The 144,179-nt window shown below is 44.6% G+C and overlaps 4 protein-coding genes across 4 annotated transcripts; 2 read left to right on the top strand and 2 right to left on the bottom strand.

Annotated features, from left to right (window-relative positions):
* Positions 1 to 5,809: 5,809 nt before the first annotated feature.
* Positions 5,810 to 9,855, bottom strand: FAM210B (family with sequence similarity 210 member B). The gene is made up of 3 exons (XM_033922379.1): positions 9,564 to 9,855; positions 8,484 to 8,659; positions 5,810 to 6,498 (listed from the first exon to the last, which is right to left on the bottom strand). The coding sequence occupies exons 1-3, from the start codon at positions 9,735 to 9,737 to the stop codon at positions 6,282 to 6,284; spliced, it is 567 nt and encodes a 188-aa protein (XP_033778270.1). The 5' UTR covers positions 9,738 to 9,855; the 3' UTR covers positions 5,810 to 6,281.
* A 60,751-nt stretch (positions 9,856 to 70,606) lies between these two features.
* Positions 70,607 to 105,325, top strand: SLC2A1 (solute carrier family 2 member 1). Its single transcript, XM_033922202.1, has 10 exons — positions 70,607 to 70,803; positions 83,708 to 83,800; positions 89,331 to 89,491; positions 92,248 to 92,488; positions 93,958 to 94,120; positions 94,852 to 95,039; positions 97,181 to 97,285; positions 98,084 to 98,185; positions 98,852 to 99,055; positions 102,811 to 105,325. Exons 1-10 carry the CDS (start codon positions 70,786 to 70,788, stop codon positions 103,015 to 103,017), a joined length of 1,482 nt encoding a protein of 493 aa, XP_033778093.1. The 5' UTR covers positions 70,607 to 70,785; the 3' UTR covers positions 103,018 to 105,325.
* A 5,863-nt stretch (positions 105,326 to 111,188) lies between these two features.
* LOC117348987 (guanylin-like) lies at positions 111,189 to 120,311 on the top strand. Its single transcript, XM_033921783.1, has 3 exons — positions 111,189 to 111,353; positions 116,416 to 116,581; positions 120,087 to 120,311. Exons 1-3 carry the CDS (start codon positions 111,279 to 111,281, stop codon positions 120,152 to 120,154), a joined length of 309 nt encoding a protein of 102 aa, XP_033777674.1. The 5' UTR covers positions 111,189 to 111,278; the 3' UTR covers positions 120,155 to 120,311.
* A 4,317-nt stretch (positions 120,312 to 124,628) lies between these two features.
* Positions 124,629 to 140,599, bottom strand: GUCA2A (guanylate cyclase activator 2A). The gene is made up of 3 exons (XM_033922435.1): positions 140,480 to 140,599; positions 135,396 to 135,588; positions 124,629 to 125,496 (listed from the first exon to the last, which is right to left on the bottom strand). Exons 1-3 carry the CDS (start codon positions 140,549 to 140,551, stop codon positions 125,438 to 125,440), a joined length of 324 nt encoding a protein of 107 aa, XP_033778326.1. The 5' UTR covers positions 140,552 to 140,599; the 3' UTR covers positions 124,629 to 125,437.
* Positions 140,600 to 144,179: the final 3,580 nt, after the last annotated feature.

The raw sequence follows: 144,179 nt of genomic DNA, 5'->3' as shown, positions 1-144,179 counted from the left end.
ATCTTTCTATTAAACTGCTTCAAGCCTTATTTGGTACTTGATTCCCTCCTCCTGTGCCTGCTCTTATCTGTCCCCCCCAGGCAGTTGCAGCTCCTCCCTTCAACCTCATCTTTTGACCTTTGTCTTCACCTTCTCATAGCTGAGAAAATAATTGCATTGTATCTCCCCTTTCTCTGTGTTCTTCCAGATAGACTGAAGAACTTAAAAGCATGAGAGAAGGAACAAAATAAGTCATTTTTTTATATACAGGATTAGTGGTTAGAAATTAAACTTTGGATTTTTAACTGTTAAGATTATTGTTACTGTTAATAATGAAAAAGGGTTGGGGCCGGGGGGGATTTTCCATCATAAAATGGAAGTGAAGGCAAATTAAACCCCTCCCCCTTTTACAAAACTGTAGCGCGGTTTTTAGCATTGGCCATGGCGGTAACAGCTCCAACGCTCAAAGAATTCCTATGAGCGTCGGAGCTGTTACTACCGTGGCCATCACTAAAAAAAAACGCATTAGTTTTGGAAAAAAAAAAAGCGGAGGGAGTAAGTGAATTCAGTTTCTTCTGCCAGCCTCTCTTCTCATTTCTTTACCTTCCAGCCCCCAAACCCAGTGGCAGCTGTTCCGACGCCTGAAGTCAGTGCCTCTCTTCTCTCTCTCCGCCAGTTACCATGTTAAAACCCAACATCTGTGGAACCTCCGCTTCCTTGTGCTGCCCTAAAAGCTGGCATTGGAATATTATAAACACCCAGACTGCAGGCATAGATGCCCTAAATAAGAAATTCCCCAGCTCAATAATACAACTTCCCTCTTGCCCACTGCTCCCCAAATGGGCTTGCAGCAGTAGAAGCGGTAGCTCTGTCCATGCTGCCCCCCCCCCAGTTGACATCAGAAGGGGAAAAACCAGCAGCAGCATGTGAAAATGCTTATACTAGCATTTTGGTTGGGCCCTTGCACCCCTTCCCCCCCCCCCCTAGTTACTAGAGATATGAAGAAAAATACAGGCTTTTACACCTACTCCATATCCAACATTTCTCCTCTTCTCAACTCCATGGCCTCCCGGCATCTTTTCTGCCCTCTTACCTCCAAAGCCCATCCCTCCCTGGTGCACTTTACAGGTGTCCCTGGCGCCAGCAGCAATTTTTACTGCCGGCGCTGGACCCCCAGGTTTTCCTCTGCCACATCTCACCCTTACTGATGTCGCTTCCTGTTTCCTGTCCGGTGGGGACAAAACAGAGGGATGCCTGGAGGGCCAGTGCCGAAAATGAATTACTGCTAGTGCCAGGGACGCCTGTAAGATACAGCCGGGAGGGACGGGGTTTGGAGATAGGAAGGGGGCAGTGTGGTGCTGTCACAGGGTGGGCCTGAGCCAATTCAGGCCCACTTATAGCTACACCATCTTCTTGTACAGCTTTCTGAATGTCTTTATTGTGGTCGATCCAGGAAAGCAGGCAGAGAGAGATTGAAAAAGATCAAAGAGCCTATAATGTAATGGCATCTGGGCACCCACTGTCCATTATATAATACCACTGTAAACCCTCCATAGAACTGGTGTACTATCAGAGGCGTAAATATGGAAGGGACATGCGTAGCTTATTCTGTAACTTATGTGTATTAAGAGGAAGCACTGCCCCTATGTATACCTTCTTATATTTATGTGATATGCTACTCACACAGTGGCATATTTAGGGGGGGGGGGCGGACCGCCCCAGGTGCCATCTTGGTGAGGGCACCGTCACCCCTCTTCTCAGCCCCCCTGTTCCTTTCCCTACCCCCTACCTCTTTAAACTTCCTCGGTGCAAGCAGCATCACCAACTTGCCTGTGTTGGCTCGCCCTCTGACGTCACTTCCAGGTCCCGCGCCTAGTCAGTGAAGTCAGAGGGAGAGCCGACAGCGAGTTGGTGATGTTGCTCACGCCAGGGAAGTTAAAAGAGGTAGGAGGTAGGGAAAGGAGCAGGGGGGCAGGTGAGGGGGTGCTTTTCACCCTCGCTACATCACTGCACTCACGTGCACTCTTAAGAGAACGGCACATTTACAGGTCCGCGTATACAAATGCCAGCATCCTACATTTATATGCAAAAGTGCCGGTATTTACACACACCAGGACCATGCCAACGTGAGAACCTAACTTACAGGATTGCCCTTGTTACGTGCAAAAAATGTTCAATATTTTTGCACAGAATTGCTCAAGGAGTAAAGGGTTAAAGCGGAAAGAGAACAAGGTGAGGCTCCCTCACCTGTTCATCAAGTTCAGAACTGCCTCTTTTGGTGTGAAATGCTGGAAAGAAGGGTTGAGGATTACTGAAGTTTGAAGGTCATGAACCAAGGAAGGCTAGGTCGGTAGTTACTAGGTAATCCTAAGTGAAGGGGGAAAAAAACACTAAGTTAGCAGACTGAAAAGGTGGACCTGTTGACATTCCTGATTTCCAGTTTCTTCACCTTCCATTCTCCTGCACGACTGACTGGTCACAGTTTTGGTTTCAGCCATCCACTTACTTATTACAACAGTATTTCCTCATATTTCTTGTCAGCCTCTTTCCTTCCGGCTACAAAGTCACCTTTCTAAATAAGTCTTTTGCATACCTGAGAATCTCCTGTGACTTTCTAAAAACAGCACACAGGATACTTCTTGAAAGGCTGGATGTACTAACCCTTCGCGCCCCCCCCCCCAACATAAAATGGGAAATATCCTTGACCACTCTTATCTATTCCCCCTACCCAGTTTATGAACTCTCTTATAAACAGACTTTGCCTTCAAGCCAAGAGTGAAGGCACTGATTCCCAAACCTGTCCTGGGCGTTTCCCAGCCAGTCAGATCTTCAGGATATCCCAATATGAATATTCATGCAAGAGATCTGCAACCTTGAGTATTTAATTCTATGAAGTTACTTGGGGATATCTTTAAAACAAATAGGAGGAATTTTTTTTTCTCTCTCTCAATGAATAGTTAAGCTACATAGTAACATAGTAGATGACGGCAGATAAAGACCCAAATGGTCCATCCAGTCTGCCCAACCTAATTCAATTTAAATTTTTTAATTTTTTCTTCTTAGCTATTTCTGGGCAAGAATCCAAAGCTCTACCCGGTACTGTGCTTGGGTTCCAACTGCCGAAATCTCCATTAAGACTTATTCCAGCCCATCTACACCCTCCCAGCCACTGAAGCCCTCCCCAGCCCATCCTCCACCAAACGGCCATATACAGACACAGACCGTGCAAGTCTGCCCAGTACTGGCCTTAGTTCAATATTTAATATTATTTTCTGATTCTAGATCCTCTGTGTTCATCCCACGCTTCTTTGAACTCAGTCACAATTTTACTCTCCACCATCTCTCTCGGGAGCGCATTCCAGGCATCCACCCTCTCCATAAAGTAGAATTTCCTAACATTGCCCCTGAATCTACCACCCCTCAACCTCAAATTATGTCCTCTGGTTTTACCATTTTCCTTTCTCTGGAAAAGATTTTGTTCTACGTTAATACCCTTCAAGTATTTGAACGTCTGAATCATATCTCCCCTGTCTCTCCTTATCTCTAGGGTATACATATTCAGGGCTTCCAGTCTTTCCTCATACAAGCTCTAGAACTTGTTGCTAGAGGATGTGGTAACAGCAGTTAGTGCAGCTGGATTTAAAAAAAAAAAAAAGGTTTGGCCAAGTTCCTGGAGGCAAAGTTCATAGTCTACTATTGAGACAGATGAGGGGGGAAGCTACTGCCTTGGATAGGTAGCATGGAATGTTGCTACTCTTTGGGTTTCTGCCAGGGACTTGGGACCTAGATTGGAAACAGGATACTGGGTTAGATGAACATTGGCCTGACCCAGTATGGTTATTCTTATGTTCTTAAGACAGGTCTTGGACTCACTGAGTAAAGGAATAACCTACAGCAGTATTTCCCAAGTCAGTCCATTATACGTAACTCTCTTTCATGCATAGTCATTGTGGCTATCCTGAAAACCTGATTGGCAAGAGGGTACTCCAAGAATGACTTGGGGAAACAATGACCTAGGGTTTGGGGTTCAGGTCCCTGTACACATAAAGCAAGCCAGAGCACCTTCTTGTTACCCGGAGTACGAAAATTAACATTGCAAAGCCCTCTGGCAAATACCTACTGTGCCCGAATGTAATTCACCTTGAGTTATCAGATAAGGACAGGGGTCTCAAAGTCCCTCCTTGAGGGCCGCAATCCAGTCGGGTTTTAGGATTTCCCCAATGAATATGCATTGAAAGCAGTGCATTTCACATAGATCTCATGCATATTCATTGGGGAAATCCTGAAAACCCGACTGGATTGCGGCCCTCAAGGAGGGACTTTGAGACCCCTGGATAAGGAGATGTGAGTTTAATATAAAGAAACTTGTATAAACCTGCAAAACACTTGTGGTGGCTCCAACATTGCCTATACATTAGAGCTGGGGTCCTTCACCCAGTCCTCAGGAACTACCTAGCCAGTCCATTTTGCTGGGTTACCCACAATGAATAAGCATGAGACACATTTGCATGCACTTCCTCCATCGGATGCATATCTCTCTCATGCATATTCATTATGGATATCGTGAAAATCTGATTGGCTTGACATCTACAGGGAACTGGATTAAGAATCTCTACATTACAGCCATAAGTTGGTATCAGCTTTCAATACACCATTTAAAAAAAATAAAATAAACGGTTGCCAGTTATCTTTAGGAAAATTTCCAGCTGGATTGAACTGGCCAAGCATTTAGCCGAAACCTCAGCTTGTCTGTGTAGACCTGATAGCTTCTTTGGACTGTTGGTTGCCCTCCAAACTTAACTGGTAGGTGCTGAAAATCAATTTTAAATTACATATTTTGAAAATCTCCCCTGGAGCCAATCCTCCTTTTCCCTCCCATGTATACAATTAAAATATAATAATAATAATAATAGCAGTTTATATACCGCAGGACCGTGAAGTTCTATGCGGTTTACAATGGTTAAAAGATGTTACAAATTAATTAGAATTAATAAGGTTAGAAGCTAGTTATTAACAGCGCTAGAGATCAGTTATTGTGGAGTAGGATTGTACAGGTTATTTGCCTAAATACTTCAGGAACAGGTATGTTTTTAGGTGTTTCCTAAATTCCCCATAAGTAGTAGGCGTGAGCAATTGTTCCAGATCTTTGCCCCATAATGCCGCTTCCAGATCACTCCCTCTTGGCAACCATCTCTTTAATCAAAATGGCTACCAACCACCCCCCTGCGTATCAATATAATTAAAAATGAGCCCAGAAGATCCCCTATTAAAAACTATGAAGGCCATCCCAAACTGCCTCCTGGTACCCCAATACCCCTTCTAGATCCCACTTCCCAATAGGAGACGCCATTCAGCTGCAAATGATAAGAACATAAGAATAGCCTTACAAGGTCAGACCAATGGTCCATCAAGTCCAGTAGCCTGTTCTCACGGTGGCCAATCCAGGTCACTAGTACCTGGCCAAAACCCAAAGAGTAGCAACATTCCAGAATCTCTAAGTAGCAAGATTCCAGAATTCCAAGAGTAGCAACATTCCATGCTACCAATCCAGGGCAAGCAGAGGCTTCCCCCATGTCTTAATAACAAGACTATGAACTTTTCCTCCAGGAATTTGTCCAAACCTTTCTTAAAACCAACTACGCTATCTGCTTTTACCTCAACCTCTGGCAACGCTTTCCAGAGCTTAACTATACTGAGTGAAAAAATATTTCCTCCTATTGGTTTTAAAAGTATTTCCCTGCAACTTCATTGAGTGATTAGTGTCAAGCTTTAGTCTAGCCGTGTAATTTTCTCCCCAGGCTAACCCTTAAAGAACAGCACTTGTCCAAAATAGTTTGTCAAATTACTTATTTCTTCTCTTTTACATAAGCTCAATTCACCAGGTATTTTTGCTTAATGCATACAAATACAGAGTAAAAAAAAAAAGGTGTCCTGTCTTGTTTTGTGCTTAGGTTCTTTTCCGGAAATTTCTGCTGGGTTCTGGGCCTTTAGATTACTTCTTTGGACAGTGGAAAACTTGCATCTTCTCCTGCCATGTACTGTGTACAGCTGTCAGGATGACAATACCCTCTAGATAGCAAAGGAACTGTAAGAGAATCCAGGAATCTATTAAGAGACCACTAAAGACCTAAGTCAATGTCTTCCATTTAGCCAAATTCAAAAGATGGCTAAACTGTCCCCTTGTAGATGTATTACCGCTTTCCATACAGAGCCAACCATATCCAACGCTAGCCTGGATATTACAAAGGCTTACTTATGGTCAAGTATCTTCAGCTGCTGTTGCCTTCTGATTGACGTCTTCATCATGGGTTCGGGCCTGGAGGTTTAAACACACCGATCTTGCGAAAGTACCTGACGATAAACGGCACCGAAACCACCGTGATGCTGATACGGACTGGAGCAAACAGTTTGTGGACGGCATAAGCTAGCACAAAGGTGCTGGTGCCAGCGGCAGCCTTAGACTGCACGATGGCTTCGTTGAACCCGAGCTTCAGGAGGATGGCAGAGATATCCACACCGCTAAATAAGCAAAAGAGAGAGAGAGAGGAAAGAGAATTAATCCAACCCGGAACAACATCACCTTGATCAAAGCCACTATATTATAGGGTGGACAGTTTTCAAAAAGGGTTAACTGTACAGGTAAAGCACCGCTTGACATCTAGTGAAATGGTTGAAAAACTGTCCTGCTTACAAATCTGAAACATTAGTTACTTGAAAGTAACAATAACTGAATTTTGTCTGTCTCGACTGGCAACTTAACATAAGAACATAAGAATTGCCACTGCTGGGTCAGACCAGTGGTCCATCGTGCCCAGAAGTCCGCTCACGCGGCAGCCCTTAGGTCAAAGATCAGTGCCCTAACTGAGACCAGCCCTACCTGCGTACGTTCTGGTTCAGAAGGAACTTGTGTAATTGTCAATTTTCTCCCCATGTTTTATTTTCAATTAAGGAGCTTGTTTGATTTCTTAGAAACTGGTATTTCACATTATATGGTCCACAGTAGAGAATGACACGGGGCCAAACTTTTCCCCATCCCCGCGGGAACTCAATTTTGGGTTGAGTCAGTAAAAACATACCAACTTCAGCTTCAACATAAAAGCTTACATTATAATATATGGTAAATTTATCATTTTATAATTTACTGGTACTTTAGATCCAGAATCAAAAATGTAAAGTCTAATATCAGCAGGCGTTGGAATTGGACAATTGGAATTAGAGAAGTCAGACTCAAAGGTATGGAGTACCGACTACACAGCCCTGTTGAAGGCTGGACCAATGTAAGCAGAGTGGCCCCAAAGCAGCAGGAAGCCAAGGGGGGGGTTACGTGACATAAATGAGAGGCAGGAACAGCCAAACTGTGGTAGGGGCGAGACCTGTGGCAGACAATAAAGGGCACTGCCTCTCCAAGTCTCCTCCTGCTCAAATTACTTTTAAATACCATGTCCTCATTACCAGCTCCTTTAAAAGACGAGAAATCTATGTTTCTATAATATGGCCACATCTAATCCCCGTAGCAATCATGCCCTTTCATTTCACCATACCAAAACAGCTTGGAAAAGAGACGGCTGAGGGGAGATACGATTGAAGTCTACAAAATCCTGAGTGGATTAGAACGGGTACAAGTGGATCGATTTTTCACTCCGTCAAAAATTACAAAGACTAGGGGACACTCGATGAAGTTACAGGGAAATACTTTTAAAACCAATAGGAGGAAAAAAAAATTTCACTCAGAAAATAGTTAAACTCTGGAACGTGTTGCCAGAGGTTGTGGAAAGAGCAGATAGCGTAGCTGGTTTTAAGAAGGGTTGTTTGGACAATTTCCTGGAGGAAAAGTCCATAATATGTTATTGAAACAGTCATGGGGGAAGCCACTGCTTGACCTGGATCGGTAGCATGGAACGTTGCTACTCTTGGGTTTTGGCCAGATACTAGGGATCTAGATTGGCCACCGTGAGAACGAGCTATTGGGCTGGATGGACCATGGGTCTGACCCAGTAAGGCTATTATGTTCTTAGGACTACATATGGCACACTGAACTGGGATGTAAAGTCAGGACCAGGACTGGCCAAGAAAGTCTCCCTTGGCAGCTCTGATCTATACTTTGGATCTTGCTAGAGCACTTCTAACCTGGATTTTTCATTGCTGGAAATAAGATATTGGGCCTGGACCCCTGGTTGACATAGTTTGATATTGATGTAAATTATTGGTGATGGAGGTGGGGCGTCACTGTGCAATCAATGTGCAATCAAGGTGATCAAGGCCACCAGCGTGCTTGACTTTAAGAATAAATGGGACATCCATGTGGGATCCTTACGAGGGTCGAGATAAGGAACTAGGACATTAGCACTCAGACTTAATGGGGGGGGATCAGTAGAGTGGGCAGACTTGATGGGCTATAGTCCTTTTCTGCCGTCATCTTTCTATGTTTCTATCCACAATTACAGTAGATAGTGATAATACAGACTTAAACATCTCTGGGACACACCTTTCCTTTAAGAACCCACCTTGAAATGATCAGATAGAAGACTCCTAAAGACACTAACGAGATTCCCACGTGGAAGCCGACTCCGACAGCGCCGTACTCTTTAAAGACCTGCTTCAACTGCTGGGACTTCTTAGACTTCTTTTCTTCACCATCGTTGGTATCTGTAGCCTCCTTTCCAGCAGCCCCAATTGGTTCCTAAGCAAAGAGAAGGAGAGCAAATCTTTGTATAGCTTTCAACCCCCCCCCCCCCCAACCCTACATTACATTCATTAAGCCAGTGGGCTGCATGATGTGTATTTACATGTTGCCAGCAAGGCAGAATGTCTTAAGATTTTAGCCGGCGTTCTAACATACTGGCAATTCACACTCTGGCTTATCTTGGACCTGTACCTCTGTTCCTGGCATGAGCAGCAACCCCCCCAAGCTGCTGTCACGCCAGCGTAGGCTCTTCCTCCGACGTCACTTCCCAGGCCCAGGAAGTGATGTCAGAGGAAGAGCCGATCCTGGCGCGACAGCCGCTTGGGGGGTTGCAGCTTGCGCCAGGAACATTACAGAGGTATGGGGGAAGGGAAGTGGTGCTCGGTCTTGGGAGAGCAGAGATGAGGCTGGGTGCCTGAACTCTCACCATGACGGCATCTGGGGCAGACCACCCCCACCCCCCTTATATACCATACAGTTTCTTATATTCCGCAAATTTCAGCAATGATTCAAAATGAAATCCAAAAGTAGATTCCTGTATCTTTTACCAGCAAACATGTAGTGGAGAAGGAGAGGTCAACTTAAAACAGTGCCTGGATCTTGTGCTATGAAAGGAACTCAAAGTAGTGATGTTAAGACTAGTTTTCTCCCTACATTGCTTTATGCACACAAACATTTGGTAGGTTTGAAAATACTATGCAAATTTTGATAAATCATTTCAATATAAATTTCCAAAGCCAAGGTAAAACATGTAAGCCCTCTCTGCAAGCAAGGTGTAGCTCCTGAACTTGCAAAACCGGATCCCCCTCCTTAAAACTAGGGCATCACTAACGCCTTGTGCAAAACAGACCAAGTGCTAAACAGTAAAGGCCGAACTGCTGAGTCACCATTTCATACCCACCTTTTGTGCGGCCGCCAGGGCGGCGCTGGTGCTCACCCGCACGATCGGCTGCGGCTGCAAGATCCGGCCTCTGCTGCACCCCGGCCCCCTCCGCCATAGGAAGCTCGATCCCGGGCCGGGGGCGGCGCAGCGCTTCGCCCACCAGCCTCCCCGCTGCAGGAGCCGCCAGGGCATTTAGGCACGGAGATCCCCCCCCCCCGGTCCCTAATTCAGCTCCTGCTCCCTCTTGCATGCAACCTTGCAGAAAGCCAATCGCCCCTTCCCTGCCTCGCGCGGAGCTCGCCTAACCTTGCTGCCCCGAGCTAATGCTCCGCCCCTCCCTGCACCCTATTGGTTAAGCGTTTCTTTGGCAGCCAATAGGCTGAAAGCGGAGGCAGGCGCGAGAGTGCCAGAGGCGGAAGTAGTGGGGGCCAGTTTGATGAGTTATTTGTTTTGGTTGTTTTTTTTGTACAGATCCGATGGAGAGTTTAGATGTGTGAAAACCATGAAGTTATGTAGCTCGAGTGACTTTGGGGTCGAATCTGCCGTCTTAGTTCTCCTTTGACAGGAGGAAAGCGTGCATTGCATCTGAAGCCCCGCCCACCAGGGCTTTCCACGGAGGCGGGGCAGGGGGTAGCCAATGGGAGGCAGAGTCAGGAGTGAGCATGCAACCTTTTGGAAGCAATGAGCCATTTCCTCCAAAAATGTTTGACCCAAGATTTACAAAGAGATGATTCTGAAATCTCTTTTAGCAGGGTAGGAAAAGCCTGAGACTTGGGAAGGGGGTAGAAAAACTGTTCAGCTCAATCATTGAAAGAAAAACCTCCCTGGTTTTCTATTTTACATTCCAATCACACACCAGTGTTTAATGGCAGCAAACACTTAAACATTGTGAAATCCATAGTCCAAAAGCTTTAAACTAAATCATCTGCTATAGTAGAGAGCTCTTGTCTTTAGATGGCTTGTTTGTATCAGAGCAGCGTGGACAAGCATCCTAGGACAAGCAGGATGAGTCAGCCACATATGGTTGTGTTGCTGACTATCCTGCTGTCCACGGAGAACCTACGTTACAGGTAAGTAAAGTGTAGTTACTTACCTGTAACGTAGGTTCTCCGTGGACAGCAGGATAGTCAGCCACATATGGACTCTCAATGGCTCCAAGAGCGTTCACAAAGTGCGTGGCAGTGGCACATCCTCGCCTTCAAGGAGTGCCCGTCCTATCTTATCTCGACAGCTGGCAGCCCCGACAACCACCTGAACCCTCCTCCAAGAACTGGGGTTACAGGTAAGTAACTACACTTTCTCCGTGGACAGCAGGATAGTCAGCCACACAACCATATGTGGCTGACTATCCTGCTGTCCACGGAGAACCTACGTTACAGGTAAGTAACTACACTGTATCAGCTTCAAACAGTGCTAATGACTGATAAGGGGAGAGTTGAAAAATTTCCTTCCTCTGCCCTTCTAGCCCAGCATCTTCGCTCTCTTCCCTTCTCTGCCCTCCTAACTTGATATCTCCCTGTCTCTTCTCTCCTGCCCTCTCCCATCCCTTGATTCTGTTATCCAGCATCCAGCAACTTAGTAAGGGGAGGGGGCCTGGTAGTGACATCAGAGGGGAAGCCAGTGCGAGCAGCAGGCAGAGAAGCTGATCATGCTGGCAGAAACAGGAGATTCTGACGGAGGGCGGGATGTGGCAGAGGAGAGGCTTCCAGGTTAATGGCAGGTAGCTGTAGGAGTCGCCGCTGACCTGTTGAAACAAGAAAGATGAATACGACCACGTTAGCTCAATGCCAGGAGGTAAAGTAAGAAAGGCCACATCCACAAGGTCAAAGAGCCGCAGGTTGCTGACCCCTGGTTCAGGGTAAAGTGATGGTGGCTGATGCACTCAACACATGAGTAGCAGCAGAAGACAACATAAGAATATTCATACTGGGACACCCAGTATCCTGTTTCCCAACAGAGGTTAATCCAGGTCACAAGTACTTGGTAGAATTCCAGAGAGTAACAAGATTCTGGAATCCCAAAAAGGGAAAGGGATTGGGACTTGTCTACTGCATTTTTGTAATTTTACAACTGCGCTCAAAGCGGTTTACATACAGGTACTGCCAAATGCCCAGAACAAGACCATTTGGACATGGACTGTCCACCCAGACATGGAAACAGAGCAGTGGGGCACTACTGTGAACTTCACATAAAGGGTGCTACATAAATATCTCCCTTAGAGATTATGGTGAGCTCCTCTCAAAACATTCCCTAAACCCACTATACCCATCTGTCTACAACCCCAATAGGGCAGGTAGCACCTATATGGCAGTAGAGTAGGGTTTGGGGGTTTTTGTGGCAGACTCAAACATTTTCTACCATGAATGTAGGGGTTAGAGTGGCTTATGGGACTTGCTACTCCTCTCTGTGGTTCACTAGCCCACCCACCAGGCTACTTTAGCCACCTCGTCTTTCCCATACCATGTTTTGGAGACATGTATGTACGTTTGTATTCTGAGCTTTATGAGGTATTAGGGGGTCCTTAAGCCCTGGGGGAGTGTGGGGGTGTCTTACCTTGATGCATGCAATGGCCATATGGTCAGTTTGGGTACCTTTGTGGCACTTAAACCCTTCTAAAACAGATCTAGTTCCAAACGTATAAGTTATGACCAGGATGTCTTACAAAATGTTTGATTGTCGCTGCAAGACGTCCACCCATAACACGCCTCTACCACACCCATCTCATGCTCTGAACGTACAGAGGCTGGAACACCTCGCTAGACGTACAGAAAGATGGTTTTGATTATCGGCACTTGGATGCCCTGGCGATTAGGACGTTCACATACATTAAAAATTATACCATCAATGAATAAAATACAATTTACTAAAAGTATATTAAGATCCACTAAAATATACGGCTACAAAAACAATGTGCAGCTATCAATTAGAATACTAAAACATCAGTTTACAAATTTATCAAATCAGTTTTTAGTCATTTCCTAAAAGACATGTATGAGGGAGCCTGAAAGATAATAGGACTTAACCATAAGTTCATTTTACCTGCCTGAAAACCGAGCAATTTATCGAAGAATCTCGTATAACGACAAGATTTGAAAGTCGGGAGAAGAAATCAATATTGCCCTCGAGTAATCCTATTGGGTCATGTTCCCCTCAGCCTTGTTTTTTCCAAGCTGAAGAGCCATAACCTCATTAGGCTTTCCTTATATGAGAGGAGTTACATCTGCTCTAGCATTTGCTCTTCTTTCAACCTTTCCTAATTCCGCTATACCTTTTCTGAAGTATGGCAGCATTGCCCAAGTGGGTTCTTTTACGAAGGTGTTCTGCCAAGAACCACGTGCTAAATACCAAGCGTCCCTTCTATTCGGTTGCTCTCATGTACTTCAGAGCTGCTTAATTTCTTCCAGGGAAGTGCAAAGTCCTAAGCAATCTCTATCACCTCTCACTCCTTCTGCTCCAATGGCTGGGCTAGCCAAAGATCTTTGTAACTTTGCGGTGTGCTACAATGATCGGGAAACCAAAAGTAAAGATTTCAAACAGGGCTGAGGTTTCAGTTTCCCTCCAAAATGGGTTTCCTACTATCAGTATCCCACTGGTCAGGAGAGCCCTGGAAATTGTAGAGGATAATACTTAGTAGAACCACTAGAGGTCTCTGCCATCTACACAGAGCAGAGAACCTTAGAGGTCTCTCTACACTTTGATTTTACTTTTTTTTGCTTAGCTGGAACTGGGTGATTGAAGTTCAGCTAAGACCCTGTCCCCCTCCCTCACAATCATTTGCAAAAGTTGGCTCTAGGAGTGTAGGCTTATATGACAGCAATTGGATCCCTTTTGCCTGATTCTCAATCTGGTTATTTTGATGTAGTTAGGATTCCCAAAATCAGGTGACACATTTGGTGCCAACAGCTGCAAACCCCTAACTGCCCTGAACTTTTTGTGATACTGACATCAATACAGTATATAACCTCTTCTGAACCCTAGCACATGAGAAAGCAAGCAGTATTATTAACATGACCACAGCAGAGCACATTGTCTGGATGTGAGCCATAGACAGTTATATAATGAGAAATTTGAGAGGGACCTGCCTTTTCCCAACTTTTAATCCTGCACAGAAGGTGAAGCTCTGGCAACACTAAATGGTTGGACTGGTTTTCATGTTACTTCCAAGTATTCTAATGAATTCAAGTTTTGCGAATGAAGTTGTGTGTGCAAAGGCCTGCAAAACGTTTGCATGCAAGGCCCCATTTGCGATAAGACTTCCCAATTTTGTTGTTATAGCAAATAAAGTCAAAAACGTGAAAATGTTAGCCCTTTGGGCAGTGGTTAAGCCCAGGAGGATCTCAGGCATCTTAGTGACAAATTGTTCCTCTGTGGTCCGCTCACACTTGGATCCCTCCCTCCCTCCCTTGTGACTCTATTCCTCAGGATGTATTTCCCCCTCATTAGTTGATAAGACCTGGGTGCTTTCTGAATCCTGTCTCTAGAGAATGACACAGGGACAATTTTTCCCCCCATCCCTGCAGGAACACAATTTCCCAGTCCCGTCTCCGAGAGCTTTGTCGCCCTCCCTATCCCTGTTTTAACTGCACAACCTTCGAACACTTATGATTTTGAAGTTTTTGGTTTTGTTTTATTTATAACCCACATTTCACAAGGCGGCTCCCAGTATAAACATGCACAATAAAATATACATAAAATGCATATAGAAAACACATACAAATAAGCGGCCAGCGCTTACACCATCACAGATGCCTTACTCCCCATAATTCATGTTACAGAATAGGTGTCTTTTCAGTAACTTCTTAAAAACATTAAAATTACTCTGCTTTCCAATGTATACAGAAAATCGATTCCATTCCTTACACGTGAGGTATTCAGTCTCAATTCCCTTACTGATGGCACAAACCAGTTACCATGATGAACAGAGCGTAACTTGGGTAGTGGAACATAAGCCTGAATAATACCCACCAAACTTGCAGTGTTTGAGGCTTGTGCGGACGAGGACGGAGCTTAGGCATTGGTGGAATGAGGCATTATGACATCACAACCTGAGCTCTAGAATGTTGCTACTTAGGATTTTAAAGTGTTTGAGGCTTGTGCGGACGAGGACGGAGCTTAGGCATTGGTGGAATGAGGCTTTATGACATCACAATCTGAGCTCTAGAATGTTGCTACTTAGGATTTTCAAGTGTTTCAGGCTTGTGCAGATGAGGACGGAGCTTAGGCATTGGTGGAATGAGGCATTATGACATCACAACCTGAGCTCTAGAATGTTGCTACTTAGGATTTTAAAGTGTTTGAGGCTTGTGCGGACGAGGACGGAGCTTAGGCATTGGTGGAATGAGGCTTTATGACATCACAATCTGAGCTCTAGAATGTTGCTACTTAGGATTTTCAAGTGTTTCAGGCTTGTGCAGATGAGGACGGAGCTTAGGCATTGGTGGAATGAGGCATTATGACATCACAACCTGAGCTCTAGAATGTTGCTACTTAGGATTTTAAAGTGTTTGAGGCTTGTGCGGACGAGGACGGAGCTTAGGCATTGGTGGAATGAGGCTTTATGACATCACAATCTGAGCTCCACAATGTTGCTACTTAGGATTTGAAAGTGTCTGAGGCTTGTGCAGATGAGGACAGAGCTTGCAGGAATGGGGCAGGGACAAAAAAGGAACTCGTCAGGACGGGGAAGGGAAAATGAGTTCCCATGGCAACGGGGAAAAATGTCTCCCCGGGTCATTCTCTAGTCAGCACTTACCAGCTGCACTGTTCTCAGCTTTCAGGTTCTGTCCCTGTAAGGATTGTGCTTAGGCATTGAGTCTCAAGGGACAGTTATAGATCAGGCTGGCAAATCATAATTAGTTCAGGTTTTCTGGGAAAAAGCCTCTCTCCTTCCAGTTTACACCAGGGAGAGCTGTGTACTAGACTGGTAACTCTTGTGCTTGTTTTCCATTCTTAGCCCCTAGAGCAGGGAGCCGATCCTTGTGGGCTCCAGTGTGGTACCCACTCAGATGACGTGACAAGGGAGTGGGCGTTTTTAAAACAGAGACAGCAGAAAAGGTCATCTTTATGGTCAGTGAGAAAGGGTGCTTCACCCCAAACCCCTCGGCTATAGGATAAGCTGTATGATAGAAAAGTATTATATGAATGTTCTGATTTCTGCTTAGATACTTCGTAAGTATTATTTCTCCCATTAATTTACTGGTCTAAGAGACATTTGGAGCATTGAGATCAAGCATCAAATTTCTGCGTCTCAATGGCCACGAATTTGGACTTGGAGGATGAGATGTACAGTGTCGGCATCTATGAGACATACATGTTATTTTTTTTTGTTACATAGAGCATTATGGACCCCTGTTCGGTTACAAAAATTGGATAGCTCTAAGTCTAATAGATGTTGGCACTGTCATCTTGAAGCAGGGACTTTGGATCATTTATTATTCTATTGCCCATTTATTATGAATTTCTGGAAATCAATTTGGGACCAAATTAATTGTTTATTAGACAACCCAGTGGCATTATCATAAGATACTGTGCTGTTTGGTATGGCAATGAGAGCAAAAAGTCAGATTTCTATGAACACCCCCTAAACTGTACCGTTCCCTATGATATTTGCAGCCCAAATGCATGACCTTATTTCTTAGCGTTAAATTTTAGCTGCCAAATTTCAGACCATTCTTCAAGCTTCGCCATGTCTTTCTTCATGTTATTCACACCATCCGGCGTGTCTACTCTATTTCAGATTTAGGTATTATCCACAAAGAGGCAAATCTTACCCGACAGCCCTTCAGCAATATTGTTTACAAAAATGTTAAAAAGAACAGGCCCGAGAACAGAACCTTGAGGCACACCACGGGTAACATCCCTTTCCTCAGAGCGATCTCCATTGATCACCACCCTCTGTCATCTTCCACTCAACCAGTTCTTGACCCAGCCTGTGACTTTAAGGCTCCACTAGACCTCCAGGTACACCCTGTGGATCTGTGGGACTTCACATTACAAGTTTCTATTCTTTTCTTTTTTTATTTATTTAAAACACTTATATTCTGCAAATCGCAAACATCTCTGCGGCTTACAAAAAAACATACAAATAAAATGATACAATCAAAACAAACAAGCATTAAAATCACAAATAAATTTATTCTGAACATCATCAGTGTACAGTATTTTTTTTTTTTTTTTTACTACACACAGTTCCCTTCATAAATCAGCAAAAGCTGTAAAATATCAGCTGGTAGTTAGACAGATTTTTCCACTCTGACTAAAGCCTTGCCTGCAGCATGGCAAGAAATGTTCCTGATCTCCAGAGCAGGAAGTGGTTCAGCCGAGAACTGCAGTTACCACCAATGAACTCATTTTGCTGGGCCTGGAGTTTCCTGCACTGCCCTCAGGGACCTGTAAAACGTGCAGTTGTGCCGACAGAGAGAGAGAGAGAGGCAGACGGCAGCATTCCTACTGTATGTAATGCAAGAGTTTGGGAGTTCCTTGTAGGATTACGAGATTTATAGTCTAATTATTAGGAAATAATTTAAAATTTCAGGGAAAGGGACTTGTATACCGCCTTGTTGTGGTTTTACCACATTCAGATCAGTTTACATACAGGTACTTCAAGCATTTTCCATGTCTGTCCTGGTGGGCTCACAATCTACCTGGGGGCAGTGGAGGATTAAGTGACTTGCCCAGGGTCACAGGCAGCAGTGCAGGATTTGAACCCACAACCGCAGGGTGCTGAGGCTGTAGCTCTAACCACTGTGCCACACTACCAGTACTGAATTGTGGGCTGGCACCTACATAACTTAAAAAAAAAAAAAAAAAACTCTCCCGATCCCCTTGCTCTCATGCTAACTGTATCTCTTGATACCTGTTAGCATGTGGGTTTGATCTGGATACATAGAGTGTAGTACTCCTGCTTTGCGACAGAGGGCAGTGTGCTCTAATTCGTCATAAGTGGAACTTGTTCTGGCAGGGACAGGAGAGCATTAGGCAGGAAGAAGCCTCTGAAAAGCCTCCTTAAAAGGCAAAAAGACAGTTCAAGTGATAGTGTTGTGGAAGTCAGGCAAAGTACTTGCTGATGCTTTCAGTAAGCTGTTTAAATCCTAAAATATGCCCTGAAGTGAAGAAGAGTAAACACAATCCAGTTTTGATTTAGGATGTAGAATAGATAAAAGGTATGCCCCCTTTCTGTTCAGGGAGTTATAAAACCCTTATTCAAATTAGCTGCTAATTAAAATGATGGCAATTAATATAACAACCACAAATTCAAAAAAAACAGACTGTATAATGGATTTAGCAGAGAAACCTCATTCATACTATCTCATTAGAAACAAAACAAGCGAGACAGAAACAAAAATGTATACAAAAAAATGGAGAAAACAGACTTCATACACGGACAGCCGGGACTACACAGTACCCTAAGCTATCCGCATCATCACTGGTCTGAAAAAACTCCATACATATATATCATCAATTTTTCATTTTTCATTTCATTCTTTCATAACAATTTCAAAGTTCATTTTCTAAACTAAACTAAACCTTGGGTTTATATACCGCACCATCTCCGCAGCGCAGAGCTCGGTACGGTTTACAGAGTTAAGAGGAAAGGAACTACAATGAGGGGATATAGGAGAGGGACTAAGGAGATAGAGAGGGACAGGATACTGGGGAACGGGAGGTGATTAGATTTTTGCAAAGAGCCAAGTTTTCAAGTGTTTGTGGAAGGATTGGAAGGAGCTTGAATTTCTGAGCGGGGATGAGAGGTTGTTCCAGAGTTCTGTGGTTCTAAAGGGGAGGGATGTTCCAAGTTTTCCTGCGCGGGATATAGCTTTTATAGAGGGGAATGATAGTTTCAGTTTTTGGGAGGGTCTAGTGGAGTGTGGGTTTGAGGAATTCCAAAAGAGTGGGATAACGGGAGGAAGGACGCCATGTAGGATCTTGAAGGCTAAGCAGGCACATTTATAGAGGACTCTGGAGTATACTGGGAGCCAGTGAAGCTTGGAGAGGAGTGGGGAGATGTGATCGAACTTGCCTTTTGCGAAAATAAGCTTAGCCGCAGCGTTCTGAATTAGCTGAAGTTTATGGAGGTTTTTCTTAGTTAGGCTTATATAGATGGAATTGCAGAAGTCCAGTCTAGAGAGGATGGTGGATTGAACGAGGACGGCGAAGTGAGAATGATGAAAGCAGGATCTCACTTTCCTCAACATATGGAGGCTAAAGAAGCATTTTTTTTTTTACCAAGGAGTTGAGGTGATCATTGAAGGAGAGAGAGGAGTCTATGACGATGCCTAGGACTTTCTGTTCTCATATTTGTGTGTAGAGGAACGAAAGATTAAATCTGCCAAAATGGCTACAGCCCAGAGTAAAAGGTGATTTCAGTTCATATAAAAAGGTCTTGCATCTCGTAGACGCTCTTTCATACAGCTCCTTTGCTTTTTCAAGACTGCTTCTTCCCGACAGAAAGCACTTCTGTTTCGCCTTGTCCCAGGCTGCGTCAGGGGGAATTTTATTTCTTATCACCACATCCGAATATCCAAACACGTTCGTGTAGTAAACCAACTTGGCTGACACACCTCAAAATGGCTGCGGAACATTTTTTGTTTCTGTCTCGTTTGTTTTATTTCTAATGAGATAGTACTTCTTTATTTAGATTTTTTTTATCCCTTCCTCCCAGTAGCTCAGAACGGTTTACAAGTAAACATTCACAATGGAGTGAATTGGACATACAAGATTATACAGTAGATTTAAATACTTGGACATACGAGACTGAGCAGCAGTTTAAATATAGGGACTATACAGCAAATTAAGAACAGTAGTTTAAATATAAGTAGTTTAGTTTAGATACAAGTTATTTGAGTATAGGCTGAGAGTGGACTATACAGAAATTTAGGCAGAAGATTAGAATGGAGAAAGAAGGGTAGAGGTGGGGTTTAAGGGGGTTGGGTGTAGACTGAGGGTGACCTTTAGTTGAAGAGGAGGGTCTTTACCATTTTCCGGAATGTCATTAATGAGTTCTGGAGTCTGAGTTGAGGGGGGAGTTGGTTCCAGAGTTGGGGAATGAAGTGGCTGTAGGAGCGTTTGCAGGCGGTTTCTGAGAGGAGGGACCTTCCGGGGGGGGGGAATGCATAGGCGTATCTCCGTTTCTGAGCGGAGGGTGCGGGTGGGGATGTAGATGGGTAGCTTGGATTTTATGTAGGAGGAGGGGGGGGGTGGCATAAATTCTTTTGAGTGCTATTGCCAGGGCCTTGAATGCACAGCGTTGGCTAATTGGGAGCCAGTGTTCAGCGCGGAGTGCTGGGGAGATGGGATCATGGTAGTTGAGGCTGTGTAGGAGGCGGATAGCTGCATTTTGGACCCGTTGGAGGCGCTTGAGATCTTTTTTGGTTATTCCATTAAATAGGGAGTTGCAGTAATCCATTCTGGAGAGGACATATGCTTAGAGGAATTGGGCTAGGTTAGGTGTGGAGATGAGGTTTCTCTGCTAAATCCATTATACAGTACGCTTTTTTGAATTTGTGGTTGTTATATACGACTGTACTCTGATATTATTGGTAATTAATATAAGTGTTATGCACTTATTTCATTCTGGATATTGGTGTTTTAAGAGCATCATCGTGAATCCAAGAAAATCACACTGGGAGAGCAGGAGCTGCGATTTGATAAAAAATAAAAACAATCCAAAAACCAGAGTACCCCATGCAGTCATCACATTGATACATGTTATGTTATGCTAATCAGGTTTCCTAGTCCACCTTTACCTGTTCATTTCAAGGTCGGATTATATTACAAGAGGTTGGGTCAGTTACCCAGGAAGTTACAATGAACACGGACATTCAATAGAGCTGTTAATACAATTAGATCATAGTTACAAGAAGGTCATCGTTATGTCCCAGGAGTTGCATTGGACAGTTCAGAAATGGGCTTTTACAATTACCATTTCAGTTACTTCAGGGCCAACTCCCTGTCTTGGTGCAGAAATGCTTTTAACAGTTTTCTGACCCTGAGACAGTGGTCACAAGATCGTATTGTAAGTGGTAGTTGGTTCCAGCATTTTGCTAATTCATATTGGACGGATAAGGTCATTTGCCTGGTGGACTTTATAATGTTGCATGCTGGGAATTTTAAGTGGAGAAGATTTCTGGTGGAATATCTGTTGGAGTAGGGGGCCAAGTCTGTCAGGTAGTCGGGGGCATTGCCTGTTAGGATCTTAAAGGCAGTGATGCCCAATTTAAACTTGATCCTGCAGCTGCATCAAAAACCTTTAGCGCTATTTAGCAGAATAAATCGTATGATTCAAGAACAGCTACATCTTCTATCCAGACTGAGAGAGAAAAACAGGGCTAGTGTCGATGGCGGGGGGTGGACCGCCACGGGTGCCATTTTGGTGGGGGCACCGGCACCTCTCCACCCCCCATACCATGCTTGCGCCCTCCCTCCCCCCTGCCTCTTTAAATCTACATCAGCAAGAGAAGCTTTTCCATCTTGGATCTGCTCCGAAATCTGTAATTTGAAGATCCTAAATTATTTTGAACTACATCTGCATGATAGCAGTTTAAACTATAAAATTCCACTGTAAAAGGCGACTCAATCAGCAAATATGGTCAAAACATTTTGCAGTGAATAAGCCACACTTGAAAAATGTTTCCTGCCAAAATGACTCATCGGCGTCTTCTTTCTCCAGTCATAAGAACCCAACTTGCGCGTTTTCCCCGAAACAAATGTTTTCCTCTCTGGCGTACAGAATTCTTGGCTCTCACGGAAAAAAAACTGTGAAGAGAGGAAAATGTCCAGCGTAACAAACTGTTTACATTCTGGATGAAGGAATTTATTTCTGCTCCTTCGTTAAAATACAGGAAATGTCCTGTTCAGTTCATGGTGCCTCCCTGACAAATTAAGGAGTGACAAGGCGAGAATGTGGTGCAGTGGTTAAAGCTACAGCCTCAACACCCTGAGGTTGTGGGTTCAAACCCACGCTGCTCCTTTTGACCCTGGCCAAGTCACTTAATCCCCCCATTGCCCCAGGTACGTTAGATAGATTGTGAGCCCACCAGGACAGACAGGAGAAAATGCTTGAGTACCTGAATCAATAAATAGTGTGAAAAGTTTCAGCCTCTGATAACCAGAGCTGAGATTGTGACGTCATAATGCCTCATTCCACCAATAAGAGCCAACCTCAGCAGTGATGTCACAATGGTTTGCTTGTCTTATACTTGGAGAGTGTGGCCCAGTGGTTAAAGCTACGGCCTCAGCACCCGGAGGTTGTGGGTTCAAACCCACGCTGCTCCTTGTGACCTTGGGCAAGTCACTTAATCCCCCAATTGCCCCAGGTACATTAGAGAGATTGTGAGCTCACCAGGACAGAGAGGGAAAAATGCTTGAGTACCTGAATCAATAAATAGTGTGAAAAGTTTCAGCCTCTGATAACCAGAGCTGAGATTGTGACGTCATAATGCCTCATTCCACCAATAAGAGCCAACCTCAGCAGTGATGTCACAATGGCTTGGTTGTCCTAGACTTGGCTCACTTTTACTACATTTTGATTTTGAGAGTGGTGCAGTGCAGTGGTGCATGACCCTGAGCAAGTCACTTAATCCCCCCATTGCCCCAGGTACATTAGATTGTGAGTCCATCAAGACAGACAGGGAATTATGCTTGAGTACCTGAGTAAGGCCCAGATTCACTGAAGATAGCAACTCAATCATTGTTGGCCGATTTTCAAACAGTGATTGATTCACTATCAAGTTTGCATGCATACCACCGACTCAGTGAGTGATTGAGACATGCGTGGATCCCTGACCGTAGTGACAGGAGAAGCAGCTTCCTGTCAGGGCTTCTGCCATTTTTTTTTCTTTTCTTTTTTTATGGCACAGATATTTTGCGTGTATTACACATGTAAAATATCTGCCCAATTAAAAAAAAAATGAAAAAAAGCCTCCCGACAGTGCCCCTTGACAAAGCTTCCCCTCCCTCCCTCCCTTCCCGATCCCATAAAGTGGCAAGAGAGATGCCCATGCCCTCCTGCCACCAGACGCTCCCTCCCATGCTTCCCCTGCGTGAATATGGCAGCAAAAGGCAGGAGGGATGCCCACTCCCTCTTGCTGTTGCCCCACTCGTCGGGCCCCCCCTATTGTTTTGGTCAATCTGGGACTTCCTTATGCTCCTCCCTAAGGAAGTCCCTGATTGGCTCAGGCACCTCAGGCTTCTCCCAAGGGATGATCCCGTGGTGCCTGAGCTGATCAAGGCCTTAGGCCCCTCCCCGTGCATCACATGATGCAGCGGGGAGGGCCTAAGGCCCATATTGCACAGAAGCAGGCCGGCGGAGCAGGAGGGTTTGACTGGGCACCCCTCCTGCTCCTAACTTAGAGGTACAGGGATCCCAAGGGCAGGAGGTAGTGGGCATCCCTCCTGGTTTTTTGGGGGAAGCGGGCGGGCACTTTTGTGGGCAGGAGGGAGTGGGCATCCCTCATGCTTTTTTCTTCAGGGTGAGGGGAAAGGGCCTTCATGGCAGGAGGGAGTGGGCATCCCTCCTGCCATCTTTTTGGGGTTCGGGTGGGTCGCTGCAATGTCAGGGTAGGGGGGCATGCGATTGTCAGTGGGTCATTGGGAAGGGCCGTTGGCTGCGGTGGGGGATTTTTTTCATTTATGGGACAGATATTTTGTATGTGTAATACAAGCAAAATATCACTGCCATTAAAAAAACAATGAAACCCCCCCCCCGGCAGACTTGTCGGTAACACAGTTACCGACAGGTCTACAGCAGTCGGGTTTTTAGGATCGTAAAACCCGATGGAAAATAGTCAAGCAATGTAAGTGAATCAATGTCTTGGCTATTTTGCATGTGGTTTTACTAATTTGCATGGCTGGATTGGAAAATGGGCAAATGAAGGGTAAAATACGCGGTGGGCCGTTTTGTGAATCGGGTCGATCAGCAGCGATCGTCGCTAAACCTGTGAAAACAAGTTTAGCGATGATCGCTGACTTTCATGATTTGGGGCCTAAATTCATGTAAAACCATTCTGAGCTCCCCTGTGAGGATGGTATAGAAAACTGAATAAAATATATAATTATCAAAGGGCAGGATTTTCTCCACAGCAAAAATGCATTTGCTCTACGGATGATGCAGAGCTGAAAATAGATCCAGAAAATCAGAACAAAGATTAAAACCCACCAATACCTGGAAGTGCATGCTAGAAAATCCAGCAGTTTGGGCCTTCATGTGCTTGCCCGAGGGCTAATTCATTGACTTTTCCCAGCTGGAAGTTTGGTTTCCTTTACCCCAGTCCCAAACATTATCAGGATGCCGCGTGTAGTCCTTACACATATCTCAACAATTCATACTGTAGAAATATGTTATCAACAGGCCACAACACTGTGTTACTTGCCTAATTTGTGGTGTACCGTACAAATTTAAGTAGACCTCTCCCAAGGGGTGAGTTAAGCTCCAGAGAGGTCTCATGAAAAAGACTGGTGTGACTGGTACTTTAAAGTAATGAGGAGAACATTTAAAAATAAAGCAACCGACTGCCTCCGTATAGAGGAGGTTGGATGAGAAAATGGCCGCCTGCCAGTCATGATGGGGAGAAGGAAGAAGAAACAGATGCTAGGGACAGAAAGTGACACCACAAGAGTTGTTCCAGCAAGTCCAGATGTGACAGGAGGAGTGTGTGAGGGGGGGAGGTGGGGAAAGCGGAGGGAACTTTGCTAATGGATTATGTGAAAAGGGGTGAGAAACCCAAATGTTGAGACACTTTCATCCTAACAAGTCAGTGTGAGAAGAAAGGGGACTGGATGTCTTGTCTCTTTGAGAAGTTCACATACGCATTTGAGATCCTGCTCTTTCAAGCCCTCCACTGCATGGTATGGAAGGTGGATGAATGTGCCAGACAAAGAGCAGAAAACCAAAACAAAATTTTTGTAAGGCATTCACCCTCAGACAAGTACAAGTCATGTACCCTGCACCTTCTTGCAATGAACATAGCTGAAACCTTTTTTGGAAGTGTAATTTAACATGTCAACCTTCTCAAATTCACAAATGCTTCAGAGATTAACCGAGAGTACAAAACATCAGGAGGATATCGTAGCGCGGGATCATAAAATCCAACTGCATGAAGGCAGCTTTTAAAACGTTTGCAAATGCAGTACCAGCGTTCATAAATAGTCCATCTTTAGGAGAGCAGCTTCTGGTCTTTTAGGTCAGTGTTTCTCAACACGGTCCTGGAGCCCTCCCCCTTGCCAGTCAGGTGTTCAGGATATCCACAATGAATATGCATGAAAGGAATTTGCATATAATGGAGGCAGTGCATGCAAATCAAGTTTATGCATATTCATTGTGGATATCCTGAAAACCTGACTAGCAAGGGGGGGTTCCAGGACCAGGTTAAGCAACACTGTCAAGGGGCCATTCTGTGTAGGTCTCTCAAAGCTGAGCTCTCAGTTGTGTGCAAAAGATCCAAGATCCGCGTGCAAAGTAATTGGCTAAATTGGTGATACTAATTAATTACAGCACTTACTGAGCAATTAATTGGCAGCCATTAGGAATTAGGCACAGATCTGCCCTATGCTCTAATCTATAACATGTGCGACTAATTTTCATAGAACTCAACTCCACAGTTGGCATGGGAGGGGCAGGAATGTTCCTAGAATTTAGGCGGGATGTTACAGAATACCTTAAGAACATAAGAGTTGCCTCCGCCGGGTCAGACCAGAGGTCCATCGCGCCCAGTAGCCCGCACCTGCGGCGGCCCATCAGGTCCACGACCCATGCGAGCGCTTAAGCACGCTTAAGAGCAGGGATTCTGCAAGAAGACCTAGCCACGCCCATGCATAGCGCCTAGTTTTTTGAAGACCACCTAAATTTTTAGAGGCACCTTGTTACAGAATCGCGCTTTCTTGATAGGCACCTAGGTTTCAATCCAAGCTTCATTGAGCTTCTTATTCAATTTAGATAGGTGCCCATCTAGGTGGGCGCCTCCGAAATAGGTGCCCAATTTTAGGCGCTGGTTACAGAATTTGGGCCTTAGTGCTTTATCTGGCTACATGATTAACTGGTCAAAAACTGACCTTCCTCCCCTGATTTTTTTTGGTCTCAATATTCCTATCTGTTGATGAAGAGAAGCTATTTCAGGGTGCTAAAGTCTTCCTTTATTCATGTCACAGTTGTCTCAAGATGCTGCCATTTCTTCTTCTGAAGTTTCTCTGCATACTTTACTCATCCTTGGGCTGTCTCAGGGTGAAGGTACTAACCTCCCTCCCCCCCCCCCAGGAGATCTGCTCTTCTGCTCTTCCTATTTATAAGGTCTCAAGGGTGCCAGCAGAGGCTTCTGAAGAAAAGCCATGTGTAGGTCAGGGGAGCTTTCAAACCTGCAGTTATTGCTCTGTTCGCTGAATCGTTGTTTTAATAATTTAAGGAATGGTTTCACTGCCTGGCTGGGCTTCTTCTTTCCCTTGCATTGTGGCGGACACAACCCTGCATTAGTTAAACTGTGTACGTGTCACTGTTCAGCTGCACAATGGCTTCTGAGATCTCAAGCAGGAGATCCACTGTTTCAGGCTGCTGGCTCCAGCTTCTGGGACATCCTTACCTTCCCATGAGTCATATGTGCTGCTCTGCCCACAGAGGGAAACTAGGGACATGGGCTGCGGCTCTGCAAGCAGCATTGCCATTGGCGTGCACCATGGGTGTGTGTGGGAGGCAGTGCTTGAATGGCTTTCTTTCTTTACATCCTGCTGAATTTGTCTGAAGGAGAAAGGCAGCGCTGATCTCTCTGCACACAGTGTCTCATGGGATGTAAACAATGCTCTATTCAGAGGTATACGTAGAACCCCCAAGTGGTGAGGTGATGCAATTACATTACTATTTCATTATAATTACATGTGTAATCACGGTCAGATGTTTCGATAGGTTTCCCCTCCAATTCACACCAACATAGATGTTAAACATTTCAATATTTGTATTTATTTATAGCAACTAAACAAACAATTGAAGAAAGAAAAACTAAATATGTCTAACAAGTGTTGTTTTCAGATGTTGTTTTAACCAAAGTAAATTACATTTAAATATAAATGAATAGCAAGGCTAATGTATTAATGTGTGATCAAATAGTGATAATATTCAAAAACCTCAAACATTTCATGCCCTTCAGCCGTAAGCCTGAAGTCATTATGCCATTGTATAGATCCATGGTGAGGCCCCACCTGGAATACTGTGGGCGATTCTGGAGGCCGCATTACCGTAAGGATGTGCTGAGACTGGAGTCAGTCCAGAGAATGGCCACCCGGATGGTCTCGGGACTCAAGGATCTCCCATATGAGGAACGGCTGGATAAGTTGCAGCTGTACTCACTTGAGGAACGCAGAGAGAGGGGTGACATGATCGAGACATTCAAGTATCTCACGGGCCGCATCGAGGTGGAAGAAGATATCTTCTTTTTCAAGGGTCCCGCGGCAACAAGGGGGCATCCGTGGAAAATCAGGGGTGGGAAACTGCACGGGGACACCAGGAAATTCTTTTTCACTGAAAGGGTGGTTGATCGCTGGAATAGTCTTCCACTTCAGGTTATTGAGGCCAGCAGCGTGCCTGATTTTAAGGCCAAATGGGATAGACACTTGGGATCTATTCACAGAGAAAGGTAGGGGAGGGTCATTGGGGTGGGCAGACTAGATGGGCCGTGGCCCTTATCTGCCGTCTATTTCTATGTTTCTGTTTCAGCTTAATACCAACTTTGTTCTACAATATCCAATACCACAAGAAAGTATTTGCCTAGATGACTCTTTTAAAACCAGAGAGTGTTTCTCAGTCCCAAAGTTCAATAAAATACAAAAAGTTTATATTTAGGTGCACACAAAAATAAAGTATTAAACCCCCTCCCCTGTTTTTACCAGTATCACCGCTTTCTTGCATTGGATATTTATTTATAAATATTTTAACCTGCCTATCCACAAATCTAAGCAGGGAACAAAGCCACTTAGAAAGTCGCAGTAAATAAGACATAGGGCTCCTTTTGCGAAGCCACGTTAGCGCACATGACTTTTAATCATGCGCTAATCCTAAAAACTACTGCCTGCTCAAGAGGAGGTGGTAGTGGTTAGCGCGGCCGGCGGTTTAGCGCACGGTATTACGCATGTTAAAACACTACCGTGCCTTCGTACAAGGAGCCCTATGTCTTATTTACTGCTACTTTCTAAATGGCTTTGTTCCCTGCTTAGATGTGTGGATAGGCAGGTTATAAATATTTATAAATAAATATCCAATGCAATACAATACAATAAAACATCATTTGAAAAATTTTAAAAAAACCTCCCAGAACCCAAAACAACCCCCCAAAAAAAAACTTTGCTCAAGCTGTCATAGAACTCACACCCAAAGGGCGCTCAAACAGCACCGTTTTCAGCGCTTTCCTAAATTGCCAAAGTGTAGAGGCCCTTTACAGAAAACATTGACTTACGATTCCCAGAACGCTTAACAACCTGCAATGACGGAACTTCCTAACAAGAATTATCTACTGAGTACTGCCGAGTTGTTGTCTTGCCACCTGTCTGGAACCAGTAGCTCCTCTGAATATCTGGATGTATGCTGCTATCCTATCTGCAAACAAATGAAAGGAAACAAAACCTTAATTTCCCTAGATGCATGCAGGCTAAAGTCAGTGTCTTCTTGGTATTTCTAATTACATGTGCAAAAGAACAGATCATTCTATATCCGTAAGCTGACCGTTTCCCCCCCAAAAAAAGATGCTTCTGATATGAAATCAACTGAGTTTCAACACACACTTTCACACAATATCTGAGCCACTTCAGCTTTATCTGAATATCCAAGTATCTTTTTCAGAAATAATGAAATTACCTCACATTCTCGTAGCTTCCTCACACAGAGTCTGATAGTGCTGGAAACAGCTCTGCACTACAGAACTTCCTAGAATCCCAAGACAACAGATCACTCTAAAAGGTTTAGACCTTCAGCTCTCAGAAGAATATTTAACTTTCAAAAAATTAGTTTTAGATTCTCCAAATTTCACATAACTATGTACACTGGTCAAGGATTCAGCAGATCAGCAATTAGAAAAGACAGCAGGAATGAACTCCAGCAGAAAAAACCCAGCTGAACGCCAAATTAAATGCAAAACATTTGCCTCAAACAATAATCATATTAGGGCAAGAGATCCTATATGCTTGTCTCATGCTTTCTTGAATTTAGGTAGTCTTTGTCTATCTCACCTCCACCAGGAGGCCTTACTATGGTAGGGTTACCATATTTTGCATCCCAAAATCCATGATACATGACCCCATTCTGACCTCATCCCCGCCCCCAGAAAGCTTCTTTTAATTCCTGAACTCCGGGTCGCGTCTGAAGGCCTCTGAGCATGCTGCTGCTGCCTTGGGTAAGGGTAAGCCCTGTCTAGAGGGCCAAAAGAGTACAAAGGAAATGGTGAAAGGTGAGATGGTGGGACTGGGATCAGTGGTAGGCAGGGTCCGGGCATGATAGAGGCGGGGCATGGGTGGGGTCAGGGTCAGGGTATAGGTAGGGCTATTCTAGCACCCGTTACTGTAACGAATGTAACGGGCTGAAACACTAGTGGGGAATAAAGTTAGATGTCCTGAGGTTGGACATCTAGTTGGACGTTCTGGTGGCCAAGATGTCCAATTAGACAATTTTTTTGAAAAAATTGACCCTTTTCAAAAATTGACCCTTCTGGAAGTCCTGTTATGGACTTTTGTGGGCAACATCTAAAGTTGGATTTAGATGTCCTATCAACAATCCCCTCCATGTGACGAAGCGTTTCCTTAGATTCCTTCTGAGTTTGTCTCTTTTCACCTTTGGGCACAGTAATTATTCACCCCTTCAACTGTACAGCTCCCTCTGGTTTTTGCAGCCCAAATGCATAACTCTGCATTTTTTTGGGGGGCATTAAATCTTAGCTGCCAAATTCCTCACCATTTTCTACCTTTGCTCGATGCCTTCTTATGCTATTCATACCATCAGATGTGTCTACCCTATTTCAGATTTTGGTATCGTCTACAAAGAGGCGAACTTGACCAGACAGATCTTGTAACCCTTTAGATTCTAGGAGGTTCACTATCCGTTCCTTCTTCATCCTTGTAAAAGTCCATTTCTAAACTGTCCATTGCAACTCCTGGGATATAACGATGAACCAAAGATGACCTATTTAAACTTGTAACTATGTTTTTCTAACTATGACCTAACTGTATTAATAACTGGACTGATCGAATGAATGTCCGTGTCAAACTGTCCATTGTAACTTCTTGGGTAACTGACCCAACCTCTTGTAATGTAATCTGACCTTTGAACTGAATAGGTAAAGGTGGAATAGAAAACCTGATTAACATAACATTTATTGCAGATACCATCTAGGAAGGTTATCTAAGAAGTTTACAAGCATTTTCCATATCTGTCCCAATGGGTTCAAAATCTATCTAACGTACCGGGGGCAATGGAGAAGTGAGTGACTTGCCCTGACTCACAAGGAGCAGTGTAGGATTTGAACCCACAACTTCAGGGTTCTGAGGCTGTAGCTCTAACCCCTGGGTCACTCCTACCTCCAACATAACTTAACAGCAGCAAAGTTAGGAGAGCCTGGTCACGGTGTTGCTGTCTTGCTTGTCAGTCCATTGTCATTCCCTTTTTTTCTAAACAAAGGTGCTTGGATTGCCGTGTGACCATGACTGTGAAAGTGATAAAGCTCTGAACCGGTCTGAAGCGGTTGGGATTTTCATGCCAATTGCATCAGGCCTGCACAGGTTAGGCTGAGCCATTATCACCTGATTAATGTGTCTGTCTTGTGAAACCTTCAGAACAATATAATTTATATAGTACTGTAAGTGTTTATATAGAATCAACGTAAGGCAGTGGAATGTGGAGGCGCCAATTCCATTCCATTCAGCCCCTTTGACTTAAGGATAAATGACGCAAAGCAGAAATACATCTTGATAAGAAAAACCACGGCCAAGAAAGATATTCGCGGAGGACGGCGAAGTATATTTTGACTTTGCAACAGGAGGGGCCAACATAGATGTGCAATTAACATCCTCTAATCAACCCTCAGACCTGATTCATGCAAACACAACCCCCAGAAGTCCTTAGACCTAAATAGATTTACTTCTGCTCCAGGCTGTCGCAAGTGAGTCCAACCTGGTGCGCTACTGCAGCTGAGCAGCTCCAAGTACTTCCTAGAAGAGCACTTTGCCATATTTACAGTTTTATTAATCTAATCTAAGCCTTAGATTTATTTACTAAACTAAACTAAACCTTAAGTTTATATACCGCATCATCTCCACAGAAGTGGAGCTCGACACGGTTTACAGGAATTTAAAAAACAGAAGGGAACTCCAATGGAAAGAGGAAGGGAATTGATAAACAGGAAGGAAAGGGGGGATTTAGAATAATGGAGAGGGAGGGAGTTACATTTTGGAGAAAAGCCAAGTTTTCAAATGTTTTCTGAAGTGTTGGAGGGAGGTCGAACTCTGAAGATGGGCAGTAAAGCTGTTCCACAGCTCGGTAATCCTGAAGAGGAGGGATGTTCCAAGTTTTCCTGTTTGGGATATGCCTTTTAAAGAGGGGAAGGATAGTTTGAAATTTTGAGTGGATCTGGAGGAGTCAGGACTCGAGGAGAGCCAAGATAGTGGAAAGAGGGGAGGAAGGATGCCGTGAAGAGATTTGAAGGCTAGACAGGCGCATTTGTAGTGAACCCTGAGGATGACTGGGAGCCAATTAAGCTTTACCGTATCATCTCCTGAAATAGGGGCTTGACTTGGTTCTAAGGAGTGTTAATTGTCTTTTGTTTAGTAATTCACATGTTAGTTAAACTGTTAATTGGAGTCTTATGTAATAGCATTGTTTTCATCGATATATGAAAAATCTGGAGAGAGAAAAGAGTTTTAATATAACTAGGAATTTCATTCCAAATCGTTGTAAACCTATATGGAAAGGAGAGAGAGATATTAGTAACAAATTTTATCCCTTTCACTGAAGGAAATGAAAGTTTGTACTTCTGAGAATTCCTTGAAACAACAGACCGAAGAGAATTCCACGTTAGAGGGATTATAGGCAAAAATAGACCATGGATAATTTTGAATATCGTACAAGCCCATATAAATCGAATTCTAAAATGAACAGGGAGCCAGTGAAGATTTCTCAGTAATGGAAATACAGGATCAAATTTCCTTTCTCCAAAAATCAATTGTAACCGGTTTAAATTTCCTTTACTCAAGCAAATGTGAATAGAATTGCAATAATCGAACTGAGTCAAAATGATGGCTTGAACCAATACAGCAAAATGTTGCCAAATTAGAAAAGGTAGCTGGAACAATCTCTCTCCATATTATCTATCAGATAAGACCTTCACAATCATGTTTGCTTTCTTCCATTATTTTTGCAAAAAGTAATATAAGCTGTTATTTGGATTAGCTCCGCTATATCTCCTCTCTCATTTTCAATGGTACGGTTCAACTAGGCCTACTTGGTGCACTGGTTTATTTACTTTTCCTAATCCCAAAAATTGCCATTATAAAAAAATATTTTGATTGATCAGGTAAAGTTAGATGACCTGATTCAACAATCTGCATCTTATTGCACCTTTAGAAAATTGGTTAAGACATAAGAACATAAGAATTGCTGCTGCTGGGTCAGACCAGTGGTTCATCGTGCCCAGCAGTCCGCTCATGTGGCGGCCATTTGGTCAAAGACCAGTGCCCTAACTGAGACTAGCCCTACCTGTGTACGTTCTGGTTCAGCAGGAACTTGTCTAACTTTATCTTGAATCCCTGGAGGGTGTTTTCCCCTATGACATTCTCCGGAAGAACGTTCCAGTTTTCTACCACTCTCTGGGTAAAGAAGAACTTCCTTATGTTTGTACGGACTCTATCCCCTTTTAGCTTTAGAGAGTGCCCTCGTTCTCTCTACCTTGGAGAGGGTGAACAACCTATCTTTATCTACTAAGTCTATCCCCTTCAGTACCTTGAATGTTTCAATCATGTCCCCTCTCAATCTCCTTTGCTCGAGGGAGAAGAGGCCCAGTTTCTCTAATCTTTCGCTGTAAAGCAGCTCCTCCAACCCCTTAGCCATCTTAGTCGCTCTTCTCTGGACCCTTTCGAGTAGTACCGTGTTCTTCTTCATGTATGGCGACCAGTGCTTGTTGTAGTACTCCAGGTGAGGGTGCACCTATTTGTTCAAAAAATGTGTTACTTGATTGATGACTATGTCATACTTTCTTATTGTATTTTTCACTATTGAAATACTGTACTGCTTTTCTGTGGGCTTTGTATCATCAATGGAATGTCTAGTCCTCTTTATTCTGTGAACCGCCTAGAACTTTTTGGGTGTTGGTGGTATAGAAAAATTAAGTTATTATTATTAATAAACAAGAGTAAACAACCCCCCCCAAAAAGCAGGGCTGTAGAGCTGGGGATTCACTGAATCCCCTAAAAGCCCTGACCGCGCATATCTTTTCTTTGAGCATCGCTTAAGCTATTTTTCTGCGCTTGTTACGCTCTGGGGTTTTGCGTTGTGGGCTTTGAACATCGGCTCATTTTTTCTACTCTGAGTCTAGTGTTACATGCTTTCGCCTCGCCAAGCTCTTCTTTTTGATTTTTTATGTAGTCATTCAGCCCACACTTACATAATCTGAAGTGTTTTTGAGCATGTTAAAACAAGGTCGTGTAATGGCTTAAGTGTGGGCACATAGGAGCATTTTTGGCTTTTTGCCTGTGCTTTTGGCTAACTTCACAGAATGAGCATAATCAGTGCCTTTCCTATACTCCGTTCTAGATGACGGGGGGTTTCAGGAGAGACACAAAATGAATAATTAGATCTGTACATGTTGCGCCATTCATAGGAGCCAATCTCTGAAAATGTTTGGGGGTGCTAAACCCCATGGAAATGTACCAGACCTCCCTGGTAGTGATGGTGGGGAATTCTAGAGGGCTTCAGGGGTTAAGAACATAAGAATAGCCTTAAGGGGGTCAGACCAATGGTCCATCTGGCCAGTAGCGTAGTAAGGGTGGGGGGAGGGCAGGGGGTGCGGTCTGCCCTGGGCACAGTCTTCCTCACCGTTCCTCCTCTCCGCCCCCCTTCCCCATATCTTTTTAACTTTGGGGCAAGTGGCTTCGGCGCTTTATCTGACGTCACTTCTGGGAGGAGGCCCCCCCCCACTATGCCACTGGTGCTCTCTATGCCCCCCCTTACTATAATCAGCCCCTTAGTGCACACATGTATGTAGAATGTGAGGGTTTAAGTCCTAAATTCTCATCTCTCTTTGCCACTGATCCTGCACTTTTTCTAACAGAACTTGGCAGTCTTCTGGGTTTCAATTCCTTGCAAACTCCCCCCCCCCCCCCCCCTTGTGACACTGTCTTAGTCCGCACACCAAGATGACCGAAAGCTCTGTTTGGCCAGCATCAGCACCGCGAGATTTGTGTTGCTGTCTGTGGGAGCCGATTTCCTGTCATGTTGTGTCAGGCGATTATTATTTACTTCTGTAGAAATTGCATCATTCAGTCTTGTGATTCAGGCCGCACCTCTGCCTTTAGTCTACTGGCCCAGAAAGGTGTGTGAACTCTGCTCTTAAGTGCAGGAAATTTGTCTGCTCCAGAACTCGTTTTATTGAGAAATTATGATGTCAGGATGTGACCAATCTTGTGTATGAATTATTTGTTACCTTTGTTATACTGAGAGCATAAGAACATAAGAACTGCCGCTGCTGGGTCAGACCAGTGGTCCATCGTGCCCAGAAGTCCGCTCCCGTGGCGGCCCTTAGGTCAAAGACCTAACTGAGTCTAGCCTAACTGATCTAAGACCTAACTGAGTCTAGTCTAACTGAGTCTAACCTTACCTGCGTATATTCTGGTTCAGCAGGAACTTGTCTAACTGGCTAACTGAGAGCTGTGCAATGGACAGTTAGAACAGTATTTGGAAATGGAATGTATGAAAACCTCAAGAGGAATAATATCAGGAAGAAAGACTTCGGTCTCTAGCACTACAGAGTTGGCTTTGGAGCTATCTCTGACATCACTTCCTGCTGCCTGCCAGCCCTTCTGAGGAAGTTCACAGTCTAAACCCAATAAAATAGGAAGGCCTCCACTTTGGGATTAGGGGGTTTTCTTGACGGGGGTTAGAATGGGCAGCAGTGTGTGGCGATGGGTGTAAGCCATAGGGTGAAATGATTGGCAGCACTGGCATAGTAGGGGTGAGTGGCACCCACCCCTCCCTTTCCCTGTACCTTTTTCATTTTTCCGGCATGAGCAGCATATACACATCGGTGTCCATTCACCCTTTGTTGGAGAGGAGCAGGGGGGGGGGGTGCCATGCCCTTAGGAAGACCGGGCTCGGGGCGGAATGCCTCCCACACCCCTCTGACTACGCCACTGATTGGCAGTGAATAGGCTTGGATGGTCTCATGGAGAAAGAGGGGTGGCAGAGGTGAAGACTATATGGTTTTCTGGTGATTGTGAGCTATATGGCTGGTCTGATTTTTCCCATTCGCTTTCCGCCCCCTCCTGATTCCTTGGATTGGAGGTTTAAAAACGCAGGACTGAGCCTAAAATCTGGGTCACATGAGATTCCCTGCAGTGCCAATGATGAGGAATGACAACTGAATCCCCTAAGGAGGGCGGGGGAGCTTCCTAGACCTGGTTTGTTCAGTGTATGTAGCCACTCAGCAGAACAAAAAGACCTTTGACTCTGACAATTAGCCAAATACCAAAAGGCATCTTTTCTGCTACCAGGACTCAACCCGGTCATCTGTGGTTGATGGAGAGTGAGCGCGGTGCTGAAACAATGCGAGAATGGTTTGCTGAGGCGAAAGCACATTTGGCTACGGCAGCAGAGAGTTTAGGATGAAAGAGCCTGCCAAGGGGCTACGTGAGTCTCTGCACGCAGCCATCCAGCAAAGCTGCTCGATTCCCTCCCGTTTTCTCTCTCCTTTCCCACCACCTTCAAGAACATAAGAATTGCCGCTGCTGGGTCAGACCAGTGGTCCATCGTGCCCAGCAGCCCGCTCCCGCGGCGGCCCCTAGGTCAAAGACCAGTGCCCTAAATGGGACCAGCCCTACCTGTGTACGTTCCGGAGACAGCTTGAGAAATATTGAAGTGCTGCAAATCCCCATTTCTTCGCAGTCCTTGTTGCGGTTACCTGATGCTGGAAGTGTTCACCTAGTTATGAAACTCACTGGCTTACGGGAATCTTACTCTGCCAGGGTTATCAATTCCAGTCCTGGTCCTTCCAATCAACCCTCACCCTATTCATGTGGGTCACACCACAGTGTATGTAACCAATCTTATTCCTGTCCCTCTGTCTTTCTCATTCGCACTGGAATGCCCATTCTGTCTTCAACAAGCTTATCTTCATCCATGACGTCTTTATCTTCTGAACTCTCCATCTGTTGGCACTAACTGAGACGTGGATCTGCCTGAAGACTCTGCTTCAGCTGCTGCCCTGTGTCATGGAGGCTACCTTTTTTCACATACATCTTTCCCACTTGGTTGTAGAGGAGGTGTTGGGCTCATACTCTTACTATCTTGTAGATATCAACCCCTCCTTCCACCTCAATCTCACTGCTCTCCCTCCTTTGAAGTTCACTCTACCCATCTATTTGCTCCCCTACCCCTCAGAGTAGCAGTCATTTACTGACCCCCTGATAAATCCCTCCCTTCCCTCCTCACCGACTTTGACTTCTGGCTCTCCTTCTTTCTCAAACGCTCATCTTGTTCCCTCATCCTTGGTGACTTCAGCGTCCAAGCTGACATCCCCTACGACTCCTACACTTCCAGGTTTCTCATTCTAACATCCTCATTCAGTCTCCAGCTGTGCTTGAGCCCCCCCCCACACACACACACATCAGAATGGCCTTGTCTTCTTCTCCAACTACTCTAACATCAATTTCTGCACAGCAACTCTTCCCCTCTCTGACCATCAACTGTTAGTATTCACAGTTCATCACCCTCCCTCCAGTCCTGGCCAATCACTAGCAATACATTTAGGAGCCATGAGTCTAGTGACCCTGGTGCCCTCTCCACCACTGTCTCATCCTTCTCTTCAACTACTATGTCATAGAAGGCTGTCTCCTCCTACAACACCATCCTCTCATCTGCTCTAGCTATCCTCGCTTCTCCCATCTTACGTTCTGTAAAGTGCGCCAAGCCCCAGCCCTGGATGGCCTGCTTGATCCACTGAATGTCTTTGGCTTAAATCCCACACAAGTTCTGACTTCATACACTTCCTGCTGACATCCTTCCCGTCTGCCCTTTTACTTGTCAAACAAGAATATTGCGCCTATTTAACTGATGCTCTGAGCTCTAACTCTCACCGTCTCTTTACCACACTAAACTCCCTATTCAACGTGGACTTACCACCAATTCCCCCTTCACTTTTTCCCAGACTAGGGCCGAATTCTTCTACAACAAGGTTCAGAAGATTCACCTTGAGTTCTCAAGCTGGTCACCTGCCCCCACACCCTTTCCATCTGTCCCCTCAACCCCTGCCACCTGAAGAGGAAATTGCATATCTTCTCTTCTCATTCAAACCCACCCTTCGGTTCTTTCTCTCCCACCATCATCCCTCCTATCTGTCACATCCTCAACTTATCACTCTCCACTGCAATAATATCAAGGGTGAAGGGTGGGGGTGTGGGGGAGGTGAACATAACAGATGTTGGGTAAGCTTATTACATTTTAAAAGGTAGATTCAGTCAGTGGCGTAGCAAGAGTGAGAGGCGCCCCTCCCCCGCCCTCGTCTCCGCTCTCCTGTTCCTTCCATGACTCCCCTGCCGCGCGCACGTCCCCCCGCTTCCCGTCCCTTCCCCCGTACCTCTAGTTGTTCACCACCGTGACCATCAACTTCAATGCGCTCCTCGCGACCGCGTTGGCTCTCCCTCTGACGTCATTTCTTATGCGCAGCACCCAGAACTGACGCCAGCTGGACCAGACACTGTCGCGAGGAGCATACTGACGTTGTTTTTTCACGGTGGTTCTACGGAATTTATTCTTCAATTAGAGGCCAACTTCCCTCCAACTCTGTTGGTCTCGCCAGGCTCATGGAAGTTGTCAATAGCCCTCTTCTCAGAGGCATGATCCCTTCAGCTAAGGAGAATATGCTGCCTGCGTGTTCTGGGATAAAGCAAAGCTACTTACCTAGAACAGGTGTTAACCAAGGACAGCAGGCGGGTAATCTCACAACCCTCCCACCTCCCTAATTGGTTTCTTAGCTTTGTTACTGAACTGAAGGAGCCGCCAGCCGGCATTGGGCACGCGCCGTACAGGTGGTCTTCAGACTTTTGAAGTTTTTGTTAAAGTGGCAGCGCAGTTCTAGACTGTCCTTACCGGGATGAATGTGGCTTGTTCAGATCCTTTACCAGTATGGAAGCTAATTTCACGCAATTTTTAAAATTTAGAAGGAATGGTTTTAAAGAGATGTACATTCCCAAGTAGGGAAGTGTGACTGCTTGCCTGTGGCATTCCGGGCTTACCTCTTAAAGACTTAAAAATAACAGAACCCAAATACAGAGACGCTTGTGTTCCGAACTCCCACTGGTCGACATTTCTTAGCAGCTCTCAGAGAGCACGGGAATTCCAACGTTAATGAAATGAATTCTCATTAATGGTGGACGTGAGGCTCTGGTGCCCCTTGTGATGGGGGCGGGGCTAAAGCATTAGCCGTGACCTTTTTCTGAGAAAACCAAGCCAAAAGGGTAATACGCTTAACGGATTAAGAATAAAGAAATCCTACAGCGATGGAAGAAGCAACAGGGATGTTGGAGTTGGAGTTGCAGTGGAGGGCTTTACTTGCTCCTCGTTGGTTGTGCTGATGTAGCAAACCGTTCTGTATTATCAGGAAAAGAACAGACAAGTTATGCTAAGTTGTGTTGTGTTATTTGCGGGTCTTTTATCTCGCCAAACCCTCCAGGAGCGGAGTTTGATGCGGGTTACAACAGTTTCTATTGTAACACAATTTGAAAATACATTGCGGAATTGAAGGTCGGTTTTATTCCTAATATACACTTCTGATATATAGAGTCAGAGACATTCTATTTGCTTTAGTACATGCATACCGTGCGATATAAGCTAGGCTCCTAACCATGATTTTTGGAAGAGCCACGTTTTCAGGTTTTTTCAAAACAGAGCATATGGAGTGGATGCACGAATTTCTACGGATAATGAGTTCCACACCTTTATGATTTTGTAGTCATTCTGTAATGAAGATATATGTAGACTTAATCTAAATATTTGGGTGCTATCATAAAAGGAATTAAGAGGGGAACAAACCAAAATTATTAAGAAAGGAACAGAATATAGAAACATGATAGCAGATAAAGGCCAAATGGCCCATCCAGTCTGCCCATCCGCAATAACCAATATCTCTTTCTCTCTCTGAGAGATCCACGTACCTATCCCAGGCCCTTTTGAATTCAGACACAGTCTCTATCTCCACCACCTCTTCCGGGAGACTATACAAACACCTCTACCACCCTTTCTGTAAAAAAGTATTTCCTTAGATTACTCCGGAGCCTATCATAAAATATTATGACGCCCCTGTATCGCTCCATAGTGTGACTTCATCTTGAGTATTGTGTGCAATTCTAGTCACCGTATCTCAGAAAGATATAGAGGGGCAGTTTCAATATGACTCGAGTGGGGAAAATGTCCATTTTCAAAACTTGCACGATGTCCATCTTTTTTTTTTTTTTTTTTCTGAAAATGACCTTTCCGGGCATCTATCTTTTTTGACCATTTTAGAAAAGCAGAATATTCAAATGAAAAACAAGCCATTTAAAATATAGGTAGGAGAGGCCAGCCTTTTTAGTAGACTGGCCACACAGACATGCCAGCAGAGCAGTGGGACGCCCAGGGGGGGGCACTACAGTGAACTTCACATAAAGGGTCCCAGTTGCACATCCCACCATGAGGAGACAGGCTACTGGGCTTGATGGACCATTGGGCCAGACCCCACCCATCTCTACCCAGATCCCGCCCTCATAATAGTACTAATTATAACATTATTTTTTCCACTCATTTTCACAGATACACAATATAATCTTATTAACAACACAAAGTCAGAGAGAAGGCTTCTGGTTCAGGCGCAGGACGTGCGTAGGAGCCACCGCCCGTGGCTTTGTGCACTGAATCAGTGAGGAAGAGTGAGCTAGCGCGAAGATAACACCACATCGATTACACTGGCCCTGTGGACCAGCAGGAAATTTCTGTGGACCGGCACCGGTCCATGGCCCGGTGGTTGAAGAACACTGATCTATAGTGCAGGTTGTTTATATTTCGGCCACCGACGCTCTCTTCTTCCAAATTTGCTTTTCTGACGATGGCTTCGCCCTAAAGATTGAACAGGTAAGGTGACAAGATGCATCTTTGCGTTTTATTGGAAACTGGGCTAGATGGACTGGTGGTTTCGCTTCTCTGTGGTCTTCCAGCTTGCAATGATTAAATTCTTGTCTTTCATAAGGACTTTGCTTGGTTGCCATTGGTGGAGTCCTTGCATTGGTAACAGCTGCTTGCTAGGGCTTTGACTGTTTAGTAAATCCCCAGATGACGCCACTGTATTTAGGATGGTACAATGGACACACTGCTTCCCATCCTCACCGACACTTTAACAAACACTGCAGCCACCTCTGTTTGCCTTGTCTGCTTCCTTCTGCTAATGGCTGCTTTCAACAATGAAGTGACTGCAGTTCTTTCGAAAGAGGACGGTTGAGCTGCAAAGAACCTACCGGGTTTTTAAAAGACACTGCACTCAAGAGAGAACAAAACATTGCATCAGTCATTGGCTGATTTACTAGATGTGAAAGACAGATTCGGAACAGCTGTGTCCACTGGATGCCTTCTTTCCTCCCATTTCTCACCGTTTTCAAGCCAGGCTCTCTTGGGTCACTAGTCATCCCCTCACCGCCCCGTCTGTTTGCCGTTCCCAGAGTTGCCAATTTTTTTTTCTAAAGGTCAGGGCTGTGGAGTCGGAATTGGAAGCAATGTTGTGTGGAATAGGGAGCTGTCAAAATGTGCTGACTCCAACTCCAGCTTCAAAATAAACATTTTCATTAGTTCAGGTTCTTTCTTCAAGCAAAAATATTTTGTGGTCTGTTCTTCCTAGTTTTGTACATGAAGAAACATTCCATTTTATTTTTCAGTATTTATATACCACTTATAACTATAATCTAAGTCAGGGGTGTCCAATGTCGGTCCTCGAGAGCCGCAATCCAGTCAGGTTTTCAGGATTTCCCCAATGAATATGCATTGAAGCAGTGTATGCACATAGATCTCATGCATATTCATTGGGGAAATCCTGAAAACCCGACTGGATTGCGGCCCTCGAGGACCGACATTGGACACCCCTGATCTAAGTAGTTTACATACATAGTGTGACCATATGGCTCCAGAAAAAAGGGGACGGATTGAGACATCCGGGTTTTACTTCCATTGAAAGCAATGGAAGTAAGGAGAACAGATTGAGACATCTTGGTTGCTTTCAATGGAAGTAAAACCCGGATGTCTCAATCCGTCCCCTTTTTTCTGGAGCCATATGGTCACACTATACAGGTACTCTAGCATTTGTCCCTATCTGTCCTGGTAGGCTCGCACTCTATCTAATGTACCTGGGGCAATGGGGGGATTAAGTGATTTGCCCAAGGTCACAAGGAGCAGCGTGGGACTTGAACCCAGAACCTCAGGGTGTTGAGGCTGTTGCTCTAACAACTACGCCACTCTACATCCTGCAGGGTTGTTGTTTTTTTCCATGATATGCTTGTATAATTATATTTTTGTGTAAATAATGTTTTAATCTCTTAATGACCACTCTGGGCCTAATCTGTTTGGCATTTTTGGACTTGTCTTGTGTGCTTGCTCAAACACTACTTTGACAAACCGGTCCGACAGGCCAGGATCACGCAGCACTCCGTTTTCAAAGAGTGAAGAAGCCAAAATGGTTAGAGTAGTGGATTAAGACCCAGGGAAGCCAGAGCTTGGATCCCACCTCGGGCAAGTCAGGTTCAAATTCAGGGCTAGGTGTTCAGCTAGTTTTTGGTACCACCAGCGTTATGCCAGGCCCATAGCAGCACTGGATATCTGGGTTTGTGTGGCCAGCTAGCTCTGATCCAGCACTTAACTGCCTAAGCGAAACTAGCTAGAGTTCTGAATATTGGCACTTAATCTGACTCCGCCCCTGGACCGCCCACAAAATCACCAATGATGGCTTTAGCGGTTAGTGTCTCTGGCATTAACTAGTTGAGTAATGCTGGATATCAGCAAATAGCCCCATACAAGTGATTTATGTTCAAACATTTTATTAAAGGAATAGAGTAAAAATATATATAAATTATACAGAAAGATATTCTTTACAAATAATCAATAATTCACAAAGGTTAGAATCCTAATCCGTATATTATTTAAAATTCTATCATTCCTTCAAACATTTTATATAATAAACCATAATCCCCCCCCTATCTATTCCATAATCAATTCCCCCTCCTCGGATACAAGTGATTTAAACAGTGGGAGCCTCTCTTATACAGTTAAATCCTTTTATACACTATAGCGGGGATCTCAAAGTCCCTCCTTGAGGGCCGCAATCCAGTCGGGTTTTCAGGATTTCCCCAATGAATATGCATGAGATCTATGTGCATGCACTGCTTTCAATGCATATTCATTGGGGAAATCCAGAAAACCCGACTGGATTGCGGCCCTCAAGGAGGGACTTTGAGATCCCTGATATAGACCAGGGGTGTCAAAGTCCCTTCTCGAGGGCCGCAATCCAGTCGGGTTTTCAGGATTTCCCCAATGAATATGCATGAGATCTATGTGCACGCACTGCTTTCAATGCATATTCATTGGGGAAATCCAGAAAACCCGACTGGATTGCGGCCCTCAAGGAGGGACTTTGAGTTCCCTGATATAGACCAGGGGTGTCAAAGTCCCTTCTCGAGGGCCGCAATCCAGTCGGGTTTTCAGGATTTCCCCAATGAATATGCATGAGATCTATTTGCACGCACTGCTTTCATTGTATGCTAATAGATCTCATGCATATTCATTGGGGAAATCCTGAAAACCCGACTGGATTGCAGCCCCTGGAGGAGGGACTTTGACATCTCTGGCTTAGGCTGTAGACCAGGGGTAGGGAACTCCGGTCCTCGAGAGCCGTATTCCAGTTGGGTTTTCAGGATTTCCCCAATGAATATGCATTAAAAGCAGTGCATGCACATAGATCTCATGCTTATTCATTGAGGAAATCCTGAAAACCTGACTGGATGGCGGCCCTCGAGGAGGGACTTTGAGACCCCTGAGTTAGAGGGATAGTATACAAGGCAAAATGTTGTATGTAAAAGATAACTAACAGGTCTTTGACCTGGAGGGCCACCGCGGGGGCGGGCTGCTGGGCACGATGGACCTATGGTCTGACTCAGCAGAGGCCATGCTTATGTTCTTACCACTGTTGAACATAATTCACTTTGAGCTACGACTGAGCTAAATCCAAACACTGTCTGGAGAGGGCAACCAAACGTTAAATAGTCCTTTTTGATCCATTCTCCAGTTCTTCATTTTTTGTCTGTCCCTGCCCCCTTCTTCTTTCGGGTTTGTCTTCAGTGATTTTGGGAGGCTTTGGATTTGGCTTTCACCTTTTTCAGGAGAAGCTCATCTCTCTGCTCTCCTGGGTCAGACCATCGGCGTGAAATGTGATCAATGATTTCTATAATCTTACCCGAATGAGTCATGAAGGCGAGGGAAAGTCTGGCATGGACACCCAGAGCTTTTTCGATGCGTGTCCTCACATGCTCACCATATCATATGACCTTCACCTCTCCCCAGGTTTCTAATCCTGTGGAAACTCAATAGTGTTGAACAGCCAGCTCTCAATACAAGATTTGCAATTTAGGATAATTTGCAAATGAGACCTTGCGAGGGTCAAAACCAGGACTGGCTCAATCTGTCCTCAAGGATCCGGGCTACAGAGTGACATGGGGGCAAGCGAGGTCTTGCAATACGAGTTCATACAGTATTTTGTATGAAAGTTTTTGGGTTGTGGAACAAATCGTCTTGAGTTTCCATTATTTCATATGGGGGAAATTCGCTTTGATGTACCAGTGTTTTGGATTACAAGCATGTTTTTGGAACAAATTATGCTCGCAAACCAAGGTTTTACTGTATTTGCGTGTACTGCCTCCACTGTGTGCAAATTTTTCACATGCATATTCAATGTGGAGTTTCCTGAAAACCTGACTTGGCTAGATGCGTCCTGAGGACTGAGTTGAGAACCCTTGGTCTAACCCCATCAACATCTGCCCAGCTGCTGCTTTTGACACTTCCTCGGTTGTGGTAACTAACTGCCCCTCCCTCACTGGTTTACCAATGTGTGGGATTTGGCCTCGCAACATGTCTATGGTTTTCAAATCCATGTACAGCTTAACTAATTAATGTTTTACCCATGCAAATTTACGAAAAGCTAGCAAGTCATTATCTAGGGAAAGTCCATTTTCTTGCTGTGTCCTGTTTCACTAATGTTTCCTCCTTTTTAAATTGACGGAATGAATTCGGGACTGCAGTCTGTATTTACTCACTTATTCATTTTTATAAATGTGAATTTGCATTAATTAATTTTTTAACTAATTTAGTAATTTGAATGCTATAGAGTAGGATGCATTTTTTTAAAAAACCTTTTCAAAAGAGGGGGGAATTGGGGGGTGTAAGGGTAGGATGAAGTAGGTCATATTGAAGGAATGATAAATTTCTTTTTATATTATAGTTTTATTAATTAATTCAATACAATGTGAATTGGAGGGGAAAAAGGTAGGGGGTTAGGGGGTAGGGGATTGATTTGGGTCATATGGAAATATATTTTGAAGGAATGATAGAAAACAAGAAAGAAGAAAAAAGATTTTTAAATTTATAACATTATATTGAAGGAAATAATTAAATATAATATAATACAAATAGATTTCATTTCAAATAGATTCACAATAATAGTATTTACATACATACAGTATTTCTCTTTTTATTTTCTATTTGAATGGAGTTCTTTTCAAACTTTGCATGAATTATATTGTAAACCACGTTGATCCTTTTTAGCTGTATATGCGGTATATAAAATTTTTTTTTAAATGTATAACAATTTTTACTGAAAGAATCAAATAATCAGTACAATAGGATAATACAAAAATACATTCAATACAATAAGAATTACAATAATATTTCATACAAATTTAAATCATTCTTTCAAATTTAATTTCCATATGAATTAATTCAATCTTATCAACACCCCCCTTAATTCCATCCCTTACCCACCATCTTCCCCTAAATGAAATCCCTCACCCTGGATGAAAGTTGACAAAAATAAAGAATTAAAATAAATAACTGGAATGTAATTATTAAACCTAATTTTCATAATAAATCATTGATAACCAAACTTCGTATTTTGGTGAAAGATTCTGAATATAAGGATCCCAAACCTCCATAAAAAGACGAGTTTTTTTTTAGGCGAACCTCGAACCTCCCAACTCTCAAATAAAAATAAGCGATGTAATTGATTCCTCCAATGCTAAAAACTTGGAGATTCTTTCTGCAACCAAAATTGCATAATACATTTATGCCCAATCATACAGGCTTTCTGAAATAAAAGACATTTTAGTTGGCCAAAAACCCCACAAGCTGATGCTTTACCAAAAATTATTCCCCTAGGACAACCCACTATCAAATTACCCCATAAAGAACCCAAAAATAATAGGATGGCAGACCAAAATGAGTTGATCAAAGGACACAACCAAAAAGCATGAGATAATGTGCCAGGATCTTTATTACATTTAATACAAATTGGAGTATCTATTAAATTCGCATGAAAACAGAAACTGTTCTTTATCCTTTGATACACTGCCTTTCTGAAAATCAAACAAAGCAGTTTTACACAAAAACTAGTAACGGGGGTGGGTGGGGGAGGGTGGCTTTCTCAGAATATTCTTTCATGGTGGCCTTTGCTGTGTGCTCCTCTTTTTCCATCAGGTGACAAGTGGCTGCTGACAGGGGATCGTACACCATGCTGCACATAGCTCAATCCAGTTCACCAGTTCAGCGAGCTGTGGCATTTTCCGCTTCCCTGGGAGAATCCTTACCTCGGAGCTAAAGTTAGGCTCCTCTCTGCGGCCTCTGTGGGCATTTAAAGCCTTCTGCTCCCTCCCCTTACACTAGCTCACATGATCCACACATGCTGTGACATTTGGGTTTCTGACATCACGGAATGTCATGTGGACGGGCGCCTGAAAGTGCCAGAGAGGGTGTTTCATGGCCAGTGTAAGGAGAGGGCAAGTGTCAGGAAGAGAGGGGAGGGAGAAGATGGAAGACACAGGGCATGATGAGAGAATTCAGAAGGGCAAGGAGAGAGAGTGAGAGACAGGACGAGAAGCAGCTGGAGAAGGAGAGAGAGAGAGAGAAGAGGAAGAAAGGGAAAGAGGGAAATTGTGGGATTAGACATGGCCAGTGTAAGGAGAGAGCAAGTGTCAGGAAGAGAGGGGAGGGAGAAGATGGAAGACACAGGGCATGATGAGAGAATTCAGAAGGGCAAGGAGAGAGAGTGAGAGACAGGACGAGAAGCAGCTGGAGAAGGAGAGAGAGAGAGAGAGAGAAGAGGAAGAAAGGGAAAGAGGGAAATTGTGGGATTAGACATAAACAGTGCATGGAAGCAGGCAAAAAAAAAAAAATGGCCACAAATTGGATTTGATCTATTTTCTTAAATCCTGCCTGGTCCGGGAGGGGGGGGGGGGGGGTGTTGTTACAGTGCCAGCACTTGTGTTTTGACCGTGGCTAATGGAAAAAAAAAAATGTATATCTATAGATTTAGTGGAGGGTATTAAAATCACGCTTCTTTTGAGATTTTGGGAGAGACAGGCATGTTTTATGCGCGCTCGTTAAAAGCCGGCGTTGCTTCTTGAGCACATGCATGATACCCTTGTTTTGTGTGTTTCTGGCCGTGGGTCATGATTACATTTTACATTAAAAACAAATTACAAGGTAAAAACGTCGAGAACACTTATTTGGACATTTATTCTCAGCACCAGTAACAATAACTAATCAAACATAACACACAACATTGCCCCTTCCTATGTCCATAATGCCCCCAGTGCGTCCTTCCTCACCTCACCCCCCCCTCCGATGTCCGCCTGCCTCCCATCCCCCTTCCACTGAAACCCCCCACCCCACCCCCGATGCCAGTCTGGGCCGCCCTGTCCTGACAGATCCACGTTTTGCCTCCCTCCCCGCGGGGCTGGGCTTTGCCCAGCTGTTTCCGGACTGACGTCTTTCCCTCCCCGATCCTCCTCCCAGGGCGAGAAAAAGAAAGGGAGAAGCCGAGTCGGCGCCCCATTGCGGCCGGAGCCGGTTCCGATCCCGAAGCGTAGAATTTCTCCTTATTTTCGGTTCAGTGTTTTAGTGTTCACTGTTTTTAGAATAGTGTAATTTTAATTTTGCTAACAATTTGAATGTAGGCCCCTCTTGATCTTGAGGCCCTAGGCTGAAACCTAGTTAGCCTATAGGAAAATCCGGCCCTGGGTAAAGGACATGGAAAAAGGAAAGAGCGAAGGTGGTGCAGCTGCCTGGGAGTAGTCTGTGGCATTCTTCAAGGTCACACGGGACTGGTGGAAATGTGATGGCTACGTGCGACCGCCCTTGGAGCGATCTGCTGTACGTGAAAAAGAAGACATGCACTTTGCAAGGTGATGGCAAATTCTAGAAACCTGCACCACTTTACCAAATATTAAGGTCTGGTACGTGTGAAATGAGCCAGGCCAAAGCGTGACGTGGAGAAATTGGAAAAGTGATAGCGTGGGGGAGGGGAGCAGGCCGACCTCACTGCAGTGCTGAGGTGGTAATACATTCCCCCCGCCACACACACACACACACAGGTCAACTTGTGCGTTATTAAAACGTGGAGGACTTCTTAAGACTCAGCAGTCTCTGCTCCATTACTGGCCTGCCCTCTGAGTCACCTTCACGCTGCATCCCTGCTGTCCTGCCTTTGTAGGTGCAGAACAGGAAAAGTCTTCCAGGCTCCTATTTACTACCGGGAGAACAAAGGGGGTTCACAAAACCCAGGACATTGCGACATGTTTCTAAGTTCTTTTTTATTGGGCTAACAATGCATTTTTCACTAGCTTTTGAAGGTGACGTTGTCTTCTTCAGGTCCGAAATGAGCAAAAGATGACAAATATTAGAATATGTGAGTGAGATGCAAAAAGCATTCTGGGGGGAGGGGGAGAGTTTGGAGAAGAGGAAGAGATGGATGAATGATCAGAAGATGACAAAGCACTATAATGTGGTTGGAAACTGAGATCTCTTTTGATGGGGTCAGAATATTTCATCTTCTTAACATGAAATGTCTTCCGTTCCTGGATTGTTTTAAAACTTCCTGTTTCTATTCTGACCATAAAGTCACTGATATAGTGCTCTGGTCTTGCAATGTGCTTTCCCAAGTGGGGACAGCGGATTACTAATGAGATGATTTACAGCAAGCTTAGAAAAGACGGATACAGCAGACATTTGGGTCGCACGCCTGATGGATAATGCTTGCAGACGTGGCCCAGTGCATACATGACCCTCACAGACCTACATAGTATGGCAGCTCTTATGAATTAAATGAAAACACACTCTGTAGCCACAAAACTCCATCTCCCCCTAACCCCCCCAACAACAGGTTCAGATAAGACAACTAGCATCTTGGGTTCAGAAAGCAAGCCACGCCACTGGTAAGAGCAGTTAATGTAGGTGGTTTTAAAAAAAGGTTTGAACAAGTTCCTGGAGGAAAAGTCCATAGCTTGCTGTTGAGACAGACATGGGTGAAGTCACTGCTTGCCCTGGATCAGTGGCATGGAATGCTGCTACTGACTTGGATTGGCCTCCACAAAGAAGGAATTCTGGGCTAGATGGGCCATTGGTCTAACCCAGTAAAGCTATTCTTATGTTCTTATGGTTTTGGACAGGTTCCTGGAAGAAAAGTCCATAAACTGCTGTTGACACTGCTTGCCCTGGATCGGTAGCATGGAATGTTGCTACTCTTTGGGTTTTTGCCAGGTACTTATGACCTGAATTGGTCTCTGTGAAGACACGATGCTGGGCTAGATGGACCATTGGTCTGACCCAGGCTATTCTTATGTATCACATCATCTTTTCGCCAATCGATGAACACGCCTTTCCTTCAGTCATAATTATTCAGCTACAGAAACACTTATTATTGTATTGTACCACGATCAGGGCAGTACTCTTGGTTTCAACTATTTATAGCAGTCTTCCTCAAAATTTTATCCAATATAATCCTGTTTTAGTGCTTAAAAATTCATGTGACCTCCCTGCTGATGAAAACAAAATGGCTGACTGCTCGACTGCCTTTCCTCTCTCATCTGCTCGACTTCCTCCTTCTAATTAGCCAAAGGCAACAGGAGCTGGTACTCTGCATAGGTTTACAGACTAATAGGAAGTCCAGAGGGGAAGAGGAGAATGTAAATGTGCATAAATCATAGTTTTCCTTCCTCCAGGCTTGAGGATAGCCTGTGGCACCCTCCCTCCCCTCCAGGCTTCCAGTACAATGGCCTTGAGAATAAGTAGAAAGATACTATGAACCCATGAGGCTTGCCACATCCAGGCCAACCCAAATAAACAGATCTAGAGCTTGCTTTTGCCCCAATGCATGCATGGAAATGCAATCTTATTTTTCTCAGAAAAATTAGAACTCTAATTCCATATGACCAACAGGAAAAAAAAAAATCTGAACTGGATCATGATGTAGGCAGCTGTCCAGGCCTACTTTGGTAATGAGACCTCGAACGCTATATACTGGTTTCAATAAGTATATATTTATTTAGCCAATCAATAACAGCTTACAGGAACAAATCATCCTATATAATAAAAGGCTAACTCGCGCATGCGCATTCCTATTTGCGTGTTCCGTGCGCTGTAGGTCTGTGGCCTAAGGAGTGCGCATGCGCGCTAATACGTCACCAGCCTATCGCCTCCACAAGCCGGACCGCAGCCAGACGACGTTCTCCGTTTCTCCTGCCGCCGCCGCTCTCCGTTTCTCCTTTGCCGCCCACCCCCTTCTTTTCCCGCGGGCCCGAATGGCGATTCCAGCAGCGTGTTCATCAGTCTCCACACGCTGCTTCGGGCCCTTCTACTGCCCTGATTTGCTCTGCCGCGTCTCTGATGATGTCATCAGGGACGTGCCAGAGTAAATCAGGGCAGTAGAAGGGCCCGAAGCAGCGTGTGGAGACTGATGCAAGCGCTGCTGGAATCACCACCTTTGTAGTCCGGCCAGCGGGAAGGGAAAGGGGGGGGTAGAGGAAACGGTAATGCTGCTGCACAGGGAACTGGTGGGGGGGAGGGAAATGGAGGGGAAGGGAATGCTGCTTTGGACGGACAGACAGACAGAGAGAGGAAGGGAAACACAAAGAAAATAAGAAATACACAGGGGCAGGTGCTCAGGGAATTGGTGTGGGGGGAGGGAAATGGAGGGGGATGGAATGCTGCTTTGGACAGACAGAGAGAGGAAGGGAAACACAAAGAAAATAAGAAAGACACAGGGGCAGGTGCACAGGGAACTGTTGTGGGGGGAGGGAAATGGAGGGGGATGGAATGCTGCTTTGGACAGACAGACAGAGGGAGGAAGGGAGACAGAAAGGAAAGAAGAAAGACACAGAGTCAGGGAGATACACAGAAAGACAGACAGGCAAAGGAGGCCAGGGACAGAGACAGACAGAAAGGACAGCGGGAGCCGCGTCAGGAGGGGTGCGGGATGCGGCAGTGGGAACTTTTCCAATGGGTGCAACTGGGCAGCTGTCGGGAACCTTTGATCAGGGGCAGAGCAAGGTAAGAGTATCATAGGGATAAGAAGGAGGAGGGAGGATAAAAAAGGAAGGGATGCCTACTGCTGGACAGGGGGAGAAGGAAAGAGATGCTGATGGACAGGGGAGGTGAAGAAAAAGGAACGGAGGACTAATGTTGGACAGAGGGAGAAGGAAAGAGGTGCTGCTGGACAGGGGGGAGGTAAAACAAAGGGAGAAGGGCTGCTGCTGCATAAGGAGAGCAGTGAATGGGTGGTGGTGGACACAGTGGAGGTAAAAGGGAAAATGGACAGGGGGAGCAGGCAAGGGGTGGTGATGGACAGCCAAGGAAAAATAAAGGCAGAAAGAAAGAAAGTGGCTAAGGAGAGAGAGAGAAAAAAAGACAGACACACACACATATGTTCTAGCACCCGTTAATGTAACGGGCTTAAAGACTAGTATAGTATATAGCGTAACAGAAGGTGATGATCTCTAGGCCTAGAGGTCCTCTGATGTCTGTTCTCTCCCCCTCTCCCTTCTAAAGGCCTGGTTTTTATACATTTCTTAGTGGCCAACACCACGTTGGTTTACATCACATGATACATCTTTATTGGCTACTTTCCTATGCATTACTGCTTAGTTACATTCTTTTATTGACCTGGTTGACCTGCGTCACGTTATATGTTCACTCTGTTTACCGTATGACCTAACCTATTCCCCGAAATGCCTGTTTCCCCACCATATTAGTATTTCCGAGCACAAGACCCCTTCCCAACCGTAAATATCTCTGACACTGTAGATGATATCTCTTGAGAATTCTATCTTCGGACCATGGTCTGTTTATCTCTTCATGGTATCTGGCTGGGTGGGCCTGATGCCAGACCGCAGCATCAGGACCTTTTATTTTCTCTCAAGTTTCGCTGACACAGTAGTTTACTTTGCTTAGAAACTAGGTATTTCTTTATTTGTGCATGTCTTCTGGTAAATTGTGTGAAATATCTTTTTACAGTTAATCTACTGTTTCCATCAGCTGCAGAGATAAGATGCTAGTTGCTAGAAGGGTTTTTTGTAGGGAGAACAGTTTCTGTGAGCTTATGGTTTTATCCCCCCCATCCCACTTCACCTGGTTTAATAACGTCAGGACTTACAGGGATTCTTCCAGAGGGATTCTTCCAGAGCTTCCATGCTTTTTCTTCTTTCCATCTCCCTCCCTCTCTCAATCAGCCTGTTGAGGTTGACTCGGATGACATGACAACCCTGCCAAAAGATGTATGAGAAGAGACTGAAAGACAGGGTTGCCAGATTTTCCAATCGGAAAACACGGACCCCTAGATCCACTCCCAAGCCCGCCCAGTTCCATCCATCCCTGCCCTGTATTATTATTATTTTTTTTAATTTATTTATAACTTTTCAAATTATTTAACAAGCATTTCATCTTGTACAGAAAATGCAATTAAGAAAACATAATATTAATTACTTTCAATCATGAAAATAAACCAAAATTACAAAAGAAATATATTACTCAATTTAATCACATACTAGTCCTCAAAATTAGATCCAAGATTTAAAAATAGGAGTGAATGAAGTACAATATACCAATCAATTAAAGCAATCACAATATCTATTGCTGAAAGAGAATTAAATTACTTGAATCCAGATGTTTCTCCTTTTTCAAGGCGCTTCGTAGAGAGGAAAGCCGTCAAGTGAGCTGGGTCAAAAAAGATATATTTTAAAGTACGGTATCTAATTACACATTTACAAGGGTATCAAAGGAAAAATAAACCCTCTATCTGGATCACACCTGGTCTCAGTAATAAAAATTCCCTTCTTCTCTTTTGAGTCTCTCTCGAAAAGTTATTATTATTATTAATTTCTGAGAACTTCTGGCCAGGTGAGATCTACACACAGGCACAAGAGTAGTAAAGAGGCCAAATAAAAACTGAGCTGTTGACATGCTCCTGTGTTTACCTCAGGCTCATACTTGTTGCTAACATGAAATGAGAGCATGTGGGCATAGTTCTTGGACTCACAAAAGCTATTCTGGAGCTCTTCACTGAGGGCAGAGCGCTGGCACTGGGGATGAGGGCACACTATGCTTGGAAACACAGACTCTGCATCAACGGGATACCTTTTTTTGCATCCTAGACCAGGACTATTCATTTCCAGTCCTTGAAGGCCACAGATGAGTTTGGGGTTTTCAGGGTATCTTTAATGAATATGCATGAGAAAAATGTGCATGCCCGTTTCCTCCGTTATATGTAAATTTATCTCACACGTATTCATTGGGACATTCTGTAAGGTAATCCCAACCTATTTGCATCCCTCAAGGAATGTCAGTCAATACCACTGTCGTAGACTATAGGAAGGACAAGTGATAAGATTTAAGCTTATTCAGTGGAAGGGCTCCTTCTGTGACACTGGCTATAGTAAGTATCTGCGACTCTTATAGGTAGCTGTCCAGTTACAGCTGGACGGAGGTAGACAAGCTCTGCTCATTTCCATCAGCAGGTTTGACCTTGTCAATCACTCTTTGTTGCTGGATAGGCTAAGATGTGTTACTGTTAACAGGCGTGTCTTGTAGCAGGCTTCAGTCTAATCTGCTAGACTGTGTTTTAAGAGTTATTTTGGAATCCGATGTCTCAATGCGGACAGGGTTGAAGTTTGGGGTGTCATAGGGTTCTAGTTTGATCCTAATTTGGTTTAACATCTTTATAAAACAAGTGTTTTCATTGACTCAGAGTTATGGAGTGAGTGTATGTACAGCGATGATTTCCACCTTCTCTACAGATGTGATGACATATAGTAGGAGAGAGTGTGGCTACAGCCTCCGCACCCTGAGGTTGTGAGTTCAAATCCACGCTGCTCCTTGTGACCCTGGGCAAGTCACTTAATCCCCCCATTGCCCCAGGTACATTAGATAGATTGTGAGTCCACCAGGACAGACAGGGAAAAATGCTGGAGCACCTGAATACATTCATGTAAACCATTCTGAGCTCCCCTAGAAGAATGGTATAGAGCAGTGTTCTTAACAGAGTCTTAACAGAGATTTCGGCAGTTGAAACCCAAGCACAGTACCGGATAAAGCTTTGGATTCTTGCCCAGAAATAGCTAAAAAGAAAAAAATTAAAAAAACAAACAAACAAAAAAAAAAAAAACATTTAAATTGAATCAGGTTGGGCAGACTGGATGGACCTCGTTTCTCGTTTCCATAGTGTAAGGCATTGAAAGGTGCTTTATATGGAAGGATGAGCTCAGCTGACTAGGGTGGCAGAAGGAAAGATGTGCCTGACTCATGGCATTGTGTTGATTGGCTTTACGTTTCTGGGGCTCCTCACTTTCCTTGTGACCTCTGGAGTATGTGCTCAGATGTCAGGAGGCCGAGTCACATTTGCAGCTTGTGCTTCCAGCAGCTGGTTTCTCACCAGTCAAGCTCTGTTTGTAAACTTTGGCAGAGCATCACGGTCGCCAAGCCAGTGGTGTAAGCGAGGGCGGGAGGCAGCCGGGGCGGTAGGGCCCCTTCCCGCCCTCTTCTCCCCCTGCTCGGGGATGTCCAGGCTTCAGTCTCAGCTGCTGGACTGTGTTTTAAGAGTTGTTTTGGAATCCGATGTCTCATTGGAAAGATGGAGGGAGGGTGGGAGGCTGCATGCACTCCCCTTCTCTTCCCCAGTACCTCTTTAGCTCCCCGGCGTCGCCAGCAGCACGTGCCAGCGTCGGCTCTCCCTCTGACATCACTTCCCGGTCGCGGGAGCCGGAAGTAACGTCAGGGAGGGGGGCGCCAAGGCCAGGGTGCCAGCAGGTTGGAGCTGCGGTTCGCTGGCAAAGAGCTAGGGGTGGGGAAATGAAGGCGCGCGCACGGCAGGGGAGCAGCGGGAAAGAATGGGGGTCGGAAAGCAGGAGAGGTGCCGGCACCTCTTACTATGCCACTGTTCCAAACCTCATCACAATGGCCTGAGGCTTCGTTCCATCAATACTGGCAACACTGTATCGTCTGCATAATATCCTCGGCTTTATTCCATTCCATAGGTTCTTTTAATTTACATTTTGACATTTTTATTGAAGGAATAAAGTAAATAAACATTTATTTAAATACATATAAATATTCATTACAAATGATTTCATCCATTTTGAAAATTCAATCCACAGATTCTATTAAATACAATCATTCCTCCAAATATTTTATATAACAAACCTTAATTCCCTTACCCCACCCCTTCCCCATAACCCCTCCCTCCTTCCCATTCCCCCCTCCCTCCCAGGATGGAAGGTGACAAAGACAGCCAAGTCTAGGATACCATGAAGGCAATAAAAGCTTCAATGCAATTCATTAAGAATCAAACTTCGTGCTCTAGGTGAAAGTTTTTGAATATAGCAGGGTCCCAAATTTTCATAAAGAGACAAGTTCGTCTAGAATAACGACGAACCTCCCAAACTTCAAATAAAAGTACACGATGTACTTGGTTCCTCTAATGCCAAAAATTAGGAGGTTCTCACGGTTCTGTGTGGTTTACAAGTCAAGAATTACTAACAATGGTTAGGCATGGTCTGGGAGCACCAGGCTGCTATGTTCTATACTTGCTGTGGAGGTCCTCCACCTCCAGTCCTGCCAGTAGGGGGTACTGTTTCATGATCTCATTCTCAATAGTGAGGGACAGGCAAGCTCTGCAGGACTCCAGGGAGTATTGAAGTATCACCAGCCTCTGGGAGCAAAGCAGTTGGAGGGGGACTGCTAAATTTAGAGGCAACAGAAGTCTGAGGGTTACCTCAGGTCAACCAAGATACAGCCCATTATAGCAATCAAGACTGACCCATATGTTCCCTTCAGAGGAGGGTTCTCAAACCAATCTTCATGACATCGTCTGGTTTTCAGGATATCCGCCATGAATATGCATGAGCTCGACTTATATGGAATGCCTCCAATGTATACAAATCTATGTATACATTTTATTTCACTGCAAGGCTGCGTTATTTTGTGGTGTTACAGATTCGGAGCAACGGTTTGTTCGTTTTGCTTTAGACCATTTGATACCCAAAGACTCCTAAGACTCCTGATGCAGGCCGGGTGGCCGAAACATGATCATGCCGAGTCGTTGAGTTGCTTTGGATGTATGAGTTATTTTGGATGAATAAAGACCATTGGATTTATTAGATGAGTTGAAAGACACTTTTTTGTGCACCATTCTGATTGGACATTTCCACTTTGCTCTTGCCTACAAATCTATGTCATGCATATTTAGGAAGGATATGATGAAAACCTGACAGACTGGAGCCATCTTGAGGATTGGCTTGGGAAACAGTGCTTTAGAGATTGTGTAATAGGAAATGCTCTCTTGTCCAGAGCCACTCGAGGAACAAACAGTGGTTGCAACATTGGGACACGCTCACGTCTTCCTCCTTTTTTAGCTCAAGATTTCGCCAGCCATTTTTTTCCTGTTACTGCTCCTACGTCACCGTTCTTCTAGCTCTGGATGAGGAAGTTGACGTAGCCTCATTGCTTCCTGGCTGCTCCTCAATATACATTTCCTGTGTTTGCTTAATGTGTGAAGGGAACCTTTTCCACCAGCTGAGTCTGCCACACCTATTTCACCATGGGGCACTGTCACCTGTGCCCTCATACTCTGCTGTCCTTCCTGTGACAGCAGATTTCCGAATTGCTCCGTGACACTCTCTTACCATGAACCCTACTTGGCACCAAGATGTTATTCCTCCAATCAGAAATGCAATATTTTATGTATGTACCTCCTTGTAAACCGTTTTGGAAAAACTAAATACATTTCTGAGGTCAACGCCATTTCATTTTATACCTATAAAAGAGCTTATATATATGAAGAATACAAGTACATACTCATGCAATCGATTATAAATGCTGAAATACATACCTGAATGTAGCCAGGTGTCATTTAAATTATAGTGTTCAATGTGGAGCCTCCGCCCTCAGCTTGTACCAGGGCCACAAGACAAGAGTCCATTATCCCCTTTCTTATTGAATTTGGCCAATGAACTGTTAGCGGTAGTTTTAAGACAAGATCCAAGTATTTCTGGTTACAATTAATACCGTACATTTCTCTTCTCGTGACTAGGACTTTTCTGCCAACATTCAAACTTGGTTTTCCTGTCAAAGTTCAAATTTGTGACCAAGGAATCCTAGTCGAAACGTGCCTCATTCGGTCAAGTCCCAGCCAACCAAACTGCAGACTTCAAATGACGGACAGATGTGTTGGTCGGGCCAGTGTATAAACGCAGCTTCAAACAAGTGGGCTTTTAGTCTGGCTTTGAATACCAAAATTTAAATCAGGATTGAAGACCCGTCTGTTCACGGCAGCCTTTGCCACATGACTCATGCCCCTCCCCCTCGTCCTCAGCTAGGTTCTCTCTGTTTCAGCATCTGACCTCTGATTTCTGCCTCTCCCTTTTCTTCCTACCACTATTTATTATTTCTATAGCGCTGAAAGGCATATGCAGTGCTGTACATTTTAACATACAATAGACAGTCCCCGCTCAGAAGAGCTTACAATCTAATTTAGACAGGACATTTTGGGGTTGGGGAGATTATGGTAGAGGAAATGATACAGTGGGTCTAGGTAACTGACATTTTAACATACGATAGACGGTCCCCGCTCAGAAGAGCTTACAATCTAATTTAGACAGGACATTTCGGGGTTGGGGAGATTATTGTAGAGGAAATGATACAGTGGGTCTAGGTAACTGACATTTTAACATACGATAGACGGTCCCTGCTCAGAAGAGCTTACAATCTAATTTAGACAGGACATTTTGGGGAGATGATGCGGTATATAAACCCAAGATTTAGATTAGATTAGATTATGGTAGAGGAAATGATACAGTGGGTTTAGGTAACTGACAGCAGTGAGTGGGAGTTGAGTGGGAGTTGAGTTGAAAACAGATGCAAAAAAGTGGGCTTTTAGCTTGGATTTGAACGCTGCCAGGGATGGAGCATAGCTAATTAATTCAGGTAGCCATTTCCGAATACAGTTCAAACTCCTCTTGCTCACTTACAAAAGCATTCATTCTGCAGCCCCTGAATATCTCTCCTCACTTATCTTCTCCTATGCTCCCCTCCTCTCCATGAGCTCCATTCCTTGGATAAGTCCCTCTTATCTGTACTCTTCTCCTTCACTGCCAGAGACAGACTCGCCCCTTCTTTCATGCCACGCCATATGTCTGAAACAGGCTGCCAGAGTCAATACGTCGTGATCCGTCCCTAGCAGTCTTCAAATCCAAGCTAAAAGCCCACTTCTTTGAAGCTCCTTTCAACTCTTAACTCCCACTCACTGTCAGATATCTATCCCCATTGTATCATTCCTTCTGCCAGAAACTCCCTAACCCTGAGACGCACAAATTAGATTGTAAGCTCTTCTGAGTAGGGACCGTTTATTGCATTTAAATGTACAGCGCTGCAGAAATGAGAACAGAACGTAACGCGTGAGACCTTGCAACACCTGCTTTGTAATTCTGTGCTTATCAATTAGCGCATGGGGCCCTGATTCTAACCTGCTAGAAGTCAGCGATATGAAGATGGTTCCAGGCTGGCAAGGGCTACAAAAGAGAGAGGCTTAAAAAGAAAGTTATGTCAGGGATGAATAAGGCACATTAGGGGACAACAGTCGAAACACCAAAGAAGCTTGCTGACTTTAGGAAAATTCACTCCGCAGAAGATAAAGGGATTATTTTTAACAATAGTGAATAGATCCGGATTTGTACAGAACTAGCTATGGGACACAGATTCAGCAGAGCACAGCATTTCAAACCTGGAATGTCAGAGTGCAATAATGAAAAACCCGCCTTTACAAATTGACTCTCAGCGATATCCCAGGGAATGTGCACATTTCATTTTCTCTACTGTTCTCCCAGAGGAGCTCAGAACAGTTTACATGAATCTATTCAGGTACTCAAGCATTTTCCTCTGTCTATCCTGGTGGGCTCACAATCTATCGAATGTACCTGGGGCAATGGGGGGATTAAGTGACTTGCCCAAGGTCACAAGGAGCAGCGTGGGTTTGAACCCACAACCTCCGGGTGCTTAGGCCGTAGCTTTAACCACTCTGCCACACTCTCCAAGTATAAGACAAGCAAACCATTGTGACATCACTGAGTTTGTCTCTTCGGCATTGGTGGAATGAGGCATTATGACATCACAATCTCAGCTCTAGAATGTTGCTACTCTTTGGGTTTCTGCCAGGTTGTTGGGGCCTGGGTCGGCTACTGTTGGAAACAGGATGCTATACGTGATGGAACTTCGATCTGTTCCAGTATGGTAATTGTTGTGTTTATTTATTTATTCAGGAGAGCTCAGAACAGTTTACATGAATTTATTCAGGTACTCAAGCATTTTCCTCTGTCTGTCCTGGTGGGCTCACAATCTATCGAATGTACCTGGGGCAATGGGGGGATTAAGTGATTTGCCCAGGGTCACAAGGAGCAGTGCGGGTTTGAACCCACAACCTCAGGGTGCTGATCAGGGCTGTAGCTGTAACCAATGCGCCACACTTCCTGAAGACTAACTGACTGTAGGGTTCTCAGGACATGTTTGGGAAAGTCTGATTTTGGAGAAGATACCCAGAATAACCTGATCCTGCAATAAGGGTTATTAGTTCTTTAAGAGAAGGAGCTGTGCACGCAGTCTGGGTCGTAAGTCTTCTGGCAGATTTACTGTCTGGTTACTTGGCTACTGAAGACCGAGGGGTGAAACTTGGTTCTGCTTGACTGGTGGATAAAACAATGAAACCGGCGGCAAAATGCGCAGAGGCCTCAAAAAAGGCGAACAGAATGTTGGGCATTATCAAAAAAGGTATCACTACCAGAACCAAGGAAGTTATCCTCCCGCTGTACAGGGCAATGGTGCGACCGCATCTGGAGTACTGCGTTCAGTACTGGTCGCCCTACCTAAAGAAAAGATATGGCGATACTCGAGAGGGTCCAGAGAAGAGCGACAAAAATGATAAAAGGCATGGAAAACCTCTCGTATGCTGAGAGGCTGGAGAAGTTGGGGCTCTTTTCCCTGGAAAAGCGGAGACTTAGAGGGGACATGATAGAAACTCATAAGATCATGAAGGGTATAGCGAAGGTAGAGAGAGATAGATTCTTCAGACTGGCTGGGGCGACAAAAACTAGAGGGCAATCAAAACAATTGAAGGGAGACAGGTTCAGAACAAATGCTAGGAAGTTCTTCTTCACTCAGAGGGAGGTGGACACCTGGAACTCGCTTCCAGAAGAGGTGGTAGAGCAGAGTACGATTTTGGGGTTCAAAAAGGGATTGGACGAGTTCCTGAAGAAAAAGGGGATTGAAGGGTATAATTAGAGGGACACTATACAGGATAAAATGTCTTAGTAAAGGATCACTTACAGGTCATTGACCTGGGGGGCCGCCGCGGGAGCGGACTGCTGGGCACGATGGACCTATGGTCTGACTCGGCAGAGGCTTAGGTTCTTATGACTGACAGCTGATTTTAACCAATAGGACTATTTCTTCATTGAGTTTCCAATGTGCTGCTTTGGAAGAGCTTAGACCTGTACAGAAATCCTCTCTTGAAGCCATTGCATTGAACCCATTGAACTAAATAACAGGAAATCATTTATTTCTGAAACCTCTTAGTGTATCGGTCAAGCAGTGGACATTGAGAGAGACTCTCCGAGGTCAAACACAAGGTTGGGGAGAGAGAACTGTTTATTGGTACTTGGTAGCAAAGCAGAGATCCCAGCTTCCAGTTATGGACATGGAATGTGACAGGACACTTAAACACACTGAAATACCAGAGATAGCAGCTGAGAATTGGAACTGGTGACCAGTGAAGCCCCTCTAGGCCAGAAGAGGGAAAAGCTATTTTAAGAACACTAGCAGTGCTTTTTTTTAAAAATTTAGCAGAAAGACTCTTAATTAGAATGGCATTGAAGGCAACGCACTCCTTAGAAAATACAGCGAGATACTGACAGAGAAGATCAGAGCCTTCTGCAAAAGTACGAGGAATTTACGCAGACCCACCTTAGGAAGCAATGATAGCAAGGGACCAAACAAAGCAATCTCCTGTATCCCCCTCCCCTCCCCAGGGTCTCTAGTTGCTGGTGCTGGGTTGTGCAAAATAGCCTCTGGATTGTGCCATAGCCTCAGATCTTCAAAGTGAAGGTCACACTGTGCTAAAAATAGGAATTCAGAGCATTAGGAATTAATCATTTCTTTTACTAGAAGTTCCAAAGATTTTTTTGCCCCCCCAGACATAGAATTAGAAAAAAGAAATCCCGAGGTGAATCAGGGCTAATTTGTTTCTATAGGGAAAAAATGTTTAATGCATCTGATGTACCAAGACCCATTTTCTAAAGCTTTACATTCAAAACGTACGAATGATAGGAAAACTATGGCATCCCTTTTATCATTTCCGCTGCCCTTCTCTGTACCTTTTCTAATTCCGCTATATCTTTTTTGAAATAGGGCAACCAGAATGGCAAACAATCAGACTCATGATCATCAGTTCATGATCGAAACCTACGTGTCTCTTTCCTCGAGACGTCACAGCTAGTACCACTTTCAGAGAGGGATTAAGGGGGCGACCTTGTCTAATGCATGCAGGAAAACTCAGGTGGAGCTGAAAATCCCAGGGCTGAGCTCAGAGGACAAAAACCTTCACTGCCCTTCTGAAATGCAAAGTGAACTTACACCACACCCTTTGCCACAAACACTTTGAATGATATTAAACATGTATACAATACACATGTCTACATGGCGGTTTACGAGGTGCTACCCATAAGTTTGGGGAATGTGAACATCGTGTACGAACTGGCTACAGTATGCCCCTCTGCCGCTAGAGCAGAGGTCTCAAACTCATGGCCCGGGGGCCACATGCGGCCCGCCAGGTACTATTTTGAGGCCCTCGGTATGTTTATCATAATCACAAAAGTAAAATAAAACTGTTTCTTGATCACACGTCTCTTTAGCTATAAATGACAATATTATTATTGGAGACTTGGCCAAAAGGAAAGATTTATAAACTATAAAGAGTTTTACCTCATGCAAAATTGTCATTTCTGCATTAAGGCATTAACTATTTTTTTTTCTGAGGCCCTCCAAGTACCGACAAATCCCAAATGTGGCCCTGCAAAGGGTTGGAGTTGGAGACCACTCCCTTAACTGTATCCATGACATCCTGTTTGTCTTTGGGAAGCAGAGCCGAGATTGTGATGTCATAATGCCTCATTCCACCAATAAGAGCCAACCTCATCAGTGATATCACAATGGCTTGATTGTCCTGTTCTCCCCTCTGCCCTCCAACCCAACTGTTCCCCTTAACTCAGTGGTCTCAGACTTGTGGCCCAGGGGCCACATGTGGCCCTCGCTATGTTTATCATAATCACAAAAGTAAAATAAAACCTTTTCTTGATCATACGTCTCTTTAGCTTTAAATGACAATATTATTATTAAGACTTAGCCAAAAGGAAAGATTTATAAACTATAAAGAGTTTTACCTCATGCAAAATTGTTATTTCTTTAATAAGACATTAACTAGTTTTTGTCTGAGGCCCTCCAAGTAGCTACAAGTCCAAAATGTGGCCCTGCAAAGGGTTGGAGTTGGAGACCACTGCGCTAGAGGTATCTAGCAGTGTGCTTTGTGAATCAGTGTGACAACGGGCTTGCAGCCGAGTGGCCGCGTTGTTTTGTTCTGTGCGATTTTGTAAGGTTGGGTTTTTAGTGACTCAGCAGATTTCGGTATGATGGATTTTACTGAGCGTAGAATCTGCATCAAATTTTGTTTCAAATTTTATGTTCAAATATATTTTATTGAGCATAACAAAACCATCAAACAAGAAACAAATCAAGTACAAGCAAGCTCAGCATTTTAGATAACAAAACCCATCCCCACTGCTGCAGAAACCCATCGTAAGCTCCAGGAAGCCTTTGGAGATAATGCCATGTGCCAAAGCAAAAACCTTTCTTTGGTACAAACGCTTCAAGGACGGACGAACATCTGTCTTCGACGACGACCGTCAACAAGCACAATACTGGAAACCATAGAAAAAGTTCGTGAGACTATCCTTGCAGATTGTAGGCAAACTATCCACGATGTTGTGAGATAGTAGGAGAGTCATAGGGGACAGTTCAATGAATTTTGTCGGATGAATTGAACATGAGACGGGGGTGGAAGCTTTGGTACTGAAGTAGTGCATTCCTATCTGATGGTTTTTTGTGAAGACTGGTGGAAATGGTGTCATCTTGTTTAGAAAGATTTATGTCTAAAAACGATATCTGATGATTATCCGATTTATACGTAAATCTAATATTCGGGTCTTTTTGATTAATTTCTTCCAAAAATTCATTTAACTCTGTAATACCACCAGTCCACACAAAAAAAACACATCATCAATGAACCATTTCCAACAGGTGACAAATTGGAAGTGGCTGGAACTGTACACGAAAGATTCCTCAAACTCTGTCATGTAAAGGCAAGCTAAAGTGGGGGCTAGAGTGGCCCCCACAGCTACACCCTTAGTTTGCAAATATAATGTTACCTCAAATTTGAAATAATTATTAGTAATAACAATTTCAACCAATTGATTCAACACACGTTTTTTTTTAAGTCAAAATATTGAGCTTAGATGATTGTGTGTGAACCACCGACAATGCTGCAGATTGAGGAACGTTCGTGTACAATGCCACCACGTCCGTCGTAACTAATATGGGTTCGTCCTGTAAAGTTTGTTGAGACAATTGATCTATTATTTGTAAAAAATGAGACGAGTCCTTAATGTATGATCTCGCCAATGGCACAAATTGTTTTCAAAAGACATCTAGATACTTTGATAACGGTTCCAAAATTGACCCTATGCCGACGACAATAGGGCGACCAGGCGGATTTGTACTAGACTTATGTATTTTAGGAATAAAAGAAATCTCTGGTACCCGGGGAAACTCATTAGTAAGATATTGTATCTTCAGATCTGGTCTGTTGTAATATCGAGTCCACTCTGTGTTTGATGTCATCTGTAGGATCAGACTCAAAGATCAATCCCCGCATTTTTATAGGATGAATGTTAATTATCAAAATCTTGGGGGGGGGGGGAAGCTGCAGGCTAGGGGCGTGAAAGTTAATTGGAGCAGAGAGTATAACACTGCAGGGTCCATTTACCCTCCCTGAACCTCTACTACCCTGGACAGACAGACAAAAGAAAGAGACCCTGACCTGCCATGCATGAGAATTTCTGTATTTATCAGAGAATTTCCTAGATCCTTTGCTTTTCTCAGTGCATCAGTGTCTGAAATCATTCACTCTCGCCCTTCTTCAGAATAATTGAATCCAGCCCCAAGAGACCCGGTTGCCAGTCAATGTAACTTTCCTCTCTGTCATCTTTTCCTCTCTGTCTGCAAGTTAGATGCAGAAGTCACGTATCACTCGTACTAAGGCAGCCTTCACTGAGCTCCAAGTGCGATTAGCCTGTGACCTGAGGCTTCCTCACCACAAGAACCACATCACTGCCTGCTGCTGGCAATAGGGGAGGAGGATTGTTTTCATAAATAGTCACCAAAAGCTCTTTTATTAAGTTTCTATGAGTGCTCTTTTTCTGCAAAAGCAGAAAGGTCCTACGATTGATGTGTCTGAGGGGATATAAGTCAATGTACATTAGAGGCATCTCCCATAGTCTGTTATTGAGAAAGACTTGGGGGAAGCCACTGCTTGCCCTGGATCGCTAGCTTGGAATGGTGCTACTCTTTGGGGTTCCGGAATGTTGCTACTCTTTGGGGATTCTGGAATGCTGCTACTCTTTGGGGTTCCAGAATGTTGCTACTGTTTGGGGTTCCAGAATGTTGCTACTCTTTGGGGATTCTGGAACGCTGCTACTCTTTGGGGTTCCGGAATGTTGCTACTCTTTGGGGATTCTGGAACGCTGCTACTCTTTGGGGTTCCGGAATGTTGCTACTCTTTGGAGTTCCGGAATGTTGCTACTCTTTGGGGTTCTGGAATGCTGCTACTCTTTGGGGATTCTGGAATCTTGCTATTCGTTGAGATTCTGTATGGAATCTTGCTACTCCTTGGGTTTTGGCCAGGTACTAGTGGCCTGGATTGGCCACCATGAGAACGGGCTGCTGGGCTTGATGAACCATTGGTTTGACCCAGTAAGGCTATTCTTATGTTCTTGAGACTGTGTGGGTCTTTCTCTGCCATCATCTACTATGTTGCTATGTAATAAATAAACGTGAGGGCTGAGCCTATATATGCTAACAGCTTCTGCGCCCTCCCCTTTCACACAAGGAAGGTTGGTGGTGTATTGCTTCTGGCCACAGATGCACTAAAACTGGTCGTTAAGTCTATGTGGGTTGCTGAGGGCCGATTTTTTTTGTCCGATTTTTAAACGGTGATCAATGTTCCAACAAGTTTGCATGCAAATGAGTTTTGCAGAGGTTCACCATAATCCCATCCGATTGGTCATCAAGAAAGCGACTCTCACACGTTAATTAGGAAGCCTCAGACAATCACTCCCTCATCCTTTAAACACTATGGAGCTGGCTTCAGCAAATGGCAGTGAAAATTTGGCACTGACGGTGTTCTACAATGGGCGCCCTCTATTGGACAGTGGGAACTACCCTTAGCTTTGGGCCTGAGGAGTTACACCAACTGCAACCAGGTGTAAAACCCAAGCACACAAGCTAAGCACGGATTTGCAGCGTCCTATAACACTGCGTGCCCTGCGGTTTCTGCCCCATTTCAGCATCTTGCATCCGTTAGAATTTTTTGAAGCAAAACTTAGGCCTGGTTCCCAGGTGTAAGATCTATTCTATAAACCGTGCCTAACTTTAAGCCCTGATTTTTGTTTATTTATTTATTGGAATTTATTAACCGCCTTTTGAAGAAATTCACCCAAGGCGGTGTATAGCAGATACAATTCAACATAAAAGTTACATAACAGTAGTAAAAAGCCCAAAATAAACAGGAGTACAATGAATGAGGTAGAGTCAAAATCAGTAAATTGAAACTTAATAACAGGACTACCATGAAACAGTTTTAAAAACACACGCACAGCATCTGTGCACATTAAAAAAAAAAGTATGGTGTGTTATAAATATATTAATTTCAGGGCTGAACTATGGGTCGGACAGGTAAGGAACTGGTCTTGACCAGTCGCTTTTTTCGGATCACTAAAATTGATCCCTTTTTTTGTGCATGGGAAAGCCATGTTAGAGCATCAATCGCTCTGCTAGTTTACATGGCATTTCAATATTAACAACCTTATTTGCATGGCCGGATCAGAGAATGAGCGATCGTGCACAAAACCATTTTGTGCATGGGGTCGGCAAAACCAGTTTAGCGACGATCGTTCGATGATCGCAGACTTTAGTGCATCTGGGCCTAAGTTATTTCTCCGCTAGAAGACATTAGCACCAAAGAACTGTTCATCCATCCTGTCTGCTCTTGTTCCTGCCTCTTCGTGTGTGGTCTTTGCTCTCTCTCCACTGTGAACTCATTCATGCTTGAATTCTGCCACTGTTTTGGCTCCTTTGATCTGTGCAGGAAGTCTGTTCTCAAACTCTTTCCTTTGGCTCACCTGTAGAACAGGTCAAAGTCCCTCCTCGAGGGCCATGATCCAGTCAGGTTTTCAGGATTTCCCCAATGAATATGCATGAGATCTATTAGTATACAATGAAAGTAGTGCATGCAAATAGATCTCATGCATATTCATTGAGGAAAGCCTGAAAACCCGACTGGATTGCGGCCCTCGAGGAGAGACTTTGACACCCCTGGTGTAGAATGATCCTTCCATGGAAACGCATATCCTTCCGGGTTCTTTCTGAAACCTGATAGAAATGTTAATGTTTTTATTAATATCTCCTAGTTCCCTTCTTTCTTTTCCACCTTAAGATTCTAAATCATATCCGCCATTCTCCCATATGAAGAACGTCTAGGTAGGCTGCAGCTATACTCTCTCGAGGAATGCAGAGAGAGGGGAGACAAGATAGAGACGTTCAAATATGTTACTGGCCGTATTGAAATGGAAGAAGTCATCTTTTTCCTTACAGGACCTACGACGACAAAAGGGCATCCGCTAAAAATCAGGGGTGGGAGATTTCATGGGGACATTAGGAAGCATTTCTTCACCGAAAGGGTGGTTGATCGTTGGAATAATCTTCCACTTCAGGTAGTCGAGACCAACAACGTGCTCGATTTTAAGAATAAATGTGGGGTCACTTCGAGGAAGTGCTTGGGGGGGGGGGTTATTCGAGTGGGCAGACTTGGGCTGTCGGCCCTTTTCTGCCGTCATGCTCTGTGTTTCTATATTCACAGTCTGGAATTTGTCTGGCTATTCAAATTATCTATTTCTTCCTTCCTTTATATTTCCTACATGAGCAGCATATGAGGGGATGCTGAAAAGTTCTCACCCAACCAAGAAGAGAATGACGTGGATACGGTTCGATCAATGATCTGAAACAAGATCAAAAACATAGAATTTCGTTTCTGCAAATTGGCACTTAACAAAATAAGATAACCCTCTTCAGCTACAGAATTTGGGATGTTGGTTGGTTGAGCTGAGAACTTTTCAGGACCCCTTCTATGTAATAAATGTGAGCCAAGTACAGGACAATGAAGCCATTGTGACATCACTGATGAGGTTGGCTCTGATTGGTGGAATGAGGCATTATGACATCACAAGCTCAGTTCTGGTTACCAGGGGATGCTGAAAAGTTCTCACCCAACCAAGAAGAGAATGACCTGGATACGGTTCGATCAATGATCTGAAACAAGATCAAAAACATAGAATTTCGTTTCTGCAAATTGGCACTTAACAAAATAAGATAACCCTCTTTTCAGCTCCGGTGGCAGAATTGAGGAAGTTGGTTGGTTGGAGAACGTTTCAGGCCCCCCCCCCCCTGGTATATTGAGTCACCATTTTTGTCCAATGTGTCTGTCATAATTCGAATGTAAGCTCTTTCGAGTAGAGATCGCCTCTTGCGTGTTTAATGTACAGCGCTGCGAGCGTCTGGTCGCGCTAAAGAAATATGGAACAGTAGCGGCAATTCTGTGGATTACTTTATTAACTGTTAGAAGCTTGAATTGTGCCTCAGGCAGCCGTCGAGCTCTTCCACCAACACGGTCGAAATAAATACACACGTGACCATGAGAGGAGGAGGAGGGGAAGCAGTGAAGGCATCTGTTTTGCCTGAGAGGGCGAAGAATCTCACCCAGCCAGGAAGGATCAGCCGAATCCCTTCTTCTCCTGTGTCAGATGTGTTATTTGTGTGCGTGTGTGGTAGCTGGTAGTTATTTAATTTCTAAAGCTTTATTCCACGGTTCAGACCTTTCTGCTTCTGTGTTTTCAGTGATTTGAGGGGGGGGGGGGTATAATACTCCCGGAGGGAGAGGCAGAATTTTAGTCTGTTGACAAACCTGCGTCAATTACTAAACCAGAGAAAGTCAGACTTTACTCTTAGCTTTTGCTGTATGATCAGCTGCACATACGGATACGGTCTTATGACCGTCCCACTTCCTTCTATGGACCAACTATTGTATTTTGGGATCTTTTCTTAGTCAGTGGCTTGTAGTGACCTACTTTGCTCTGGCTTGGGACACATTTTTATTCTAAAATGAAAACATCATCGTAATAACACTTCCGCATTCTGAGAAATAACTGTATTACATCAGAAATATACTCTGTAAAATCCCTGGAATCTGACGTGTCAATTCCTTATTTATTTAGTTGGAGAATGCAAACATTTAAGGCATAAAACGAATCCCCCCCCCCCCTGGTCTCTACAGTGACGCACAGAACTCAATAGAGATGTTAAGCTTTTCTTCTTAGCTAGAAGTTACTGAATTTCTAAAGCAGGGGTAGGGAACTCCGGTCCTCGAGAGCCGTATTCCAGTCAGGTTTTCAGGATTTCCCCAATGAATATGCATGAGATCTGTTTGCATGCACTGCTTTCAATGCATATTCATTGGGGGGGAATCCTGAAAACCCGACTGGAATACGGCTCTCGAGGACCGGAGTTCCCTACCCCTGTTCTAAAGCTTTTTTTTCCGCAGTTTAGACCTTTCTGCTGCTCTGTTTTCAGTGATTTAGAGGAGGAACCAATCGCTGGCTGAGATTTCTTTATATGCGCACCCCTCAATTCTCGATCACCCTCCCCTAGAACAATCACGATCACTGAACCCCACACCTTGAAAAAGTGCATAATTGTGCATTGTATGTTTAAATGTAAAAACTTTGTGGAGGTAACATAGTAACATAGTAGATGACGGCAGATAAAGACCCGAATGGTCCATCCAGTCTGCCCAACCTGATTCAATTTAAAAAATTTTTTTTTTTTTTTCTTCTTCTTAGCAATTTCTGGGCGAGAATCCAAAGCTTTACCCGGTACTGTGCTTGGGTTCCAACTGCCGAAATCTCTGTTAAGACTTACTCCAGCCCATCTACACCCTCCCAGCCATTGAAGCCCTCCCCTGCCCATCCTCCTCCAAACGGCCATACACAGACACAGACCGTACAAGTCTGCCCAGTAACTGGCCTAGTTTCCAGGTAGTTTCCAGGTAGTTTCCAGGTAGTTTCCAGAAAGCTCTTTACCTAAATACACTTCTCCCTCCATATTCGCTGTGATAGGGGATTAATAGAACCGCAAATACAGAAAAACCGTGAATAACATTTTCATCTGTTATTCGCTGTTTTCTATTAAAAAACATCGTGAATATGGTGAGACCTGGTCTGTTCCTGAAGGAGAGGCAAACCACGGTGAAGAAAGTGCTGGGAATCAGCGATTTCTCTATGCAAGCTGATGTAATTTGGGGGGAGGAGCCAGCAAGCTAAAAATGGCAAATAATCGAAACTGCGAACTGCGAATGATGAAACCGCGAATATGGAGGGAGAAGTGTAACTAGGCTGTTTGAAAACTCTGCTTTCCACACAGCTAAAAATAAATGGTTCTCAGGAGTTTGGATGTGAGCATCTATTTCCTTTCACTGCAGCTGCTCTTTGCCCTCAGTGCCCTAGGCCACTGTCCAGTTTGCCTATCAGTTAAGCCAGCCCTAGTTATCTAAAGATAACTTTGCATAAAATCCCTGATTTCCACTTTCCAGAGGAAGATACAGGAGGAGTGTGGTACCATGGTAATGGATCACATCCTTGTAAAGAAGAAGAGATGGCCACATCGCCTTGACAACTCACAGGAGAGAGAGAAGTCACTGGGCTCAAGAAGATTTATTTGTTAAAGGAGGGGAGAAGTTTCTCAGAGACAATGAAAGTAAAAAAATGCTCACGAAGAATCCCATGTTCCTAAAGGAGTCCTTAAATGAAATTGCAACTTGACTAGGGTCTTATGCCCATTTTACTAAGCCGTGGTAGCGGTTTCTACCGTGGCCCGGGGTGCTAAATGCGCCAATGCTGCTCCGACGCTCACAGGAACGATGAAAATAGTTGATGAAAAAATAAAGAAAATCATCTAAAGCAAAACAAGAAAAGGCAGAGAAAATAGGTGAAAGAGAAAAAGCAGTGCAACAGGGCTTTGTTTGGCCCCCACTCCCAGTCCCCCAAGTTCCCGTAGAAGGGGGAGGGGCGACGGTTAGGTTGGCAAAGAGCCACCGGACAGGTTGAAGGATGGAGAAATCAAGGGGTGAAAGTGGACTTAGTGCACCCTTAGATGAGTCATTCTTGCAAGCTAAGGCATTTTTAGTGGGGCCAGAAACCCAGTCCTGGTCTTGAATTTACCCATGGAAGTCTTTGCCACAGGTCCCATAATGCACCATAATAGGCTTGTCTAAAAGTCAGGACTGGCCTTCAAAGATCTCCCGCTTAGCAGCTCGGTTATGGCTCCAGAACAAGGAGGACGGATTGAGACATCCGGGTTTTACTTCCACTGCGTTCAATGGAAGTAAAACCCGGATGTCTCAATCCGTCCTCATTTTTCTGGGAACCCTAAGAAAGAGAGGAATACTGGGGCTGCCACTACCACCTGCCTCCAAACCGCAGCCCAGTCCAGCTCTGCTTAGGGAAATCACAAGCCCGTCTGGGGAATCCAGACAGTGAATTGCAATAAAACCTGGACTGGCTCAGCCAAGAGGACAAGCCTGGAAATGATGCAGCAGCAGCCGCCGCTTCCCCTCCCCCCAGCACAGAACGTGATAGCGCGTGGCATGATGCAAGCTCTGGCCTGGCCCCGCCCCCCGCCCGACACACCTCCGCTCCGCCCCGCCCCGGCCGCACGCTGCAGCCAATGAGCGGCGCTTTAGGCGGACACACCGGCTGGCGCGCTATAAACAGCTGGGGTTGGCCCCCGGCCGGTAGAGAGACGATTTGCAAGCCGGTGCGAGAGGAGTAATCGCGGACACGTGCACGCGGGATCTGACCCCCCAGCGGATTTTTGAAGCGCTTGACCCGCCCCTTGAGAGCGCCTACACGCGTCCATCGCAGAATCCCGGGGGAGAGACTCGTTGCTGAGCTAGAACCAGCGGAAGAGGGGGCGTCGACGCCGAGCATGGAGTCCGGCAGCAAGGTGAGGGGGTGCGCCAAGGGAGGGGCAGAGGGGACCCCCCCACTTCCAGAGCTCTCCGATCTCAGCGGTGTTTGCAATTGGCCCCCTGAGAATGGAGAGGGGGCTTGGGCGGGCATCGGGGCGACGCACATCGCCGCTGAGCGAGCGGCTGCTCCGAATCTATTTGGCGACTGGAAACACGATCCTGTTGCTGTCGGGCGATGCTCGTGGGAGGGAGGGAAAAGGACTATGCAGAAGTGCAACGATCCGTGCAAAGTGTGTGAGTGCATTTCAAAAAGCAGGCAGGAAGTCCATATCCCGCCAAGTGCAAGAAACCCTGCAGGGCTGCATTTCTGCAGCTTATCTAAAATGCAAGAGCTGTCCTTTGCCTCGATTCCTCCTGTCAGGATCTGAAATAATAAAGAATATAGGAATGGCTCAAAGTGGACAAAGTGCCTGGCAGAATCCCATAAAGAAGTGGTTTTACTGCCTATGAAATCCCAACTAGTCCTTTCCATGTTGGAGCTCAGGCTGAGTTACAAATCCTTGTCTCTAGGTTTTAGCTGTCTAGAGCAAAGGCCAGGGACATAGTCAAGGTCACAAAAGGTGCTGTTGCCTGTATCATTAGTCTCTCAGGTTCTCTTTATGAGATACAGGAACAAGATAGGGGAACTAGATGTGCCTAGATTGTCACAGGCTGGGATGTAGCCAGAGATATTTCGTTTTGAAATTTTCTCTACTGTTTTCCCAGTTGACATGAATTTATTCAGGCACTGGAGCATTTTTCCTGACTGTCCCAGTGGGCAATGGGGGGATTAAGTGACTTGCCCAGGGTCATTTAACCACTGCGCCCCACTCTCCCCGGAAAGACTGGATGAACTGCAGCCATGTACTCTGGTAATATCTTTGCGGTGTTGGAGGTTGCTGGTGCTAATCCGCTTTCCTTGTGTGCATCGTGGCTTGTCCTACTGGATTGCAGCCTGAGCCGGTCAAGTGCCGACTCCGAGCCAGCTCCTGCCCTGCTTCTAAACATTTCCTCCTTGGACTGGTCTGACCGTGTTTCTCTGTTTTGGCTCACGATCTCGTTTTTCTTGTTTCTGTGAGATGTTTCACTCGCTGGTGTCTCGTTTTCCGGCGCGGCCCTTTCCCAGATGCTCAGAGGAAACTCCACCTTGAAGGAACAGACTTGAGGCTGGCTTTACCCTTTAGGCAGACCAGGCAGCCGCCTGGGGTGTCAGAGAACAGCTGCTGTTGTAGGAAAACAATACATTATGCCACTCAAAGGACCAACAGTGCCTACTTGTACCGACAGGGACAGTAGATTTTTTGTCTGTTTAATTAACCCACTTATCCACTTAAATGTCTTTTAGAGATCAGTCTTATTATGTAACAATTAAGGAATGTTTAATATCAAAATGGTGGCGTTGGGGGGGGGGGGGGTTTGTAGGGACCTGAAGTAGGATGCAAGGCCTGAGCATCTAATAACCTTGTTCTAACCTTCCACTAGAGAAAAAAAACAAACTTCCACTGTGGCCTTCCTTCCAATCTCATAACCATATCTTCTTCTTCTGGAAACACATATCCTTGCTCAAAAAAATAGTCTTTGCGATCCAAGAACCTGGATTCTCTTTTCCTTCCTAATCTGTGGCTGCTGCGTGAGGCCCCCTTCTATCAGTGTCGCTGATAAAAAGAGAGTGGGTGGGGGAGGGGGGATTATAGAGCTGATGTGGAGAGACAGATGTGATAAGTCACATGGCCTCTATCGGTCCCGCGTTTTTATCTTATGATTATAGGTGTGTTTTGTAATCTCTTTAGGTGTATGCGAAATATAAATAAAAAAAAAAAAAAAAATTGTATATAAAAAAAGCACACACTTACTTACCTGTGCCTGATTTCCCCCCTCCCCCAACTTTCTAGCACACACCCCCTTTTTACTAAACTGTGATAGTGGTTATTAGTGCAGAGAGCCATGCCGAATACTCCATGCTGCTCCCGACGCTCATAGCGTCAGGAGCAGCACAGTTCCCTGCGCTAATAACCGCTATCGTGGTTTAGTTAAAAAAAAAGGGGGAGGATGGAAATAATGTCCAAAATCTCTTAGTAAATCAGGTACAAAATCATTTCAGCACATAGGGACCAGGGATATGACCACTTGAGAACCATCACCACCTTACCAAAATACGTCCATTAAGGGATAAGCTATATTTAGTGAAGTCAATTGTTTTGACTCCTAATTTTCAGTGGATGGCTAAGATGTGGAGTAGTCCAGTGGCTGGAGGCCAGTTTTCAATTTCTTAGTGACCTTGGACAAGTCATCTTCACCTTCCAATCCATTGCCTCTGTTTCTTAAGCCCTTACAAGCAAAGAAATACCTTCTGGACATGAATGCAACTTGGAAAAAAAGAAGTAACATTTTATAAAATCCTTTTTTTTGGAAATGACACTGCTGAATATTTTTAGTTAGGTAGTTACAGAGTTATCATCTTCTCTGTCCAAGTTTTATTGCATTTGTCAAGCTGCAGAGAGATTCTGGTGTTTCATCTCCATTGTCCCGTTGCATGGTTGCATTTCTTCCATAACAGGTTACCCCAATGACTGGGAAAACTAGGGGATGTTTTGTATAAATGTGGAGGTGTTTCAGTTGTTCTGGAATATTGTGGCTCCCTCTTGCATTCTGAAAGTCTTCACCGAAGGGAGAGTGGAGGGGGTTTGATGCCTTTATGTGGTTTCAGTCACATATTATATACAGGTGCTTATTGTGTACCTGGGGCAAAAGAGAACAGGCTGGAGCCTGAAATTTTCCAGAAGCAAAATCGAGACATTTCAAGCAAAAGAAATGAATCGGTACTAGTGCAAAATATTTTGTATGCCGCTGTTGTTTCCAAGGGTTCATAGTCATTGGAGCGCCGACAGTTTGACGCAAGACACCAGCGTGCCGCGGGAAAACTTACTTTTAAACAGCTCCGATGGGGGGGTGTAAGTGGGGAACCCTCCCCCAGTTTACTTCATACTCTTCGCACTGCCATTTGGGGGGGGGGGGGAGAGTTTGGAACCCTCCATTATAGAGAAAACTGAACTTTTTCTGATTTTTTTATTAGGAAAAAGTTCAGTTTTCTCTATAATGGAGGGGGTTGCACCCCCCCCCCCCGTCGGAGCTCTTTAAAAGTAAGTTTTCCCACGGCACGCTGGTGTCTTGAGCCGAATTGTCCGCGCTCCAGTGTTGGCGTGCTTTTGTTCCGTCACCGTTTCCAAGTGGTCCAACTTAGGCTTCTTCACTCTTAAAATAAGCCCACTGTGTATTTTGCATCTTGACTCATCGCCTTCACATTTCCCCTGGTTTGAAGAGGGGTGAAAACAGGAAATCCTTGTATTACCATTCTAAAGCAGGAATCCTCTTTTTTTAAAAAAAATTCTCCCTTCATTTCCTGAACAGTGCTGCTGCCCCCGAACAAGATTCATAGTTCTCGGATGGTCCCAGGGGTATTTCTCAAGGATGGGGACCCCTCCCTCCATACAGACCCATTGCATTCAGTAAGACAAGCATGCGTAGCCTGGATCACACTTTTTAAAAAAATCTCCTGACAACCAATTTTCAGACAGTTCAAATCCTTTCTCAGAAGGCTGAGGTCCAGCCTGGACCCCAGGATAACAATTGCAGATGCATTCATGCTTCCAGTGTCTCCATCACAGCCTGACCTTCCAAACCATTTCCACTGGGTAGCAAGGAATGAAAGGGAAAGATTTGCCCCTCCCCTCCCCAAAAATAAAAATAATATACTGTATAAATAGAAAATTAGGATCTACTGTATAACTTTCCTTATAATGTGTAGCATGGTTCAGAAGCTGTTGAGATCTCCCCCCCCCTCCCACTTAAGTCTCCTTTTACTAGCTAGAACTAAGGCCAGCTCAAAGCTGGCGTTAAGATTTAGCGTGCGTTAAAGCCCTAACGCGGCTTAGTAAAAGGAGCCCTTCATTTTCTTAGTAGAATAAAATCTCAGCGTTCCTTGACCTGATACCCACCAGCTCTCACGAAAAGCCCTGTGATTCAGCAGGACTGAATAGGGGTTCCCCCCTCCCACTCTGAAACCATCGGCCGCACACATTCTGGCCCCCTCGTGCTTTACTTTGCAAACCCCGAAATATCCGGCTCTGGGGGTGCTGCTCAGCATCGTCTTGGGTACCCCGATCATCTAGGAGGGCCCCCCTTGCCTAAAGGTGCGCTGGTGGCACCGTGCTTGGAGGATGCAGGGAGGGAGGCTGTAGCCGGCCGGAAGGATTAGCGGCTCATTCTCAGCCCACACGCAAAGCGGGAGCCGGAACCGTGATCGTGTGGGGGGTTCCCCACCTTTCCTTAATGACTAGGGCTGGAAGGCAGAAAGCTTTCTCGTTCCCTGCTGGTCTGATGCCCAATCTCGTTTCCCCGCCCTCGAGTGCTGCATTTTTCTTACACCACATTCGTGATTTCTTGCAGTGACGATGGGTTTCAGCATTTACTGAAGGGCTAAACATGAAATGCGCCAGAGGCTGGTACGGATTTCAGTGCAAAGAAACCGGTTCCGCCACAGCACGGCCAGAGGACATAAAGAGGACGCATTTCGGCGTCTCACCATGAGACTGCAGCTTTGACCGCTCGCGGGGCGGGCCGGAGGCTCCCTTCCCCCGCTCGTAATTGCGTCACCGGCCTTATTGCACACTCCCGCTGGAAGTGGGTTTGGCAGGGCCCGGGCTCTGATCGTGACGGAGGGAAGGGAGAAACAGGGTTTAAAAAACAAATAAAACTATTATGCATCTAAATATAACAAAACATTAAACAAAGAAGGACACAAAAACGAGCATCCAATGTTATATTTAGGGAAGAGAGAAATGTACTCAGGTTGAGGGGGGAGGGGAAATGGGGAGGGGCTATTTCACTGGATGCGCTCTGGATGGAGGAAAAGATCCTGTTTTAGTGGATGAAGAGTTGAGCCGGGCTCTTTGACTGCACCGGGGGAGGGGAGAGGGGGGGGGGGGGAGATCGCCACTTCCTGCTCCTGAGCCATGTCTGATCTAGGGGAAAGGTGAAAGCGATCACAGGCTGTGGGCGGGGCTCCCGCCGCGCCTCCACTCTGATTGGCTGGCAGGGGACGAGCCTCCCCGAAGCTCCCGGGTCCTTGTCGGGCTGCTGGAGACGGGCGGCCGCCGGGCTTATCTCTCGGAAAGCCGATAACAGGCATCTTCCTCCTTTAAAGGGTCACTGAGACACGAGGGCAGATAAGGAGTTAATGAGATGCTTCTCTTAGGGCTTTGCAGAAACTTCGCCCTCCTTGGGAAAGTTCCCCTTGACACCAGCAGGGGGTGCACGAATTTGCAAAATTCCAAGAATCGTCCAAAACCGACCAACTTTTTTCATTTCTTAGTTTCTTGTAAGCTTTGGATGTTGCTGAACAAGCATCTCTTAGGGCTTTAACGCGCGCGCTAGACCTTAACGCCAGCGTTAGTTCTAGAAGCGCAGCATGGGTTTAGCGCGCGCTAAAATCCTGCGGGCGCTAAAAACGCTAGCGCACCTTAGGGGTCCTTTGATCAAGCCGCGCTGGCGGGGTTAGCGCGTTGGACATTTCCTCACGCGCTAACCCCGCCGCGGCCGGCTAAAAAAACTAAGGCCTGCTCAATGCAGGTGTTAGCGGCCAGCGCGGCAGGCGGTTTAACGCGCGGTATTACGCGCGTTAAACCCCTACCGCATCTTGATAAAAGCACCCCTTAGTTATTTCCACTGCGAGTGCAGAGTGGTTCTGGTTTTGATATTGAGATTAGAAGACAGAAGTGAGAGGTGCCTTAATCTCCACTAATTGTGCCAGAATAAATTAGGGGAGAATGTGGAAAACTTGTAAGTTACAAGAAGCAAATTCTATTTCTAAGGATACACTTGGTAGGGCTGAATCCTTCCCCTAGGTTATTGCTTTAACTTGAGCACAGGGCCATACAGGAAATGAAAGACTGATAATTGGAGCCTTGGCCTCTGTTATAGCTTTCTAATCTATAAAAGCTATGCTTTGACCCTCCCCGATAGCTCTCTTTAGGGAGTCAGACCTTGTTTTGGATTCACCTTGAGCTCAGATTAGCAAAAGATGAGTAATGCATCTGAATCCACGTGTAGAGCCTGGCCACACTAGAGCAGTGGTTCTTAAACCTGTGGAGTTTTCAAGATATCCTTAATGAATTTGCATAAGACAGATTTGCATATAATAGAGGTGACAGGCGTGCAAATCAAGATGATAAACGGATGGAACTCCTCGGATGAGGAAAGACTAAAAAAGTTAGGGCTCTTCAGCTTAGAAAAGAGACGGCTGAGGGGAGATAGGATCGAAGTCTACAAAATCCTGAGTGGAGTAGAACGGGGACAAGTGGATCGATTTTTCACAAAGACTAGAGGACACCTGATGAAGTTATAGGGAAATATGTTTAAAACCAATAGGAGGAAATATTTTTTCACTCAGAGAATAGTTAAACTCTGGAACGCGTTGCCAGAGGTTGTGGTAAGAGCGATTAGCGTAGCTGGTTTTAAGAAAGGTTTGGACAAGTTCCTGGAGGAAAAGTCCATAGTCTGTTATTGAGAAAGACATGGGGGAAGCCACTGCTTGCCCTGGATCGGTAGCATGGAATGTTGCTACTCTTTGGGGATTCCAAATGGACTGTTACTACTCTTGGGATTCTGGAATCTTTCTATCTTTGAGATTGTGCATGGAATCTTGATACTCTTTGGGGTTCTAGAATCTTTTGTTACTCTTTGGGGTTCCGGAATGTTGCTACTCCATGGGTTTTGGCCAGGTACTAGTGACTTGGATTGGCCACCATGAGAACGGGCTACTTGGCTTGATGGACCATTGGTATGACCCAGTAAGGCTCTTCTTATGTTCTTATCTTGAAAACCCAACTGGCTGGGGGTCCCCCAGGACAGGTTCAAGAACCACCAAAGTAATCATAAATGCGGAGGATGGTGAGGACCCCTTGAAAACCGGAACGGTATTACTGCTATCAGACTAGTTCTGTGATATTCTATGAGTTAACTAGACCCCCCCAGCCCACCACCACAGAAGTCTTTGTACAAATACAATGACAAAGAAATTTGGTTTGAATAGAGAGATTTTAAAGCAATTTCAACAGGCAGGAGAGGCTCTTACCCAGTTCAGTTGCATTGGCCATGGTTGAAACTTATCCACGCCTGCAATATTCTGTCCTAACCATGCCCGGTTAGGTATCTGAATTTGGCACTGAATATGGCTATGTGTGTCCTGCCGAACTCCCACATATTCAGTGTCAGTACCTGAATAGGGGCGGTATGGAGTCACTGGGTTTAATTTAACCAGCGATGGTCCATATTTAAAGAAACACTGACTGCTGCCTGAATATTACTCCCAATGCTAGTTAATTGGGTTCTTGTTTTTTTATACATGTTGGATTGATTATTTCATGTTTGATTGATGCTCTTTATAGGATAGTTTAGCCGTCGATATATTAAAGCTGTTCTGGTTTTTTTAGTGTCATATGTTCATTTTACTGGTTTTTTTTTTTGTTTATTGAAATATGGGTTCCGCTTTTTAAGCATTGGGATTTCTCCAGCTAAGGGATGGTGGCCACCTTTTAACTGGGAGTTTGTGGTCTGAGCGCAGTCTTGCTAATTTTGCCTTTGTATGAACCTGACAGAACTCTTGGCTACTCTGCCCTGTACCGGTGGGTATCAGGATCCGTCCTTCCTTGTGGAACTTTCCAGCATACACAGTACAGATAATAGCCACACACAAAGACATATGTTCAATTGAGTGGCAAATGAGCGTCTGGTTTGCATTCACAGAGCACAGGGTAATGTTAGGGTCTCAACCCTGTCCCTGTCTCTCTGTTTTTCAGGTATCTACAGTAAACATTACATGCATGAAATTGATTTGTACACGGTGGAGGGAGCACATGTGGATTTCGCTCAGGCGTATTCCTCGTGGTTATTCTGTAGTCCTGGAAGAACCATGCAGTCTCCTTATCAGAGCTGCTTCAGGTCGCTTAACCTCCCTCTTTTCAAACAGATGATAAAGTCTGCACGTCAAGGACTTTCTAACCAGGAAATCTGTCCTAAAACAATAAATATTTAAATCTATTGTTCCCCCACCTCTGCCAAAAAAAAGTCCTTGGATTATACCATGAACGTTTGAACCATTAAATTACTCTTGTTCTTAATGGATCTGAGAAATTACATTCTTTAGAAGCATTTTGGTATTTAGTATTGAACTTGGGAAGGTGATGTTTTGGTCTCTTTAATGATAAAAAGTGAGCATTGCGTTCAATTCTGGTCTCCTTATCTCAAGAAAGATATAGTGGCACTAGCAAAGGTTCAAAGAAGAGCAACCAAGATGATAAAGGGGATGGAACTCCTCTCGTATGAGGAAAGACTAAAAAGGTTAGGGCTCTTCAGCTTGGAAAAGAGACGGCTGAGGGGAGATAGGATTGAAGTCTCCAAAATCTTGAGTGGAGTAGAATGGGTACAAGTGGATGAATTTTTTACTCCCTCAAAAATTGCAAAGACTAGGGGACACTCAAAGTTACAGGGAAATACTTTAGCGGTTAATGTATCTGGGTTTAAAAAAAGGTTTGGACAAGTTCCTGGAGGAAAAGTGCATAGTCTGCTATTGAGAGAGACATGGAGGAAGCCACTGCTTGCCCTGGATCGGTGGCATGGATTGCTGCTACTATTTGGGTTTTTACCAGTCACTTGTGACCTGGATTAGCCACCGTGAAGACGGGATACGGGGCTAGATGGACCCATTAAGGCTATTCTTATGTTCTTATGGGGTTTAACTTTGTTGCTACCTATCTTTTGAAGCACCTTTAACGAGACATGTTCCCCGTGTTCTTGCACATTTTAACATTTCTAAACAAGTCTTGTGGCTACCTCTGCATGCTGCCCACCGTGTAACAAGATTAAACAACTGATGGAATATATTTTGGCTCGGGGGAACAGACGCAGCTTGCTGAGCGCTGCACAAAGAACTAGTCATAGTCCAGAATTCGGACTTCCCCTCCCAGGATTACACCCGTTAAATATAAGTCTTCATGGTGTGTAGAATACAATTCCCCGACTCTTTTCCCGTTACCTCCGTGTGTGTCCTTGGGGGAGTCACTTTCTCTTGTAGTGGTTAAAGTTACAGCCTCAGCACCCTGAGGTTGTGGGTTCAAACCCACGCTGCTCCTTGTGACCTTGGGCAAGTCACTTAATCCCCCCATTGCCCCAAGTACGTTAGATAGATTGTGAGCCCACCAGGACAGACAGGGAAAAGTGTTTGAATATCTGAATAAATTCATGTAAACCGTTCTGAGCTCCCCTGGGAAAACGATATAGATAATTGAATAAATAAATAGTGTGAAAGTTTCAGCTGGTATTGTGATGTCATAATGCTTCATTCCACCAATAAGAGCCAGCCTCAGCAGTGATGTCACAATGGCTTGATTGTCCTATACTCAGCTCACTTTTACTACATTTGGATTTCTAGAGTGGTGCAGTGGTTAAAGCTACAGCTTCAGCACCCTGAGGTTGTGGGTTCAAACCCAGGCTACTCCTTGTGACCTTGGGCAAGTCACTTAATCCCCCCATTGCCTCAGGTAGATTAGATAGATTGCGAGCCCACTGACACAGGGAAAAATGCTTGAGTACCTGAATAAATTAATGTAAACCAGAAAAGTATAGAAAATCAAATGACTAAATAATGTGTATCTGTGTCTAACCCGTGTGGCCTTTATAAGAGACATTTTTTCCACGTGCAAAACCTGATTTGCATTCAGTAAACATTTTTATTAAATCGCCACCATTATGTTTGTGCCTCTTGCATAAACTGAACTTTGAATTTTGAGGATTACCTCTTCTTGCACCTGGGATTAAAAGACCCACTGCAAGCTCCACTGATATTAATTAAATCCCCCCCCCCCCCACTGAATTTCTGGGACTAGACGCTTTCCTCTTTTGTCCGAGTCGTTGATGCGTAAGACGGGCGTCTTTGAGCACCTGGCCTGCTGGTGAGTTGGCAAATGTAGTGCTACACGGAAGTGTTTGAGCTCACCTCATTGCATTATACCCTCGAGTTTGTTTTATGGGATAGGAAGCAAACACCAAATCGGTTTCTAGAGATTCCAGTTTTGATTGGATCTGTGCTTTTATCCTGTAACTCTCGTCTTTTATTGAAGTTTTTTTAATTCAAGAAGCTTGGAGTTCTGCTAGTTCCCTATATTTGGACTCCATGAACTTTCAAGACACTCCTTGTCTCGCTTGCACACACACCGTCATTATACAACACTTGCGGTGGGCTCCATCCCTGGCAGTGTTTAAGGCCCAGTTAAAAGCCCACCTTTTTGAGACAGCTTTCAGCTCCTAACTCCTCTCACCTTGAGTTCTGCATCCCCAACCCTGTCTGTCCAAGTTAGATTGTAAGCTCTTCCGAGCAGGGACCGTCTATAAATGTCAGCCCACCTCTTTGAGATGCTTTCGACTCCTAACTCCTCTCACATTGGGTTCTGCATCCCCAACCCTCTATGTCATGTCTGTCTGTCCAAGTTAGATTGTAAGCTCTTCCGAGCAGGGACCGTCTATAAATGTCAGCCCACCTCTTTGAGATGCTTTCGACTCCTAACTCCTCTCACCTTGGTTTCTGCATCCCCAACACATTATTTATAGTATCCTATGTCTGTCTGTCCGAGTTAAATTGTAAGCTCTTCCGAGCAGGAACCATCTACTATATAAGTGATTAGTAGTAGTAGTACTTTAAGTAATTTTCCTTTGAGACTTTACCCATCCCTGAGACCAGAAAAGACCGCATCTTGGCTGATCCCTGCTCCCAGGCTACACAAACGTTAGTGATTTACTGCAGCCCGAGTCCTGACCGGAATTCATCTCCAGCTGAAATATTTTGCAGAGCAATTGACTGGCATAAAACAGATGCCAAAGGCTAATTAATTCTTAATCATCCTTCTGAGTCTAAGACTGACGTATCTCTTTGTCATGTGAGAGGCATTTGGGTTGAGTTCAGGAGCCTAGTAACGGTTGTTCTCATAATGAGAAGTAAGTCTGCCAAGAAGCTCCAGGTCACGAGGATAGGCTGAGCCACTCCTGGTTTTCCTTTCCAGGGCACCTCTGGGCTTGTAGTTCCTGCTTTTCTTAAAGCCCAGAGATTTACTGGAGCTGAAACCTGGCCTGGATTGATCTGTTTATGATGGGAAGCTTCTTGATAACCCTGGCTTCAAATTCAACTGGAAATTTCCAGGGGAGATCAGGAGGATAATCTATGTAGACAAGTTTTCCTTTAAGAAGCGCATATTTCAGAACAAGAGACCACTTATGGTATTCCTCAAGTCCTGAGCTGAGATCGAAAGCTGATTAGTCCAGCCTGTGACGGGATTTTGCTCTGCTGAGCGGGGTTGGAGCTGGGGAGGTACATAATGAGAGCATTGAGGAAGGTGTGTGACTAAGAGCCAGTCCTATCCTTGATCGGACAAATACTGGCTTGTACACGGTAGCTGATCGGACCTAAGTAGGGTGGGGAGGGGACATGCAGAAAAGTGTAGTTTAATCGGTGAGGTTTTGCTTCCTGAAGAGCAGACATGGGACCTTATTAGCCCAGGCTGAACTGGATCTGGTCTAGAACCATGGCGCTAATTTTTTTTTTTTTTTAATTTTGCACTGGTGGTACCTGACAATGCAGTTACTTCTCTCTCTGACCCACATGGAACCCTGGTGCGATGCGGGTCAGTGAGTGGCACTGGGCTATGGTGGAGGAGGGGAGATGGGCGAGCCTGTAGGACTGCCCTCTAAGCATGGTAAAGGGAAAACACTCTCCTCCCATATGTGTGAAATTGTCCTGATAGAATAAACCCTCCAGGATACCCAGTGTCTTGACTTAATTCCTTCCGGATTAGGGATCGCGGGAATTCCCCCCTAACCCACGGGACTCCCACGGGGACCCCCCTCTGGCCCACGGAACTCCCATGGGGATGGAAAGCTTTGGAAACAGGGTTCGTCCATATAATATAATGGACACGTCCGTCTTAGTAAAAGAGGGGGTTTATAAGTTAATTACCTGAACAGAAAACAAAAAAAGGGTTCCACCAAAGAGATTCCACAAGGAAAACAGCAGCACAAACACAAAAGAAACTGTGGAATTGATGATCCTGTCAGAAGTAATTGCTGCTTTTTATGGGGATGGAGGTAATTCCTTGCAGGGATGGGTGGGGACGGAGAGGATCCTGACAGGGACGGGTGGGGACCGAGAAGATCCTGGCGGGGATGGGCGGGGATGGGTGGGATTTCTGTCCCCACGCAACTCTCTATTCCGGATGGAGTACATTGGCTTCTTCAGTTCACATTTGACCCCCTACTTCTCTCTTCAATATTGCAACCTTTGATCTATAAGTAGAACCCGTGTGAAGGGAAGCTTTCAAATGTGCTTCTTCAGATGTGCATTCTGGGTTCTTTAATCTCTGTAATACCTGCCAACTTCCTAATATAGGTTGGGCAATGGATCTGCATCTTCCAACAGACTGAACGGAGAATCTGTATACTCTTGCAAAAAAAAAGGGTGCTAGAGTCCTTGGAGAGGAATGAAGGGGGTTAGAGGGCCCTTGCTGGCTGTGGAGAGGAAAGACAGCAGGAAGGGAGATAGGCTTCTCAGGTACCTGGTTCCAAGGTGGTGAACGGCATTAAAAATTGTTTGACAATCATTCTGGGGTGTGGTACTGAAAATGCTGGAGATGCCAGGGTCGAAGAATGCTGGGTATCTGGGGGTTGTGCTGTGAATACGTGATCAAGCAGTGAGTGGGCAAGGGGGAGAGATCGGATCATCCTTTAAAAAAACCTGCTGTCTGTGAAACTTCTCCCGGCTCTACCTCGCTCATCCCCTTTCTCTCTTCTCTCTTACAGATAACGTTCCAGCTGATCCTGTCCGTGAGTGTTGCGGTGATCGGTTCATTGCAGTTTGGCTACAACACCGGAGTCATAAATGCTCCTCAGACGGTAAGGAGTTGCAGCGTTGGGAGCTGGGTGGCTCTAATTGGTTCAAGGTGTGTCAAAGAAAACGCTGTATCCAGTCTAGGTTGTACAGTATTTCCAGTGCTCACATGGCAGTACTCCTGGCAGAATTCTGCACGCGCAAGATTGCGTTTCACATAAACAGTTGGCTCTAAGCCGGCACAGGAAGAGGAAGTGACCCGCTGTGCAGCGGTTCACTTCCTCCTCTACTGCCCGTGTCTGCACTGAATTCTGCACAGCATGCGTCCTGAGGGGGGTGGGGAGTTCTGCACTCGCAAAGTTGTGCCAGACGTACATGGCAGCCAGTAGCTGTGGCCCAAAGGGAGCAGCACGCTCTCCCACCAAGAGATTTCACCTGGCTTAGCTTTGTCTGAGCTAAGGACAGCAGTAGTAGGGGGTAGAAGGTCCAAAATGTTCCATGTCATTTGCTGTGTGTGTTTTTCTGGGGAGGAGGGGGAGTATTTTATTTTTGTTTCTAAAGAAATGTCATCAGCAGTGATCCCAATCGCTTGCTATTGACAACACAGAAAAAAACCTGTAATTTCGGGTTAAAATGGGGAAATATTGTCATTTCAAACAAATTCACATTTCTGCTCGATCCTAAAATCTTTCATCTAACGCTCAACAAAGACTTTGTTCTTTTGCTTTTAACAAATGTAACCTCCATAATCAATTAAAATCCCTGGAGCCACCATGTTGGAAAGGGTCAGAGTTCCTGACCTGGAACCCAGTTGAGTCGGTTCCTACCACGTAGACGCTTGTCTAATCTCATGTATGACATCACAGGCAAGAAGAACAAGACATCAAAGAGCGTCAAATCAGCCAATATTAATAAATGTAAATTCATGAAAATAGGTCAGGTCCATCTTCCTAGTGTTTTGGTTTGCAAAGGAAACTTAAGACTTAAAAATTTCGATGCACCAAGATTTACATTTTTAGCTAAGGATTTATTGATTGATTGGGATTTCTTAATTGTTTTCATGAAGAGATTCACCCCAAGCGGTTATGACGTGCACAACATTTGTGACAGCCATGTTGCCTGCTTTCTAGCTCAGTGTTCTTCAACCACCGGTCCATGGACCGGTGCCGGTCCACAGGGCCAGCACGTACATCAGGACCAAAACAGTGTTCTTCAACCGCCGGTCCACGGTACGATCGATGGGGCGTTATCTTCGAGCCAGCTCCCTCTTCCTCACTGATTCAGTGCACAAAGCCACGGGCAGCGGCTCCTACGTACGTCCTGCGCCTGAACCGGAAGCCTTTTCTCTGACGTCGCAACGTCAAAGGGAAGGCTTCCAGATGAGGCACGGAACGTGCAAGGTACAATTAGTACTATTATGGGGGCGGGGTCTGAGGGTGGACATTGGGTAGAGATGGGCGGGGTCTTCAACCGCCGGTCCACAGAAAATTCTTTTATTTCTGCCGGTCCATAGGTGTAAAAAGGTTGAAAAACACTGTTCTAGCAAGTGCGTTCCAGCTGTGAAGTGCATGATATTCCCCAGACAATGAAAGCCAAGGTGTTGGATTAGGCGCTTAGCAGTTTCTAGCGCGGGGAGCCATTCAACGCGGCTCCCCTATGAGCGTCGGGAGCAGCGCGGGCCATTCAACGCGGCTCTCTGCGCTAAAAACTGCTAGCGCAGTTTCGAAGAAGAGGGGGGGTTAGTCCCTCAAATGCAGGTCACTCACTTGCATGCACATACAGAGAAACCGCTTTCTAAACGAGCACATCCTGTTCTTCCGTGTAGACTCTAAGGCAATATTTGGATTCTTATATTCCCAGGAGATCCAAAATTTCCTTTGAATTTTCATTTTGCTCCAGGGCTCTGGAAAAATTGTTCCACATGTTGACCCATAGTGAGAATTCTCATAATCCAGCGGCGGTAGCTAGGGGGGCTTTGGATCACAGACTCTATCTTTGGGCTCGTAGCCCCTCTGCTGGGACTCCTGGGTTGCGGGAAATCTAAGTGTAGGTCACGCCATGTCGCCTCCCCGAGCACAATGCAGGATGGAGTATGAAAGTTGTTTTTTTAAAAAATGTAGCTATTGACGTCCTGGTTTATTCTCACAGCTCCATCCCAAAGAAGTCGTGTTGTACAATGGAGCACAGGGCCAGTAAGAACGGGTCATTTGCACTGCTCCACAAGCGTCTTCCTGGCCAGTTATTCTCTGTGGGAATAGCTGCTCCCGAGTCTGCCTTTCCTTTCCCCTGGAAAGCTGGGGCCAGATCTAACTTAGCATGTTCTTCCAAGCTGTCTACAACATTCTATCTAGAAGGGTCTTGGAACGCCTTACCGTCTGCGAAGAACTGGTATAAAGAAATTGGGGAAGGGCGGGGGACAAATCCTCCCGAGGAAAGGGAGTCCAGGGCAGGATAAAAGGAGGCTGGTTTCAGGAGGAAATGGAGCAAGCCTTTCAAAAACTAGCAATGTCTGCAGAGAACCTTGAGGGACATTCTTACAGCAGTAAGATGGTAACGGTGTATTTCCCTATGTTCAAGGAGGAAGAAAGGCAGAGAATATTTTTTCACTCAGAGAATAGTTAAGCTCTGGGACGCGTTGCCAGAGGTTGAGGTAAAAGCGGCTAACGTAGCTGGTTTTAAGAAAGGTTTGGACAAGTTCCTGGAGGAAAAATCCATAGTCTGTTATTGAGAAAGACACAGGGGAAGCCACTGCTTGCCCTGGATCGGTAGCATGGAATGTTGCCACTCTTTGAGATTCTAGAATCTTGTCACTCTCTGGGATTCCGGAATCTTGCTATTCTTTAGGATTCCGAATGGAATGTTGCTACTCTTTGGGTTTTGGCCAGGTACTAGGGTCCTGGGTTGGCCACCGTGAGAACGGGCTACTGGGCTTGATGGACCATTGGTCTGACCCAGTGAGGCTAGTCTTATGTTCTTATGAAATAGCGTTGGGCAGTTGGAGGGTGGGGCGTGAAAGGTGGACGCTGCAGAGATGCTGTGAGAGTGGAAATCTTCGCTGCGTGTAACCTGACCCTCCTTTTATCCTGTCTGCATTGGGTTGCAATGACTCAGCTGTCTTTGCGGCTCAGGCCTCGGGCAATTAAGGAGACCTCCCAGCGCTCAGGGGATGAAGAGATGGGTAGGATGACCTCAGCCCAGAACACAAACCCTCCCTCACTTTCTTTGCAAAGATGTCCCCTGAGGTCACCTTAAAAGTCAAGACTACAGATCCATCCATGCACTTGATCGGGATACCAGTTGATAGGCATGAGGAAGCCAATTTTAATCAAATAAATACAGGAATTTATGAACCCCATTAGCTCATTAACAAGTTTTTCATTGGGTTGGATTATAGCTAAGACGATCTGCTTTCTGTATTCTTGGTTGATGTGATACCAGGACAGGATCAACCTATTACAACACGGGTCTGGTGGGCAGCCCTTGTGAGGGGCGATACTTCACTTTCCCCTGAATAAGCTCTTCCGTCTGTTTTTGCTCGTTCTCCGATTTACTCGTGTTTGTGAGACCGGTTTCAGATGACAGTCAGCCCAGCTGTGCTTTGTACAGGAAGTAAGCACATTAAACCGTAGTAAGCCATTGTTGGTTCAGATTTCTAATAGCGGGAGTGGATAAGAAAGAGGAACTTTCTAAAATTTCAACAACTCCAATGTTATTTTCATTGACTAAAAGTCCGCTTTCGTAATTCTACATTTTTGGACTTCTCTTTTTTTATCGCTGCTGTCACAAGTTTGGGCAGAGAGAGAGAGAGAGAGAGAGATTACCGGCATATGGTAAACTGGTCTCGAGGGCGTGTGCTCAGACGTTGCCAAAGGACTCATTTCGTTCCTCTTGGTATGACGAAGGAGGAAAGCGAGGGTGTCGGATGACACACCTCGCGCTTCACACCTCCTCGGAGAACCAATGACCTCAGAGCCAGTGGCTGAAGCGTGAAGAAAGGGGAATTCCAGACCTAGAAGGATTTTCATAGTGTGTTTTTTGTATCCCCCCCTCCCCCTCTGGTGTAGGCATCTCTGATATGACACGTTTGTGGGGATCTTCTCAGATGAACCACTTCCTCCCAGTCTGTAGTGAACAAATAAACCCCTGCAGTTATATACAATTGGCATCCAGCAAAGCCCCTGAGCTTGTCGGCGTCTATTAACCCCCACAAAGGAGGTCCTGGATGGAGGGGTTTGCAGTTGGAGACCCTCAAAGCAGTTGCACCCCCTCTCGTGCCTCACCTCCCTCTACTTTAAGGCAGAGGGCCCTGTCCTGACTCTGGGTGGTCAGCGGGTGGGCAAAGCAGAAGTGATGTTGTCCTGCTCCCTCTTCTTCATCCCATGGCCGATCCAAGATGCCAATGCTTTTCTCCGCTACCCCAGGCTGCTACTGCTGCTCTTACCCCCCCTCTTTTACTAAGGCAAGTCAGCCAATTTAGCACGCATGCTAATCGATTTAGCGTGCAGTAATGATTATCGCACGCTAAATTCTAATGCGCCTATTATATTCAAAGGACGCGTTCTCATTTAGCGCGCCTTAGTAAAAGGACCCCTGTTTAGTCTAGCAAACCACAGAGAATAGCCATTGGCATCATCATCTCGGAGAGAGAAAAAGATAGTGGTTACTGCGGATGGGCAGACTGGATGGGCCATGTGGCCTTTATCTGCCATCATATTTCTATGTTTCTATAACCATAAAGTTCTATGATTTCATAATGAAGGTGTAAAGAGCCTTAGCCTATAGGAAGAGGAGATGCAAATGTTAAGAGCCTTAGCCAATAGGGAGAGGAGGAGATAGTGGATGCTGTGGATGGGCCATTTGGCCTTTATCTGTCATCATGTTTCTTTAACCACAAAGCTCTATGACCTCACAATGCAGGTGTTAAGAGCCTTAGCCAATAGGGAGAGGAGGAGGTAGTGGATGCTGCAGATGGGCAGATTGGATGGGCCACTTGGCCTTTATCTGCTGTCATGTTTCTGTCTTCCGGAAGATAGTCCCTGACCCAGCCCCTGGGCATCTAGGTGTCCTACACTGCATCAGTATTTTTTTTAACATCCTCGTGACTGCTGATGGAGACTCTAAGCACTCCCGAGTGTCTCAGCATGCGATCTGTCACTTTCAGCTCATGACCTATTTGCCAAGGCACCCGTTGCAGTTGCCTCATCTTGGAACTTTGGCAGCATGAGATCTGGTGGCATCTGGCATGGGGTGGGGTGGGGGAGGGAAGCCTAAGAAAAATATGAATGCTTACAGCACCATCTAGTGGGGCTTACATGAACTGCATGGTACTTGTCAGATCTCCAGAGCACCAATAATACCTATAAAAACTAAAACGATAACAAAATATACAAAATCCATTTAAAAACATGTAACTTGTACTTGCATCTCTGTTCTGACCAAACTTTAAAGTTTGTTTAGTTTTATTGTTTCATCTTTTTGTGAAGGTGTGGTTAGTGATTTGTGATTCAGGAAAAGTCCAGGCACAGAAGTTGAGTTTTGGGTGTCGGTCGCTGCCAAGGTAAATAATTATTTTTTTACTTTTTTTCCTCTCTGTAGGTAATAGAGAGGTTTTACAACCAAACGTGGTTGTACCGATATGAGGAGCCAATCCCAGATGGCACCCTTACGACACTCTGGTCCTTCTCTGTTGCCATCTTTTCTGTCGGGGGGATGGTAGGGTCTTTCTCCGTTGGACTCTTTGTGAATCGCTTTGGCCGGTGAGTACCAGACCACATGGACATGCTTTTTTTTCATTGTTCTTGTGGGCCAAAACAGTCCTAGAGGTCACTGACAGCTGGATGGGTACAAGTGCCAATTGCAATCCCTAGTCCAACAGGATAGAATGGTTGCTCTTTTTCTGCCGTCTAACTGTGCGATTGTACATGGTGGCTGGAAGCTGATTTACCTAACACGCCTGGCTCTGAATAACTTATAAAACAGTCATAAATGGGTAACAGGAAAGATAACCATCAAACAAAACCACTTCAAAAGGGGCTTCCTAATAGATTTATAAATCGATACCACTTCCTTAACAGATATATCAGTTCATCACAGCCATGAAATAAGAGCAAAGCCAGAGGGTGGGAAAAGCCTCAGATTTTCAAGGGAAGCCCTAGGAGATTTCAAAGAAGCTCTGGGAATAATCACTGCAAGTACTTCTTTGAAAGTTTGTTTGATACAGCAAATACGTTTGAAAATTGATCTATTTTGTTTGAAGAGTTTTGAGGATTTTTTTTTTTTTTTAAACTACTTTGCAATTTTGAGCGTCAGGGGTAGGTTTTTCTGCCAGTGACTGAGAAAGGGAGTTTGGAGAATCTCTCTACATGACTCCCGCTGAGGCTTTCCCTTTCTGATTTTGCTCTTATTTAATGGCTAAGATGACCAGATAAATCTGTTAAGGAAATGTTATCGATTTTCTAAATATAATAGGTCGGCCCCTTTTGGAACTGTTTTGTTCGGTTGTCTAAATAACTTTACAGCATAAGATGGCCTCTCTTGTCTCATAAGAGATGTCCTTTACAGCCTCAGGAAGGAGAAGCGAGGAATATCAGTTTTAGGAAGTCTATTCTCAACACCACAATCAAATTGCCCGCCTAAACTCATTGACACCATGTTTGTGACAGCTCTAATGCATATTCTGAAAAACTGGAAATCATCCTCATTACTAGACTACACCTTCTGGTGGAACTCTTTAAGTATGTACCACAAATTTGAATCTTATGCATATGAGAAGAAATTGTTTTCTCGATCCTCCACAAACTTGACACGAAACAAATCACCTTGGTCATTCTTAGATTCATATGTTCGTTCTGCTCTATAGACACTTCTGCCTCTCTCTCTCTCTCTCTCTCTATTTCTCTTTCTCTCTCTCTTCCTTTATCTTTCTCTCTCTTTCTCTTATCCCTCCTGCTTCTCTGTCTTTTTCTGTTCCTTTTCTAAGCAGTTCCAGATACTCTGGATCCTTTTCATTAATCTAGTTCTATTCAAACGATTGTAGATACGAATATTTGATACATGATTTTTATTATGATTCTATGTGTTTGAACTGCTTTCTGTATATAATTCTTATAATATTCAATAAAATTATTGAACTAGGAAGTCTATTATATATTTTTACCCTTTTAAAAAAAAAATGTAGCAATATTAAGCCAGCAGCGGTCCGCAATCTTTTAAATGGCGAAATTATGCCCAGATATTTTGTCCAGGAACTGGCATTTAAATATTAAGGCTATACCAAACATTGGTATTCGGCCAAATAGCGATTTAAATTTGAATAAGAATACTGTGCTAAATCTTACTGAAAGAAATACTTGAACTCTGATTTCATGTTGCGTCTTTTATTTCTTATGCTAATTAAAGCTCAATGCTCATTTGTTTGTATTCAGTATTCGTAATCAGCTGACTCTATTAATTATGGCTCTATTAATTATGTGAAGACAGTTGCCAACATTCATCCCTTAACTGCTCAGTGGCATAGTAAGCGGGAGGGACAGTCCGCCACGGGTGCCGTCTTGGTGTGGGTGCCCCTCCACAGCTGCTTTCCTTCCCCCATACCTCTGTTGACGTTCCTGGTGCGGTCGCACCAGCATCGGCTCTTCTCTGATGTCACTTCCTGTGCCTGGGCCTAGGAATTGACGTCGGAGGAAGCACTGGCACAACAGCAGCTTGGGGGTTGCTGCTCGCGCCAGGAATGTTATCGAGATGCAGGGGAAGGAGCATGTGGAGGTGGGGGTGGGGGGGTGGGGGTGAGCTCCGTTGCCCCGGGCGCCTCTCGCCCTCGCTGTGCCACTGGTCCCGCTGTTTATGTGGTCCTATTTGGCCGTTAGCCTAACTGCCGACACTCTGCTCCTGGACCGCTGGCAGAACAGCTGGTTTCAGCTTCAGAGGTTAGAGGGGATATTCGATAGCTCTATCCGGGTAATTAGCATTGACCGTTCCCTCAAGGCCCGATCAGCGCTATTAACCAAGCAAGAAGCTCTTTTATCCAGATAGCTGGCTTTGGATATTGAGCCCTGAATACTTAAGAAAGAATTGAAGGCAGCCTCTTGCTGCTGCTTGCACGGGGTGGGTCGCTCCCCTGGTTTATCTCTTCGTGTGGCAGTGTTGTGATTCGGCCGTCTGGCTAAGTGCCGCACTCCCTGACCATTCCAAAGGTTCTCATTGTAACAAGAAAGTTTGGAGCTAAGACAGTGGTTCTTAAATCTATCCTGGGGGACCCCCAGCCAGCTGGGTTTACCAAGATATCTTTAATGAATATGCATGAGGCAGATTTGCATGCCTGTCACCTCTATTATATTAGGACTATATTGAAAACTCGACTGGCTGGGGGTCCCCCAGGCCAAGTTTAAGAACCACAGAGCCAAGAGATTTGGCTTTCTGTGTGCTAATAACGATGGCCATGGTAATAGCACCAGATCTTAAACCCTGGTGAGAGCCATGCCCTAACCTTCTCCTCGTGTCCCTTGGCCTGCAGACGGAACTCGATGCTGATGGTCAACATTTTGGCCTTCCTGGCAGCCTTGCTGATGGGCTTCTCCAAGTTGGCATACTCCTTCGAGATGCTGATCGCTGGCCGCTTCATCATCGGGTTGTATTGCGGCCTGACAACTGGCTTCGTGCCTATGTACGTGGGCGAGGTGGCACCTACAGCCCTGCGTGGAGCACTGGGGACCCTGCACCAGCTGGGTATCGTCATTGGGATCCTGATAGCACAGGTGAGGTTCTCTCCGTGATATCTGGCATGGCGCTCACTGCGGTGGGGTTAGCTGTTGCGGTGGCCAGCATGCCAGGGTTACACTGTGTGTGATGACTGATTGTATATATGAGTGACATTGTGTGTGAGAAAGTGTTGACCGTTCACAGCTATTTGTGGCCCTTCCACGTTTTGTATTTTGGGTCGGGTTTGTTTTTTTTGCGATCTGCTGTCCCTTTGTTTTTCAACATACCCAGCTATGTTAGTGCCTCATAAACAGGGACATGAGACTTTTTCCCCTGGGTAAAGCTTTTAATTTTACATGCAAGAATAAAAAAAATTTTTTGTGATTGCCAGTGGCATGGCAAGGGTGAGAGACGCCTCTCCCAAGCTGCTGTGGTGCCAGCGCCTGCTTTTCCTCTGGCGTCATTTTCTAGCATATGACGTCAGAGGAAGAGCCGACTCTGGCGCCAAAGCAGCTTGGGGGGTTGCCGCTTACGCCGAGAATGTTAGCGGTACAGGGGAAGGGAAGCGGTGTGCACGTACTGCCCTCCCCCTTACTGGTGATCACACGTGTGTGTGAAAGTAGCTCCATGGAAAACGTGCGCTTGTAGGCGAGCGGCGTATATGTCCCAGGGCGTTGTTTGGGCAGAATAAGGGTAGCGTCGTGATGCACGTAATCATTCCGTTCCATAGGGCTGTGATGTGCATCCTTTAGAGTAGAAGTAAATTTGGGCAGGGCCGTTCGCATAGGGTTACCATATGGCTCCAGAAAAAGGAGGACGGATTGTGACATTCGGGTTTTACTTCTGTTGCTTTCAATAGAAGTAAAACCCGGATATCTCAATCCGTCTTTTTTTTCTTTTCTTTTTCTGGAGCCATATGGGATCCCTGCATTTGCACCTCTTACGAATTAGTCCGACTGCGTGTAGTGGGGTTTGATACTTGCGTGACGGCAGATTAAGGTTTTCTATTGATACTTTAAGGGTGCAAATGTATAAAGGACACGAAAAGTTAACTGCCCAAATCTATGCGCTAAGCTAGTATATAGAGTGACAGCATTTTAGGATATTATTATTATTTAGGTGTCTTATATACCGCCTATCGAGGTTATCTAAGTGGTTTACAATCGGGTACTCAAGCCTTGAGGTGCCCCCAATTATGCCTGCTCTGTAGCAGATGTACCTAGATGCAGCAGTTTTTTATACTGTCCACTAGGTGGCAATCAAGCCCGCACCACTCCTGCCTCTACCCCCCCCCCCTTCTGCAGCACTGTATCGAATTAGGGGTAGATGTGGTTTGGGCGCTTTAAGGCAGGCAAGTTGCAAGTTGTCTGCGTGTAGCAGGCGAGCAGGCTGAGGCCAATAGCTGCAGAAATGCAGACACCGGTGCCCGGAGACTGTGGTGCTCAGCTTGGGGGTGGGGGGTCTGTGGTGACCGATGTGATGGAAAAGGTGGTCCGCTGACACCGTCCGCCTCTTGCCTTTCCAGGTGTTTGGACTGGACTCCATTATGGGCAACGACAGCATGTGGCCCTACCTGCTCAGTTTCATCTTCATCCCGGCGGTGCTGCAGGTGATTGCTCTGCCTTTCTGCCCCGAGAGCCCGAGATTCCTGCTCATCAATCGAAATGAAGAAAATCGTGCCAAAACTAGTAAGTCCCCTTCCTAACGCACACCCCCCTCCCCTTAGATCCATGCACGGCTCCGATATACAAGCTTTCTGGTCTGGGGTGTTTCTGTACCAGTGTTGCCATCTGAAGCCTCTGCTTGCCCTGGATGGTAGCATGGAATGTTGCTACTCTTTGGGGATTCCACGTGGAATGTTGCTACTCTTTGGGGTTCCGGAATCTTGCTATTCTGAGATTTTGGAATGTTGCTACTCTTAGGGGATTCCATGTGGAATATTGCTACTCTTTGGGGTTCCAGAATTTTGCTATTCTGAGATTTTGGAATGTTGCTACTCTTAGGGGATTCCACGTGGAATATTGCTACTCTTTGGGGTTCCAGAATCTTGCTATTCTGAGATTTTGGAATGTTGCTACTCTTTGGGTTGTGGCCAGGTACTAGTGACCTGGGTTGGCCACCGTGAGAACAGGCTACTGGGCTTGATTGATGGACCATTGGTCTGTCCCAGTAAGGCTATTATGTTCTTATGATCACTTTATTGTATTGGATTTATTTGATATTCCGCCTTTACCCAAGTATTAGGCAGTTTATAATAACAGCAAAATTTAACAATTACAAATATAATAGTGTTCAGGAGAGGACTGAGACCCCAGACAAGAAACAGCCAAGGGATAGAGGGTGGAACTAAGCAACAGCTCAGAGCTCAAGGACTTCCCTTTCGGCTCCATAACCTTTCTTCTCTTTTGGGTCCTGATAGTTCTGAGGAAGCTGAGAGGCACAACGGATGTGAGCAGTGACCTGCAGGAGATGAAGGAGGAGAGTCAACAGATGATGAGGGAGAAGAAGGTCACCATCCTGGAGCTCTTCCGCTCCAGCAAGTACCGCCAACCCATCATCATTGCCATCGTCCTCCAGCTGTCCCAGCAGCTTTCGGGGATTAATGCAGTAAGTAGTGGGAAAGAGTGGAGACTGTGGGCAGTGAAGGAAGCGCACCGGGATCTTTCTCGATGGGTAGTTGTGGGATGGGAGCAGATGGCCACTTCTGAGTACCAGATGGGTTGATATATTGTCAGCAATACGTACAGTGAACGTTTGAGGTATAGTTTTGCAAGCATTTTAAAGAAGTGAGCTAACAGGCATAGTTTTGGTTATTCTGAAAACCAGGCCTGTATGTGGCCGTTTTCGGGACAAGACTCATAAATACCTTCAGAAGCCCAGTTTACAAGGTTCGTGGAATGATGGTCCCAGAGCACTTTGTCCCCCAGTGAACCGGTCCAGGAATTACTGGGTTTGGACATCCCCAACAAACAGAGAATGTGGGTCGGGTCATGAGGAACTCGCAGGTCACAATTTTTGGTGATTTGGAAGTTGACATTCCATATTCATCCTCCTCCACCCAACCCCACCCCACACTACACTTTAAATTGCCTACGCTGTTGGCCATGTGTACCAAAGGATGAAATTAGAAAACCCCAGGGGAATAAGTTCCTGGTTGGATCTGTGTACGGAATCTCATGAGTCATCTTCCTCATGGATACTGCAATAACCCAAGTTGCTATCCCTTAGTCCCTCCCTGTTCCAAGAAAATTCCCTCACAGTTCCTTGACCTGTTTCTAATGTACAGATAGCCCCAGTTCTTCCTGGTATTTAACAGCAAAGCTCCCTACAGTAGGACGTCCTCCGACAGGAATTCCCCTATGGAGTCAGCCTATGATAAAGGATTTCTAAGGGGAAAACATTTTTCATACCTGGAGCAAGGTGTTTGAACCCTTACAAAGACAATACGAATAGTTGTCTGTATCTGGAAACATATTATCCTACTGGGTCAGACCAAGGGTCCATTAAGCCCAGTATCCTGTTTCTAAGAATGGCCAGTTCAAGTCACAAATAGCTGGCAGAGTCCCGAAAAGATTCCATGCTACCAATGCCAAGGAACAACCAGTGACTTCCCCATTAATAACAATTTCTGGACTTTTCCTCCAGGAATTTGTCTAAATCATTGAACCCAGCTACATTACTGAGGAGAGTGTGGTGCAGTGGTTAGAGCTACAGCCTCAGCAGCCTGAGGTGGTGGATTCAAACCCTGCATTGGTCCCTGTAACCTTGGTCAAGTCACTTAATCCTCCCACAAGGACAGAAAGGGAAAATGCTTGAAGTACCTGTGTGTAACTCCAAAAAAGCAGTATCCAAGCCCCAGTCACTCGATCCTGCAGCAAGTTCCCGAGGTTAGCTTTAACTGAGGGGCTGATTCTATAAATGGCGCCTAGAAAAATGGCGCTGGCCACAAGTCAATCACACATAGGCGCTGTTTACAAAATCACGGCTAGCGGTGCCTATATAATAACTTAAGCGCTTGAAATGTAGGCTGGGGTTTTAAAGACCTATGTTTTAGGAGCATCACACTTAGCAGCGCCTAAGTCATGCTCCGCCCCTAGAAATACCCACTTGGACATTAGGCATCACTAAGCACCATGCAATTTTTTAACCAATTATTGGAGCTATTAAGAGTATTTTGCTAATTAAACTCCCCCCTCCCTTCTACTGAGCTATGGTAGAGGTTTGTACTGTAGTCTGGAGTGCTAAATGCTCCTACGCTGCTCTGATGCGCATATAATTCCTATGAGCGAAAAAAAAGCATTTAGCGTGGTACAAACCTCTACTGCAGTTTTGAAAAAGAGGGCTGAATGAAAACCAAAACAAAACTGTATTTTTCGTTCTATAAGACGCACCTGACCATAAGACGCATCTTCATGTAGAGGAGGAAAAACCAAGAAAAAAAAAATTTGGTTCAGAATTTTTTTTCTCTCGGTTTTTCCTCCTCTACACGTAGGTGCATCAGGTGCGTCTGGTGCTGGGAAGCCCGCAGCGTGACCTTTCCTGCCTGGTCCCCCGCCACTCCATGATTGGTTGCCATCAGTTCTCGCATTCCTGCAGGGATGGGGACAAATTTGTCCCCGTGTCATTCTCTACTCTGTAGCACTAAGCAGCTGCCTCTTGATGCTTTAGTAAAGGATACTGGGATATCAGCATCTTTTTAACAGAACTGACCACACGGTATGTTTTCTTCTTTCTTTTCCTCTGTTCAGATTTTCTACTACTCCACCCAGATTTTTAAGAAGGCCGGGGTGGCACAGCCAGTCTACGCTACCATCGGAGCTGGAGTTGTGAACACAGCCTTCACAATTGTGTCGGTGAGTAATTCTCAGCTTCAGTGCAGTCTTGAGACCATAACTGTTGGCTTTACCATATAGTGACAATTTTTACAGTCTTGTCTGGCAATAAGTAGAAATAAAACAAACAAACAAAAAAATAGTACTCTTTTTATTGAACTAACTTAGGCTTTTTTTATTGCCGGCAGCGGCGGTATTAGCTCAGATGCTAGCGCCTATGCAACATTTCCCAACCGACCCCCCTTCCCCCTCGCCCCCTAAAGCAGGAGCAGCAGCAGCAATGGACAGCCAGCAAGAAGCAGCGCTTACGAAAGGTTGTTCGCTGCCAGAGCGCTGCCGCTCCTGCTTTAGGAGGCCCGAAGGTATGGGGAGGAAGGCTGGTCACCGAATCGGCGAGCCCAATTTTTTTTAAGAAAACGAATCGGTGAATCGGGCAGCATTGTGCAGCTCTGGCGCCGTACCGGGTAGGCAAGTCAGTTGGCAGGCGCCCATCTTCCCTCTCAATGTGCTGTGGCACACAGTTTGCGATACACTGCTTTATAGCCTTCCTAACCCTAACTCTGACCCTTAACTCCATCCCAACTTTCATTTGCCCGAGTCCCCTTCAGCTCTGTGGTTGAAATAGAAAATTCTAAGGGGCTTTTAATATGGAAGGAATAAGCAGTTGTTTTCGTCTCTTAAAATTGCACTCTATTGTTTGAGGAATCTAGTAAGTGTTGATGTGATGCTGGAGAGAGACAGATGATGCTTATTGAACCCTTCTGAGGAGGGGTTAACCATGACCAGAGTGATTTATTCATGACTATCTCTGTCTGACAGCTTTTCGTGGTGGAGCGTGCTGGTCGCAGAACTCTGCACCTCATCGGCCTCTTGGGAATGGCTGTTTGTGCTGTTTTTATGACCATTGCCTTGGTGCTACTGGTGAGTCCCCCGCTTGTATCTCCCACCCTGAATTCTCCCTCCTTCCTGCCTTGTTTCTCCCCCTATGGAAGAAGAGCACAGCCTTCAACATCATAGGACATGAGGGCTGAGATTTATAAAGACATTAGAATATGTCCCGAACTGAAATCTCACAGCGATCTGTGGTAAAAGGAGTAGGTGGCCAGCGAACCAGATTTGGGAAGACAAAGTGGAAAATGATAGATTTGGGAGACTGGAGAGATACAGATGTGGGGAGGGGGGAGGCACAGCACAGAGTTCTGAGAATACCAACCACGTAATTTGGGGGGGCATGAGAAGGAGGGAAGAGTAAAAGGGACAGATGTAACAGTTCAGAATTGGGGAGAGCTTGAATCAGGAAATGCACCATAAGCCAGGATCAAAAGCCACTGAAGGGGGTGGGAGAAGAGAGAAATCTGGGCACAAGAATGAGAGAAATGGATAAAAATAATTGGCCACGGAGATGAGGAACAAGGGAAAACTTCACAAGAAGGTAGCACTAGGGAAGGAAGAGGCATAGGAGGGAGAAAAGAAAAGCAGAAACTGGAGAAAGCAGAAGAACAAGAACAGTGAAATTCATTGAGGTTCAGGACTCTTTACTAGTAAACAGCTGGAATAACTCCTTCCTCTTTTCCCTCCTGTGCACAGGAACAACTGAACTGGATGTCTTATATCAGCATGACCGCCATCTTTGGCTTTGTGGCCTTCTTTGAGATTGGGCCAGGTCCCATTCCGTGGTTCATCGTGGCAGAGCTCTTCAGTCAGGGGCCGCGTCCCTCAGCCATCGCCGTGGCTGGGTTCTCAAACTGGACGTCCAACTTCATAGTGGGCATGTGTTTCCAATATGTAGAGGTAAGCAGAAAAGCAGGGTGGAGTAACAGAAAACATAAATTATAGCTTCTTCTACTACAGTACCTTTCGGTGTTACCAGTGCAGCGGCAACAGTCTATAGTTTATAATATCATGTAAGAGTGAACCCTGATAGCAGAGACTTTATCATATACCGCACTTGATAGATGCCGTTATTTGGTCTTATAAAGGGCTGTTTTTCTTCATTACCCTATGTGGAAGCATTGTGTCCCCAGCATGATGAAAATATGTAAGGAAACCATAATCACATTAGGTAGTAAGATATTTCTATCCAAGCTTGGATGCACACATTACTACAGGGTAAAGAATGTGGAGGATCCCACAAGAATCAAACTTGGATTCTAAAAATTCATTAATACACAAGGATGACAGTTATGCATTTTTATTGACTCTCTTTTATCTGGTAGTTTGTCTGTCAGACCTTCTGTTGGTCAATGGCTCCGTGATCTTCTGTCAACACATACCTGGAGAATTTTTGAGATCCCATTTTGATATCCATCTCTGTGCTCATCCCAGACATTGTAGCATCAGTCTTTAGCTAGGTACCAAATCTGGAACCTGGCTAACATGGACTCTAAGACTAGCATTTAATTTTATAAAAGCTACCAAGACCATGCCATCTGGAGTTTATCCTATGAAGAAAATAGGTGCCTACTTTGCTTTTTAGAATAGTAGTGTAACTGATCAAAAACATATCTCGATTTGTAGGCAGGAGCTAATCCACCAGCCTTAGAACTGGTATAAATATTTCTGTGTAGATAAGAACATAAGAACCTGTCCCATCTAGCCCAGTAGCCCATCTTCACAGTGGCCAATCCAGGACACAAGTACCTGGCAAAAACCCAAACAGCAGCAGCATTCCAGAATCTCAAGATTCCGGAACCCCAAATAGTAGCAAAATTCCATGTGGAATTCTCAAAGAATAGCAACATTTCATGCAGAATACCCAAAATGTAGCAACATTGCATGCTACCGATCCAGGGTAATCAGTGGCTTCCCCCATGTCTGTCTCAATAGCAGACTATGGACTTTTCCTCCCGGAAACTGTCCAAACTTTTCTTAAAACCAGCTATGCTATTCGCTCTTACCACATCCTCTGGAAAATGCATTCCAGAGCTTAGTGAAAAATTACTTCCTCCTGTTGGTTTTAAAAGTATTTCTTTGTAACTTCGAGTGTCCCCTATTAGTTGTAATTTTTGACGTTAAACTGGAATTGGCAAAGTGAACACCATTGTTTTAGCATGTACATACAGAATAGTGTATAACTGGTGAAATGCCTGGGTTACCAGCATTCAGGTGCTTTTTCACCCCCCTAAATCTAGGAGACTCCTTACAGAATTATCCCTCAAAAGCCAACCAGGGACCCTCCCCTTCTACAGCATCCCACCCTGGCTAGCCCGAGGAACAGAAATTGGGCTCATCTCCTCTGCACGACAGCAGACAGTCCTTGCTTCTGAGCTAGGATGCCAATTATCTTAAATTTTGAGCAGCAGGTTTAATTTTCAGTTTCTAGGTGCCAGTAAACATCTTGGCTCTTTAAATTAGTATTTCTGGTAATTGGAAGGACTTTTAATCAGACTGATAATTGTCTAAATGTAATTCATAGAGTGCTAGCATAGCATCTGAACCTAGAGATTTGGGCTTAATCCCACTTCTGTAACGATCTTAATTTCTGACTTTAAGCAAGTCGTTTAGCGGCAGAGACTTGCAGCTGTTTGGTTTATCTTGTATAGAATTGTGTACAGTACTCTGACAGGACCCCTTACAAAGGTATGCAAAGAAATTAAGAAAAGAAAAGGGGGGTGGAATCAGGTGATACCTTTTTTTATACAGCTGGGCTCCACGGACTAGATTCAGTAAATGATACCTGCATTTGGATACCAAAAAAATGCATATCAAGCCCTATTCTATAAATGTCGAAAAGAGCAACGAAAAGAGAGGAAAATCAAAATTCATAAGTCAGAGTAACAGAAACAAAAGTGGATTAAAAAACAGTACCTGTAATGATACAGGAACAATTAAAAAAAAATTAAAAGCAACAGAAAAATGTATTAAAAACCACAAGTAAGTCTTGGTGTAACATAAACATGACTTCTGGTAGTCTGGTAGGACAAGGGAACTAATCTTCAAGAAAATTGTTGTACAGGGGACCCAACACGGTCTGTGTTTCGGCACGTGGCCTTCCTCAGGAGTCCCTGTTACTTGAATTGAAGCAAATGCAGGGCGGATATGAGGGAGCAAGGGTTTACACCAACTGAAACCTGGTGTAAATCCTCTCAGGGATCCCTGTAATACTGTGTGCATCTTTAGTGAACACCCCTCGACCTGCCCATGCCTCTCCCTTGGCCACACCCCTTTTCAGTTGCATGCTAAAAGATTTGCACCCACCACTTTATAGAATAGCATTTATCAGGGTAAACATGCAGATCCTAATTTCAGCCAATTATCTGCCATAATTGATTGGTAATGCCCAATTATATCTAATTATCGGCTTGTTAATTAAATTGCACACGCGATTGTGGGTGCCATGTATAGGATCCAGGGGCAACTGCTAACTGTAGGTAAGCGGAACCGTGAGACGGGCATAAAAAGATTGCTTTCGGACGCCGTGGTCTCTATGGTACAGTTTTTACAATGATGTGGAGATAGCTCCAGTGGCGTTGCAAGGGTAGGAGGCACCCAGGGCGGTGGCCCTTCCCTTCCCTCCCTCCTTCTCCGTACCTCTGAATCTTCGCCAGCCCGGAAGTGATTTCAGAGGAGAGCCAGGCTGGCACGAGCGGCAGACCAGAGACCTTGCTCGCTCTGGTAAAGATTTAAAGAGGTAAGGTGGGAGGGGAAGGGGGTGGAGAGATCCCGCTCCCTCTTACTACGCTACTGGATACCTCTCTTCATTGACATGTTTTCACTTTTTGTTACTACGGCCCACTTTTGAGGAACATCCTGCATGACCCGTCAAATGCGCAAAGGACAATGGCGCCCCGTCAATCACGCTACATACAGCGGATACTATTTTGTCTTTTTTGAGGGGGTGGGTAGAGAGGGAAAGGGAAACCCCCCCCTCACTACACTTAAAATATTCACTTGCTATCTAGTGTTAGGGTAAGGTTTAGATGAGGATTATGGGAATCTTACCCTAATAGTAGCGCGATTGACGGGACGCCATTCTCCTGCGCGCATTTGGCGGTGTACCACATCCTGCCTTAAAAATGCAAGCAGTGTCTCACTTCCGGTTCACCACACAATTGTTTCCCATGTACTCACCTTTATAGGACCCCCAGGGACCCCTGAAGAAGACTTTTTGTCGAAACGCGGACCGTGTTGGGTCCTGTATCCCTAGTGAACTAGGTCCTTTAAGGCTCATATGTGGATGATTTACTTTTATGTGGATGGAATTATTTTTTGTGGATGATTTCAGTGTACCTTTGGAACTTTGATACTTTCAAATAAAGTCCATTTGGGAACATCGTCACTCCACAGAGTTTTTTTGGTTTTCTCTGGATTTTCTTCTTTGTGGATATTTTGGGGTCAATTCCTTTTGTTTTTTAAAAATTAAGAGACAGTTTCTGAAAAAGGACGCACTTAGACATTCTAAAGGTATAGATTTTGGTTGTTGGTTCTTTTTATGCCTTTTGCTTTTATTTTTAGGATTGATTTATTGTATTGATTTTTTTATTTGCTGTGATACAAATGAGAAACCTGTGTCTTCCACTGACGCTCCTAACCATTTTGCCTTCCAGGAACTCTGTGGCCCCTACGTGTTTGTCATCTTCATTGTGCTGCTCATCTTCTTCTTCGTATTTACCTACTTCAAGGTCCCTGAGACCAAAGGCCGCACCTTTGATGAGATTGCCTCTGGCTTCCGTCAGGGTGGAGCCGGACAGATGGACAAGCCGATGGCCCTCGAGGAAGTTGGATTGGGCACAGGAGACGACTCCCCAGTGTAGCGGCACGGGGCAGGAGAGAGCGGGCTCCGTCCTCTTTCAACCTTCACTCGGAAAGGTCACCCCTTTGACTGTGTCACAACTGGACTGATGACTTGGATGAGGGACGAGCTTGCAGTGGTTAACCTGTTACCTGTGTTCGCTTGTTACATCTGCTGTTTCTCCGCTGACCATTCTCTGTAATCGGTTGCCGTGCCAGATGCCTCAATCTGGAGGATGTCCAGGATTTCAAAAAAGTGCCGAGAGCTTCAAAAACAGAGAACTGGGTAACCTTGTTAGTTTTGAGTGAGGCAGGTGGGGAAGCGAACCCCTTTCCGGTTTTAAATACAGCCTTATTTATGGAAAAATTCCAGCCTTCTAAAGGTGTGGAGGTTTTTAAAATGTTTTTTCTTTTTTTTTAACATTTGTATATTATGGAAGAACAGATTTCCAGTTCAAAAGTCTAGGCCGCTTAATTGGCCAGTCAGGTGAAGCCGTTTTGTCTTGCAATCATGATGTTAGTACACAAATGGCTTCTCTTTTCTGGGTGAAAGCCAGCTTACGACCCACTTAGGACCGATCACCACCCTTCACCTGACCAGACAGTAAGCCGCAGTGAATTTTGAGCTTCCAAAATTCCTGTGTAGATAGACCATGAAAGCAAAAGGACCTTGGAGCCCAAGCGTTCACCAGTTCATGGGAGCTGTCCCTTTTGGTTTCCATAGTCATGTCAGGAGAGGGGGGGGGGAAATAACTCCCACTGAGTTATGCTGTAGTAACCCAACCACCTTTGGCAACATGCCCGAGACCAGAGCTTCAACCTCTGGCTGTGAGGTTTGCCACCCATGGCTTGAGCCATTGCAAAGGCATCCTTAGCATAGTTTCGGTTCCCACCCGTCCCGGGGCAAGCCATTCAATTCAGAAACCTGCAAAGTCATTGGAGGGAAGCTCTGAGCAGGCAGGGTAGGGCTCAGCTGCAGACACATGATTTTCAGAACAGTGGGGATTTTGGATAGATACCCTCTTACCCTCTTTTCTAAAATTACATTCCTTATTTGGGGGCAGAAGTGGTGATCCACGTTGGGCTTTTTTTTTTTTTTTCCTATAGCATAAGAATACAAAATTCTTGGGTTTTTCCTATCCCCAAATTTTCAGAATGGTGACACGGCATCCCTAAATACCCATGGCTGGCTGCAGAAGGTCCTGTGGCTGAAAAGAAAAACTCCACGCCCGTCGTAACGTGCCAAACCCACGTTAAAGGTTTCTGAGAGATTATTTGTTTAGGCAGGAACAGATATGGATGAAATCTTAGTGCAGACATGAAATTCAGCAAATGTAGTAGAAAGACAGTATTTGGAACAATAGGTATGTCTCCTGGGGGTGTCTAAGTGTTAGGCGTTTTAAACTTGTCTGCAAAAACATCCAGCTTTACCTCTAGACTTCCACAGGGGTTGTTTCACTCACAGCAACTTCTGGCTTTGAGAGACTTTGAATTTAGCGTCAGACTCATTTAAACCCATGTCACTTTCACGGGGCTAAAATCTCCATCCCTTGCCTGACACCGTGTTGGGCATTTGACACTGTCTGTCTTCTTGATTCACATTTGTAAGCCTTCACCTGTTGCAGCTTTTTACGGAAGCGATGAAATCACTTCTCCCTCTGTGGATTTGGAGGACCGTGGAAGCGAGTTGCTACAAACGGAGTGACGGAGGGGTGATAGTCTACCTAGAATGCGACCAAAGGTCCACATTCCCTGTGAGAGCAAGGCTTTCAGTTCATTTAATGTCCCACGGTATTGCAAGCAGACACGTTCTATGACTGGCAGCTGGGAGATACCCTTTGTGGTGTGGTTGGGCAGATTGGAAAGGGTTCTGTACCTTTCCCTGCCTTCATTTGACTACTTTGCAGTGATAGAAATGTATGTAAGTAAGGGTATATGCTGATTGCAAGATTTTCCACCACAAGGAAGGTGTGTAAAAATTCTTTCTTGCCCCACCTGGAGTCCGCTGGTATACTTGTCGAGAGGGACACACTGCCTTTAAACCAGGAACGTCCATAAAGAGCCTATTGTGATGTCATGGGGCATTGTCCGTGCTGCCTCGCCATTGGTTAATGTCGTGGGGCTTCTTGGAAAGAACCCCGTGCATGGTCACATGATGCTGCTTTGACCAATGGTGAAGCAGAGGGAGCAGTGAAGCCTGGTCTAACCCAAGTCACTGCTGCAAGTGAGCCCAGCTTCTGACCAGGCTCTGACTGACAGAAATTCATAATTGGACACATACATTTCCTGCTTTCTCTGTACAGTTTTTAAAGATATTTAAAATGTTATATATATATATATATATTTGCTCAGTGGTTTAAATAGTAAGCCTTAAGTTATAGCAAAATGGTTTGCCAGGTGATGATACTGTAAATAGGCCCTGCCATCACGATCACATGGGATCGGATGCTTTCTTCTGGTGACTGTAATATTCCAACTACTCCCACCGAGTAGAGTAACGTAATTCTTTTTTTTAATATAGTTTAACAGTACTGTAGATGTTTCTGTTGCACTGATTTCGACACTCGGTCAGTTTTAAATGTAAATGTGGTTAGTTGTCCTGATGAAAAGATGTGTGAATGTTTTTAGATGTGTGTCTGGCACATGTTCAGCTATTTAATAGTATTCTAGGATTTTTTTTTAATTTGAACTAAGTGTTAAATATTTATTTGTGTTTTTAAAACGATGTTGACTACACTTGAAGTAAAATAAACGTTTAGAAAAAGAGAAATAAAGGCTGCCTGATCTCTGTGTGAAAGACGGGGGAGGAGGGGGCAGACGAAAAGATTGGAACGTGGCATGTTTAAAAGATTTGCTCCAGGCCACTTAATGCTCTTTTACTCGGACATAAAATGCACCCATCCATTGCAAATGTGCCCCTGGGTAATGCCCAAATTCTAAACGTTGACGGCCATTTTCAATATGACGTCTAAACCTGAGTTTAGACGTTTTGAGGAACTGGATTTTTCGTGCATCAACCAAACATGCCCATTTCAAAACGGCAAAACGTCTAGCTTGTGTTTTGAAAAATGGGTGTGTTTGTGCCCTGCGCGTCCAAATGAAAAGCCCTTGGGATGTAGGAGCGGGGGGGGCCATCATTTGTAGTGGACTGGCCAGGGCCACACAGGCATCCCAGCAGAGCAGGGGGGGAGGGCACTGGACTGAACTTCAAATAAAAAGTCCCATAACCCCCTTATATTGTATGATGAACCCTTCAAAACCCACCTCAAACCTACTAGACCCAACTGTAGACCACACCAATAGCCCTGAGGCCTGCAGGTGCCACCTATACGTAGGTACAGTGAGATTAGGATGAGGTTTGGAAGCTCACGTGTTCCACTACAAGGGTAATGGTTAGAGTGGACTGTGGGCCCTGAACCCCTACCTCTGTGGTTCACGACACTACTCCAGAATGGGCCTTTACCTGGATTCATAACATAACCATTGCCCCTTCCATCCCCCAGACATTCCTCTGAGAAGAACCTGCTTTGCTTTGTGAGTGGTAAATAAGAGAGAAGAATTAAGAAGGAGAACTCTTCAGAGTGTTTCTTGTACCATTTTTTTCTGGTAAATACTTTGTAACATCTCCTACTATCCATTTAGTCATGTCTGATCTTTGGATACTCTGTAGCATTTAGTTATTTTTATACAGCCTATCAATGGAGCTTGTCAAGTGGTTTCTATCCAGGTACTTCAAGCATTGTTCCTGTCTGTCCTGGTGGGCTCACAATCTATCTAATGTACCTGGGACAGTGGAGGATTAAGTGAGTTGCCCAGGATCACTGGGATCAGCACAGGATTTGAACCCACAACCTCAGGGTGCTGAGGCCCTAGCTCTAGCCACTGCGCCATACTCTCCTCCAATGCAGTATCAGAAGTGAGCCAAGTATAGAACAATGAAGCCATTGTGACATCACTGATGAGGTTGGCTCTTATTGGTGGAATCAGGCATTATGACATCAGGGAAAGGGGTTGGGACTTGGAGACCACCTTTTTCTAGTTATACAATCACAACCAAAGTGGTTTATATATAGGTACTTCAAGTATTTTCCCTATTTGTCCCGGTGAGCTCACAGGAGCAGTACAGGGTTTGAACCCACAACGTCAGGGTGCTGAGGCTGTAGCTCTAAGTGCTAGGCCACTCCTTCCTAGACAGTCCAAACTGAAGTAAACCCTCCATAGTCTGTACTGCGTGATGTGGACTGAAAGTGTGGATTATGTACCAGCCAGACTCCTAATTCTCCTAGTCCCTGCTCTGCCCTCAAACCAATCCAATAAAAATGTATTTGTGAAGCCTGTCTGAGTCTCACACCTAACCCAGAGCTACATCAAGTTTCCTTGAAATTACTCCCTTAAGCTTTCACTCAAAAGGTTCTGAATGAATCCGTTGGGCCACCATTTTGCTGTTCACTCTCTTTTGCTTGGACTCTCGAATGAATAGTAGTGAACCCCCCGTATCCCCTCTGCAAAGTATCACAGGAGTTTGGGAGAGATGAAAGATCCATTTTAGCTGGAATAACATTTGGGAGGGAAAATGAAGGATGGAATAAATTGCCAGTACAGAAGAGCAGAAGATACAAGTGAAGTATAATACATCAGTGGGTAACGAGGGACACGAAATGTAAACAGCTGACTTCCACTGCTTTAAGGAAACTGACATGCCACGTTTATTTACACACATGACGGCAGATAAAGGCCAAGTGGCCCATCCGCAGCATCCACTATCTCCTCCTCTCCCTATTGGCTGAGGTACTTAACATTTGCATCTCCTCTTCCTATAGGCTAAGGCTCTTTACACCTGCATTTTGAGGTCATAGAGCTTTATGGTTATAGAAACAGAGAAACATGATGGCAGCTAAAGGCCAAATGGCCCATCCGCAGCATCCACTACCTCCTTTCCCTATTGGCTAAGGCGCTTAACATTTGCATCTCCTCTTCCTATTGGCTAAGGCTCTTTACACCTGCATTGTGAGGTCATAGAGCTTTATGGTTTTAAAAACACGAGGGCAGATCCACAGCATCCACTATCTCCTCCTCTCCCTATTGGCTAAGGCTCTTAACATTTGCATCTCCTCTTCCTATAGGCTAAGGCTCTTTACACCTGCATTGTGATGTCACAGAGCTTTATGGTTATAGAAACATGATGGCAGATAAAGGCCAAATAGCCCATCCAGTCTGCCCATCCGCAGTAACCATCATCTCTTCCTCTTTCTGAGAGATCCCACGTGCCTATCCCAGTCTCTGTCTCCACCACCTCTTCCGGGAGACTGTTCCATGCATCTACCACCCTTTCTATAAAAAAGTATTTCCTTAGATTACTCCTGAACCTCTCACCTCTTAACTTCATCCTATGCCCTCATTCCAGAACTTCCTTTCAAATGAAAGAGACTTGACTCATGTGCATTTACGCCACGTAGGTATTTAAAAGTCATTATCAAATATCCCCTCTCCCTCCTTTTTCCTCCAAAGTATTTGTTGTACAGGGGAGGACTCCAGGGAGGGGGGAGCCCAAAGGCAGTAGCTATGAAACAACCCCTTTGTATATCGCGCTCACACATACACACATGGGGGTGTCATGGTTTGTAAAAACACATAGTCTCTGTCAAAGCTCACTCCAGCCCAACTACACCATCCCAGCCATTTGAAGCCCTCCCCAGCCCATCCTCCACCAAACGGCCATATATGGATACAGACCATGCAAGTCTGCCCAGTACTGGCCTTATTTCTTCAATATTTAATATTATTTTCTGATTCTAGATCCTCTGTGTTCATCCTATGCTTCTTTGAACTCTGTCACCGTTTTCCTCTCCACCACCTCTCTCGGGAGCGCATTCCATGCATCAATTAAAGATGAATTTCCTTACATTGCTCTTGAGTCTACCACCCCTCAACCTCAAATTATGTCCTCTGGTTTTACCATTTTCTTTCTCTGGCATTTCAAGTATTTGAATTACAGCTATAACAGAAAAACAATTAAAGTACTGTTAATCTGGGTAAAAATAGGTTATTGCCGAATAGAATAAATTCTTCTCAAGAAGTCCCTGCAGGGGACCACTTATTCCAACTCCGAGGTCTTCGGAAATGGGTTCTCCTGCTCTGGCAGCCTTTCCAAGCTCACTGCTTAAAATCACTTGGGTGAATCTCTTCATGAAAAGGCGGTGAATAAATCCAAATCAATCAATAAATGTGAATTTATGTGATTAATGTGATTTATGTGATTAATGCTGAAATATTAGCCAGCCACAACTGTAACCTACATAATGACCACAAGATGGCAATACTGTAACAAATAATGAAGCATCTGTTAGTGTCACCATGTCCAGCTGTCTGGCATGTGAGCTCACGCCACGAACACACCCAATTTATGCTAAGTGGCCAGCCTGTACCAGTAGTTTCACAATGTTTATTTAGAAACCACTAAAGTCAGCTCTGCTTTTTCTGCCTTTGATTGTGAGCGAGGACAAATTTGACCAGCCCACCCAGCTCTGGTTTATTTCAAGGAAGGCGCTCTGATTAGGAAAAATAGAACTAGAGCCCCAGCAAATGAATGCCAAAGGCTTAAAATGTCTGAAAAATTCCGCTCCTCAAGGTCCACAAATAGGGTTGGTCAAAGTACTTTAAAAAAAAAAAAAAAAAAAAAAAATATATATATATAAATGTATATTTTAATACTTAAGTAAAAGGATAGAAAAGAACACATTAAAACATTTCATAGGAATTCTATGAGCAGCCAGTGATTAAAAAAAAGCCTAATTTGACTTTGCAAAAGGGAGCCTTACTAAGTAAAAGTAAACAGCTGGTTTTGGCTTGAGCGCTAACCGGACGTCCTCAGTGGCACCGAACATGCCTGGTTAGCCCCGGGCAAGTGAGTTAACAGCCGGGAGCTTCTCATTTTTTAACCCCAAGTGACTAAAGACCAAGATTTTGTGGCTCTCTGCTTTTGGCATGACTGGAGCTCCCTCTAATTTTGTACATGAGGGAGTGCAGATTCCCATTCTGGCTGGGATTAGGAATAGAATGGCTACAAGTGGATTGAATGTTTTTTTTACTCCATCAAAAATGACAAAGACTAGGGGACACTCGATGAAGTTACAGGGAAATACTTTTAAAATCAATAGGAGGAAATTTTTTTTCACTCAGAGAATAAACTCTGGAACGCATTGCTAGAGGTTGTGGTATGAGTGGATAGCATAGCTGGTTTTAAGAAAGGTTTGGACAAATTCCAGGAGGAAAAATCCATATTCTGTTATTGAGAAAGACATGGGGGAAGCCACTGCTTGCTCTGGATCGGTAGCATGGAATGTTGCTACTCTTTGGGGTTCCGGAATCTTTGGCATTCTGGAATGTTGCTACTCCTTGGGTTTTGGCCAGGAATTAGGGACCTGGATTGGCCACCGTGAGGATGGGCTACTGGGCTTGCTGGACCATTGGTCTGACCCAGTAAGGCTATTCTTATGTTTTTATTTTTGGACTCTCCTATGTTTTTGTAGGAATCATATTGCCCTGGGTGTGAAGGTGGAATTTTAAAAAATACGGCAGATGTTGAGACTTCGAAATCTGCTCTCCGTGACAAATTTTAGGCAGGTTATGCAGTGTTTTGTCAGGCTACGTATTCCAAGGCTGGGACCGCAGAATATTAGGCATAAAGAAAAGCAGAGAGATTGTCTTTAACTTACCCCCCTTTTACAAAACCGTAACGCACGCAGTGCAGCGGCGGTTGCAGCTCCTATGCTCATAGGAATTCTATGAGCGTCGGAGCTGCTACTGCTAAGACCGGCGCTAAAGATGCTAGCGTGGGTAAAATGGGGGTGGGGGTGGAGTGGGATTAATGTGGCAGCTGTGAGTCTGAATATTGACTCTGGGTTTCATGTCTACGGCCAGTTGTGCAAGTCAGTGCAGAAAACAGATGGTAAAAGTCTTTGAGTTTTACTATCTTTTATGGTGTTTTTGCTTCGCCTCCACCTCCAGGCTTATCATACTCTATGCCAGACCGTGCTGGATTGCAGAGAACTGCCATAGGTTCAAGCCTCGCCCTCATCTAGTTAACCATTCATCCAGTTCAGATTTGTTGGATGACGATAAGTTTGCACACCCAATGTGGTGATAAATTGGTGGCCAGATAAGGCTGTCACGTCTTTAAAAAGTTTCCCCGTGACTGCTGAAAGAGCAGGAGAGCAGAGGAGTTCAGGACAAACGTACAGAAGAGAAGATAAACAGATACGACCGAGCTGTGTTTGAAGCCATTATGAAACACCAACTTCAAGCAGCTTGCCTGGTATTTCTTCCGTTGATACTTGCTTCCCAGGCTGTGTTTGTGCAGGTGAGGTCCTGCTGATCAATTCTTTATTTCCTACTGGGGGGGGGGGGAACCTTGTAAATCTTTTATTGATTGCGAGGAGACCCAAGGCTGGCTGGAGAATCGGTTAATGGGCTTATAACATAGAAATCCATTTCTATACCGTAATACCATTAAGTTTGATGCGGTTTACAAGAAAGAATAAGGAAACAATTAACAGAAGAACAGAAGAATAGCCTTACTGGGTCAGACCAATGGTCCATCAAGCCCAATAGCCCGTTCTCATGGTGGCCAATCCAGGTCACTAGAACCTGGCCAAAACCCAAAGAGTAGCAACATTCCATCCAGAATCTCAAAGAATAGCAAGATTCCGGAATCTCAGAGAGTAACAAGATTCTAGAATCCCAAAGAGTAGCAACATTCCATAAAGAATCTCAAAGAATAGCAAGATTCCGGAATCTCAGAGAGTAATAAGATTCTAGAATCCCAAAGAGTAGCGACATTCCATAAAGAATCTCAAAGAATAGCAAGATTCCGGAATCTCAGAGAGTAACAAGATTCTAGAATCCCAAAGAGTAGCGATATTCCATAAAGAATCTCAAAGAATAGCAAGATTCCGGAATCTCAGAGAGTAACAAGATTCAAGAATCCCCAAAGAGTAGCAACATTCCATCCAGAATCTCAAAGAATAGCAAGATTCCGGAATCTCAGAGAGTAACAAGATTCAAGAATCCCCAAAGAGTAGCAACATTCCATGCTACCGATACATTAATTACCCAGGAATCAAGTAAACAAATAAGTCTTTAACTGTTTCCTAAACTATCGATAAGACCTGGAGGTCAATAGCATAATTTATTTATTTATTTAAAAACTTAATATAACGCCTGAAGTCACAGCGGTTCCCAAATAAACATATATACAGAAAAAAAAATTTAAAGAGAATTCAAATTATTCTTCAAAATAATGTCAACACATATGAAAATCAACTGTATCAATTCTTAAGTGACATATTTGAGAAGATGATACAAAAATGGCCAAACAACATTAGGAAAGATGCCGATAAGCTTTCTTATATTGCCAACCCTTGGCAGAAGGGAAAACCAACAGAGCTTGGAGAACGCAGAGAATTAGCAAAAGTGAACGAGTCCACGAGATAACTGGGCATTTGACCTGATAGTATCTTAAAACAAATGCATCTGAACTTTTTTTTTTTTTAAATTCTTATTTTCATTTTATCCATTTTGACATAACTTTAGTCAAAAACAAGAAATAATACAATACCAGTTTTAACACCTTTGAATAACAAGAGAAATCTGAAAAAACAAATGAGATCAAATAAATCATTATATCTGAAAACATCCTCCCATAAATTCAAAGACAAAAGTGAACTCGGGAATCCAATATACTGGTTTGTCTAGTTAGGGAGGAGTGCTGTGAATTCACTGAACTTTACTATTACTAACTAAAATATACAAAGGAAAATAAAGATGTGGCCGTTTGGGGACACTAACTGAAGAAGGGATTCTGAGGAAATTACACCACCTTGGCTGTTTAGCAGAAATAAACTTAGTCAACTGTTGAGGTTCGAAAAAGACATATCGTGACCTTAGAATTACAGGGTTCTAAGAGAAGTATTTTTAACTCCGATGACTTCCGGGTTCTATCTGACACGTAGATGTTACAACACTCACGATGATTTATTGCAACTTAACCGTTCCTTCATTTCATAAGAAATTACATGGTTCTAGGTACAGAAATTAGTCTATGCATGGGATTACAAGGTTCTAACTGCGAGAATAACTTTCGATACATAAGAACATAAGAACATAAGAAGCGCCATCTCCGGATCAGACCTTCGGTCCATCAAGTCCGGCGATCCGCACACGCGGAGGCCCTGCTAGGTATTCACCTGGCTTATTTTATAGCCAACCATATCTTTATATGCCTCTCTCAAGGAGATATGCATCTAGTTTGCTTTTGAAGCCTAGGACTGTCGATTCCGCAATAATCTCCCCTGGGAGAGTATTCCAGATGTCAACCACTCTCTGTGTGAAGCAGAACTTCCTGATATTAGTCCTGAACTTGCCCCCCCTTAGCTTCATTTCATGTCCTCTTGTCCGTGTCAAATTGGACAATGTAAATAGTTTTTTCTGCTCTATTTTGTCGATTCCTTTCAGTATTTTGAAGGTTTCGATCATATCCCCACGCAGTCTCCTTTTCTCAAGGGAGAACAATCCCAGTGTTTTAAGTCGATCCTCATATTCCAGTTTCTCCATACCCTTCACTAGTTTAGTTGCTCGTCTCTGCACCCTCTCCAGCAGTTTTATATCCTTCTTTAGGTAGGGAGACCAATGTTGGACGCAGTATTCCAAGTGGGGTCTGACCATTGCCCTATAAAGCGGCATTATAACTTTCTCCGATCTACTCGAGATTCCTTTCTTTATCATGCCCAACATTCTATTTGCCTTATTTGCCGCTGCCGCGCATTGTGCCGACGGCTTCAGGGTCCTATCTATCAAGGAAGATAAACAAATTGCTGACAAACTAAATTCCTTCTTTGCGTCCGTCTTTACGGAGGAGGATACCGCTAAAATACCAGAAGCAGTGAAAGTGTTTAGTGGAGTAATAGAAGACAGCCTCACCACAGTTGAAGTGGAGTTGGACCAGATATACTACCAGATCGACAAACTTAAAAGTGACAAATCCCCTGGACCGGATGGAATTCACCCGAGAGTTTTAAAGGAATTGAAGGTTGAAATCGGAGAGCTATTGCAGAAACTTGCCAATCTGACAATCAGAACTGGACAGATACCAGAAGACTGGAAGATAGCGAATGTCACGCCAATTTTCAAAAAAGGATCGAGAGGGGAACCGGGCAACTACAGACCTGTGAGTCTTACGTCTGTCCCTGGAAAGATGGTTGAAGCACTGATCAAGGATAGCATAGTCCGGCACCTAGATACACACGACTTGATGAAACCCAGTCAACATGGGTTCAGGAAAGGGAAATCATGTTTGACGAATTTACTTCAATTTTTCGAGACCGTGAACAAGCAAATTGATAGTGGAATGCCGGTGGACATAATATATTTGGACTTCCAGAAAGCATTCGACAAAGTTCCACATGAAAGGCTTCTCAGGAAACTACAAAGCCATGGAATAGAGGGAGATATACAAAGGTGGATAGGCAAATGGTTGGAAAACAGAAAGCAGAGAGTGGGCATAAATGGAAAGTTCTCAGACTGGGAGAAAGTGACTAGTGGTGTGCCCCAGGGCTCCGTGCTTGGGCCGATCCTATTTAATATTTATATCAATGACCTGGAAGACGGAATATCCAGTGAGATCATTAAGTTTGCAGACGACACAAAGCTATGCCGGGCAATCAGATCGCAGGAGGATAGCGAGGAACTCCAGAGCGACTTGTATCAGTTAGAGAAATGGGCAGATCAATGGCAGATGAAGTTCAACGTGGAGAAATGCAAAGTAATGCATTTAGGTAGTAAGAATAAGGAATACGAGTATAGAATGTCAGGCGCAACTCTGGGTAAGAGCGAACAAGAAAAGGACCTGGGTGTACTGATAGATAGGACCCTGAAGCCGTCGGCACAATGCGCGGCAGCGGCAAAGAAAGCAAACAGAATGTTAGGCATGATAAAGAAAGGAATCACGAGTAGATCGGAGAAAGTCATAATACCGCTTTATAGAGCAATGGTCAGACCACACTTGGAATACTGTGTCCAACATTGGTCTCCCAACCTAAAGAAGGATATAAAACTGTTAGAGAGGGTGCAGAGACGAGCAACGAAGTTAATAAGAGGTATGGAGAACTTGGAATATGAGGAACGACTCAAGAAACTAGGACTGTTCTCCCTTGAGAAGAGAAGGCTGCGAGGGGACATGATCGAGACGTTCAAAATGCTGAAAGGCATCGATAAAATAGAGCAGGAAAATAAATTATTTACATTGTCCAACATGACACGGACAAGAGGACATGGTTTGAAGCTAAGGGGGGACAAGTCCAGGACAAATGTCAGGAAGTTCTGTTTTACGCAGCGAGTGGTAGACGCTTGGAATGCTCTCCCAAAGGAGGTTATCAAGGAATCCACTGTGCTGGGATTCAAAGGCAAATTAGATGCACATCTCCTTATGAGAGGCATAGAGGGATATGGGTGACTAAAACTACATCAGGTGTATACCTGACTGGGCCTCCGCGTGTGCGGATCGCCGGACTTGATGGACCATGGGTCTGATCCGGAGATGGCAGTTCTTATGTTCTTATGTATCAGTACACCCAGGTCCCTTTCTTGTTCACTTTTCCCCAGAGTTGCACCTGACATTCTGTACTCGTATTCCTTATTTTTACTGCCTAAATGCATTACCTTGCATTTCTCCACGTTGAACTTCATCTGCCATTTCTCCGCCCATTTTTCTAACCGACACAAAGTTAGAACCATGTAATTCTAAGGTCACGATATCTATTCCCTTGATAGACCCATCACACATTTGCAGGGGTAGCTCAGAAGCAAACTTACTCAAGGACTGCAAACACCATCATGCACTGGGGGGGGGTACCTGAAAAACCAGGTCTGGACCTCTGATGCTGAAGGTCTGGATTTGGCCCTAACTGCAATACCCTAGGTTCTCAAAATAAGAAACTGCTTTCTTCTCTTTTGGGTCAATCGTGGCACATCTGGATACATTCTCACTATTTTTTTGAGATAAATGGAACATCCTTAGATTTAAAAAAAAAAAAACATCTTAAGCATCCATTCTCTGTCCGAATCAGTCACAAATTGTACAAGCAGCGTTGCACTTGCCGACGCCTCGTTATCTCCAGGAAATTTGTTAAGTCCAAACTATCAGCAGATAAGTTCTGCTGGTTGGGTTTCTGAGTTATAGATCTATTTGGTACTTACACTTCACCCGAGCTTATCTCTGAGGAAGGGGTGTGTGAAGGGATTTTATCTGATGGTGATGGAGCTAGTATCGGAACGTGTAAAAACCCGAAAAACAATCGTGGCTATTTCTTTAATGTGTTCTACAGCGTAACTTGGTCACCACATTCTGCTGATTTATTTTCAAACAGGATGGAGAACATAAGATTCCCCTGGAGGCTGTTAAACATCTGAAAGTTCTCTCTTCCGGATATAGAAAAAGCACCTTTAAGGATGTTTGTACTCAACCCAGTCTGCCAAAAGACTTAGTCCCGGTCTGCAAAGACAAGGATGCTGTTGGAGTCTTCAGAAGGCTCAGTGAGTATCTCACACTACCTTCTTAGCAGGTTTGATAAATTTCCTTTCTACTCCTGGAATGAACCACTTTTCAGGCAGGGGTCAGCGCAGGCAGTAGTGGGTAGCAGCTGGTTGTAGTTGATACCAACTCCCAACACATTCCAGGTGGCCAGATTAGCTCTGGAGAGCACTGGATCATCTGTGGGCTGTGATACAACCCTAAACAAAGTTACTGAGAGGGGGCAAACCTGCTGGCGTGGAAGTTACATTCCTACACCGCAAAGCCCCCCCATATCCACAACTTCCAACTACAAACCTGTAGCCAACATCCCCTTCTTCACCAAACTTGTGGAAGGCCTGATCAACGCTGCCCTTACACACTATCTGGAAAAATTCCCAACAGTTCACGAATACCAATCTGGATTCTGTACTCAGTTCAGGGAAACATGCACTAATACGCCAATTCGACTTCAGCAGCACCTTTGACCTGGTGGACCACGACATCCTACTCAGCCGTCTTGATGCCATTGGCATCTTGGGCCACGAACTTAACTGGTTCAAAGGTTTCCTAAAAAAACGATCCTATCAAGTCATCAGTGAACAAACCTACTCCCAGACATGGATCAACCCCTGTGGTGTCCCTCAAGGCTCCCCCCATCCCCCACCCTATTCAACCTATACATGTCCTCCCTAGGCCAAGAACTATCCAAGCTGAACCTCCAATCTTACATCTACGCAGATGACATCACAATCATAGTCCCCCATCTCCACACTAACAATCGAAACCAGACACTTCGTCTCTTCAATCATCAACCAAGTAGAACAATGGTCCACAAATTCCAAACTAAAACTAAACCCGGAAAACCCCAAAATATTTATGGCCTCCCTCTCCGACAATCCCGCCGAACCTTCCATCAACCTAAATGGAAGAAACTTCCCAATTGATCTTAACATTAAAATCCTAGGAGTCACCTTAGATCAACAACTGACATTCGAAGCCCACCCCAATATCCTAATCAAAAAATGCTTCTACTTACTATGGAAACTTCGCACACTAAAACCATTCTTTGATTTCACATTATTTAGACTGTTGGTCCAGTCGCTGATCCTGAGCTCACTGGATTACTGCAACATAATCTACCTAGGGTTGCACAAAAAAATCATCAAGAAACTGAGGCTAATCCAGAACACGGCCGTTTAACTAATCTTTGGCCTGAAAAAAAATCCAAACACATCACCCCATATTACAAGAAACTTCACTGGCTACCCATCGAGGCCAGAATAATCTTCAAATTCGGCTGCCTCTGTTACAAGATACTCCCACCTACCTCCTGAGACACTTCATCCTACAGGACAAACTCCGCTTCCCACACAGAACTCTCCCCCAAAGGATGCCGATTCAAAAGATTCCTCAACAAGACTCTCGCCTTCCAAGCAGGGATCTAGCGACCTCATCCTGGACTCACTAACATACCACATATTCATAAAATCACTAAACACACGCTTATTCGAGAAATTTGTCTGAACCTCCAAGATAGTTCAACACCTTCCTCTTCTTACACGTTCCCCCTCCCACCCCCTATGCTGCCCAGCCACTTAACCGTCCACCTACCCCTTCCCAATTCCAACCGATGTTAACTCGCTGTTATCAGCACCTCTTGAACTGAAAGGTATGAAGGGATATAAATAAAGCTATTATTAAACGAAGCCCTGGGATGGAGGTGGAGGTAACCCGCCTGGAGTGGCAATTACAACCCCAAACAAAAGTCTACAGGAAACTTACAGGGATCAGCCTCACGACCTTACTACCATCTTCCATTACAATGCTAAGTAATTTTGCTTAGGAATAATGTGGAATTATCCAGAAGTGACGAGGTGCAGGAGCTTTTGGGACAACACTAGAAGCATTTCTCAGCCATGAAGAAGAAAAATACATCTTTGCAAAACTTGTCCAGCCAGTGGCATAGCGAGGGTAACTGGTGCCTGGCGCGGTGGCGCCCCCCCCTGCCCACCTCTCCACCCACACTGCTCCTTCCCGACCACCCATTCCCTCCCCATGCACCTTTTTAATTTTCCAGGTGAGAGCAACAGCACAAACTTACTGCCCACGTCATGTCGGCTTTCCCTCTGACGTCACTTCCCAGGTGCAGGGCCAGGAAGTGACATCAGAGAAAGGCGACACCGACGCAGGCAGCAAGTTCGTAATGCTGCTCGTGCAGGAAAAATTAAAGAGGTACGAGGGAAGGGAAGGGGTGAACGCGTGGGGGGTGGTGGAGAGGAAGACCGGTGCCTGTGCCCGCCTCCCGTCCCCTCTTACTACACCAGTGTGTCTAGCATCTCTGGATACTTCCTGCGCTAGTCCAATACAGTAGCTTTCAATGCAGTCCTTGAGACACATCCAGTTTGTCTGGTTTGCAGGAGATTTCAAATGAATTTTAATCAGATAGTCCCTGCATGCTCTGCCTCTTTGTATGCTAATCCAGCTCATGCATATTCATTGAGGATATCTTTGGAACCAACTGGGATGAGAACAATTGCTCTGGTAGAAGAAGTGAGAGTCGAAAGAGCATCCAGTGGTCTCCTGGCCACCATGACCACTAGGGTCCAGATGCACTACACGGGATCGGTAAGACCGTCTGGGTCCACTCCGATCCAATTTTTGGCCGATTCTAAAAGATCTATTGATGCACTAAAAATTTTGCATGCAAATGATTTGTGCGGAGGTTCATCGCAACCCCTGTCTCTCCCATCTGATTGATCGCTGTGAGGCCCGAACAGCTAAGAGGCAAGGGAAGCCCTCAAACAGTCTCCTACCACTCAGCTGTTCGGGACAGAAAACCTTTTTTTAAATGGGCACAGATGCTGTGTGTGTGTTAAACACGCACAATATCTGCCCCATAAAAAAAAGACACCCCTCCCCTGCCGATGATGGCCCTCCCTGATGAACCGGCACCGGGGACCGACTCCCCCCGCGCCTGTGAAAATCAGCAGGAAGGATCCTCACTCCCTCCTGCCTTGAGAAAAAAATCCCCTACGTGAGAAAAAAAATCAGCAGAAGGGGTGCCCACTCCCTCCTGCCAATGGAGGCCCCCCATGCACCAGGCAACCCCCCAAACCATCCGGTGGCAGGAGGGAGTGGGCATCCTTCCTGCCTTTTTTTATGGAAGGGGGAAGAGGGTAGGGTAGGGGATGTTTCAGGGTGGGCTGAAAGAGAGAAAAGGGGAGAGAGAGAGGGAAGGAAGGGGGGAGAGAGAGAGAGAGAGAGGGAAGGGGGAGAGAGAGAATAAATGAGAATGAATATCCACTTTTTTGCACAATCATGGCATTGTTAATTCATTTATTTTGCATTTTTATTTTTTTGCAATAATGGAAAGCTTCTAATGGAAAAATGATGGGAGGAACGAGTGAGATTCCATTGCAGTGTGTGGGGTGATACCCCGCACGAGTGCACAGCATCATTTTTCCTCCATGTGTTATAGAAATGTCCAAGAATCCTCACCCATTCCTTCTCTCCTCTCTTGCTCAGCTGCGAAGATCAACGACGTGGATCTGTGTGAGATCTGTGCTGTGGTTGCCTGTTCTGGCTGTAAATAGGGAAGTGCTGAAGACCGAAGCAGCGATAATTCTCCTTCCTTTCTCCACGTCCGCATTTCAGATTTGCAGTGTGCAAAGATGCTTCCTCTGCTTCATTTGAGAAAGGACTAAGTCACTTTTTCTTTTTTGCCAATGTTAGATTTTTTTATGAAAAGGAAAAAAGAATCTTACTTTTTGTATATCACTTTAGACTAATTTTAAGCAATGGTCTGTTTTTATAGACTGGCATTTAAATGGACAATGTTAAAAAGAATCTGAAATGACTTCTCTGGCTTTGCAAATGTGCGTGTTTGTGTGCAGTATCTTCGTGTGGTATGGTTGTGTGTGTCTGTCTGTGAGTGCCCACTTCTGTTTACAAACCACGACTGCCTCAGCGCCCAATCCACTTCACTTTCTATTGGAAAGTGAAGTGGATCGGGCACCGAGGCGGCTGTCAAACTACAAAGCACCTGGCATTGATGGAATCCCTGCAGAACAGTCAAACCAGAGTCAAGAACCACACTGACAGCACTATGCCAGAAGATCTGGAGGACCAAGGACTGGAAAAGATCAGTTTTTGTCCTACTGCCGAAGAAAGGTGACGCCAGAAAACAGGGAAGCATGGAGAGGACTGGCCTACAGAGTATGGGACATGACTGAATGGAGAGTCAATTCAGAGCGGTTTACATGAGCTTCTGTATTGGTGTTTTTTGATCGCCTAAGTCACAATGTATAAGTTTCGTCTAGGCAGTCTCATAAAACTTTTGATTATTCCTACAGTACGACTAAGTCGGCCCACGTCCCGCCCAAATCCCACCCTCAGCACTCCTCCTATAACAGCCCTTTCAGCTCTGGGCGCACAGAGGCATTCGGAGGCCTAAAAAGTCCATGGATATGTTCAAAAACCCGTTTCAATTATCGGCACTTGGACGACCTGTCTTTTAGATCGTCCAAGTGCCGATTTGGGTGGGTTTTTAGACATATTTGTGCTTTGATTATGAGCTCCATAGACTTCAACTTGTTCAAAATACTGCAGTTAGATTCCTGTATCATTGTTCTAAGTTGGATCAGCCGGTGCTGGTGCCTCTCCTCCTCACCAGCGTCTTGCGCCACACTCTGAATCTCGCTTGTATGCTGCAGCACACAGTTTGCAACACACTAGTTTAGACACAGACCCATCCAGAAGGGGGCACTACAGCAGAAATGGCAGAACCCACAATAGCTCATGATTTATTATTTTTTTTTTTTTTACTTAGTACTGTAGCTCCAGGTGAGTTACATTCTGATACTGTAGATATTCTTCCTGTTCCTGGAGGGCTGACAGTCTAAGTCTGTACCTGAGACAACAGAGAGTTAAGCGACTTACTCAAAATCACAACGAGGCATTTGAACTCTGGTTTCCATGGCTCTCAGCCTGATGGCTCCTTCCCACTGCCTCTCTGAGGACTGAACTCAGGACCCAAAATAGACTAGACCAGTGGTCTCCAACTCAAACCCTTTGCAGGGCCACATTTGGGATTTGTAGGTACTTGGAGGGCCTCAGACAAAAAAATAGTTAATGTCTTATTAAAGAAATGAGGTAAAACTCTTTATAGTTTATAAATCTTTCCTTTTGGCTAAGTCTTAATAATAATATTGTAATTTATAGCTAAAGAGACGTATGATCAAGAAACTGTTTTGTTTTACTTTTGTGATTATGATAAACATACCGAGGGCCTCAAAAGTACCTGGCGGGCTGCGAGTTTGAGACCACTGGACTAGACTATATGGAAACAGAAAATGATTTAAGGCTCCTCCACCGCTGTAGCTTAGATAGGACCATATCTAAAATCACCAAATTGTTAGCAAGTTGAGCTATTTGGGATCTTTTTGTGGCTCTTGCACCCAGGATTTCCTCTGGACATTTGATATCTCCCATTAAAGACACTCAGAAATGTGGTGGCTTCTCTCTGTCTTGTGTTTATTATCACTGCATTTTTACATGGTCAGGATACAGAGGAGAAGCAGTGAAGGTTGTTCTGTTCTCTTAAGGAGGTTCCATGCAGTAGTAGTCGGCAAAATAAAGAACGTTCTGGCTATCTGGCGTTGGTCAGTCTGTGGCATATAGACCTATAGACTTTGACTTTGCGTCATGTCCCCTGTGGATTCCCACTCAGATTTACCTCCACAGAGGCCATGGGGAAGACCAGCCCTGGATAATGGGTGAGAGGTAAAGGGTCAAGAATATGATATACCGCCTTTCTGTGGTACAACCAGGTACTTTCTCTGTTCCTAGTAGGCTCGCTAAGTTCTGTACCTGTCAAAAGACTTGGCCAGTGTCGTAAGATTCTCACACTTCATGGAAACGTGGGACAAGCACGGTGAGCTCTGAGGGAGAAGAAGGGTTACAGAGACTGGGTCATTGGTGAGGATGGCAGGCTGTAAGGGCCGTCTGGTGGTTTTCTGTCATCATGTGCTGTGTTTCTAATTGATCAGGGTCAGATCGGAACTGCCTTGGAATGACGGCCTTCAAGCTCTCAAGCTTCAAGGGCTGGCTGCTGCCTTTCACTATGAACAGAAAGAACTGGCTGGACCAATTGGTCTTTCTCTACCATCGTCTACTTGATATGTTACAGGGATGCTGGAAGGCCTTATGATGGCGTTGTGGTGATGATACCATACATACAATATATAATATAAGTGCTTTTATATTCCGCAGATTTCCAAGAAATGGTTCAACACAGATTCCATTTAAAGAGGCCAGTGCTAGGAATTACAGAAAGGAGTGCAAAAATAAATGTACTTAAAAGTTTACAAACAGGAATGGTTTAATTGAAGATAATTGATTTCTAATCTAACAATTAAAGGTTAAACAATTCCACATCAATGCAGCGTGACAAGTAAAAACAGAGATACTTTTCACAGATGGAAAATGCAAAGTCAGTTTATTTATTTATTTATTTAATGGGATTTACTTAACCGCCTCTATGAAGAACTCGTAATTATGGAAACTCCTTTTAACACTTGGGGAAAATCACAAAATGGTTCATATAACAAGGAGCATTCTGAACACCAAAGTGCAACGCTTAAAAATAATTTGAGCCTGTTCTGGAAGTCAGTTCAACAAGGGCATCGCTCAAATCAGACATCTTAGCTTTACCACCAGACATACGTAGCGCTGTACATCAAAACACAGAGATGGTCCCTGCTCAAAAGAGCTTACAATCTAGTCAAGACAGACAAACTGGACAAAAAGGTGCTTCAGTGCCCAGTTGCTCAAGTGGGAATGAGAAGACCGATTAGCAGGTGGGTTGGAGTTTGGAATGGAAGACTGCCAGAGACGGAGCCTGATGTATCGAGTCAGGATTCCGGAACGTTATTGTTCTTTGGGATTCTGGAATGCAGCTATTATTTGGAATCTCCAAAGAGTAGCAACATTCCATGCTATGACCACTACTAATCATTTCTATAGCGCTACTAGATATACTCAGGCTATACACCAAAACATAGAAGAGACAGTCCCTGCTCAAAAGAGCTTACAATCTAGTCAAGACAGACAAACTGGACAAGAAGGTGCATCTATAAACTGTGCTCAGGTGGGGGAATTAAGAGGGAATAATAAGACAGATTTTGGTGCTTAGAAGGTGGGTTGGAGTTTGGAAATGAAGCAGCTTCAAAGAAATGGGCTTTGAGTTTGGATTTTACTGTCAGGCAGTTTGCTCCAGGCATACGGTGCAGGGATGGAGTCTGGAGTTGACCACAGATAAGAGAGACTTACCTGATGAGCAGAGTGCCCAGAGGGGATGGGGGTGGGAAGAGGGGAGAGAGGAGAGATACCGAGGAGCTGCGGAGCGAATACACATGTAGGTCATTAAGAGGAGTTTGAACTGTATACGGAAACAGATAGAGAGCCAATGAACTGAGTTAAGCAGAGGGGTAATGTGGGCATAACGATATTGGCGGAATATGAGGAGTGTAGCAGAGTTCTGAACAGATTGAAGGGGAGAGAAATGGTTTAGCAGAAGGCCACTGAGAGGTTGCGGTAAGAGCGGATAGCGTAGCTGGTTTTAAGAAGGGTTTGGACAATTTCCTGGAGGAAAAGTCCATAGTCTGTTATTGAGAAAGACATGGGATAAGTCACTGCTTGCCCTGGATCGGTAGCACGGAATGTTGCTACTGCTTGGGGTTCCGTAATCTTTTGTTACTCTTTGAGGTTCCAGAATCTTGCTATTCTTTGAGATTCTGCCTGGAAACTTGATACTCTTTGGGGGTTCTAGAATCTTTTGTTACTCTTTGGGGTTCCGGAATCTTGCTATTCTTTGAGTTTCTGCATGGAATCTTGATACTCTTTGGGGTTCTAGAATCTTTTGTTACTCTGAGATTCTGGAATGTTGCTACTCTCTGGGATTCTAGAATCTTGCTACTCTTTGGGGATTCTGCATGGAATGTTGCTCCTATTTGGGGTTCCGGAATCTTGCTACTCCTTGGGTTTTGGCCAGGTACTAGGGACCTGGATTGGCCACCCTGAGGACGGGCTACTGGACTTGATGGCCCATTGGTCTGACCCAGTAAAGCTATTCTTATGTTCTTAGTTTGCAGTAGTCTAGGTGAGAGGTGATGAGGTTCTTTGCCGTGTGCTTAGAAAGGAAGAGTATGATTTTAGCGATATTGTACATAAAGAAACGACAGGTTTTGGTAGTCTGTTGGATATGTGAAGAGAAGGAGAGAGATGAGTCAAAGATTACCCCAAGGTTGTGAGTCGACAAGACAGGGAGGACGAGGGTGTTGTTCGCAGAAATAGAGAACAGGGGAAGAGGAGAGACGGGATTAGGTGGAAAGATAAGGAACTCAGTCTTGGCCATGTTTAATTTTAGATGGTGGTGAGCCGTCCAGGTAGCAATGTCAGACGAGCAGATTGAAACCCGGGACTGAATGTCTGTTGAGAGATCTGTGAATCATCGGCATAGAGGAGATTAGAGCGCCAAGGGAAGAAATGTAGTTGGAAACTAGCCCTGAGGTACACCGACCGACAGCGGGATGGAGGTGGAGAAGGATCCAGAATGGTGTAGGCTAAAAGAGAGACTGGAAAGACAGGAAGAAAACCATGAGATAACAGAGCCCTGAAATCCAAGCGAGGACAGCGTATTGATGAGTTGGCGGCGACACGGTAAATCACCGTCTACTCATCGATACTCATGACTGCCTTGTTCTTAGATCTGTTTTATCACCAGTGTAAGAGACAAGTAAAACAGGAGACAGTCTCCGACAGTGGACATCTCAAAGCCGCCCTTCGTAGCATCTCCAGACGTGAGGAGAGCGCCTCCTCTAGCAGCCGCCGCAAGCGGCGTGCGCACAGATTTCGCAGATATCGCTTGGAATTTGTGCTGGAAGACAAGAAAATCAGCTTCATTCACTAAAGGTGACCTTCAACAGCACCCTGACAAAAGTATGAATTAAGCAACTCTGGATTCCTCTGGACACAGGGGTTCGGGAGGCAAAGAGTTCTCAGACTACACAATCTACCATTTTCATCTAGAATCCTTGGATTCCGCTTTATCTTTAAATAATCAAATTATCTAAAAAGTGCTATTTTAATTTACGGACGTTGAGGAGAGTTTGAGGGTTTTTTTTCATCAAAATCATTTTGCGGTTTTGGTTCAAGCATCTCCATTGTTGAGGTTACTTCATTGGCTTCCTGTTTACTGGCAAATTCAATTTAATTGTGCCAATGTCATGTTTTAAATTTTACATGGAATTTTTTCGCCTTTATTACCTCTTATCATTTAACTCTCTTCGGTTTCACACTACCAGGAATATACATACCTTTAAATTGTTCTTCCCTTCTGTTAAAGGGATTAAAACCCCAGGTAAATTCTCACATTCCTTATCCTATTCCTTGGTAAAAGTTTGGAACGATATTCCCTCGATTGTCAGAACGTCATTATCTCTATCACTTTTTAGGAAAAATCTGAAAACTTATCTCTTTCAGAGATTCTTAACTGAGGACTGATCTAATTTATTTAAAATTTTTCTATTACCTTCATTATTGTTTAATATTATATTCTGTTAACCGGCTCGAGTCCTTGCTGGAATGATCCGGTATACAAGATGGAAATTAGATTAGACTTTTGGGGGTTTCTTATTCCTCCATTGACAACCAACATTTTGGGTGCACTAGATTTTTTTTTTTTTTTTTTTCTAATCTCACAATGAAAGCCACACCATAGCCCTGGTCCTGCTCACGGTGTTAGGGGAAAATGCAGAAGCCACGTGGAGGCCTTATCATTTGAGATTTTTTCGAGAGTCTTTACCCATCAAATTAAACACGTTGAGAAATGGAAAGCAAACCACAGTTAAGGGACTGCAGATATACATCACAAATAATGAGAGTACCCTTAAGGACTGGCACAGGGCACATGCAGACTTCTACTTGGCATCAGATGAAAGCGTCTCTCTCTCTCTTAACCCTTTCAGGACCAAGGGATATATTTGTCCCATAACTTTAAAATCCTATAAATTTTGATTGGGATAGTCTACAGTTCTAAATTTGATATGTACGGATTCCATATGATACTGCCTTTATGTAAACAAACTGGTTCCGACATTCATTCATTAGCGTCGTTGCCAGATTGACGAGAAGATTCACTTGCCACACTGTCCATAAGCCAGAAGTTTGATTTTTTTAAAAAAAAATAATGATATTTCACAAAAAAAAATCAATTTTTTGGCATCTGCAAGCCCTTTTTACCATAAAAATGTCGTCAAAACCACAAAAATTGGCCTACGATCCTTATGGTCCTGAAAGGGTTAAGGAAGCATTATGGTACATTAACCCCCTCTTCTGTGAAACTGCGATAGCAGTTTCTAGCGCAGAGAGCTGCGCTGCTTCCAACGCTCATTCACGGGCCATTCTGCGCAGCGCAGTTTCGTGGAAGAGGGGGTAAGTGCTTGTATTCTGCAGATATATATATAAAGTTCACTGCAAATAACAGAAGAATTACAACGTATTACATTAGGTAGAATTCAACAATTTGAATTACTCTAACTGAAACTTCCTAAAAAGATGTCTTTAAACCTCTCCCAAATTGCTTCTAAGGCAGAGAATTCCAAATAAATATGGCTTGATTACATAGAGAGGAGATACAGATGGGATATATCTGTAGTGGCCTCTTTGATATGAAAGTGCAGTAGATTTTTGTACTTACACTTCTCCCTCCATATTCGCGGTTTCAGCAGTCGCAGTTTCGATTATTCACGGTTTTTAGCTTGCTGGCTCCCCCCATCCACCAAATTTCATCAGCTTGCATAGAGAAATCACTGATTCCAAGCATTTACAGAAAAAAAAATCGCTGGCTCCCAACATTTTCTTCACCGTGTTTTGCCTCTCCTTCAGGAACAGGCCAGGTCTCCCACTATATTATTTGTGGTTTCACCAAATTCACGATAGTTTTTAATAGAAAACAGCGAACAACATATGAAAAAGTTATTCGTGGTTCTGTTAATCCCCTATCACAACAAATACGGAGGGATATGTGTACTGCATATAAAGGACTCAGGCCCAGATGCATTTACCGATGCATTTTAGCCTGTACGCATTTTAACGGCGGATTATCAAATCAGATTATCTCTGTCAATAGTGAGCTTTCTAGAAGTCTCCAACAATGACATGCAAATGGGCTCTTCAACATTGAAATGAGCCCTTTTCTAAAAGCGGTGTCGGCTTTTGGCGACAAAAATAAGCGACTGGTCCAGGGGTGCCGGTCATTGTCAGAGACTGTTAGAAAGCAGCGGGAAAGATACTCTTCCCGGATCTTTCACTTGCTACTCACACCAGCGTTGGGTCCCTTCTGATGTCACTTCCTGGCTGCGGGATGCAGATGTGACATCAGAAGGGAGCTGAGATGGGTGCGGGGGTGGGGGAGGCGCATGGCATGACAATGCCGGGCACCACACCCCCCCGGGTGCCAACCTCTCTCGCTATGCCACTGGTTGTGACAAGGACATTGATATTTGGAAATTACCTTTTTTTGCAGATCATTCCAGATTGATTCTACGCTGAGTAAACGTAGGGACCCTTTTACTAAGGCACAAACATCGGGCAGATGCATTTTGCTGTGTGTGCGGCCAATTTATCAAGACAAGAGGGAAAAAGTATTCTATAGAAGCATCTGCTAAGATGTGCGATGCCTACAAGGCAAATATGATCACGTTACCCCGCTTCTGAAAGAGGCACATTGGCTCCCTATCACACATCGTATCACTTATAAAATCATCCTGCTGACCTTCAAAATAAAACTCTCTCACCAGCCTTCATATCTTGATAAGCTTCTCATTCCTCAATGTTCTTCACATACTCTAAGGTCAACAGATCAAAAACTCTTGCTAATTCCTTCCATAAAAGATTTCTATTACACCCGGAAAATAAATCTTGCAGAAGTCGCCCCAACGTTGTGGAATGCTCTGCCACAGCAACTCCGAGATGAACAACATCTAGATAAATTCAAGATAAGCCTGAAGACTTTTTTATTTCGTGACGCCTTCACTCATGTTTAGAGTTATCTTCTCTTCTTCTTGTCTTTTTTTTTTTCCTTCTATTTTCTGTTCCTCTCTTATGCAACCAACCGCTTTAAAAAAAAGCGACCCCCACCCAATATGTTTTACCCCACTCCCACTTTCTCCTTCTCTTCTCAAAATATGTAACTTTTCCCCTCACTTTCAAGTCTGTCCAGTTAATGTCTTTGATGTTCACTCCAATCATTTTAAAATATCTATTATTTTTTTTTTTTCTCTCTCTTTTTAAAATTTTTACTGTTAACCGGCCAGATACTTGTTGATGGTCGGTATATTAAAAAGTTAATAAACTTGAAACTTGAAACTTGACATATTTTGGCATGCCCTTTGGCGATCAAGACAAGCCTTGGGCACCTCTAAATGTACTGTAATTTGTATATATAAGATTATCATTTTTTAATTTAATAATTGTAAGTATGTTACCAAAAATTTTATTTACTTGTACATCGCCTTGAATTTTGAATAGGCGATAAATCAAATTACTTAATAAACTTAAAAACTTGAAACTTGAAACTTCATAAGCAAGCACTGCCAAAAAAAACTCTGGAAGGTAAGACAATTTTGTTTCTCACTAGGATACAGGGACATTCTGTGTATTTCTGGAAATTTTTCTCCAGTATGTGTCTCTAAACGATCTGAAGCACCAGCCAGAGCTTTCTAGTGCTCCCTGCATGCATTTTTTTTATTAAACTAATCATTTCTTTTCAAGGCTAGAGCTCCCACCCCAGCCTCTCATTGGCATCTAGTTATTCCTGCAGAGCTGTAACTGATTGCTCTCATAAAGGGAAGTTTCCAACAAGAAATGCAATCTTATCAAAATGCTCTTCTGCCATAAACCATTCCATCATGGGGCTGAAGCAATTACATTAGTATTAACCATTTGAGTCCCAGGTGGCAGCCTGGAACGCGATGCCAAGAGCCCCTGCACTTCACTGGAATGGCCTATCTTCTCCCCAGGCAGCCAGGACACTCGTCTAATCCTTCCAGGAATCTCTCCAGCACATATTCTGTGCACACAATGCATCCGTCTGTGCTGTTTACTTCTGGCCTTTCTAAGTGCTGCAGCAGAGATGTCCTCATATAATCTTTGACGGCAGCAAGCTGATTGGGGTTCCAAGACATCCTTAAAGAATATGCAAGAGATACATTTCCATACAGTGTAACGATCATGAATATTCATTATGGATAACTGGAAAATCAGCCAGGGTTGTGTTTGCAAAGGATTCCAAAGTTTGACCTCCCTGCGGTGAAGTGACCTTCATAATGACAGAACTTGGGGTCGCCGGGATTCTCAGCTCCGCCTTTTTTTTCTTTCAGATCTTAAATATGCAACATTTTTGGAACCTAATGAATCATCAAAGCAGATAAGCCTCTGTTAGAATAATGCAACAGACCTTTAGCAAATGTCCTTCAGTCTCCTTCTCTGCTCTGGCTGTATGATGTGATTCCATAGCAACATGCGGAACTACAAATTTGTCACAAGTTTCTATTTTTTTTTCTGAGACATAAAGCTATTTTGCATGGTTATGAGAACAATAGCTTCCTTTCAACTCCTGCCAACGTCCACGAACAAGCCTTGTCCAGACTAGTCCCAGACTCTGGAATGCACTCCCTGAAAAGCTTCACTCAACACAAGAGCATCTTTACTTCGGGACGCAGGTGAAATCTTGGTTCGTCACCCAGACTTTTAATGGAAGAAGTAACTAACTTGCTCTTCTCATACATACAAGGCCTAAGGGCCAGGTTCTCTAATATCACCGGTAAAATCCAATGGGCCACGGTCCCGGCCGTAAATATAACAATTTCATAAAGACGAGTCATTCTTGAAGAACCGTGCATGCAAATGAGGTTTGCAAAGGTTCATGGAGGGTCACCAAATTCACATGAGATGAGTCGCTGGTGATATCGATTGGAACATGCACAGAATAGTCCACAGAAAGAGGAAAAAGCCACGCCATAGGTATGCATATCGTGGGCGTGCCTTATTTGAGCGCAATATAAGCACACATCATAGGTCGCGAGTCCCGCGAGAGCTGACATCGGCCATTCAGCAGGTGGTGCAGGGGCAGGCCGGATGCCGAGGAGATCGTGGCTGCCTTGCACCGCTGGAGACCCGAGCCGCGCGCCGTCCGCCTTCAGCGAGAGGGCTTTGAGAAAGGTATGGGGGTAGGTGAGGTGATTGATAAAAGGCCGCGGCTAGCTGATCCAAGATGGCGTCAGGCTAGACGCGCTGAGAAGCCGCTCTGAGAACTTCCTCTTATAAAATTTCTTAGCGGTTCGAACTACCTACCCGATGCCTAAACGGAGGGGCCGTAGTGCCGCTGGTGCCTCGCGGCCCACTGCCGCCCCCGCGGTCGGCGATATTGGGGAACTCCTCAGACGGATACAGGGAGCATTTTCGGCGTCGGAGGGAGGCCCGCAAAGGAGTAGCGGCGTTAGCGAGGCCGTGGTGATTCCTCCGGGATTGGAGACATCTTCGAGCCCCGACGTTAGGGCGCCGCCCCCGCAGCCACAGTTGAGCAGCTCTCCAAGGGCCAAGGGAACCCTGGATGTCGGGGTCTTGCCTTCCCCTGAGGCAAGTAGTCCATCACAGAGCCTGCTGACAGGAGCTCTCATGGATATGAGCTCCTTTGAAGAAGCTGAGGGAAAATCATCTAAGGAGAGGCGAGTTAGCCTTCAGGGACAGCGACAAGTTAATCAACTGGACGGTGAGCACTATGACACTTCTTTACCTTTAATTTCTTTGGAAAAACCCTCAGAAGTAACTCTGGACTCACTATGGGATCTTATGGCCGGACTAGTGAAGACCATAAGTCCCAAACTTCAGTCAATTGAGGGGGAATTATCTCAACACTCTACTGAACTTAAAGAACTGAAAAATGAAATGACTGCCTCTAATTCCTCTGTCCAAAAGCTTGAACAGGAAATTAAATCATCTAAACAACTACAGGAAACTTTAATGAAAGATAATATTAATCTTAGAAGAAAGATGGAGAATTTGGAAAACAACTCCAGATACAATAACTTAAGATTAATTCACTTTCCTAGGCTACCATTGACACCACCTAGAGAAATGTTTAAAAGATATTTTCTTGAAGTTTTGGGGGCCTCAGAAGATTCATTACCTCCTTTATCACGAGTCTATTATTTACCTAATAAGACTAAATTGCTAAAAAAGTCGTCGGACCAAGGATTATTGGAAAAATCTGATAAAGAGGCTATAGAACCAAGTACTTTGATTATAACAGTAGCTCTTTCTATTGATAAAGTTTGGTTGTTAAAACTATACTTTAAAAATAGACAGAAAGAATTCATGGGTTGTAAAGTGCAAATATTTCCTGATCTTTCACGAGAGACTCAAAAGCATCGCCGTGAATTTCTTATGTTGAAGCCAGGTGTTACATCTTTAGGGGCTACTTTTTATTTACGACATCCTTGTAAGTGTATAGTACATTACCGATCAGTTAAATGTGTTTTCTTTGAGCCTAATCAGTTGACTTCTTTTTTAGCGCTCTCCCGTTTGGAGGCAGAAAAACCATAAGCTCTAAGATTATTGTTTAATCCCAGTAATCAGCCTTCTAGCTAACTTTACATGAAAGAGTGTACATTTGTTCAATTCTTTTTCTTTTCCTTTCGCTAAGAAACCTTGGATCCAATTTGAGGACTTGAGCATTTTAGTTTATACGTGATCTAAATGTTATTGGAATGTTTCTTGCTTTATGGAATTGCTAATTTGCTTTCTGTACAAGTTAATTCTTGATTACATGATTTAAAAATCAATAAATATATTTAACATAAAAAGGCCGCGGCTATTACCATGGGGCAGCTTATCTTCCATTTATTGAACATAGGCCACCCTTTTCTGCAGCCTACACACGGGGCGGCCTATATTCGGTGAAATACGGTATACAACTATACTACAATTTATGTGACTAGTGTATTTTTTATTTTATTTTGGGCCACAGCCAGAAATATACGCCTCAGACTTGTTTTTCACAGTACTGTCGCCTCCGGACCAGCCAGCAATTTTTGGTTATCAAAAGCTGGCGCAATGCTTGGAGAATCACCTGGTGATGATGGAGAATTGTCCGGAGTGCTCATTTAAATATTAATGAGTCCATTTTACTACCATTTTAATATTTGTGACCTCGTTGTAATACGTTTGCATGGCAGAGACGGAGGCTGCTAGAAAGCTCGAAAAATTCCACGGTGAGCCGTTCTGATAATCGTGCGGTAAAATACTGCCAAGCTAAACCTGCAGCAGCTAACGGTGATATAATTAATTTGCAGATTAAATTATTAACAGTGAAACGGGTCCCGTCAGGCTTAGGCTGCCTGCCACAAGATAAGTGCAGGCTGATAAAAATCTGAAATTAATATATTTAAATGTTATTTATTAATATAAAAGAATTGACATCAGAAGTAGATGCAGTATATAAACCTACGGTTTATTTTAGTTTAAAATAATGTGGACTGTTGTTTGAATATTTTTCTGTTGATATTGTGTATTTTCTATTGCCTGTGTCCAAATTGATCTTGTTGTAAACGCCTTGGGTAAATTTCTTCAAAAAGGGGGTAAATAAATCCCACAAAATAAATAAATAAACTTACTCAAGGACTACAAATACCATAATGCACTGCAGGATATGTGAAAAACCAGGACTGGACCTCTGATGCTATGGAATAAAAGAAGGTCTGGATTTGGCCTCCCTAAATATATCCAGATCCATGTTCAAAGGAAACTGTGCATTTACCCGAGGCTGGTAAACGTATCAGTTCTTATCAGTAGATTTTCAACTGTTGAAAATCTGTTGAGAGTGACGAGCTGAAAATCTAATCTAATCTAATGCTTGACTTTATATACTGAGTCATCATTCAAGGAAAGCTCGACTCGGTTTACAAAAGTTAATTTATCGAATAAAAAAACAGAAAAGAATAAGACTAAGTTTGGTAAAGTTAATTTTCAAAGTGTTTGGCAAATAAAGTAGTTTTTAAGGATTTGCGAAAAGGTTGAAGTGAGCCGGAACTCCTTAAAAGAAGTGGAAGGTCGTTCCAGAGTTGAGAAAGCTTAAAAATCAAAGAGTGACTGAAAAACTTAACTCCCTTAATTCCTTTTTTGGAAGGAAGAGATCATTTGAATTGTTGATCACCTCTTGCAAAAGAAAATCTATAAACATTCCAGGATAGAGGAAGGAGAGGAGTAAAAATACCATGTAAAATTTTAAAAACAACACAGGAACACTTAAATTGAACTCGAAAACAAACTGGGAGCCAATGGAGACTCTGAAGCAACGGCGTCACGTGATCATAAGAACATAAGCATTGCCTCTGCTGGGTCAGACCAGGGGTCCATCGTGCCCAGCAGTCCGCTCCCGCGGCGGCCCCCCAGGTCCATGACCTGTAAGTGTTCCCTACCTAACCTAAAATGTTCATACCCTATTCGCTCAAAGTCCTGTAAGGTAAACCTCTATCTGTACCCTGTTATCCCCTTCGCTTCCAGGAAGTCATCCAGTCCCTTTTTGAACCCCAGAATCCAGATCCATGTTCAAAGGAAACTGTGCATTTACCCGAGGCTGGTAAACGTATCAAGTACAGAGAGTGACGTTTCCCATTTGAGCGCTCTGCCACTGTCTCCACAGCAGAGGGGGCTGGAGTGGTAGTGTTATCCCGGTGGTGGGGATTTACAGCCTGATTAAAAGGGACAGTGGTGGTGAAGGCAGCAAATACATCTATTCAGCGTTGCTATTTTAAACATTATGGCCAGCATTAAAGTTAACTAAATATATAGCCCAAAAAACACAGTAAAGTGAAAACCAACAATATAATCTCAACATAACTCTTTCATTTCACCAAATGGAAACGTCACTGAAATCTAACAGTCACAAACCACTCCAACTTAGCCTGTACGAGTTAATTTAAATACAAAACAGGAGGAAAAGGCCTCAGAAAATGCCTCGCAAGCCAGCTCAAGGCCTGCCCCAACAAAAACCTCACGGGCTTTAAAAAAACCTCCTTTTCGCACATTCAAAATGACTCCGTGCAATGCAAAGGATACTAAAGCAGATAATATAATGCAAGAATGACTTATCTTGTGCAGTGGATCGGCACACCATCTTTATATGGGATTGAGAGAATGAATATTTTCTTTTCCTAAGGATCGAGTGAAATTGTGAAACGCTGGCCCTCGTTAAAGAGATAACTAATATTATCTGCTTTAGCATCCTTTGCATTGCACGGAGTCATTTTGAATGTGCGAAAAGGAGGTTTTTTTAATGCCTGTGAGGTTTTTGTTGGGGCAGAGCTTGAGCCGCTGAGGTGGCTGGCTTGCGATGCATTTTCTGAGGCCTTTTCCTCCTGTTTTGTATTTAAATTAACTCGTGCAGGCAAAGTTGGAGTGGTTTGTGTAGGGTTACCAAATGTGTAGGGTTACCCCCCTAGGCCCGCCCTCCACTGCCTACTCTCATCGGGCAGGAAGGCGATTTCTTAGAAGCTTTTCAGAATCCAGACAAAATGCTGGATTTTGAAAAGCCATCCGGGGAAATACAGACTTCTGGTAACCCTAGGTTTGTGACTGTTAGATCTCGGTGAAGTTTCCATTTACAGCACCATATTTGGTGAAAGTGTTATGATCAGCATTAAAGTTAATGCACCGACTGACTGCTGACTTTGAGAATGGGAAGAAAGAGAGAGGGCGAGAGAAAGGTTACCGTACCGAGCCTCCTGAAGACATCTATCGAGTTGGGGCTTTTGCAAACAGGCTTAAACACCTCCGGGAGGTCATCCCTGGCGCAGGGAAGGGGAGAACCATCCTTCATTGCTCTCCGAGGACCGAAGTCCATGACATTCACCGACATCAGCTCTTTCAGCTTCTTGACATCATCCAGAGGGAAGGAAAAGTCTCCGTCCTTAAAATATAAGACAAACACTCATTGAGCAGAACTGGGGAGGGTGAGGGAGGGGCATGCAGGGTGCTGCAGTGAACCTTGTGTAGGCCTAATAGTGGTGGAGCTGGTGCCTCGGACGCCCTGAGGTTGTGGGATCAAATCCCAGGGCTGCTCCTTGTCACTTGCCCCAGGTGCAAAATAAGTACCTGTATATAAGTAGACTGCTTTGAATGTTTAACCACAAAATGGCGGTGTAGAAGTCCCATCCTCCTTCCCTAATATTTGGACACTCATTGGCTGAATCCTTTCCTGTGATTTCTAAAAGGAGGTAAAAGGTCCCCGGATATAAGCCTTTGCTTAATTAGAGAATGACATGGGGACAACTCCCGTCCCTGTGGCTAATCCCAGAAAACCGTCCCCATGTCGTTCTTTAAGGAGATTATTTTATTAAAGATACACTTTCACAAGAAAGACACAAAAATGTCATATATAATGTAGACAGTGCTGCTTTAGTTTAAAGGGATGTATTTAAAAAAAAAAAATGGAGGAAAAGCCTCAGACAGAAGCCCTCCCACCGCCATTAAGGTGGTTGGGTGATAACCTCACTGGCAAAAAAACCTCCATTTCACTCCCAAGTATAAAAACTTTAGCAGGGCTGTCTATGCAAGTTGATAGAAGAAAAGCTTTCAACTTATCTTCAGTCGACCGGTACACCGACGGTGGCCAGCGTTTCACGAGTCGGCTGCCTCAGGGTGTAAAACAATCCGATCAAACTTTTAAACGGGACGCCGAAACGCCTCTTCAGATCAAAAGATCGGCGTCCCTGAAAACTCGACTGTTTAACAAATTCTAAATTCCCATACCCAACTCTTCCTCACCATGACCCTTCCACCTCACCCGCTAATTCCAAGGCCCGAAACTAATTATACTTTCCATCTTGAACCTTATGTACTGACTAAATGTATCTTTATGGTAACCCACCTGTATCCCTTACACCAGGGGTGTCCAATGTCGGTCCTCGAGGGCCGCAATCCATTTGGGTTTTCAGGATTTCCCCAATGAATATGCATGAGATCTATGTGCATGCACTGCTTTCAATGCATATTCATTGGGGAAATCCTGAAAACCCGACTGGATTGCGGCCCTCGAGGACTGACATTGGACACCCCTGCCTTACACTGACAAAATGCACCTTGATAGTAAACGACTTGTATTGTAACCCACTTGCATCCCATGTACTAACTAAATGTATCTTTATTGTAAACCGCTTCGAACTTCACAGTATAATTATTATTATTATTACTATGTCTAGGCATCCTGACAGCTTTTCAAAACCCGGCGCTTTGTCCGGGTTTTGAAAAGCTTCTACCTCGGGACCGTGTCGGCAGGGCGCCTGTGCACATGTGGATGCAACGCGGTGACATCATGCATGTGCGCACATGTGTGTGACATCACCGCGTCAGACCTGCGCATGCGCAGATGCCCTCCCGACCTGGATCCGAGCAGAAGAGCAGGTTGAGGGGGGGCTGGGTGGACTTGGGCGGGCCTGGGGAAGGGCCATGGCTCTACAGCCCTGTCTGCGCTTTCTCTACTGGACTTCACAAACAGTAGCCAGCTTTATTTAACATAGATTCATGTGAAAACAAAATTCTCATTACCCCAAATCTCCCCACCCAGTTTTAGGGTTTTGTGACTTAATTAAACCCAGATACAGTATTGTAACTCTACAGAGCTTTATAGGGTTTTTCCTTTTTCTTAGCAGGTTTGACTGAACCTGCTGTAAGGGTCCCCCTCCCTATTCGCGGTTTGCTTAACCGCGGTTTCCGTTATTTGCGGTTTTTCATTCCTGGGCTCCGCCTTCAGATTTACATCACAGGAAATCGCGGTTCCCAGCGTTTCCCAGAGCAAATCGCTACACTTGCAGGACAGGTTAGTCGCGGCTTTGTGTCTCTTTTACATTACATTACATTAGGGATTTCTATTCCGCCATTACCTTGCGGTTCAAGGCAGATTACAAAAGAATTATCCAAGATGTATTACAACAAGAACTTACCAAAAAAAAAAAAATTGGTCATTTTCAAAAAGAGTGAGAAATGGGTAAGGTTATTTGTTTGGGGTAGTTGGCTTTAGTGAGAGGTGGAGTTTGAGACTTGCGGTATTATTTCTTTTTTCAGAGTTTTCTTGAAGAGGATGGTTTTTATTTCTTTTCTAAAAGTCTTGTAGTCGAGGGATGCTGTCAGTAGATTGGCGATTTGGTTGTCTAGTTTGGCTGCTTGAGTGGCCAGGAGGCCATCATATAGTTTTTTCCGTTTGACCTCCTTAATTGGGGGGTATGAGAATGGGGTGTGAGTTTTCCTATGTCTGGTTGCGGTGTTGTGGATGAGTTTGGACTATCTCCGTATAAAGTCTTAAATAGTAGGCAGTAGAATTTAAAAGAGAAAAACCGCAAACAACATACGAAAAGTTATGCGCGGTTTTTCTGTATTTGCTGCCATGCTGTTCCCCTATCACCGCGAATGCGGAGGGGGAAGTGGAAACTCTTATTACCCTCAGCCTCGATGCCACGTCTTCTAAACCCGCTTCGCCTGCCTTCTCCAAAATTCAGGAACCGTTCCTCGTCCCTACGGAAGCACCTTTTCTCCAGAGTAGAGACTGCCTGGCACTGGGGACTTTCTTCCTCACGCCAGCATATTCCCTGTGGATGTCCAGAGCGAATGCCTGCTGCAGAGGCTGGGAGGGGCGCTCTCTTTCCAACCCTCTTTCCTGGAGAGCTGCCCTTGTTTTCTCTCTCAGGACACAAGGCTTTCTGTCCCTCTCCCTGTGAGCTAAGACTTCTTTTAATCTCCTTCTCTGGCAGTCGGCAACATAACTTGATAATTACTGCAGGTGAATCATTGCTGCCAACAGTCACGCCCACCAGCCTGTTGGGTCAGCAGGTTTTCCCCAGGTTTCCTCCCAGCCTGGCACTTCTGCTGACCTCATCGTTCCATCACCTCCATGGGCATGTTTCTCCACTGCTTAAAGCAATATCCTCATTTAATCGTTTCCACTGATTTCAAGTGAGCAACGACATGCTGTGGCGTGCTTGTTTTTCTGTTAAGGGCACGCCAGCGCCTTATCACAATTCGCTGCTTGAAGGTTGCAATCTATTAACAGCGACATCAAGTTTCTTTATATTTGATATACCGTCTATCAAAACAAACGTCTAGACCAGGAATCTCAAAGTCCCTCCTTGAGGGCCGCAATCCAGTCGGGTTTTCAGGATTTCCCCAATGAATATGCATTGAAAGCAGTGGAAATCCTGAAAACCTGATTGGATTCCGGCCGGTCCATAATTGCCCATGTCTGCTGGTGTACAATATAAAAAGATTATAAGGGACAGTTATCTATTTACATGTACTATTTCTGCTATATGCAAATATCCTTTATGCATATTCATTGTGGATTTCTCAGAAACCTCTGGGTTGCAGCCCTGAAAACCGAGTTTGGAGGGCCCTGATCTGGAAGACCCATATGAAGCAGGCACGCTGATAGATAGGGTTGCGATTTCCTTTATTAAAAAAAGACACCTGCTTCCGCCCCAGGCCCGCCCTACTCTGCCCCCACACGAACCTCCCTGAGATCAGGACCGTGTGTGGAGGGTTTCTGCGCATGCTTGGATGTTGACACGATGATGTCATGCACGTGTATGACATCATCATGTCAACCTGAGCAGATGCCCTCCAGAGGCGAAAATTTCTGAAACCCAGACAAACTCCAGACAGCTGACTAAAAAAAGCCCTAATGTTACAGCAAGGGCAAAAACCCGGCATGAAAGTTAAAGCTAAGTATGAAATCATTTTGAAAAGCTTAAAAGTTAAAGATGAAATTAGAAGCTAAATTAAATGGTAGGGGGAGGCAATAATCATAATAATAACTTTATTTTTCTATACCACCATAGTCAGGTGACTTCTAGGCGATTCACATTGAAAGAAGGCTGGACAGTCAGCGAATAACAATAAGTCTAAATAGAAAGCTTACATACTAATTGGAGTTCCATGGGTAAAGAATACATGAAAGGAGCTTCTTGAAAGAAATAAAAAGGCATTTAGAGGGGGAAATCCTAGTGGGAGGGAGAGGACTGTTTTAGTTAATGTTTTTGACGAATAGGGCGGTTTTAATTGATTTTCGGAAAGCACTGTAAGTTCATTTATGTAGTTTCTCAGCCAGACTTGCTGTCTGTTCGCTTAGAACTTAAAGGTTCTATCCAGGAAGGATAATCAATGATGTTAGTCCCATTTTGGTTTGCAAGCTAAGTTGAAATAGCAAGCGGCAATCCGGGACCTGAGGTTTACCTTCCTATACACTAATTCCACAGTTCTATCTATGTTTAAGTTACAACATGGTATAATCATATGAATATTCTGTGCGCAGTGAATATTTTTTGGTTAGAGAAAGTGACTCCCCAGGGTGATAGAGAGGGTCATATTTATAGAACGTCAGTCATAGAAACACAGGGAGACAGAGAGACTTCCTCAGGGTCACACAGAAAAGTCCTTGACTGAGACACAGGGAGTCCAGTGAAGCAATCAGGTGCCTCTGCCCAGGATAATACAGATGTACAGGAATTACAAAGCCAGGTACTGGTGACCTGGATTGGCCAGCGTGAGAACGGGCTACTGGGCTTGATGGACCATTGGTCTGACCCAGTAAGGCCATTCTTAGGTTCTTACAAAGGCTTTGTAGAGTCCTTATAGACTTAGGTCTACCGTATGGCTCCAGAAAAAGGAGGACGAGTTGAGATATCCGGGTTTTGCTTCCACTGCTTTCAATGGAAGTAAAACCTGGAGGTTTCAATCTGTTGATGGTGGGAAGCAGGATCAGGACATTTAAAAAAATGTGAAGGAAAGAGGTGCAACAAGATGTCACTTACACGCACGACGACACAGCTGTAGAGGTCTGCCAGAAGGAGGAGCCAGAGAGCTTTGATGAGCACAGGAGCCATCAGGAGACAAGATCAGGGATCCCTTGACAGATTCGACCCTTCTCTTCAGCTGACTTGTGGGAAGCCCAGGGCAGACTTTTAAGACTGTTCCCGTGGTTAATAAGTAACCTGTAGCCTTGCTATTGGCCCTGATGTCTCGTTAATCTGTCATCCACCCACCCTAGTTGGGAGTGACACATAGAGCATCAACTAGACTGAAATATAATGTGACTTTGTCTGATTGTACATCAAAGGCCACCGTTTTATGTTCATCAATATTTCTTTCATTCCATAGTAACATTTTCCAGCTGTTCTTGTATTGTAAAACAGCCTCATTGCAGATGGGTGAAATTATCTGCAAAGCTTATGAATGGAAATGTTTGAATGCCCCATTTAATCATTATTTTTATTATTTCTTTGTCTCAGGCCTTTTCAGTAGTAGTTCAAAGGGAGTTAGTTCAGGTGCACTAGGTAGTTTCCCGTCCCTGGAGGGCTCATAATTGAAGTTTGAACTTGAGGCAATGGAGGATTAAGTGAGCCAGGAGCAGTGGTGGGATTTGAACTGGGCTCCCTCATTGTCAGCCTGATGCTCTAATCAATAAAGCATCTTACCTCAGGGGCCTATTCAGACGGCCGATCTTGGGTGGACCTGAGCTTAAAGTGAGTAGGCATAGAATTCATCCCCCCCCTGTCCTGTGGCGTTGCAAGGGTGAGAGGTGACCCCCTTCCTTTCCCCCATGACCAACATCTTCAATGTGCTCCTCATGACCACGTCAGCTCCTGCTGGCCTCACTTCCTGTGCACGGCACCTGGAAGTGACATCAGCGGGAGTCGATGCGGTCGCGAGGAGCACATTGAAGATGTAGAGGTATGGGGGAAGGGAAGAGGGGCGCACGTGTGGCAGGGGGAGGAGTGGGAAGAGGCGGGGGGTGCAGAGAGGAGGAGGGATGTCGGTGCCCCTACCATGATGCCCCCCCTGCCCACCCCTTACTATGCCACTGCTCGCCCCTCCTCTATTTTGTACCCCTGCCCACCAACTTGGGTCGAAGAGCCTGCAACATTTTCACGCCATTGCTCTTCATGGTGTGAGCCATGCATTGGGAAAAAAAAAGAGAACACGTGGCCCCACCCTGTTGCTCCCCAGCTCCACCCCATTCGACCCCCCAATCAAGCCACTGTGACATCACTGATGATGTTGGCTTAGAGGCATTGGTGGAACCAGGCACTATGACATCACAATCTCAGCTCTGGAATGTTGCTACTCTTTGGGTTTCTGCCAGGTCCTCGGGATCTGGGTTAGCCACTGTTGGAAATAGGATACTGGGCTTGATGGACCTTCGGTCTGTCCCAGTATGGTTCTCTCTCTCTCTTGTGGCTTGGTGGCACTGCTATGCAGGAGTTCCCTGGCTGGATCTCTAAGTTCGTTTTTCTGTACTCTGGGTCAGCTGGGACTAGGGATGTTGCAAAGACCATATTCACAGCTCCTGTAGGGAAAGGAAATTGTGACCACGGAGAACCTACATTACAGGTAAGTAACTACACTTTATGGGTGATATCTGTTGGCTGCCTTTAGAACCTATGAAACAAGGTTCTCAGCCGTAGGACCGTTGCTGCAATAAACAGACTAGGAAAAGCGAGAGGGTGAGTCTGTTAAACTGAGGGTGGTAGAGAAAGGCTCACGCTGCCAGAATCGAACCACTGGGTAAAAAGTCCCCTCCCCCTGACCTCCCCCACCTGAACTGCTTTATACGGCATATTATATTTCCCCCTCCTTTTGTATTTCCTCCCCTTTTTCTCTTTTGTAGATTTTCTTAGATACGTGGTTTATTAAAACCTTAATAAACTTGAAACTTGAACTCTTTAATCTGTTCATAAGAACATAAGAATAGCCTTACTGGGTCAGACCAATGGTCCATCAAGCCCAGTAGCCCGTTCTCATGGTGGCCAATCCAGGTCCCTACTACCTGGCCAAAACCCAAGGAATAGCAACATTAAATACAGAATCCCAAGGAGTAGCAAGATTCCAGAATCTCAGAGAGTAACAAGATTCTAGAGTCCCCAAAGAGTAGCAACATTCCATGAAGAATCTCAAACAATAGCAAGATTCCGGAATCCCAGAGAGTAGCAAGATTCTAGAGTCCCCAAAGAGTAGCAACATTCCATGAAGAATCTCAAACAATAGCAAGATTCCGGAATCCCAGAGAGTAGCAAGATTCTAGAGTCCCCAAAGAGTAGCAACATTCCATGAAGAATCTCAAACAATAGCAAGATTCCGGAATCCCAGAGAGTAGCAAGATTCTAGAGTCCCCAAAGAGTAGCAACATTCCATGAAGAATCTCAAACAATAGCAAGATTCCGGAATCCCAGAGAGTAGCAAGATTCTAGAGTCCCCAAAGAGTAGCAACATTCCATGAAGAATCTCAAACAATAGCAAGATTCCGGAATCCCAGAGAGTAGCAAGATTCTAGAGTCCCCAAAGAGTGACAACATTCCATACCACCGATCCAGGGCAAGCAGAGGCCTTTCTCCGCTAGAGGAGCTACTGATATCACGCCTTCTGATAGAACCATGATAAAACGTGTCAGGTCAATCCTCTGGCTCAGAGCCCATAAGGAGACGTGGTATGTTTGTCTTGAAGGACTTTATGAAGGAAGATTACATAAGAACTTGATTACGCTTCAGTGTGTGGGTGAATCTGTATCCAGAAGACTGTTAGGTAACCCTGCTGAGTTTTAATCAGTGCATGTCTATTTTATAAAGGCAAAACCAATGAACAGTTCTGTATCAAACACCCATAATATGAACAAATAATCTGCAACCACTTGTCACTGTTACCTTCCCAGATCGACCTCAGGTGTGATTGTACTCTGTACCTGTGGCAAATTTCAAAGCAAGGGTATATTTGCTCCTTTTAAAAACAGGTGCAAAATCTGCGAGTTAAAAGGAACCATCCAGATAGTTTAAAAAACATTGGCAGAAAGTGTCCTCTGTTAGACGCATACGATACACCACTAACGCAATGTCATTCTCCTGTTGGTCAGGTTTTAATAAAGGCTTCCAAATCTGCATTCTATCACCAAAAGGCAACTTTTTCTATTTATTTACCACATATATCCTAAGCAGTTTTTCATTCAGGTACTTTATCATACACTTCTCCCTCCATATTTGCGGTTTCAGCATTCGTGGTTTCGATTATTCACGGTTTTTAGCTTGCTGGCTCCTCCCCCCAAATTACATAGAGAAATCGCTGATTCCAAGCGTTTACAGAGAAAATCGCCGATTCCCAGCACTTTCTTCACCGTGTTTTGCCTCTCCTTCAGGAACAGACCAGGTCTCCCACCATGTTATTCGCGGTTTCACCATTTTCACGATGGTTTTTAATATTTGCGGTTCTATTAATCCCCTATCACAGCGAATACGGAGAGAGAAGTGTATTTCCTTATCTGTCCTGGCAGGCTCAAACTCTATCTAGTGTACCTGGGGCAATAACGTGATTTGCCCAGGGTCACAAGGAGCAAGTTTCAAGTTTATTAAAATCTTATTATACCGCCAAATCAGACTTCAAGGCGGTGTACAAATCATATTAAAATACAAGTGTTTAAAAAATACAGGGTACAACAAAGAGATATCGTACAAAGCTTAACAATCC

This window comes from Geotrypetes seraphini, chromosome 15 (genome assembly GCF_902459505.1).
Source record: "Geotrypetes seraphini chromosome 15, aGeoSer1.1, whole genome shotgun sequence".
NCBI lineage: Eukaryota > Metazoa > Chordata > Amphibia > Gymnophiona > Dermophiidae > Geotrypetes > Geotrypetes seraphini.
Note: the sequence above shows the minus strand (reverse complement) of the source record. Positions and strands in the feature narration are given on the sequence as shown.

What these genes read in the sequence shown, in the direction of transcription:
- GUCA2A (XM_033922435.1), bottom strand. Translation starts at nt 140,551, where the DNA reads ATGGCTCCTGTGCTCATCAAAGCTCTCTGGCTCCTCCTTCTGGCAGAC. An exon ending in ACAGCTGTGTCGTCGTGCGT is followed by an intron (nt 135,589 to 140,479) that starts GTAAGTGACATC and finishes TTATATTTTAAG; the next exon opens with GACGGAGACTTTTCCTTCCC. An exon ending in AGATGTCTTCAGGAGGCTCG is followed by an intron (nt 125,497 to 135,395) that starts GTACGGTAACCT and finishes CTTGTCTTCCAG; the next exon opens with CACAAATTCCAAGCGATATC.
- FAM210B (XM_033922379.1), bottom strand. Translation starts at nt 9,737, where the DNA reads ATGCCCTGGCGGCTCCTGCAGCGGGGAGGCTGGTGGGCGAAGCGCTGC. An exon ending in CCCTGGCGGCCGCACAAAAG is followed by an intron (nt 8,660 to 9,563) that starts GTGGGTATGAAA and finishes CTCTTTGCTTAG; the next exon opens with GAACCAATTGGGGCTGCTGG. An exon ending in TTCTATCTGATCATTTCAAG is followed by an intron (nt 6,499 to 8,483) that starts GTGGGTTCTTAA and finishes TTGCTTATTTAG; the next exon opens with CGGTGTGGATATCTCTGCCA.
- LOC117348987 (XM_033921783.1), top strand. Translation starts at nt 111,279, where the DNA reads ATGAAACACCAACTTCAAGCAGCTTGCCTGGTATTTCTTCCGTTGATA. An exon ending in CCCAGGCTGTGTTTGTGCAG is followed by an intron (nt 111,354 to 116,415) that starts GTGAGGTCCTGC and finishes ATTTTCAAACAG; the next exon opens with GATGGAGAACATAAGATTCC. An exon ending in TGGAGTCTTCAGAAGGCTCA is followed by an intron (nt 116,582 to 120,086) that starts GTGAGTATCTCA and finishes TCTCTTGCTCAG; the next exon opens with CTGCGAAGATCAACGACGTG.
- SLC2A1 (XM_033922202.1), top strand. An exon ending in TCATAAATGCTCCTCAGACG is followed by an intron (nt 83,801 to 89,330) that starts GTAAGGAGTTGC and finishes TCCTCTCTGTAG; the next exon opens with GTAATAGAGAGGTTTTACAA. An exon ending in CCATTGCCTTGGTGCTACTG is followed by an intron (nt 98,186 to 98,851) that starts GTGAGTCCCCCG and finishes TCCTGTGCACAG; the next exon opens with GAACAACTGAACTGGATGTC.